The sequence below is a fragment of the Plasmodium malariae genome (assembly GCF_900090045.1).
Source record: "Plasmodium malariae genome assembly, chromosome: 6".
Classification (NCBI taxonomy): Eukaryota; Apicomplexa; class Aconoidasida; order Haemosporida; family Plasmodiidae; genus Plasmodium; species Plasmodium malariae.
In genome coordinates this window covers 384869-529047 of record NC_041780.1, presented here as the reverse complement: position 1 = coordinate 529047, position 144179 = coordinate 384869, and the positions used below count along the sequence as shown (strand labels likewise).

The 144179-nt window shown below is 29.1% G+C and overlaps 31 protein-coding genes and 1 pseudogene across 31 annotated transcripts in view, besides 1 other annotated feature; 13 read left to right on the top strand and 19 right to left on the bottom strand.

Moving 5' to 3' along the window:
* TRS85 (trafficking protein particle complex subunit 8, putative) overlaps positions 1 to 3424 on the top strand; it is a gene marked incomplete at both ends in the record, with an annotated part of 8248 nt that extends 4824 nt beyond the window's left edge. The window contains 2 exons of the mRNA XM_029003768.1: positions 1 to 559; positions 843 to 3424. The exon at positions 1 to 559 is cut by the window's left edge and continues 4824 nt beyond it. Coding sequence (XP_028859854.1) covers positions 1 to 559; positions 843 to 3424 — 3141 coding nt within the window. The remainder of the gene's footprint in view (positions 560 to 842) is intronic.
* Positions 3425 to 5596: 2172 nt separating this feature from the next.
* On the top strand, positions 5597 to 7399 carry ALP2b (actin-like protein, putative; the record flags this gene model as incomplete). Its single annotated transcript, XM_029003767.1, has 1 exon — positions 5597 to 7399. One exon carries the CDS (start codon positions 5597 to 5599, stop codon positions 7397 to 7399), a length of 1803 nt encoding a protein of 600 aa, XP_028859853.1.
* Positions 7400 to 9260: 1861 nt separating this feature from the next.
* PmUG01_06019600 (UDP-N-acetyl glucosamine:UMP antiporter, putative) lies at positions 9261 to 11126 on the top strand (the record flags this gene model as incomplete). Its single annotated transcript, XM_029003765.1, has 1 exon — positions 9261 to 11126. One exon carries the CDS (start codon positions 9261 to 9263, stop codon positions 11124 to 11126), a length of 1866 nt encoding a protein of 621 aa, XP_028859852.1.
* Positions 11127 to 12481: 1355 nt separating this feature from the next.
* Positions 12482 to 15028, bottom strand: PmUG01_06019500 (conserved Plasmodium protein, unknown function; the record flags this gene model as incomplete). Its single annotated transcript, XM_029003764.1, has 1 exon — positions 12482 to 15028. One exon carries the CDS (start codon positions 15026 to 15028, stop codon positions 12482 to 12484), a length of 2547 nt encoding a protein of 848 aa, XP_028859851.1.
* Positions 15029 to 17253: 2225 nt separating this feature from the next.
* MSH6 (DNA mismatch repair protein MSH6, putative) lies at positions 17254 to 21153 on the bottom strand (the record flags this gene model as incomplete). Its single annotated transcript, XM_029003763.1, has 1 exon — positions 17254 to 21153. One exon carries the CDS (start codon positions 21151 to 21153, stop codon positions 17254 to 17256), a length of 3900 nt encoding a protein of 1299 aa, XP_028859850.1.
* A 3111-nt stretch (positions 21154 to 24264) lies between these two features.
* Positions 24265 to 25176, top strand: PmUG01_06019300 (conserved Plasmodium protein, unknown function; the record flags this gene model as incomplete). The annotated part of the gene is made up of 1 exon (XM_029003762.1): positions 24265 to 25176. The coding sequence occupies one exon, from the start codon at positions 24265 to 24267 to the stop codon at positions 25174 to 25176; it is 912 nt and encodes a 303-aa protein (XP_028859849.1).
* Positions 25177 to 27340: 2164 nt separating this feature from the next.
* Positions 27341 to 28903, bottom strand: PmUG01_06019200 (conserved Plasmodium protein, unknown function; the record flags this gene model as incomplete). Its single annotated transcript, XM_029003761.1, has 1 exon — positions 27341 to 28903. One exon carries the CDS (start codon positions 28901 to 28903, stop codon positions 27341 to 27343), a length of 1563 nt encoding a protein of 520 aa, XP_028859848.1.
* A 3999-nt stretch (positions 28904 to 32902) lies between these two features.
* SUMO (small ubiquitin-related modifier, putative) lies at positions 32903 to 33516 on the bottom strand (the record flags this gene model as incomplete). Its single annotated transcript, XM_029003760.1, has 2 exons — positions 32903 to 33018; positions 33330 to 33516. 2 exons carry the CDS (start codon positions 33514 to 33516, stop codon positions 32903 to 32905), a joined length of 303 nt encoding a protein of 100 aa, XP_028859847.1.
* Positions 33517 to 36223: 2707 nt separating this feature from the next.
* Positions 36224 to 37426, bottom strand: PmUG01_06019000 (conserved Plasmodium protein, unknown function; the record flags this gene model as incomplete). Its single annotated transcript, XM_029003759.1, has 6 exons — positions 36224 to 36253; positions 36392 to 36460; positions 36596 to 36671; positions 36894 to 36943; positions 37129 to 37242; positions 37385 to 37426. The coding sequence occupies 6 exons, from the start codon at positions 37424 to 37426 to the stop codon at positions 36224 to 36226; spliced, it is 381 nt and encodes a 126-aa protein (XP_028859846.1).
* A 791-nt stretch (positions 37427 to 38217) lies between these two features.
* On the top strand, positions 38218 to 39473 carry PmUG01_06018900 (conserved Plasmodium protein, unknown function; the record flags this gene model as incomplete). The annotated part of the gene is made up of 3 exons (XM_029003758.1): positions 38218 to 38673; positions 38978 to 39095; positions 39334 to 39473. The coding sequence occupies 3 exons, from the start codon at positions 38218 to 38220 to the stop codon at positions 39471 to 39473; spliced, it is 714 nt and encodes a 237-aa protein (XP_028859845.1).
* Positions 39474 to 39748: 275 nt separating this feature from the next.
* On the bottom strand, positions 39749 to 41018 carry PmUG01_06018800 (60S ribosomal subunit protein L24-2, putative; the record flags this gene model as incomplete). Its single annotated transcript, XM_029003757.1, has 3 exons — positions 39749 to 39802; positions 40100 to 40623; positions 40973 to 41018. 3 exons carry the CDS (start codon positions 41016 to 41018, stop codon positions 39749 to 39751), a joined length of 624 nt encoding a protein of 207 aa, XP_028859844.1.
* Positions 41019 to 42580: 1562 nt separating this feature from the next.
* TBP (TATA-box-binding protein, putative) lies at positions 42581 to 43375 on the top strand (the record flags this gene model as incomplete). Its single annotated transcript, XM_029003756.1, has 1 exon — positions 42581 to 43375. One exon carries the CDS (start codon positions 42581 to 42583, stop codon positions 43373 to 43375), a length of 795 nt encoding a protein of 264 aa, XP_028859843.1.
* Positions 43376 to 44079: 704 nt separating this feature from the next.
* PmUG01_06018600 (conserved Plasmodium protein, unknown function) lies at positions 44080 to 45075 on the bottom strand (the record flags this gene model as incomplete). The annotated part of the gene is made up of 1 exon (XM_029003754.1): positions 44080 to 45075. The coding sequence occupies one exon, from the start codon at positions 45073 to 45075 to the stop codon at positions 44080 to 44082; it is 996 nt and encodes a 331-aa protein (XP_028859842.1).
* A 476-nt stretch (positions 45076 to 45551) lies between these two features.
* PmUG01_06018500 (conserved Plasmodium protein, unknown function) lies at positions 45552 to 47785 on the bottom strand (the record flags this gene model as incomplete). The annotated part of the gene is made up of 5 exons (XM_029003753.1): positions 45552 to 45626; positions 46106 to 46138; positions 46738 to 46757; positions 47159 to 47243; positions 47648 to 47785. 5 exons carry the CDS (start codon positions 47783 to 47785, stop codon positions 45552 to 45554), a joined length of 351 nt encoding a protein of 116 aa, XP_028859841.1.
* Positions 47786 to 50013: 2228 nt separating this feature from the next.
* On the top strand, positions 50014 to 64688 carry PmUG01_06018400 (conserved Plasmodium protein, unknown function; the record flags this gene model as incomplete). Its single annotated transcript, XM_029003752.1, has 2 exons — positions 50014 to 53842; positions 54352 to 64688. 2 exons carry the CDS (start codon positions 50014 to 50016, stop codon positions 64686 to 64688), a joined length of 14166 nt encoding a protein of 4721 aa, XP_028859840.1.
* Positions 64689 to 65267: 579 nt separating this feature from the next.
* Positions 65268 to 66554, bottom strand: PmUG01_06018300 (annotated as a pseudogene).
* Positions 65268 to 66554: a sequence feature (histone deacetylase, putative, pseudogene).
* A 2295-nt stretch (positions 66555 to 68849) lies between these two features.
* PmUG01_06018200 (GTPase-activating protein, putative) lies at positions 68850 to 71138 on the top strand (the record flags this gene model as incomplete). The annotated part of the gene is made up of 1 exon (XM_029003751.1): positions 68850 to 71138. The coding sequence occupies one exon, from the start codon at positions 68850 to 68852 to the stop codon at positions 71136 to 71138; it is 2289 nt and encodes a 762-aa protein (XP_028859839.1).
* A 1910-nt stretch (positions 71139 to 73048) lies between these two features.
* On the top strand, positions 73049 to 76553 carry TCF25 (transcription factor 25, putative; the record flags this gene model as incomplete). The annotated part of the gene is made up of 3 exons (XM_029003750.1): positions 73049 to 75485; positions 75750 to 76007; positions 76471 to 76553. The coding sequence occupies 3 exons, from the start codon at positions 73049 to 73051 to the stop codon at positions 76551 to 76553; spliced, it is 2778 nt and encodes a 925-aa protein (XP_028859838.1).
* Positions 76554 to 77581: 1028 nt separating this feature from the next.
* On the bottom strand, positions 77582 to 79441 carry ROM4 (rhomboid protease ROM4, putative; the record flags this gene model as incomplete). Its single annotated transcript, XM_029003749.1, has 1 exon — positions 77582 to 79441. One exon carries the CDS (start codon positions 79439 to 79441, stop codon positions 77582 to 77584), a length of 1860 nt encoding a protein of 619 aa, XP_028859837.1.
* Positions 79442 to 81647: 2206 nt separating this feature from the next.
* On the bottom strand, positions 81648 to 82514 carry PmUG01_06017900 (conserved Plasmodium protein, unknown function; the record flags this gene model as incomplete). The annotated part of the gene is made up of 3 exons (XM_029003748.1): positions 81648 to 81745; positions 82125 to 82231; positions 82411 to 82514. The coding sequence occupies 3 exons, from the start codon at positions 82512 to 82514 to the stop codon at positions 81648 to 81650; spliced, it is 309 nt and encodes a 102-aa protein (XP_028859836.1).
* A 1107-nt stretch (positions 82515 to 83621) lies between these two features.
* On the bottom strand, positions 83622 to 84857 carry RPL4 (60S ribosomal protein L4, putative; the record flags this gene model as incomplete). Its single annotated transcript, XM_029003747.1, has 1 exon — positions 83622 to 84857. One exon carries the CDS (start codon positions 84855 to 84857, stop codon positions 83622 to 83624), a length of 1236 nt encoding a protein of 411 aa, XP_028859835.1.
* Positions 84858 to 87542: 2685 nt separating this feature from the next.
* SUB3 (subtilisin-like protease 3, putative) lies at positions 87543 to 89381 on the bottom strand (the record flags this gene model as incomplete). Its single annotated transcript, XM_029003746.1, has 1 exon — positions 87543 to 89381. One exon carries the CDS (start codon positions 89379 to 89381, stop codon positions 87543 to 87545), a length of 1839 nt encoding a protein of 612 aa, XP_028859834.1.
* Positions 89382 to 92203: 2822 nt separating this feature from the next.
* Positions 92204 to 95599, bottom strand: PmUG01_06017600 (conserved Plasmodium protein, unknown function; the record flags this gene model as incomplete). The annotated part of the gene is made up of 1 exon (XM_029003745.1): positions 92204 to 95599. One exon carries the CDS (start codon positions 95597 to 95599, stop codon positions 92204 to 92206), a length of 3396 nt encoding a protein of 1131 aa, XP_028859833.1.
* A 1946-nt stretch (positions 95600 to 97545) lies between these two features.
* PmUG01_06017500 (conserved Plasmodium protein, unknown function) lies at positions 97546 to 97956 on the bottom strand (the record flags this gene model as incomplete). Its single annotated transcript, XM_029003743.1, has 1 exon — positions 97546 to 97956. One exon carries the CDS (start codon positions 97954 to 97956, stop codon positions 97546 to 97548), a length of 411 nt encoding a protein of 136 aa, XP_028859832.1.
* Positions 97957 to 99893: 1937 nt separating this feature from the next.
* Positions 99894 to 101780, bottom strand: SUB1 (subtilisin-like protease 1, putative; the record flags this gene model as incomplete). The annotated part of the gene is made up of 1 exon (XM_029003742.1): positions 99894 to 101780. The coding sequence occupies one exon, from the start codon at positions 101778 to 101780 to the stop codon at positions 99894 to 99896; it is 1887 nt and encodes a 628-aa protein (XP_028859831.1).
* Positions 101781 to 107541: 5761 nt separating this feature from the next.
* On the top strand, positions 107542 to 110088 carry CAF40 (cell differentiation protein, putative; the record flags this gene model as incomplete). The annotated part of the gene is made up of 1 exon (XM_029003741.1): positions 107542 to 110088. The coding sequence occupies one exon, from the start codon at positions 107542 to 107544 to the stop codon at positions 110086 to 110088; it is 2547 nt and encodes an 848-aa protein (XP_028859830.1).
* A 1822-nt stretch (positions 110089 to 111910) lies between these two features.
* On the bottom strand, positions 111911 to 113431 carry NPL4 (nuclear protein localization protein 4, putative; the record flags this gene model as incomplete). Its single annotated transcript, XM_029003740.1, has 1 exon — positions 111911 to 113431. One exon carries the CDS (start codon positions 113429 to 113431, stop codon positions 111911 to 111913), a length of 1521 nt encoding a protein of 506 aa, XP_028859829.1.
* Positions 113432 to 119643: 6212 nt separating this feature from the next.
* Positions 119644 to 124047, top strand: PmUG01_06017100 (conserved Plasmodium protein, unknown function; the record flags this gene model as incomplete). Its single annotated transcript, XM_029003739.1, has 1 exon — positions 119644 to 124047. The coding sequence occupies one exon, from the start codon at positions 119644 to 119646 to the stop codon at positions 124045 to 124047; it is 4404 nt and encodes a 1467-aa protein (XP_028859828.1).
* A 1878-nt stretch (positions 124048 to 125925) lies between these two features.
* Positions 125926 to 126902, top strand: PmUG01_06017000 (conserved Plasmodium protein, unknown function; the record flags this gene model as incomplete). Its single annotated transcript, XM_029003738.1, has 3 exons — positions 125926 to 125972; positions 126085 to 126279; positions 126770 to 126902. The coding sequence occupies 3 exons, from the start codon at positions 125926 to 125928 to the stop codon at positions 126900 to 126902; spliced, it is 375 nt and encodes a 124-aa protein (XP_028859827.1).
* Positions 126903 to 127277: 375 nt separating this feature from the next.
* P38 (6-cysteine protein, putative) lies at positions 127278 to 128270 on the bottom strand (the record flags this gene model as incomplete). The annotated part of the gene is made up of 1 exon (XM_029003737.1): positions 127278 to 128270. One exon carries the CDS (start codon positions 128268 to 128270, stop codon positions 127278 to 127280), a length of 993 nt encoding a protein of 330 aa, XP_028859826.1.
* Positions 128271 to 130780: 2510 nt separating this feature from the next.
* Positions 130781 to 136056, top strand: SET9 (SET domain protein, putative; the record flags this gene model as incomplete). The annotated part of the gene is made up of 2 exons (XM_029003736.1): positions 130781 to 135746; positions 135881 to 136056. The coding sequence occupies 2 exons, from the start codon at positions 130781 to 130783 to the stop codon at positions 136054 to 136056; spliced, it is 5142 nt and encodes a 1713-aa protein (XP_028859825.1).
* A 1100-nt stretch (positions 136057 to 137156) lies between these two features.
* Positions 137157 to 139643, bottom strand: PmUG01_06016700 (longevity-assurance (LAG1) protein, putative; the record flags this gene model as incomplete). Its single annotated transcript, XM_029003735.1, has 4 exons — positions 137157 to 137490; positions 137672 to 137909; positions 138683 to 138852; positions 139318 to 139643. The coding sequence occupies 4 exons, from the start codon at positions 139641 to 139643 to the stop codon at positions 137157 to 137159; spliced, it is 1068 nt and encodes a 355-aa protein (XP_028859824.1).
* Between the last annotated feature and the right edge of the window lie 4536 nt (positions 139644 to 144179).

The following is a 144179-nucleotide window of genomic DNA, read 5'->3' as shown; positions in this document are numbered from 1 at the left end:
GATTGTAAAGCGGTTGACCCAATTGGAAGTGGTAAGGTCGGGGAAAGCGGCAATATAACAGAAAGCAGTATTCGAAAGGAAGAAACAATCATAAATTGTAAAACCGATGAAGTGAAAAAATCATCAAGTGACATTTCTGCAAAAGAGTTCATAAAATCAATTAAGGTATCACCATATGTAAGTTTGGAAAATAAAAATGCATTCACTACTTATGTAAGGGAGTTTAAAGAAAAATTGGTAAACAGCTTACAGTTTAATAATAATATACAAATTAAAAATATATATCAAAAAGGTACAGATAAAGAGGAAATTAAAATTAACAATAAGTTCATTCAGTATGTTTCAAAAAATGATTACATATTTGTAACGTTTAAGCTGATCAATCCATTACACACAAAAGTTGAATGTCAGAGTACTCATATCTGCGCATACTATTACAATGAAAATATGAACAAGAACATTTTAGTTGAAAAAAAAATTATTATTTTAGAAGCTAGACAATCAAAAACATTTACATTGTATATTAAACCATTGAAAAGGGGTTTGCTCTTTGTATCAGGTACGCATGAGTTTGTTCGCCCAAGTGTTTGCTGTTAGATCGTGCGTGGGGCATTGGTCGATACGCGCGTCTGTTGTGTGAACATGTGTGCATTTGTAAATATGGGAATTAGTAAGTATGTGTATTCGTAAATATGCGCATTTGTAAATAGGTGTATGTATATATATATATATATATATATATATGTGTACTTGCATATGTGGATACCTCTGTGCATACTTACATGTGCACAGCTGCATGCTTCCCTACACACTTACGATCACTCGCTTCCCACCTTTCTCAGGCGTGATGTGGCACCTGTTCGGCCTAGTCAAAACTTACCAGAGTTTTTACACGCACGGTTTGAAGAAGCTGAGCAAAAAGTTCGATGACCTTCATTTCCTTAAATACGATGGTATAAGTAACTGTGATAATAATGTGGAAAAAAAGGAAAATTTGAAAAAATTAAATAGACAGATGAATACTTTTACATGGTCAAATAATATAGGTATGATAAATAAGAAAAGTTTAAAGAAAATAAAACAATATGACATTGATCATCGATTGGTATTATATGTGTATGATAGAACATATTCTCTATCATTTGAATTTGAAAATATTTACTCGAATGAAAGAAAAGAGATAAGTAGCTACGAAGTAGACATGATTGAATTATTGGAAGGGGAAAAAATGGAGATGACTTTTAAAATTGTTAATCATTCAACTATACCTGTTAATTATATAAGCATATGCATCACTCCATGTAGCCTTTTTAGCTGTTATAAGGTAGTGCACAATGGGGACGAGTATATATTAAATGATGACAATGAAAGGATTGATAGAAATTATGGATGGAGAAGTAAGAAAAATAAGGAGCAATATTCCAACAGTGAGGAACAAATTAGAAAATATTCGCCTGAATATATTAATTACAAATTTGAGGAAGCAAATAATCCAAAAAATAATGATACAAAAAAAGGATATCTCTTTATAGAGAACGACATGTACTATGACAAATTTGTTGATAAGAACACGAGTGTATTTAAACAAAAATTTAAAAATAAAAATATTCAAAATGTTAAAATTAATGGGAACGTTAAAAAGAACGATGTGTTTTATTTACATATTAGTGTTAACTCCGCTCACATAGGATTGCACAGATGTATTATAACAACTTTATGCAAATATAAAAACGATATAATAAAAAAGATTGAGGGAGAAGACACAGATGATGATAATAATGTAACACCATATTCTGGTATGTTAAGGGAAAAGAAAGAAAAATGCTACTTATTCTTAAGACTAATGCATGTCATTCCTTTAATTAAATTAAAAGTATATCATCCATTAAATAGCTGCAAAAGGAATAACACATTTATGTATATTTTCTTTCAAAATTTGTGTAAAAGAGAAATTTATCTATTTGATCTATTTCTTGAGCACAAAAAAGAAAAAAATAGTGGTGATTTGGCAAAATGGGAAACATGTCCTTATAGAACTACACATAACAAATTTAGTAAGATTAAATTATTTAACTGTTATTTGTCAGAATTTTTTTTTTTAAAAAAAAATGAAAATCTGACGTCACTCGTATATACAAAAAATGCATTGCAAGAAGATATTTCTTCTTTTTACGTTCACATTAATTGGTTTTCAAAAGATGTCAAATGGATAAGAAGGGGATCTTTAAAAAAACAAATCCATCTTACCAATGATGTTTTAACCTTCTCAATCGATGAAATTAATAAGGATATATATATGAATAATCAAAAAGAGCATATTGTACAAATTGCAATAAATATACAGAACAATTCAGATATAGACCTTACAAATTGTTATGTACAAGCTAAGGAGTTGGAAGCATTGAATTCATCCCTTCACTTAGGAAATGATAATGATGATGATGATGATGAAACTACAAATGAAATGAGTCAACAACATTTTATAGATTACAAATACGAAAGTGAAGATACATATTTTAATAATGTTGATACAAATAACTTTAGCGGCTTAGCAGAGGTTAATAATCATTCCTTTAATGAACAAAATTTTTTTTCATTAAATGGTGATATCATAAATTCGTTAAATTATGACGATACAGAATTGCACATTAATAGAAAGAGCTCAAATAACAGTAGCAACAAAGAAGTAATAGTTGACCTTAATAATATGTATGATGATAATTATAGTGATACAAAGAAAGAAGAAAAGGAAAAGGAAAAAACAATTGCGTGCTTTTCCTACAAAACAGCTTTTAATGATGAGATAAATATTGCAGAAACGAATTTAAAGAAAAAAATGTATTTGTCGAATTTCACACCCATAACGGCAAGTTATAAGTGCAACGAAAATTTTGAAATTGCCTTTTTCGAAGATCCATCTTTGAGTGAGCACCCAAGTGACAGTGTTATCACTATGGCAGCGTCTATTTCGGCTGCCACTGCTGCTGCTGCTACCACTACAAACGGATTGACTGAAAATAGACAATTTAAGGAAAATTGTGAATCCTTTAATTCTCTTGAAAAGGGGAGCGTACGTATAAGCAAAGAAGCGAAGAGGTTTCAAGAAATTGTCAAGTATAATACATATATCAACTATGGCAATTTTAATTCCTTCGTTCGACTAAAAAATGATACATTAGAAAACGAGAAGCAAAATAAAACAACTGAAAATTTCGTTGCATTAAATGGCTTTTTATTTATAGGAATAGTACAAAAATTTATAAAAAAATTAAAGAAACATCAGAGCAAAAAAATACACTTTAACATTCTTTTTAATAAAGAAGGAATTTATAATATTAATAGATTTCATGTTATTTTTGAATGTCATAATGAAATGTTTATATTCAAACCGTTAAATCAGTTAATTGTACACGTACACAGATGAACCACAAAAAAAAAAAAAAAAAAAAAAAAAAAAAAAAAAATTTAAATATATAAAACCATTTCTCACACACACATAACAGGTTTTACCTGTAGCTTTCTTATGTGTATGCATTCAAAACGAGGAGTACCCATTTTGCTACGCAATTGTGAAAAACGGAGAAATTACGCTGTTGATTTTTTGTGATTATGCACGTATTTCGCCCTAGCATTTTTACTCTAGCATATTCATTCGAGTGCATTCATTTAGTCTTATTCATTCATTTGTTTATTATTATTTTTTTTAAAATTTATTACTTTTTAATTTTATGTCGTTATAAAATCATGAGCCACACTACATGTCCACTAGCATTGTTTATTTTTCTTTTTAATTGCAAAATATGAAACACACGCTCTATGAACTTACAGATGTTTCAGTTGACTTAATTTCGTAAACATAATTTTATTTTACCAGCTACTAAATATGCACATATTAGTTCTTAGCACTGTGCATATTTAATTTTGTGAACATTCAAATTTTTATTGTTTTATCGCTTTAATCTTTTTTTTTTTTTATTTTTATCTTTTTTTTTCTTTTTTTTTCATACATTTAATGCGCCATATTGTTATATTTGACATATCAGCTATATTGAAAATAGATAAACCTGCCAAAAAATGGGCTTACCACCGGACACAAGATATTATATACGTATACGTAAATATACATAGGTACGTACATATATGTATGTATGTATATATATATATATATATATATATATACATATGTGTTTGTGCATGTGTACACCCCTTTTTTGCTCGAAATACATATGTCAGCATGCCTTGACTGCTTTACTCGTAGGAACATTTGATGAGATGGAAGAGAAAAGACCATATGGCTTTATTTTCCCCCCCGCATTAAACAATTTTAAGGCAGACATAAATGCAATAAATGAAAATTTTAAAACATAGTTGTTTTTAAGAGTGCTAAATAAGATTAAATGGTTCAAATTACACATGTTGAGGGGTTTCATATTTTGTGCCTTTTTCTTTTTTGTGATTATTGTATAGAACAATGTGTTGATAAATTTTTTTTCTAAAGTTCGTGCATGGTTAAACAAAAAATTTAAGACAATATACTTTTAATAATATTGCTACTAGTGGCGTAAAATTTTTGATAACATATTTTCAGAGCTTCTTCTCTCTCAAATGTCGTAGAAAATAGTAAAGCCCAAATGATATACATACACACGTACATACACACGTACATACACACGTACATACACACGTACATACACACGTACATACACACGTACATACACACGTACATACATACATACATACATATTTGTATGTGGGCCTATAAAACAAGTTAAACAACCGAACCATTTTGAAACAGCGTGTTATGGCAAAATCATAAATGGCATTAAAATTAACGACCTTGTAGTTTTTATGTAAATGCATGATTATAACAAAAAATGTAGAAAAATCTTTTCCAATATGTTACTTTTGCTTAAGGAAATGGCACTAAAAAGGGTTCAACAGTAATTTGAACAGTAAAGTTTTTTTTTTTTTCTTTTTTATGAACTGTTCATAACTTTTTTTCTTTTTTTTTGTTACTATATTTTTGTGTGTTTTATATTTATTTTTCAACGAACTGTTAATAAATTTTTTCATTTTTCATTCTTCATTTTTCATTCTTCATTTTTCATTTTTCATTTTTCATTCTTCATTTTTCATTCTTCATTTTGCATTTTTCATTCTTCATTTTTCATTTTTCATTCTTCATTTTTCATTTTTCATTCTTCATTTTTTCTTTTTTAATTTTTCTATCTTAATTTTGCTATCTTAATTTTTAATTTTTTTAATTTTTTTTTTTATATTGTGTGTGTATACTTGTTATAGCCATTTAAATGATTTTTTTTTTTTTTTGCCCTTTTTTACAATTATTTATTCTGGCGTGCATAATTTTTTCATGAAATATTTTTGTAACAACTTATCTATTCATCAATTTTGTTTCGGTGTGAGTACATAATTTTTGCTTTCCCCATTTACTTTTTCTTCGTTAGTATATATGGAATATTCACGCGCGAAATTACAGAAAAACATTCATATGTACTCTTAGGTACGCCCACTTAGGCCCATGCTCATGTAAGCATATTCTCATATGTACTGACTACAGACAGGCACATCTAAATAAATGGATTCATACAACGACATTTTAAGCATAGTAGTTGATTTAGGATTTGAAAACACGAAAGTTGGATATGCTGGGGATGAAAATCCTACGAACATCTTTAGCTCGAATGTTGGAATTCCACTAGATTTGGATATAAAAGTAAAAAATGAGATTTATAAAAAATGTTTGTGTACAAAAGGAGAATTTTATCAGTTCAATTTAATATACCCCCTTTTTTATTTGGAAGCATTGGAAAATGCGAAAATCAAACCGTGTTTATATCTTGACAATAAATGCCATTTTAATATGAACGAAGATGTGTTTGAAAGAATTATGTTCATGAATGTGAACGGGGATAGAAGTCTGTATAAGCTCATAGAAAAAAGAGTAAAAGATTTTATAGGAAATAAATTGCAAAAACAAAGTGATATAATAGGAAGCGAATTTGTCGATAATAGTGCAGAAGGGGGTTTAACTAGAGAAATCAATGTAGGTATAAACGAAAACGATCAACTTAATGAACAAATGGGTAAAGAAGCGGCATGTACTGAGAATAGCCAAGTACTATATGAACGAGATGACGCAAAATCATGTAATGCTTTAAACACAATAAAAGAAGTAACAGAAATAGGAGAAAATTGTATCATGGAAAAACAGAGGAACGAAGCTGATAAAAAAGACACACTAAACTCTCTGAAAGAATGGGCTGAAGAGAACGATTATTTTGATATGAACGTAATTGAAAATAAATTAATTGATACTAATAGTATAAAGAATATGATAAATAAATATAATAATGTTGGTTGTGGATTAAATGAAAAGATGGAAATATTTTCTTATTTATTTTCTTTACCTAATAAAAGAAATAAGCAGATTAAAGAAAAAATAACCCAATTATTATTTGAAAAATATAAGGTGCCTGCATTATATTTTAACTCAAAATCTATATTAAGCGGACTTTCATACAATAAAAACATCTGCTCAGTAGTTGATGTTGGGTCATGTTATACGGATTTTTCTCTATGTAATGAAGGAATAATAGACGACAAAAATTATAAGATATATAATATAGGAGGATCTACAGTGGATCTCTTTTTAGAAGAGTTATTAGCAAAATTTAATAAAGAATACTGCACACCATATTTTGAAAATAACCATTATTATAAAAAATATGAACAGTTCAGGTATAATAAAGAAAAAATACATGCAGACTATTATAACATAGCAAAGTATATGCCCTTAAAAGATTTAAAAAGTTATTTATGTGAAGTAGCAGATAGCGAAAATAACATTAATGATGCAAAAAATATGACTCTTAAAGAAAGTATGGATGTATTTATTTTGCCAGATGGACAAAACATAAATATTTCAAAATTTAAAAATATTGCATGTGAAATATTTTTTACCCCATCTTTACTAAATGACACAAAATTAGTTGATCACTTAAATAACGTGTTTGTAAAGGACGATAAAAAGACAGATAATACATTCCAGGGACTTCCAACAACTTTATTTAATATGCTGAAAAATGTCAAGTCGATTAAAAATAAAGATGAATTACTAAGCAATGTTATTTTAACTGGTTCCTCTACGCTTTTTGATCATTTCAACCAAAGATTTATTAAAGAATTCAAACAATTAGATTGTATGAGTAGCTGTAATTTTCAAAATTTTCAAGTGTTAAATCATGGAAAATATGATAAACAATATTCTTCCTGGAAAGGCGGCAGTATTTTGTCGTCCTTTAAAAATTTTAGTTCTTTTTTCGTTACCCGAAAAGAGTATGAGGAATTTGGTTTTGACATCGTCAATCGGAAGTGCTAGAATGCTACAATGACAGCAGGATTTAATGCTAGAACTATATAAAGCTATAGTGCTAGATCGCTTTAATGATATAATACTTTACTCCTAGATATGTGTTCTCCACACATGTGTGTAGGGACCAATTCACGTAATAATTTTGTGTATATACGAATGTTTTCTTAAATCAATTTAACCCCGCCATTCCTGCTTACAGGCACGAAAGGACACATATATATATATATATATATATATATATATATATATATATATATATATATATACACATTTAACGATCTTTTTTTGTTTATTCATGATGGCGCCTCTTTCTTTCAACAGCAGTGAAGATCATGGAGGTGTCATTTTTTTTTTTTTTTTTTTTTTTTTTTAAAAAGAATTATACTCTTTTTTTAGCCTGTTTTTATGTAAATTTTGTTTTACCAACTTGCCATTTAAGTGTACTTCCCATGAGGGTCGTAAAAATTGGAAGTACCTCGAACAAGAAAAATGCGATCAGCAATTGAACATTACGTATGTATATATGTACGTATATATATATATATGCAGTAAGACGAATGCATTAAATGAAAAACATTTTTCCCCTTGAAGGGTTTTGTCCCTTATGCTCTAACTGCATACGTTAGTAATTAAATATTTTTTCAATTCACAATTTTATATTATTTTCTTTTATTTTTACTATTGGGGAACTTTTTTATTTTTATTACCTGTTCATATTTTTTTTTTTTTTTTTAATATGCAATTTTTATGCTAACGGTTTAAAAAGAAAGGGGAAAAAAAATAACGGAAATAAAGTATAGGAAGGAACTTTTGAAAAATGCATATATAAAAAAAAAAAAAAGGAAAGAAATAATAAATTCGCAAAACGTTATTTTGTTTTAAGTGTATTGTTTAATTTAGTTTACTGTATTGTTTAGTTTACTGCATTGTTTAGTTTACTGCATTGTTTAGTTTACTGCATTGTTTAGTTTACTGCATTGTTTAGTTTACTGTATATTTTATTGTATTTCATTTTTTTATTTTTTTTTTTATGTTCCATATTTATACGTATAATTCTTCCTAGAGTACAAATATGCTGTGAAAATGAAAAGCAGAGCATACATAGAAAATTAAATATAAAATAAAAAGGAAGCGCCTATACTTTTGAAGCACCCTTAGCTGCGTATTTTTAACTTTTTAAATGTATTATGAAAAGGTTTATTACCATATTTGTATTTAAAAATAATCTGTACTTCGTGTGTATTTTTGTAATTTTTTGCACTTTGCAAATATAAATAATACAACTGGAGTAAACTACTAAATGTAATCATACTTTATATATATATATATATATTTTTTTTTTAATCATTTTTGTTTGTTTGTTTATATAATGTAAAACGTGCTTCTGTGTGTATTTAATCATTTAACATTTTCGTTTTCAATAAAACGCTTCTCACGAATTCGATTTTAAACTTGAAATGGAAAATATTTGAACATTTTATTGTTTGCACTTCGTAAAACTCGAAAATTAAAGTGTGCAAACATTTTGACTTTGATTTTTTTGTCCATTCTTTCTCTTTTTTCGTTATAGCTCATTCATGCGCAAAGACAGCTGTAGAAATGCACAATTTAAAAAAAGCTAGACAGAATGATGTTACATGAAGGTTAAAACTATGGTAAGAAAACTTTTTTTTTTTTTTTTTTTTATCGTTTTTGAATTTATTAAAAAGAAAAATGAACCTTTAGAAGAAGAGGCTCCTTGCGTATATTGGAAATAAAAAAGTACAAAAATTGATGTCGAGAAAAAAAATTTAGTAAAGCTGGAAAAAAAATAGTCAATACTGCACCACTGTGGAAATATTACCTTGGGTATTAGGAATGCATAGAAATGGAAGAATCATATGCACCTATTACAAGGAATAGGAGTAAATTAAGTAATGATAAGGTAGATAAAAACTACGAACATGATGGAGGGGTAGAGAGTAATCAATGTAATAGCATAGTTGGAATTAGTCAACGTGATAGCGCAGCTGGGAGTAATCAACGCAGTAGCAAATGTAAGAGTCCTCTACGTAGTAGCGACTGTGGTACGTACCACTGCGAAGGCCTTTTCCTAAAAGTAATTCTGTTTGTTGTGGTAACAGTGCATTCTCTTCTCATTTACTCAATGATAAGAATTAAAAAAATTAAAAAAATTAATTACAATATAAGAGATGAAAACATCATTTTCCTAACAGAAATAGTAAAATTCTTTACATCTCTCATTTTTTATATACATGAAAATAAGTTCAATTTAAAATTAATAAGGGAAAATGTAAGTGATATATTTAGTACAAGAAGGTTTTATGTAATTTCTTTGGTAGTACCTAGTATTTTATATTATCTTCAGAATATGTTGTTTTATGTAGCTATGTATAATATTCCTACTCCCCTATTTCAGTTGTTGTATCAATTTAGAATTTTAATAGTAGTTCTTTTTACTTTTTTAATTTTAAATAAGAAAATAAAAAGCACTCAAGTTGTTTCCATAACTTTTTTATTTTTATCCTTGATATGTCTGAAGGATTACAACATGGATTATAACAATCATACTTCACATAAAAATGATAAAATAAATTGGTCAAATGACATTCCACATGACCAATGTTTATTCACAAATTACATTTGGAACAAAAAAGATATATTATTTTACTTCCATCAAGGTAAATCCTTATGCAGTATTGGTACTGGTGGAAATATTAGCAGCAGTAGTAGCAGTCATAAAATGGGATACCCCCTTTTTTTGTATGAAATGAAAATGAAACTTTTGTTTCAACAAAAGCTTAACAAAAAATACGGGAGTTATATTTTTCCTGACCACGCAAGGAATAACTGTGAAATGGAATTATCAAATGGTTGTATCTCAGACAGCTCCGATGCGTTTATTATTAGAATTAGCGCTAGCGGTGCCAATAATAGTGATAGTGTCCGTAGAGGGACTCCTAACAGTGTAGTTAGTATTGGGTCTACTAATGCTTATATTACTTCTTACGCGTCTAACGCTTCTAACACTTGTGATGGTATCGCTAAGCCTATAAATAGAGAGGAGATGTACGATCCCCCCAGTAACAACATCAAGAACGAAGAAAAGCATGGACATAATAATATACTAATTGGAGTGTTAACTACATTCTTAGCAACATTTACGAGCGGATTTTCAAGTGTATTTTTAGAATTCCTGTATGTTAATTATAGGTATTCTTTTTGGTTCCAAAATATTTGTTTAGCTTTCTTCAGCATCATACTCAGCGTATGTATGAATAATATGAACATGTCATCTATTTTTAATAAATTCCTGAATAAAAATTATACACGTAATAATAATTATGACATGATCACGTTGCATAGGAGTTTAAAAAATAGGCATTGCGATGATTTCCATGATAGCGATAATTGCTATAGTTGCTGTAATTGGGATGATTACTTTTTGTTAAGTAATATAAGAAACTATTTTGCTCAGTATTTTAATTCATTCAAAGAGTTTGTATATGTTTTTTCGTTTATTTTCTTAAACAGTTTCGGTGGAATTATGACATCTATTTTTATTAAACATGTAGGCAGCGTTACAAGGTTTTTTGTTACCCCTGTTAGTTTGTTATTTAATATTTATATGTCATCCATATATTTTAAAGATTTTGAATTCACGTTCAATTATTTAATTTCGTTAGTGTTTGTTTCTTTTTCCTTGTACTTTTATTTTAAAGAGATGTACTAACCGGCGCGCAAAAAAGCATGTTTATATATATTTATATTTATATGTATTTATATTTGTATAGAAATTATTTCCACTTGTGTAGCCTTTGTTGCTGTTTTGTGTTTTAATCATCGTTCCACCCCTGCGGTTTTGTTCATATTTTTTTTTCATTCTTTTCATTTTGTTTATCATTTTTCTTATTTTTTTCCTTTTTTTCTTTTTAATTGAATTACTAGTCTAATTCGCTTTAGCTATTCATTGAACATCTTTTTGTTAAGACTCTTATTCGCAAAAGTGCATTTTATTTAATTGGAAAAGTTGAAAATATCTAACATTTCAAAAAATAAAAAAAGTTGGCACGTTAAGCGGTTATGCGGTTATGCGGTTATGCGGTTATGCGGTTATGCGGTTATGCGGTTAAGCGGTTAAATGAGTAGCAATTTATACGGGTGTTTTCCTAATGGGATGCGCCCATAAGGGGGAAAAAATTACAAAAAAAAAAAAAAAAATAAATAAAATGAAGCAAGATAACGAAATGTAACAGCATTTTCATGCAGGGAAGTGTCCTATCCAACCGCTTATTAACCGTGTAGCACAAAAAAAAAAAAATAAAAATAAAAATAAAATGAATAATAAAATAATAAAATAATGAAATAATAAAGCAACAAAATAGCAGAATACCAAAATAGCACAATACCAATATAGCAGAATACCAAAATAGCACAATACCAATATAGCAGAATACCAAAATAGCACAATACCAATATAGCAGAATACCAAAATAGCACAATACCAAAATAGCAGAATACCAAAATAGCAGAATACCAAAATAGCAGAATACCAAAATAGCAGAATACCAAAATAGCAGAATACCAAAATAGCAGAATACCAAAATAGCAGAATACCAAAATAGCAGAATACCAAAATAGCAGAATAACAAAATAGCAGAATAACAAAATAGCAGAATACCAAAATAGCAGAATAACAAAATAGCAGAATAACAAAATAGCAGAATAACAAAATAGCAGAATAACAAAATAACAAAATAATTAAATATGGTAAGGTAAAAAACTGAAAGTTGATAAAAATATAAAAAAGACAGTACCTCACCCAGTTAAGGGGACGTACGAGAGGGTATAATAGACCAAATGTGTTAAATCGAAGAAGTATCGCGTCACCGTACATAAATAATTGCTGGCTTTTTCCCCTTTATACCTTCATATAAACTCTACAAAAAAGGCATAAATAAGTAGTAAAAGGTAGCTGCCGAAAAACCAACATCAAAACATAGAAAGAATGTTTTTCTTATGTATGAGTTATTTCATCCAACACAGAAACGTATATACCGAAAAAGAGAAACATAGATCCAAACATACTCATGCAGTTTCACCACCACCCTCGCTACCGCTTTTGGCATTATCTTCTTTGCCAACCTCACTTCCCCCCTTGCTAACCCCTTTGACTTCACCCTTTCCCGATTTGCCCTTCTTTCGCCTGCTTTTCCCCTTGGTCTTTTTCTTATAATTCAATAGGTTTCTGCTAAATTTTAACTCGTCCTTGATATCAAACAAGTCCTGTTTCTTGTTTATACGAGTATCTGCATTTAGCGTGGAATCCCCCACCTGATTAGCACCTTTTTCTTCTGTTCCAGAGGGAAATAATTTTTTAATAATTTCTTTTTTCCTACTAATATTACTTTTTTCTTTTTCTGTACTTTTCATATTTTTTTCTTTTTCAATTTGTTCAAACATATCTTTGTATATAACTGGGAGCCATTCCATAGAATAGGCTGAGCTAAAATCCCTAATCGCATCCATGTCAATATTTTTCTTTTTCATTCTTTCATCACGTAATTTTTCTCTTTCTTCAAGATAGCGATTTAATTCTTTTTCATAAACTTCTTTATGAGTTACATTTTCACCTTGCTCCCTCATGCCCACTTCACATATTTTTCTCATGACTCTATGTTTCTGTACACTAGAGTAGTAGATCATTCTTAGATGCGCTAGTTCCTTTTCATTATATTTATTACATTTATATATATACTCATGTAATCTTAAAAATTTCTTGATAGTTTGTCGACTCTTTAATTCTTTTGTGTCTATAAGATTTGTATATTTTCTTAAAATAAAAGCAGCTTTTATTAAATCCTTTTCTTCTACATATTTTTCAAATAGCTTATTTATTTCTTCTTTTTTCTTTTTATCATATTTAATAGGTTCATACATATATGGAGTGAGTTTATATGGATCCACTGTCAGTTGGGCGTTACGATAAATTTTTCTTTCTTTATTTTTTTTTACGCTTTCATGTTTTCTAAATCCTTCATATATTTTATTTCCCTTCATGCTTAAAATTTTTGTATATAACAACTGTACTTTTTCTAATTTGATGTTTGCTGGATATTTTTTAAATTTTTCCATTAACTCTTTATATTTTTTTGTTGATTCAATAATCTTGTAATCATAATACATATGTTTATATCTTTTTTCATAATCTGTTTCTTTCCAGTCATCGTAAATATTTCCCTCTGCGCATTTGGACAGTTCCTCATCCTTTTGTTCTACTTTCATATATGTATTCGTTATTGGTAAGTCAGCTGTAGCTAAATTTTCCGATGTTGTTGACGTGTTTAGAGTATTTTCATTCTGATTGGCTTCACTTTTTTGAGAATAGTTGTCATCCTTTTTTTCCCCCCTCTTTTCATCCACATTTTTCCTACCATTCTCATTACACTGGGTCCCATTCAATGACTCGTGCTCCAGCTGCTGACAGTACTCATCCAGCTCGTTATATTTATACTTAAAATTTAAATAGTCTATATTCTTATCATTTGCATATTGAAATATGTACGTCTTTATTAATTTACTTAAAATTTCATCCACATTTTCTTCTGTTGGATATACATATTTTAAATCATTAACAAAAATATAGGGTAAGGAGTTCAACATTTTAAATGATTCCTCTCTTGTGAGCACATTTCTGTTTTCATTTAATACCCGAAAACAGGTATTAATATCATCATGATATAAAAAAAAATAAAATTGCTTTTTCAGAACATCCCTATCATATATCTTACCATACAAATCATCAATTCTTTTTATATCAATTTCTTTCTTACTTCTCAGTCTTGTTTTATAATTTATATATGTAACATTAAACTTCCTTAGCACCTCCTCATAATCTGTACTGTACTCCTTCGGATAAAGTTTTCTATTTACTGTTATGACGGGCATCTTAGCATATAACTTGAAAAAAAAAAATTTGTCTTTCATTTTTAATAGTTTCGACGTTTTCGACGTTTTCGACGTTTTCGACGTTTTCGACATTTTCGACATGTTTGCTATTTTGTTTTCTTTTTTCTTTCCATTTCCGACAGAGTTCACCAAAAAAAATGTATTTTCATTATTTTTAAAAAAAAAAAAAAATTTTACATTTCTCCTATCCGACGTATTATTACCTCTTCTACTGTTTGTACGCTTGTCATTATAATTCAAAAATGTGTTGTCATTATGGGGCAATAACTTACCATTCATAAGGTGTAGTGTTCTCTCTATACTTTTTTTTTTGTTTTTACGGCTTTTCTTTCGCTCATTTAAGAAGGACTTAATGAAACCCTCTTCACCTTTTTTCCATGTAGGGAAAGTACTTTTCCGCTTCACATTAATTACTGCCAAGCATCTCTTCCATATGGTCAAACTGCCTCTTTTCTTAGCCAAACTGCCTCTTTTCTTAGCCAAACTGCCTCTTTTCTTAGCCAAACTGCCTCTTTTCTTAGCCAAACTGCCTCTTTTCTTAGCCAAACTACCGCTTTTCATAGCCAAACTGCTGCTTAGCACTGTGAATAACTCGTTCAAGTTTTTGTAGGCATACTTCGTTACGCAAATACAGTAAAGCACAACAGAAATAGAGAAAATTTTCATGTTAAAACATTGTTTTGCGTTAGATAAGTGGGTGGAAAGGGGCGAGATTAAGGCACACCCACGTGAGGAAGTTGCGCCTGCACGCGAGCAGGTAATGAAAGCATGTACTTGAGGTCTAATATACGTATGTTTGTATGTGTTTTAGTGCTAACCGATACAACAACTGGCAGTAGGTGAAGTCTTTTTTTAGTTCGTCAAGATACTGTGATAGCATATTTTACACAAATTATTCGTTGTACAACTGCTGTGATATGTTTCACACATTTCACAATACAATGCATTTCCTCAAGTACGGATAGACACATACACACACACGCACACAAGTTGGTGCGCACAAACAGAAAAACAACCACACAGTCAAAACACACAAATACATAGATGTTCTCCAAAATGTAGGATATAACGCTTTGTTTGTTCAAGTGCGAGAAATTGCAATGTTTTTCTATTTTATTTTATTTTATTTTATTTTCCCAAATATTTTCCTCTGCTACTCCTTTTTGCTACATCAAACAAGTGAATATATTATCTGAACAATTGACTGTTCATTAAAATTTATTTTATGGTAATAATTACGCAAGTTTTAATATTAAAAAAAAAAAAAAAAAAAAATTCCATTTCAATAAGAGCTTGAATTATACATTCAATTTTTGAAACCTCTTTATTTTATTTTATTTTATTTTTTTCTTCCAAATATATGTTGACATAAAATTGTCGACGCGTAATTTTATGCTTCATGAAGGCTTATACCTCTTGTTCCTAAAATTTAATTCATATTTGTAAGCGTTCTAATTTGACCATTTTGTTTAGTTCTTCATATACTCATTTATACATATATTTATTCATTTATACATATATTTATTCATTTATACATATATTTATTCATTTATACATTTATTTATTCCATTTATACATTTATTTATTCCATTTATACATTTATTTATTCCATTTATACATTTATTTATTCACTTATTCACATATTCATATATTTATTCAATCATTCATTCATTTATTCTTATATTCATTTATTTTATTTTTGTGTTGAATCAATACTCAGGTAAAAGATACAACGCTGCCCATATATTAGCCCTAAACTTGAGCATACAAAATTGAACTCATAAAATAGGCTCATTTTAAAAGGGTAGGGAAATAAATATCACCCAAAAACGTAAAAATAAATTTTTCTCCTAGTTGTTCGTTTATCAATAAGTTCATTTCATGTATCTCCCAGGGTTTACATATGAAATAACAAGCACCATACTTGCGTAATGCGTGCATAAATACATACACGTACATATACATGTTCATTTCTGTACCCAAACCCACATACAGGTATCTCTATACTTAAGGACATCCACCCACGTAATACTTTTGACGCAACAAACGAATTAACAACTAATAGGCGAAAAAGTGGAAGAATTAAAAAATGAATTAATGCTGCGTTATTTCAAAAATTTGACCGAAAAAAAATTCAGTGTAGTTTGAAATTTTCAAAAAAGGGCAAAAATTAATGCATATTAAGAAAAAAAAAATTATTTCAAAAATGTGTTAAAGAGGTATATATATACGCACATGCATACGTACGTCGTCCATTTATATATATATATATATATATATATGCATGCTTTTTTTTTTTTTTTGTTTTTTAAATAGCCTTTTTATTTGGTATCTCAAAAAATAAGCTGCTTCATAATTAGCCACATGTAGATAAATAGGCAGAAAAGCCGAAAAAAGAGGACAGAAGAGAAAAATATCAAATTCCAAATTTTAAGAGGAAAATTATATGTCAACGGGGTTGCACGTACATGTTCACGTTCAGGAGTAAAATGTTTGTATGAGTACATGTACGGGAGCACGCTTTTATTGTGTTCACAGTGGCAAGGAGACGCACACATATAAATATGCACAAATGAAAGTTCATACATATGTGTATACCAATAGACACAGTGCTGCCCCTTCCAAATACTCGTGTGGTGGAGCCACTAATGGGGTGAGAAAAGGAGAACCCTCCCACACACGTCCATATATGTATGCATGTATGTGTATATACATGTATATATATATATATATATATATGTATATACATAACCACGATGCAATGAATTGTCGATGTACACTTTTGTACACATGGAGGGTGGAGGGATATGCTGTTTTGTTCCCTTCATGTGTCAGCAACTCCTTCCCTCTCTCCCTCCTCACAGTCTCCTACCAATTTGTCTGCTACTTAATCACGAAAATTCACATTTATACTTTCGAAACAAAGAAGCCAAGTTTTCATCATCAGGCGCATTTAACAAAGAACGCATTATATTTTTATATTTAATAATTTTGCAAAATTCATCAGTTACATTTTCAAATAGTACCGATTTCTCATGTGCAAGATCAATGATCTCTTTTGGAAGTCCAGCTAACCTTGCAATGTGTATTCCAAATGATTTAGGACATACTCCTTTAATAAATTTGTATAAAAATATAATTTTCTCCTGTTCATCATCAATACTTAAGCTCATATGATAGTTGGAAATATTTGTATTATGTTTGACTTCTTCTACTAGCATATGGTAATGAGTTGAAAAGATGCATCTACATTTTATAACATCAGATATTTGTTCAAGTGTAGACAAAGCAATTGCTGTGCCATCAAAGGATGAGGTTCCTCTACCCAGTTCATCTAAAATGGCTAAACTGTATTTAGTACTCTGTTTTAACAAATTTGATATATCCTCTAACTCAACTAGAAATGTACTTTTTCCTTCAAATAAGTTATCACTTGATCCTAACCTTGTAAATATCTTATCTACTACTGTTAACTCACAATATGTACAAGGAACAAAGGCACCTATTTGTGCTAATATAACAGATATAGCTGCCTGACGCAGTAAGGTACTTTTACCTCCCATATTTGGTCCCGTTAATAATAAAGTTGATTTTTTTTCCTGCTCACATCCCATATAAATATTGTTTGCAATAAAGTTCGGCATGAGGGTTGCAACAACTGGGTGAATATTGTTTTCAAGGATGAGCAAAGGTTCTTTAGTATCACTAACACCTCGATCTGTATCATTTGTTTCATCCGAATATTTTTCCTTCTTGTCTGTTTTTTTATTTTGAACTTCTCCCTTTTCTTCCTCCATTTCGGATGTTCCTTCCTCTTCTTCCTTTACCCCTTTGTCCATCACCCTTGTATGGTTATCACATCGCATGGGATGAAGTATAGGTCTTGTTAAAACGAATGAAGTGTTTAATACTACATATGCAAAGGATTGCAAACAATCTAGTTCTGCAATTAGCCTGCATGCAGCAATATATTTTTCATAATGTGCATAAAATAAGTGGAAAATTTTTTGAAAAAATGGATAAATGGCATCTTTCTTTTCCTGTTCAATGTCATCTAACATTTCAACACAACTTTTTATCTCTTCATTTTGTATCCTAACAAATCCTTTTTTAGCAGATGTTATTTCAACTTCTTTTAAAAAAGATTTTGGAACGTTATCTGGACATTCAATTTCGTATTTATATTTTGCATGCACAAATTTTAATGTTGATATTTTCAAATATTTTTTCATATTTGCTAATATATTATTTAGTTGATTTTCTACATCCTTTTCTTTTCTATTTATCATATCGATTACTTCATCACATCCTTCTGCTGGTTTATATTCTTTTTCCCCATCAAAATCTATTTTTTGTAAAAACTCTTTTGTAATTTCTTCAATATGAGGATATGAACCATTCACATTTTTATTATTCCTCCTGTCAGGTGTATTACTAATTTCGAATAAGCGACTAGGCATTTCATCATCCTTATCAATGCTGTTAATTTCAGTCAACATTATATCTATTTCTTTGAATGCATTTAAGAATGTAACAAATTCTTTCAATTTTGTATTAACAATATTATCAAAGAAGACAGCTCCTCTTTCACTTTGAGATGCTTGAACACATATTTTGTTTAATAACCTTTGTATGTCAGGTAGTTTCTTCATCTTTAACCTTATCAATGATAATATGTGTTCATTTTTTCTCAAAAAATCTACAACATCTAATCGTTCATTAATTTTTTTACAATTCAATAAAGGACTACATACCCATCTCCTCAAATTACGAGCACCAAAATTTGTGCAAGTTTTATTCACATAATCGTATAAGGAATTTTTCGTTTCTCCTGACTGAGTCTCTAATATTTCCAAATGCTTTAAGGCAGTTGCATCCAGAACCATATAATTGTCTTTCTTAAATAAATCGTAATGTTCAATTTTGCAAAACTTAAAGACTTTCTTATCTAAAAGAAGGGATCTAAGATATACTATAAATCCTCCAAAAGCACAAATAACACTATTGTGTTCTTTATATATTTCCAAACTTTTAGGAATATTAACGAAATATTTATTTATTTCATCTAACGATGCGATGATATTAGGAAAACTATTCATACTAGTCAACTCCGGATCTGCTGCAATATTTTTAAATATGGATAACACTTCTTTGTTTATATTTTTCGAACAATATAAAATTTCTGCTGGACATAATTGTGCAAGAATGGTCCTTAATTCTATTCTCGATTCATCATCATTACAATACCCTACAGCAATGTAAGACGTTGCAATATCTGTTACAACAAAACCAAAGTTACACTTTGTTTTTAATCTATCATTAGAATTATCTAAATCTTCTATATCATCAAAATAAAAACAAACTAAATATTTGGTCTCAGCACTTAACATATTATCATGTAGTATTGTGCCTTTAGTATATATTTCATTGACCTCTCTTTTGATAGCTTTATCTTTAGGTCCAGAGCATTCTTTGTTCCTTTGTTCAAGTTCTTTAGGTGTTTCCATCTGCTCAATTACAACTACTTTATGACCACTATTAATTACTTTTTTTGCATAAAAATGTAAAGACTGTTCTGGAAATCCCAAGTGAGGTTTCTGCTCACCACTCATCCAATTAAGTCCACATATAGTATGCATAAAACAAGCATCAATATAAAATATTTCATAAAACCTTCCCATTTTAAAAAAAATTATTTTATCAAAATTTTTAGATTTTATTTTCCAAAATTGCTGCATACCTGGAGTATAATGTGCTTGTTTATACTCCACTGCCCATTGATGATCTGATGGTGGAGTCCATATGGTTGTACAATCATAGTCAGCACTCTCTGGTTTGTTCAAATTATTATCTCTTATATACTGAGGTTGAATCCATTTTGGAAATTCGAATGTATTACAATATAAAAAATACTGTTCTATATATTGTCTAAATTTATCATTTGTTAAACTGATAGGTAAATTTAAATATTTATTTCTTAAGAAATCTAACTCTTGCGATTTTTTACTATCTTCTCCTTTTCTTCTTTGTATTGATTTAATATCCCTACATTTATTATCATCGATTAAAAGAGTTTCTTCAAATTTTTTATTTGGTTCATATAGTAAAAAACTTAACTTCCCATCAACACCATCGCTAATTGACTGTTCCCCATTATTCCTTTTTTCCTTTCCCATTTTAGTCTTTTCATTTGTGTTTGTATTTGTATCACTTGAGCTATCAAGTATTATCTTTCTCTTCTTTTTTATAATAAGATCCTCTTCTGTGCTTAGATCTGCATTTTCTGCACTCTCTTTATCATAGTAACTGCTACTATTCAGCACCATCTTATTTTCGCTCTCGCTTTTTACTGCACTTCCCTCCTGTAAGGAATCTTCAAATAGACTTCCTTGATGCCCCTCGCTCATGCCAAAGCTGTTCCTGTTGCTATGCGCATTGCTTCTCACATTGTCACTTCCGCTGCTCTTTTCATTGCTCATCTTCAGCCCCTTTCCATCGCTTTCCTTCACATTTGACACAAAATTATTCAGCATAGAAAATTTTGCGTTCAGCTGAGCGTTCTCTTTGTCGTCCTTCATCCCATCCTCCTCCAAAGGATTACTTAAAAATAATTTATTCCCTTCAGGTTCTCTGTATTCGTTTTCATTTCCTGTGATATTTTTATTAATATCTGCATCATTTGAACAGTTAGTTTTCTTTATCTTACTCTCATGAGTTTTAAAAAAACTCAGAATTGAAGCTTGTTTTTTATTCGAAGCCGCTGACGAATTCTGCTTATTAAACTCAGACATACTTTAGAAAATGGTAAAAAGGGAAGAAGGTTGGACAAGTCGTCTTTCCGCGTACGAATATGCGCGTTAAGGCACGTGGCTTATTATGTATGTATATGTATATATACGTATGTGTATATATATACTTTCCCGTTATATATATGCTTGTACGTGTTGTGATACTTTTTCACCCACAACTAAACCGCTATGCGTATAATATACATATATATACACACATATATATAAATATGTAACTACTCGTACTTCACTATGGAACGTATTTTCATGTGTACGTTGCACATATGATATTCTGACAAGTGTACATTGCACACATGAACATTTTTTACTATTCATATAAAATAAAAATTATCACTATTTAACAAAAAAAAAATTATATGAAATATTTTCCTGAATATTACAAAACAGGCACACAGCAACATAAACAGCTAAAAAAAAAAAAAAAAAAAAAAAAAAAAAAAAAAAAAAAAAAAAAGAAAATTTTTTTTGCTTATTTTAACCACTTTTGTACATTTGTATTTATATATGTGTCTGTACATATATACGGTAGTTCATCTTCTTTTTTACTTATGTACATGTGCTATGTTCAGAAAAAAGGGGCAGGAATCTTCAAAAAATGCTGCTATAAATTTAAAGTCGTGCTTTTCCCCCCTCTCTCATATGCTATATACGTACATACATATATACACATGCGTACGTATATATGTATGTACGCACAAATTCAGCATACTTCATAACAAACATAATCATTAGTTAATCAAAATTAATTGCAATTTATTCGAGACATACATGAAAACATAGCATGTCCTTCATTTGGTGTCCCTCCTTCATCCTAGCATTACATGTGTAAGCTCTTTTTTATTCGTACTTATTCGTTTTTCTTCACTTAGCTTTTATTTGTTTTTATTTTCTCTTCTTATATTTTCTTTTCTTTCTCCTTTTTTCCCTTATTTTTTCTTGTTTTTCCTTTTTTTTTTTTTTTTTTTTTCCTATAATATTACCGTGTCTACCAATAAAACAGTTGAGAATACACATATACACATTAATGCAAAAAGGAGGATGTTTACATATATGCAAAATGTGTTCTTTCTCTTTTTAAATATTCATATGGCGAAAGCGCATATCTACATTATTCATATGCAGATGCATTATATACGAGTTCGAAAAAAATGAATATATATATATATATATATATGTAATTTAATTTTTATGCAAATAATATATACTCTAAAAATTCGTTTCCACTACCGACATATTTTACATATACACTACCCAGCACAATATTTCCTTATTTTTATTTAAAAATCTAAATCATTCTCTATTTTTTTTTTTTTTTTTTATTTTATCGTATTATGCATAGCTATATATTAAGGTTGAAAATGCTCAAGTCAAAAGGGAAGGAGCACAAATATGTTTTTCCTTCTCTTTAATATTGTGAATGTGCACCTATGTGTATGTTCATACGTATAAGCATACATACATACAAACATACAAACATACATACATACATACATACATACATACATACATACATACAAACATACATACATACATACATACAAACATACATACCTACAAACATACATACATACCTACAAACATACATACATACATACAAACATACATACATATTTGTAAGTATGTGAAAGGTTGCATACGCACAAAAATGAGCCACTTTATAGACGCAAATAAAAAAAAAAAAAAAAATATTATATATGTATATATATTAAAGCACATATATTCATATATACCGTACGCATAAATATATACATATATATGCTTATATATATACGTTCGCGCGAACAAATGAATGAGTCAACAGAACGCCAGAACATTTTTAATAGCTAATTAATGTGGTATTTTAGCTATTCTTCTTTCACTTTATTATTACCACCTTAATTTTTTTCCTCTTTTTCGTACTATATTTACGTAAAAAAAAAATATGTAATGTAATGTTATTGCGTACATTTAATACTAAGTTTGTAATAAATTTTTTGTATATAAACAAAGAGATATAATACAAAAAAAATTTTCGTAAACATAATTCGTTTTGCTTTAGCTTGAAGTTTAAAAAAGGCTGAAAGCGAAAGCTCAAATGAAAATATTGTTCTTCGTCGGCGCACATAAAAATACATGCATACATGCATAAAAGAAATACATAATACGAGAAAATACAAACATACGAACAAACATGTATGTAATTATATACATATATAAATATATATATATATATGTCAATAAAACCATGATAATAAGGAATGCAATAATTGTGCTAAATAGCAATAGAAATAGCAAAATGTATCCCTTCCTTCTGTATTTTAGATCTTTTATGTAGTAGTACGAAAAGTTCAGCAACTTAAAAAAAAAAATAAAGTAAAATAAAAGTATATTGAAGGTAAAATTCGTTTCATTTCAAGAAAAAGAAGAAAAGAGAACTATATTCACGAGCGTTAAATTTATACGTGCATCCATTTTTTTGTTTTTTTGTTCTTTTATTTTTTGTCATTTTGTCATTTTGTCATTTTTTCTTTTTTTTGTTCTTTCGTTCTTCCGTTCTTTCGTTCTCTGCCAACTGATTCGACGAACGGGTGAACATACACTTAGGTACGTGGCAGCTTTATGTAAATGAAAAAATAGGATAATCTTAAAATTGTAAAATTTCATAAATTAATTCAAAGTCACCTAAGCTTACGCAATATGTGTGTATTCCTGTAGTTGACAATAAGTTCGTTATTGTGTGCATATTCGGCTTGTAATGTGTATATGCTTTATTTTTATTTTGTATATATATATATATATATATATATACTATTCCACATGCAGATATGAGTATATATAGTAGTACCTTACTATTAGAACGAGTATTTTTTAACAGATTTAAAAATATACTAACGTGATACAATATTGTTTTGCACATATTTGTATATATATATATGTGCATATTGATATATGTATATATGCAAATGGGTGTATGTATATGTAGGAAGATCTGCATAAATGTACATGTCCATATGAGCTATGTTTACGCACACAAATAGATAAGCAAACCTAAAAAAAAAAAAAAAAAATTTTTGTGTTAATTACAATTTATACATCATGGCAACGATACTTACGATGGAATTCCCGTCATCCGACGAGGAGGATGAAAATTACGATGTCGAGGAAGACTTGAAAAAGGAAATGGAAGAAGAATTAAAAGAGAATAAAAAAAGTAATAAAGTAAACGAAAAGAATGGTAAACAAATTCAAAATGCCATAAAAAATTCAATAATAAAGGAAAAAATTGAAAAAGCATATTACGAAATTAATGAAGAATTTGAAAAATTATATACACACGAAACAAATGTGCACGAAGAAGATTTTTTGCTCCAGTTTCATAAGAAATACCCACAAGTAGAAAAAAATTATAACACAAAAAAAAAATTACTTAATCATATAAATAAGTACTGTTCGCTTGATGAAGACAATTCACCCATAATGAACATCAGGGAGTATAAGCAGAAGTGCCGGAGTGGTGATAACAACAACAATGGTAGCAGTGTGAATGGCAAAAGTAGTAATTACAACAATAATAGCGGCAGTAAAAATAATTGTAATGGTAACAATGACAGTGTCGGAGAGGGAAATCTTTCTGAAGCGGTAAAGAATGCCCTGGATGCATTTCGTGAAAATAATTCTGTTGATGTAGAAAAGAGATACATGTACGCTGGAAAAATTTATACTGTTAAAAAAAAAATTGACAAAACGTCTTCTTCATATAAAAGATATATAAAGACAAAGGACAAGATGACCATAGGTGGTAATTTTACGAACATTGATAAACTTATACAAAACATACAAGAAAATAAAGAAATAAATACTCTTGATAAGTCTACAGAAGATTGGAAGAATTACAAAATAACTCATGCCATAGACGAAGAAAAATTAAAAGCTCATCAGAATTATATAGAAAATAAACTGTTTGTTGAAAATGTGGAAAGGAAATTGTACGAAAATAAAATTAAAAATAAAAGCACCATAAAGTGATGGCGAAGTAAAGAAAAAAAAAAAAAAAAAAAAAAATATATATATATATATATATATATATATAGTAACAGTTTAATACCTACCTATTTAGACCGCCCACTTCTGAACCTGCACATTCGTTTATTGCATTTATGTGTATGTTCCCATCGACTGCTCCTCTCTCTAACATATATATGTGCATACTTCACAAATTATGTTTGCTAACATATTAACGTATAGAATTCACGTGAACTATTTTTATCCACCGCTCTTTTTTATTTACCTGTTTAGCTCTTTACGTTTGTTTATTCATACCATGTGTATATGAGCAGGATTGAATACACCCATGTGTGTGTATATTTCCAATGTGCCAACAATTTTGACACGTAAAAAACGATGAAAAATCACTTTTTAATTTCATTTAAATTATATACTCCTTTACTTTATTTTTTGCTTTTCTCATATTGGGGCATATCTTTTTTTTTTCTGTATTGTCCTTGATCATTTTTAATTAATTCCTATTTTTTTAAATCATAATAAAAATTTTGTTAGCTAGCTAAATTAGCCTTTTTACCTGATTTTTTTTTTTTTTATTTACCCATCATTTGGTGCCAATTTTTCGATGATTTAGTGTCCATTTTGTGACTATTTTTCGACCAGATTTCTAGCATTTTTTTCCTCTGTTTTTTTATGTGGACTTTTTAAATTAACTATGACAATTGTTCGATTTGGTATTTTGAAATTTAAAATATAAAATATAAAATGCAAAATATAACATTTTAAAATTTCAAATTTTTTAAAGAGATCTATGGAGGTCTTAAAAAATGAAAATATTCAGTCACCAAATGTTCATGTAATATTTTACGTTTTAAGATTTTCTTTTTAAAAAATCATTTTTTTATTTTTTTCATTTTTTGTTGGCCTATTTTGAATAATGTCTTTATAAAAAGTTTGAAGCACTTCTTGTTTTTTTATTTTTCAGACAAGAAAAAAAAAGAAAAGAAAAAAAAGGTACACTACAAGTGGTATACGCTGTTGTACTGTTTACGTGTAAATATGTCCATATAAGCCTATATAAAAATAGGCATATATATATCCCAACACATAAATATATTTAGGAATGCACAAGCGTAAATGAAAGAATAACTAATTTAATAAATGAGAAAAGAAACTATGCTTTTTGGGGTGCACAACATTCACAAACATTAATATGCATTTATGAACTTAAATATTTTAAAACATATTTAAACTTCAAAAAAAAAAAAAAAATAAATAAATAAATAAATAAATAAGGACAAACATATGCAAACTAAATGGAAAATAAACATATAAATGAAGATATGCATAAAAATGAGCGCATGATAAGCACATCATGACTACAAGATGGGCATAAAATAATAGTAAAAGGGGGGGGGGTAAAAAAATTAAACTCGAAATAACAATGTAGTGGAGACAATAAAACAACTATAAAAAAAAATATAAGAATAAGATTTTATTTAAAACCATAAGAAAAAAAAAAAAAAAAAAAAGAATAAATGAATGGATGGATGGACGGTTCTTTATGAGTAATGCTTTATTACGATTTCACAACTACTTATGCGATGCTGGATACTGTGAAACCTTTTTTGTAAACAAATATACATTAATGTAAATGTATGGGCAAACAAACGCACACACCTAAGCTCATACGTATACACATATATAAATATATATACGCATGTGTGTATGCGTTTATGTGTGTTCACGTATTTCCATTAACAACACGCACGTAAGGTGCAAAAAAGAGTGCAATGAAAGATTTTTTAATACTAAATCGAAAATTTTTCCTCTTCCTAATTTTATTTTTCTTTTATTGCTTTTTTTTTTTTTTTTTTATGTCTTCTTTCTCTTTCAGCTTCCGTCTCTCCAACTTTTCTGTTTTATCGTGCTACTACCCACCGACAATTTATTCTCTTTTTCAGCAGGAAGAATTTATTTTTCAGAATAGTTTGTGCGAGTCAATCTTGCACACTTTAAATTCGTCAAAAAAAAAAAAAAAAAAGAAAAAGAAAAAGGGTATGAAAAACGTGCACCTGGTATGTAGCTGTTATGTTCCTACTATGTACCTGCTAGTACTTCCTACGTAGCTACTCCATATCGGCTATTTACGACTCCTTCACCTGCCCAAGTCAGGAAAATGGTATCATCAGAATTTTCTCTGGTGAACATTTTGATTTTTGTACATTTTTTTGAATTCCTGCTGCTGGTAGGAGACCCTCTCTGGGTTGCTATACATTTGTTCATCGTGTTTTTTATATGTTTTTCTATTTTTACTATTTTTTCTGGGCATACAAGGTCTAACTGGTAGTGTCATCACAAAGATGGTAAATTCATAAATAATTGAAAAAATAAAACAAATCCATGTAAACAGAAAAACTAGTACTCTTTTAATAAAATTGTATAGTAAAAATAATACATAAAATAATATATATAAATGTATAACATTAACTAAGGTAAAGAATATTAAAAGAATGATTTGGTCTGATAAATCTGTAGGTATGATTCCTTTCAATTCTGGGTTTATGGTATTTAGCTTATTTACCAAAATGTGTGAATTGTTATGCAGTTTCTGAACAAAGACATCTAAATTATTTACAGCATTTTTTTTGAAAGACAACAATTGTGGTATGATATAATTTATATATTTCATACAAAATGTTTTTGTTGATAATGCAAAATAAACAATTTTGTCTTTTACTAAAGTTACATATAGCTCTAGAGGAGAATTCTGATAAAATGTTTTTGATCGATTAGCAAAATTGCTATGTGTTATACCTTTTCCATATAAATATAATTGTGAAATAACTAGAAGACCATATTCTTGCACATTTTTTATGATCACATCTTTCCAATATACCATCTGAAATAATACTTTCTGCATAAATGTTTTTTCTGCTATTATTATATAGAACGTTTTATATATTTTAAATATTTTTAAAAAATAGCTTATCATAATATCGTAAGAAATTAAATAATTATCATCTTTATTATATTTATTTTTATAAAAATTATTAGAATTCTTTGTACAAGTATTCAATTTTGATTCTACATGTACAATTTTATTTTCTAAATTACTAATTTTTTCTTTTAATTCGAATGCATCTTTTTCTTTCTTATTTAAACTTTCATTATATTTATTACTCATATCTTTTACTATTCCATTAATCTTATTTTCATTTTCCTTACATATATTTAATTCATTTTGACTTGCCTTCATTTGTGCTATACATGCATTTAGGTCATTATTACTTTTTGTTGTGTAGTCATCAAAACTTTTTTGAACATTTTTAATTTCCTCAAGAATTGTATTCTTCTCTTCTTCGCATCTTTTTATCTCGTCTCTAACTATATTTACTTCTTCCTTTCTCATTACCTGTTCCTCTTTACCTTTATTTACTTTTTCCTTTTTCTTCTCCTCTTCGTCTATACTTTTATTTACTTCTACATTTTTCTTCGCCTCATCTATACTTCTATTTACTTCTATATTTTTGCTTGCCTTCTCATAATTGTTTTTCGCCTCCTCCAATTTTTTGCCTTTTCCATTTTTTTCCTTCCCCTCACTTTTCCCTGTTTTCTGATTTTTCTGCTCCCCTTTCTTTGTATTTGCCCCATCCTTCTTATTCATATTTTTATTATTAACATTTTCGCACTTTAAAAAATTAATTACGAATATTAAAAGAAAAAAAAAAAAAATTATGCTTAATTTCATTTTATAGTATACTTTAATTCTTACATTTAATATGTTTCTATAATAACAGAGTCAATTGTTCTGCGTAATGCTATTCTCTCTTATTATTTTATTTTTTTTTTTTTTTTAAATGTTAACTATATTTGTTTTATATGTACATGTATACAATTTCTTACATCATATATATGGCTTCTTATTAGTGACGCTTTTTTTTTTTTTTTTTTTTTTTTTTTTTCTTTTAAATTGAAATATTTTATCTTAATTTCTTGTTCTTTCTTCGCATATATACATATTTAAAAAATAGTGTCACATAGTAATGTGCAAAAATATATAGGTTTACAAAGACATCAGGCACATGTAGTACATTTGGCCGTTATAAATATGAACATACATGTACATATATGTGTACATATATGTGTACTTATATGTGTACTTATATGTGTACTTATATGTGTACTTATGTTTGTGCTTATTATGTGTACATATATATGTATACATAAGCATTTATGCATTCACGCATTTATATATTTATACATTTACGTATTTATACATTTACGTATTTATACATTTACGTATTTATACATTTACGTATTTATACATTTACGTATTTATACATTTACGTATTTATACATTTACGTATTTATACATTTACGTATTTATACATTTACGCATTTATACATTTGCGTATTTGTACATTTACGTATTTATACATTTACGTATTTATTCATTTACTTATTTACGAGTTTGTACATTTACATATTTACGTGTTTATACATTTACATTTTACGTGTTTATCCATTTATGCATACTTGTTCTTATGTATAGGTATGCCTATACAAGCAGTGCGTGTGCGGAATGACGTTTAAAAATATGCGCATGTGTTTGTATATTTTTGCTTGTGCTTTAACAAAAGTAGAAGAAAATTTTCCACGAAATAAATCAGCCATTCGTTTTAACAAAAACTAGTATATTTGTGCTAGTACGCATACGCCCGTTTAATTACCAGTCCGTACATGTATATATATATATAAATACTTTACATTTATGTAAATACTTTACCTGAGCGTATATACTCCATAAATGCATAAGTACACCTCATATATGTGAATACTTTCCATATAAATATACTCACATAATATGTGTGTAATGCATATATACATACATGTATATATATATAAATATATACATATATATATAGAAATATGTATGTACATGTATAAGTATACGCACTCCTGTGTTATACTTTTTTATTCGTTTTTAAAAAGCTATATAAAAATTATGCTCACAAATATGTAAGGAAAAATTAAAGCCTTAACTAAAAGCATTTGCAAATTTTTATTTGTTCTTTTTTACATGTTTTTTTTTATTCGTTTTTTTTTTTTTTTGTATGTTTTTTTTTTTTTTTTTGTATATTTTTTTTTATATGTTTTTTTCAAGTTCTCCCATGGTGAATGAAGTAAAAGTATTTCGTCCTTTTCTTCCTTTTTCTTTTTCTTTTGCTTTTGCTTTTGCTTTTCCTTTTTTTCTCCTTATTCCTTTTCCCCTTTTTCTTCATTTCCCTGTTTATTAATTTGTATAATTTTTCCTCTCTCGTTTTTATTGCTCTTCACCATTTTTCTTCCTTCAAATGGATGAAAGAATGAGGATTGCAAAAAAAAAAAAAAGGTCAGCATAATATACAGAAGAATACTATTTAGAGGAAATAATAAACAAATAACGTACAAGCATTACAGATAAAATAATATTTAATAGCCATTTATACATACACATACCAGTCCGTAATTCATTTATTATATGTACTTTTTTTTTTTTTTTTAAGAGTAATCATTTGAACATGTGCTAACATGCATATAATTAAAGCATAACATCAATACATAGTGATGGAGCACATACCTGACGGTTTTACTTTGTATATTTCATACCTTGTACCTTTTAGCATTTAAAAAAAAAAAAAAAAAGAAAAAAAATAACGAGTGTGTAGATTACAATTCATACAAAAACAATAGTATAAAGGTATGCACAAACAGACATATATATTTACCTATACAACTACTACATTTAATGCAAATTAATAAATTATCGGTATATACCAAAGGAAAAAGAAAAATTCGAATTATTTCGTATTCCTTAGTATATATGATAAGAAGTGATACCCCAATGAATATGAAAAAATAGAACTAAAAATACTACAACCTTTCGCTAGTGAAATGAAGATATTATTATGTATATATATATATATATATATATTTGTATATATGTAGGAATATATGTATGTAGGTAGGTATATATGTATGTATGTAGGTACGAACGTATGTATGCCCATTTTTCAAATACGTTTACACCTGTAGGTAAAAATGAGTACCCCTCCAGGAAGTTTTCCTCGTTCAAATTACGCACAGAAAACTAAACATACCAGAGTGTACTCAGCGTATACTCGTAAATACATTATATGCTTGTACGTATATGCGCATATAAATATATATATACGTATATACGCGGGATTTTTTACCTATATGCATTAACACTCTACATTGATGTACATATAAAAAAGAGGGTGCTCCAACGTTGACGTATTTTGTCGTTCGATATTTTCTGTACAAAATATTTCAAATTTTTTTTTTTTTTTTTTTTTATAAGAATTATGTGCAACTATATTAGTGTAAAAAACGTCTTATTTTATAGCACTAAAGGGTATTTTTCTTTACACATATATCTAAGCTCTTATGTTTAAAAAAAATATATATTATGTACATATGTATGTATATGCGTATATATACATTTAAGATGACTATCTTTACCCTTCTTTCTCGCACATAGGTGGACAAGTTAATCGCATTTCATTCGCTAATAAGATATAAGGGGATAAAATAGAGCAAAAAAGTCTTTTCATTTTATTTTTTGATATGTGCTCTTTATGCATTTCTCATATATGCAACGTTCGATACATTAACCGTTGTATGTGTATAAACGCTTATTATTTTCTCCATGTGATATGTTATATTTGTTGTTTCCGCTTTATTTGCACTATTTCTTTTACTCTATGTTACTTCATTTTATATTATTTATTTATTTATTTTTTTTTTTTTTTTTTTGCAAAGATGGGATGGGATTATTCTTAAAATCAAATATACATTTTAAAAAATTTTAATTTAAAAAACATAAAAGTAACTCATAAAAATTTAAATTTGTAATTACTTAAAGGATTATTAAAATTGTAGAATATGTAGCAATATAATAACATTAAATATTTTGAAAAAATGTATTGGTAAAAAAAAAAAAAAATTATAAAAAATGAAAAAAACTACTTTATCTTTTTCGTGCGATAGACTCATATACACCCATGCACATATATATACATATATAAATACATATACATATAAATACATACACATATACATACATATAAAAGCATACATGCCTACATACACACGGTTACGCAAACACATGTGTTACATGCGAGACTTTTTCCAATTTCTTTTTTTAAAATTATGATGATGCATCCTTTTTTTTTTTTTTTTTTAAATTAAAATGTCCAAACTGAACTATGTAGGCATTAAGCCTGTTTTCAGTAATACGTATATATATATATATATATATATATATGCAAATTTATTCATACATAACTACACGTACGCATGGTGTAATCACGTACAAATGCACCCTCCCTATATTTTAAAATATATTCTAACTCATTATTAAACATGCTAAATTATTTTGGTATTATAAATATATGTGTGTATATGTATGTATATGTATGAATATGTATACATATGCCCATATATGTATATATATATATACGCGCGTGTATACATATGCAATTGTCCATAAAACGAGTAAACAGTACAATTTGGAGTAATTCTCTTAAAAATGCATAAAGACAAAATTAGCTAGTTCAATATTTATTCATATAATACATGCCAAAATTTTATTATTATTTTTTTTTTTCTATACTTCTAAATCGTGTAAAATTGTTTTCAATTCATAAATAAATATTATAAAAGGGGAATAAAAAAAAAAAAATTAAAAACTTCCTCCCGTTTGTTGAACCATTGCATCAATAACATCTCCATCTTCTATTCCTAATTGATCAGGTGTGTTATCTCCATGTATCCTATCCCCGTCATATAAAAATCGAACTAAATTAAAGGTGAGAGTGACAAGGGGGGTGAACGGAAAAAAAAACAAAAAAAAAATACATACATATATATACATACACTTTTTAAGATATAAAAAACTAATCAAGCGTGTTAGTAGGTTAAAATATACGTTGTAGATATATTATAAAACAGTAAAATAGGAGCAGTATGAAATGGAAGTGCCGCAGATAAATATATAATGTAGTTTTTGTCCTTTTTTTGTAATGCCATCAAAGCACGGATATGTACATATATATATATGTTAATATATGTGTACTTAAGTTCACTCATTGTGTACATGAGAGCGGTACCTGCTTCCATTGACTGTCCAAGGCGGTTACAGTATACTTCCATTAGCTTCTCAAGTTTCGTCTTTCTTTTTATTTTAAAAAAAACCTCTGCTCCATCAGGTGATCTTACTTTAACCTGAATGTGTTCACCTTGATTGTTACTTGTCGTTGCACCCGCATTATTAGCTGCTGATGAATCGTCAGCCATCTTTTATATTTATTTTTATTTATTTAATTTCTTTTTTTGGACTTAACGGTGTGCCAATATAAATATATAATGTTGTTTCGATAAAGTGAGCTCCTTTCCTACTACACTCCTACTGATCTGTAATTCTTCTTCACTCCAATGTAATAATACCTTTTATCTAGAAATTAAAAAAATAAAATAAAAAAGTGAAAAAATGAGAAAAAAGTATACTATAATATATATACAATATATTATATTATTCTATATTATACTATACAATATTATACTATACAATATTATACTATACAATATTATACCATATTATACTGTACTATATTATGCTGTATTCTACTACACTATATTATACTATATTATATTATTATAATACGTACAATCCTCATTCTGGTATATACACGTATGTATAAATATACATATATATTTATATTTATATACTCGCTTACCTTTATAAAAAATACTTTTATATATTTTTCGTTTTGTACTTCGCGGATAGTATATTTTACTCTTTATATATTTTATCCTGTATGTACTGTACTTTAAATTTTATATATTATAACTTATCTTTTATGTTTTACGTTTTACGTTTTATGCTTTACGTTTTATGCTTCACGTTTTATATGCTTCACGTTTTATATGCTTCACGTTTTATATGCTTCACGTTTTATATGCTTCACGTTTTATATGCTTCACGTTTTATATGCTTCACGTTTAATATGCTTCACGTTTAATATGCTTCACGTTTAATATGCTTCACGTTTTATATGCTTCACGTTTTATGCTTCACGTTTTATATGCTTCACGTTCTTCAATTAAAAATCCTCAAAGTCATCACAAAAAAAAAGGGAAAAATTGCACTACTTCTTAAGCATATGTACATACATATATATATACATTGATATATATACATATAAATATATACCCATACAAATATATATACATGAACGTACAATGTATACCGCTTAGGGATGGCTTACATTAAAAACGTTAGCAAATCAGTAAGCATAGTGTTTTAATTTTATAAAAAAAAAAAAAAAAAAAAGAAAATATTTTAAAAACGTTATAAATGGTAAAAATGGAAGGAACAAGTGAAAGAAAATATGCAAGAATTTAAGAAAAAATTATATACTTTTTATTCCCAAAAAATGGCGTACGATAAAAAAAAAAAAAAAAAAAAAAAAAAAAAATTAATGTGTTAAATAATGTATTAAAAGAATAAATGTATTAAACGTGCATGAGGATAAATTGCGGTAATACAAAATACGTATTTACATTATATATTACTGCCTTTGTTGAAGTTCAATTTTGCTTTATCATAATATTTTCATGTACTTGTATTTATTTGTATTATATATATATATATATATATATATATATATATATATGTGAATATATAACATTATATATGTAATTTGTACGTATAATATGTGTACATGTGTCATATATACATTGAAAAATATTTAACAAGTTCATATACTATATGCTGTTCGTTTGAACGAATAAACGCATTTTTTGTATTTCATTTTTCATTCATGTTTATGCTTTTTTATCCGCGCGAATGTTTCTTCCGCTGTTGTGCTATACTACTATCGTGTTATACTGCTATTGTGCTATTCTACTATTTTGCTAATTTATTTTTTTTTTTCTTTTTACGACAGCTTCGAACACATAAAAATTCTCATGGTGTGTAAAAGTAAACCTTGTAAACATGTACGTATGCAAAACGAAGAAATGAGAAAGCAAGAATATATAAAACATGTGTTTATTTTTTAAAAATGTTGGTACATATTTTCTTGCAAAATGCACTCTCAAACGTGAAATTATATAACTCATAGGAACAAAATAGGGAAAAAAACGTTTTCCCTTTTTCATTTTATTTTACTTAACTGTACGACACTTCAATTTATTTTTCTCCATTTTACAATATTTAATTTAATTTTTTTTTTTTTTTTCAACGTATACATATTTCAACGTATACATATAATTCTTTCCATTTCATATTTATTAAACTTGTTTTGGGCTTATACTAGTTTATTGTACCATGTAGTAGCCTACCGCGCCTATTGTACTATATTGCAGCGTATGGTATCCTACTGTGCCTTACTGCCTTTGACGTAGTTCATTTTTGACACAACTGATAAGAATATACGTTAGGGGAAAATTTATCATCTTCGTAATGTTAATCACAGCAAGAAAAAGAAGCATAGAAAATATGCAAAGGTGAAGAATATACTCCGCAAAATATACATATACGTGTACATACATGACCATGTAAAAACACTTTTTCAAAAAACTGACAAGTTAATAATAAACAAATGGAAAAAAAAAAAAAAATAAAATAAAAAATAGGGAAATATAAAAATTGAGAAATTACAAAAAATATATGTATTTTTTTTATTTTGGTGTAATTAACATATTCCCAATGATAAAAGTATGGTTTAACAGCATACGTTGATGTATTTTTCCATTTTATGTATTGGTTATACGATTTCTTTTTTGTTTTTTCATTTCAGCCTTCACTTCAAAAAATTTACAGATATGCATACAAATATGCATACATACGCGCACACATACATATACACCTATGTATGACTAAACCGATAAAAACTCTGCATTAGGGAAAAACAATTATTCCTTTTTTTTTCATTTTTGATATTTTTATATCTATACATGCAATGGTTCATATGTGTAATCTATTTCTCCACCAGTTTCCTTAAGAAGCACTGTTCGCCTCCCGTTCAATCTGCATGCATAAAATGCAAATGGAAAAAACGTGTATTATGTGCACACTTATATGTTCAGCGGGGATATACATAAATGTTCATATATATGCCCATACGTACGTATGTATGCATATATATATAAACAACAAATTCCTTACATATTCATGCGTTTCTAAGTACTGCTCCTTCAAATTTGACAGCTTATCGATTAGCTTTTTTCGTAAATCCTGGGGGGGTGGGGGTAAAATAAAATAAATGTAAATGTCTATATGTGTACACAAGTATATGCAAGTGTATGAATACAATTCAAAAAGGGTCCGTGGTCGAGAATTTGTCTTAAGTATATTTTATGTATCCCTAACCACTAGATGGGGAGTGTGTTTATCGTAATGGGCTATTTCCTCGTTCAACTCTTTTTTTATCTCATCCCTTGACTTCCTAATAAAGCTACAAATATAAAATATAACAAGGGAATAAACAAATGAATATGCAAAATGGAAAACAAATAAACAAATAAACAAGTGAGCAATTAAACCAGAACCCAAGTAAACACATGAAATGCCCGCAATACAACGAATGATGAATAACTACGCACGAAGCTCATTAACGATGATTCAAACGTTCATAATTTCTTCCCTATTAGTCATTTATTCCACTTACATTTTAGACACTTTTCTAAAACATTCCTGTTTATCTGTGGTGTTTTCAATCTAAAAAGGACGGTATGGAACGCAGAAAGAAAAAAATATATATGAACGTGTAAATGTTAGGGTGTAAAATAATGTGAAAACTGTATATATGCATGTACGCATATATTTATGTGCACACGTGTTTACTTTTGTTTGCATCATCCATATAAGAAGCACTACTATTTTATTTTGTTAATACTCTTTACCGTTTCTATGGAGGCTTCACATTTTTTCCTAAAATACATTTCACTTGCTAATATGCTCTTTAATCTATTATTCTGCTGCAATGTAGATTCAATCGTTTTGGAAATCTCTTTCAGCTGCGGAGTTGAAGTGAAGAGTACGAGAGGGAAGGGTGTAAGTCTCCCGTACACAATGTGTTACGAGGGTGTTATACATGCATTATATACGTACGTGCATTTTTCCATTCGTACATATGTCCATTTTTCCTTTTCATCTTACCCTCTTCAGCGAGTTTATATAATTTTCGTTCATTGTTTCCATCTTTTACAAAACATAATCAGAAAAAAATAAAAAAGCTCTTAGCGCTAATTTGAAATTTATCTATGTTATAAGCAGGGCCTATATATACGGTACTTTACTCTTCTGTTGACTGCTCTTCCGCTTTTGGCTGTTTTGTGTGCTTTGTATTTATCACAAAAATAAAAAAAAAAAAAAAAAAAAATAGAATAAAAAAAATGAAATATGTACTACTGATGCTTCAGAAAAAAGCATAGGAAATGCATTTTAAAAAAATTAAAAAACGTTTTTTTCTTCCTTTTTTTTTTTTTTTTTTTTTTTTTCTAATTTTTTACTATTTTTTGGTAAACTTTCCGGCTTTTTTTTTGTTCTTTTTCCTATCTTTTTTCCTTCTTTGCTTTCTTTTTTTCTTTTCCTTCTTTTTTTCTTTTTTTCTTTTTTACTTTTTTTCTTTTTTACTTTTTTTCTTTTTTACTTTTTTTCTTTTTTACTTTTTTTCTTTTTTACTTTTTTTCTTTTTTTCTTTTTTTCTTTTTTCTCTTTTTCTCTTTTTGTTTTTTCTTTTTTTCTTTTTTTGTATTTTTCTCTTTTTGTTTTTTCTTTTTTTCTTTTTTTGTATTTTTGGCTTTTTCCCCCCCTCCGTCCCTTCAAGGGGCACACTTATAGCCTCATTTTTGCTGCTAGTAAGCAAACTTTTCTTCCGTTCACTTTGTTAGTACAATTTGACTGAAGAATTTTGCTTTTTTCGTGCGTTCTCTTAGTTTTCCCGTTTTACCATACTATAATTTCGCGTTTCCCTTTACTTGCTTGGCATAATGGAAAATATCTCCAATGATGTTAATTACGTTTTTCATAACTCGACCTTATATTTGCTCTTATACGCGTTCGTACAAGTTGCCTGCTACCTAGCACATAGCATTCGTACGAATGAAATTGTTGTATTTTATTTTTTAAAGCTCCACAAAAAAATAAGAAAGACATACTGCTATTATATGAAATCAAACAAATATCAAGAGACTAGCAAGAAAATTGAAACTTTGAAAAAAAAAATAAAAAAGTATAATAAGCTTATAGATGAAAATAAAAATTCAAATAAACATTTAAATGAATATGATTTGATAATATTAAATGGGAAATATACAAGAAAAGTTTTAAAAGAAGAGAACAATTTAAATGATTTAATGAAAATACTGGAGGAGGAAAATAAAAATGATTATCTCATTCATACATGTAACACACTTCTTGCGTTTTTATTCTCAAAGAACACGCTAGTTGGGCTTATACGGAAGCAGATATGTGTAATGTGCAAAATTTGCAAAAACATTACATATGCACAGCATGCGTATATATAACATTGTACATGTATGATTACACGTCTGATGCATTGTTTTTGTATTTGTCGAGTTACATTCTTTTTTGACGAACTCTTCACCTTAAAACATGAACATTATGTTGTAGCACAAAATGAGCTCACATTATATATGTTCCGTTGTATGGATGAAAGTAATTTTCCTTTATCTCTTATCTTTTTCTTCCTTTTTTTTGGATTGTTTCCACCTTTGCACCATTTTTCAGGTTTTATTTTTTTTCATATCATTCAAATACTTTGCCACCGATCACTTGGAAATACCAAGCCTGAACATGCACTCCTGTTTGTGGTTTAAGAGAAACTTCAAAATAATTTACGCAACAGGTGAGCGATACATATATATGTATATTTATTTGTTTGTTTATTAGTTTATTTGTTAGTTTATTTTATTCCATTTTTTCCTATAGGTCTGTACTCGTTGCACATGTGAGAACAAATATGCGTACGTATTTCATAAAGCGGTCTTGTGTGCCCATACGTGTGCAGAAGATTTAAAGTACCATATCATTAAACCTTTTAATTGTTTATACTCTTTTTTCTTTTTTTTTTTTCCCCTTTGTAGAACCTTGCTCAAATAGTTTATTCGATTTTTTATACGGTTACAACACCGCGCAATTATTTTTTTTTACGATAAAGCAAAACCTTGGGAGTTTGTTCGTCATAACAAAACAGAAACAAAAAAAAAAAAAAAAAGCCATGTGATTTTATTTGGAGTTGTATAAAAAGTGTAGAAGCACAAGTTGGTGTAAAAAAAAAGGATTTCTTAAAAATTAATAAGCCACAAATTGGTAATAAAAAGGTATAATTTTTTAATATACATTATATGATGTCTGCTCCATTTTTGCTTCATGTTTTTTTTTTTTTTTTTTTTATGGCTAGCTGTATGCATAATGCAAATATTTTCATTTTGTTCATAGAAAAAAAAAAAAAAAAATGTGTAAAACATGTATATATTTAGCTATATCTCCCTTTTTGGCTTAAATGTAGTGGGTGAATTCAATGTTTTTGTTTTCTCTCTGGTGATCGCTCTTCTGCAAAGAAATGGAACGTTGCACATGAATTATAAATACACAAATGTGCATGTGATGTATGTATATAATATATATATACATGTATGACGCACGAATATGCGCACACTGGAAATGGCGTCCACAAAAAACAGCGCATTGGAAATGTAATGTAAACTCTAGCATATAGGAGATGCGAACATGCCACCCCTGCTTTACCATATTTTCGAATACTTAAAAAAAAAAAAAAAAAAAAAAAGTACAGGCAATTTATTTACCACTTCCACATATCAATACTTTTTTCTTATTATTTCTTGTTACCTGTTCCTCCGTGATGGCCCGCACATCCGTCGTAAACTTGATTGCATTTTCCATATCCTTACGAATAATACTTTCATCTTCAAATGTATTTTTGATTAAAGTGATATCCACATGCTGTTTATTCTCCTCAGTTAGCTCCTCCAAAACGTTTTCATATTCCGTATTTTGTAAAAGTTTTGGATTATTTTTTATATAATTTAAGGAAAGGTTAATTTTCTTTTCAGCTATTTCTTTAATTCTGTTTTTATAAAATCTCATTTTTCTCTTTTCTTTAATTTCATCAATTTTTTTTATTGCATTAATTGTTTTAATATATAAATTTCTATCATACTTAATGGGCTCATTGCGGATCTTTTCATATTCAAAAGTCTTATCATAATTTAATTCTTTGTTTCTTTCTTTTCGATACACCTTCGTCCATTTAACTTTGCGCGGGTTGTGTTTCGCCTTAAAATGTTTGTGGCACTTACTTCGGCAAAAGCGAAAAATGTTCGCATCGTTTCGGATGAAGAATATTCCATGCCCTGCATACAAATGTACAAATTTTAAATGTAAAAATTAAACATAAAAAAAAAAGAAATATATGAAATAGTAAAAATTGTAAATTATAAATAATAAATTATGAATTAAAAATAATAAACAATACATAACCAGTTAGATAATATAAATTACAAATTAAATTTCGCGCGTGGAAATGTCATCTTCAACTCGCACATTTTTGCAAGGGTTCTTTTGGTACCGCATTCCCCATATATATATATGGTCGTACGTACATACATACATATTCGTACATACTGATGCACATGATCCACGAATATACTTAATATCCATTTTGGCACTTGAAAAAAAGCGCCTTCGTACGTTTTAAATTACCTGGGTATATATTCCCTGAGCAATACCAGCACTTCTCTATCCTCATCGTAAGCGAGAAAAATTCTAAAGCATACAAAGCATACAATACAATCGGCTGTTCATGAAATGCTTTTCAAAAAAAAAAAAAAAGGGAAAGGAGAAAAAGGAAAGAAAAATGAAAATAATAATAAAAAATTAAAACGGAAGTGGGAAATAAAAATAAAAAATTAAAAGGAAGTGGGAAATAAAAATAAAAAATTAAAAGGAAGTGGGAAATAAAAATAAAAAATTAAAAGGAAGTGGGAAATAAAAATAAAAAATTAAAAGGAAGTGGGAAATAAAAATAAAAAATTAAAAGGAAGTGGGAAATAAAAATAAAAAATTAAAAGGAAGTGGGAAATAAAAATAAAAAATTAAAAGGAAGTGGGAAATAAAAATAAATAATTAAAACACAAATAGGGAAAGAAAAATATAAATAAAAGTAAAAAATGAAATACAAATGGAATAACGAACTCAATTCACCATACATTTATGCTCTATATTGCTTTCTTATTTTATGCTGAAAATTTAATTAAAACTAGCCGATGTCACTCACGTTGTAATTTCTTGTTTTGCAGTTTTGTTAGAATATAAGTCTCTGCTTTATTTAAATGTTCATTATTCGTCGTAGTAATACCTTTTTTTATTTTTTATTTTTTTATATTGTGCACATGATTTCCGACAATTTTTTCTCCACTTCGGGAAAAGCACTTATGTATATGTATATGCATTATGTGTCAATGTGCTTTTTCCTTTTTTCAAAAGAAAGAAAAAAAATAAATGGTATAGTGTTAATACATTAATGCAATTTTTTAATTGACCGGTCGAGAAGAATACATGAACAAGTCAGCACGAATTAAAATTTTTTGTATTTTTATGTATGTAAATATACTTGAAATTCTTTGTTATATATGCTGAGCAGATTTTGCAATAAAGAGTCCGTATGTATTTGTATATATATAAAAATAAATCAATATAAAAATGTTTAAGTAGTTTAATATATATATATATATATATATACGTAAGTACGTACGCTCATACATGCTTACGTACTAGGTACATGCTGCACGAAAAAAAAATTAAAGCTGCTTCGCTTTTGAAGAGCGAACAACATATATAGTGATGTTACATTTACCTGTGTTGTATTAATATTTTTTCCATAAAAGGCATGGTCTTTAAGCTTAAAACGTTGAAATTAGTTGTTTATCTTTCGTATTTTTAATTTTTTGGAGAAATTAAGAATTAATGGCGACGATTTTCCAAATTTTTGTTTACTCCAGCTTCGCTTATGTATATACATATATATATATGTATATTTATGTATATATGTGAAAATTAGTTTACAAAATTTTGCTCTTCTAGGACCAAACCTCAGTTTGTACGCACAAATTTATAACATATACCCGTAATCCAAGTTTTCACCGTTTTACGCAGTTTTACGAAGTTACATTTGGGCTTATTACAAATAGCGTAAATGTGAAAACGTAAATCAAAGGGGTAAAATAAAGGTAAAACTAAGTCCAAAATTAAGGTCAAAATAAAGACCAAAAATTAGGTCGAAATAAAGTTTTACAGGGTTCTTATAACAAAATGAACGAGGAGGACTACGAAATCAGCAGCGCGCATTTCTTGCTTCGGGATGATGAAGCTAATGGAAAGGGCATGAGCATCAACCGTAGTGGTAACGATAACAACGGTGAGGACTACTACAACGGTAATGAACATGGTCATATCAGCTTGGGCGAAAAGTATGAGAAGGAGAATGGAACAAACTTCAATTCAGATAATGAAGTGGACATGAATTCAGAAGGAGTTAAAAGTAAACTGGATCATAGAAATGTCGTTCTTAATATACACAATATAATAGCATCGGCAAATTTATGTGTCGATATTGATTTGCGTCTAATAGCTGTGTCAATACGAAATGCTGAGTACAACCCTAGCAAAATAAATACCCTTATTATTAGATTAAATAAACCGAAGTGTACAGCATTAATTTTTAAGAATGGAAGGATAATGTTAACAGGTACAAAAACAAAAAAGGATTCAATATATGGATGTAAAAAGATTGGGAAAATAATTAAAATGGTAACAAATGATTGTGTTAAATTTAAAAATTTCAAAATAGAAAATATTATTGCTAGCGCTAATTGTAATATTCCTATCCGATTAGAAATGCTTGCACATGATCATAAAGAATATTGTAATTATGAACCCGAGTTATTTGCCGGATTAGTTTATAGGTATAAACCAACATCTAAATTGAAGTCGGTTATTTTAATTTTCGTTTCAGGGAAAATTATCATTACAGGATGCAAGTCCGTTCAAAAATTGAACATAGTTTTTCAAGATATATATAACGTTCTCGTTCAGTACAAAAGTTGAGGAAGGGGTGGAAGCCGCGCGCGAGGCGCTGTATCGATCAACACGTATATATATATATATATATATACACCCACGTTTAACGCGTATGTGCTTGTATTTTCATCTGTTTATGTACCCACTTTCGGGAGATCGAAGGGACAACCTTCCATTTCATTACACCGCTTCACCATTTTGACTTTTTTTTTTTTATGATAATAGTGATACATACGACTTGTCTATTTGTTCATATTTTTTAGTTTTTTTGTACGAGCATATTTTTTATATACCTCCTCCATCCATCCTTTTTTTTTTTTTTTTTTTTTTTTTTCCATAAATAACACCATTTTTCAATTCATAATATAACCAAAATGTGTTAATAAAAGAGAATTAAAATAAATCCTAATATATGGGAAAAAAAAAAAAAAAAAAAAAAAACACAAACACAAATACAAATACAAACACAAATACATATACAAATACATATACAAATACAAACACAAATACATATACAAATACATATACAAATACAAACACAAATACATATACAAATACAAACACAAATACATATACAAATACACACATATGTGCAATGCGCATTGAGGTTTTTCCCTTTGCACATGTAGGAACACTTCACCAACATTTATTTTGCAGTTCATTTGTCTCTTTACTTTTCATTTCTCTTCTTCTGTTCAATTTGTTTGTTCCCCCTCCCCCCTCTTTTTAACCTACCTGTTTGTAGGAACCGACATGTCCCCTTTTCCTTCCCCAATTAGGGGGTCCCTATTTTCTGCATAAAGCATTTCCAAATTATGAATGTTAAAGGTGTTCTTAAACTTACTTAACGCAACTGAATTGTCGTCTTTAATATTTTTTACTTTGCGTAAAATAAATCTCTGCCTCCTTGCTTTAATTAGAGCAGAAGTAAACCAGACTGTCCTTAAAACTTTTAACCATTGCTTTTTATTCGGTTTTGCATTTAATTTTGTTAGTTCGTAATAACTGTGTAGTAGTCTTTCATTAAACCGAATTAAAGAGCAATGTACTTTTTTTTCTTTCATTTCATTTAATACTTTAAAACTATTTTGTATATTATTCCCATCTGATATTATTAAATTTCCATGTAATAATATACTATAAGAAACTTCATCTTTTAATGGATAATTAACTAACATATTATAACAGTTTTCAAACTCCTTTTCATTATTCCTCTTCAAACACATCCATATTCTTTTATGTATTTTATTTTTGTATTTTTGAATATTATACTCCTCCTTCGAAATTTCTTGTATGTCCTTTCTTTTCTCATCCTCTTTACAAATATGTTCACCTTCCCATTTGACGATATCATTACTATTATTTCCTCTTTGAACTCCATTATTTTCTCTTTCATTTGTTTCATCCGTATTTTTCTCTTCATCGTTGTACTCTTCCCCCTCTTGTGACCTCGCCCCCATTTCATAACCTGTCGGCAAAAACTTAACTTGTCTTTCTACCTTCGCAGACAGATAAAACTTTTCATCAATCCTGTAACTTTTACATGGTTCCTTATTTTTCCTTTTTAGAACTCTATTTGGAAAGTATTTATTAATAATATCGTTAAAATTTTTTTTAACACTCTTTACTCTTAATGAGGAGGGTTTTAATCCCTTTTCCCCATCCCTTGAAAAATTTCTCCTTACTATTTTTAAGAAATTACCTTCAAAGTATTTTACAAACTGCATTTTTTTTTTTTTTTTTTTTTTTTTTTTAACCAGAATTTCATGATATGTGGGTTTTTTGCTAACGTTTTTGTATGTCAAATGGGTGCCTATACCCTCACACACATCTACGACTACATAAGTAAAATTACACAGTGTAATGTTACACAGGTATGATCAGTCATATATAAAATAGCACTCGCACTACTCACCGGGGAAGTTTCAATTATTTATTTTTTACAAATGGGATAAAACAATACAACAGAGAAATAGGAAGTACGCGCGTGAACAAATTTGACTTGGAAAAAAAAAAAAAAAAAAAAAAAAGGAAAAACAGAAAAAGAGAAAAACAGAAAAACAGAAAAACAGAAAAACAGAAAAAAACATCCACAGAATGATTTATTTCACGGAATCTCCTCAGAATTGTATCGTGATTTGCCGCACTCTTTACACCTTCTTTTTTTTTATTTTTCTCTTTCTTTGTAGCATTTTTAACTCTTCTAATGTTCAAAGAACTGCACAGAACTCTTCAAAATCTTTTCTAAAATTTCAGCGACTCTCTCCTTCTTTTCATGCTGAAAAAAAATGGAGCAAAAATTAAGCAGAAATGGCACAAAAACGAAAAATAACAAAAAATAACAAAAAATAACAAAAAAAAAAATAATAAAAAGTAATAATAAATAACGAAAAAATAATAAAAAATAACGAAAAACTGCAAAAAAATGAAATGGAAGCAAACATGCCCCCAACGTATAATTTATCTGCGTGGAAAGTAAAAAAGCCGACGCGGATTTTAGGGAGCTTAACACTAAATGCAGAAAAGCAAGCGACGGAAGTAGAAGATACAAAAAAAAAGAGATAGCCGTTGCCATGAAAAGGTTATAAATAGCTATTCTTCCATGCTCACTAAAATTTTTTTTTTTTTTCTTTTTTAATTTTTAAGTTAATTTTAATAATATTTTCTTTTCTGTTTTTTCGTTTTTAATTTATAAATTAATTTAAAAAATGTTTTCTTTTTTTTTTCCTTTTTGTTTTCCTTTTTTTTTTTTAATACTAAATCGTGCTTAAATCTCCTCATAGCTTTTTTCTGCCGCGGAAATGTAAAAAAAAGGGAGGAATGTGTATATTTGAGGTCACATGAACAAATATACACGTAAACAAGATATGCTTTTGTAATGACCTATTTCCTCTTAATCTACATCTGTTTTTACGTTATATAGTTATATACTTAATTATTTAATTATTTATTTTAGTTATTATTATTATAATTATTATTATAATAATAATAATAATTATTATTATTATTACTGCATGATCACTTTTTCCTTTTTATTTGTTTTATTTATTTTTCGTTTTGCTTCATCTATGCCATTTATTATGATCAGCTTTTTCCCCTCTCGTCATCGGGCCTGGATTTACATCCAGGCGTTTCCACATGTGCACGGTATCGCATACTCATACGTATATGCAAACATAAGCACGTATATAAGTAGGCCCATATTCATATAGGCGCACGTACATATATAGGCTCAAACTTATGTAGGCCTGTACTTCTGTAGGTGCATACATACATAGTCACATAGAAACGTAGTCCCTTATACGCATGTATAATTTTCGAAATGTATCTCTCCTTTTCAGTTATATTCGTGCATATTTAATTTTTTTTTTTTTTTTTTTTTCCTATACTTCTTTCCTTTTAAGTTCATCTGTGAATATGGAGAAAAGAAAAAAAAAAAAAAAATTAAATAAAAAAAAGTGAATAAATAATACCAATAAATAAAAAATAATATCATTATAGTATAATGTGGTTGCAACATTTTTATATGTAGTCTTCAAGAAGCGATAAGAGGTAAATTGGCATATATTTACATTGTCTGTGATATGTGCTTATATATATTTTTTTTTTTTTTTTTTTTGTAGCTACGTCGTTATTTTACTATTATATTGCAATTGGTATGGTCATTTTGTCATTTTGTCATTTGACCATTTGACCATTTGGCCATTTGGCCATTTGGCCATTTAACTATTTGCCATTTTGACCATTTCATAATTTTATTATTTTTATTTTGTTATATTACTATTATTTTTTTTTTGTCGTTGTGCTAACCTTCTATAATATCGTTCGTATTTGCAGCTTCAGTAGCGAAGTTAAAAACAGTATATGGGGGATCGGTAATCTTCAGTTCACTTATCTAAAAAGAAATATTGAATGAGGCAAACAAAAAAAAAAAAAAAAAAAAAAAAAAAACAAATACATGCATTGCTTTTTACATGCAATAAATGCCAAATTGGTATAGAAACATTAAAAAAGTTATGATGACATTTAAAGGTTGAAGTGGGATGCTACTATAGAACAGCTACGAAAGGTATATCCATTTATTTTTTTCATATTTTCACTTTTTTACTTATTTTCGTTATTTTTCAATAATTTTGTTATTTTTCATTATTTGCGCTATTTTTCATTATTTGCGCTATTTTTCATTATTTGCGCTATTTTTCATTATTTGCGCTCTTTTTCATTATATGCGCTATTTTTCATTATTTGCGTTGTTTTTCATTTTGTTCGCTTTTTTTCATTTTTCTTGACTTAATTCACCTTTGTCTGAACAAACGCAAATGCATTTTCTTGAGGACGGGGGTTATTATACTCATTAGATGCATGTGCCATTGTTAGTAGAAGAGCGAATAAATGAGTAAAAAAAAAAAAAAAAAAAAAATATTTTAACCTGCACATTTTGGAAAAACGTTCTTCTATCACAACAAAAAGGGAAGAAGCAGATCGGAAGAGGAAAAACAAAAACGAAAAAGGCAAAAATGAAAAAGTATGCTCAATTAACAAAAAAACAAATCAGACGCAAATAAAAAGTAGCAATTTTTTAAAACAATTATTTCTTCATATGTGTGTATGAGAATTCACAAATTTTGTTTTCGAGAAGATAAGTTACTTTATAGAGGCATTTTTTTTTTTTATGTTCATGCGTATATAAATGCGTATAATATACTTATACATACATATATATGTATGTATATATATGTATCTTCAGTGTATGTATTTACGGGCACATTTTTGCGCTTATGCTTATGTGTATGCACATATTTATTTATATGTTTATTATGTTCACACAAAACGACGGTGCCAAAAAAAAAAAAAAAAATTGAAATTGCGTGAGGAATAAAAAAATACAAGTGGAGGAATGCAAGTGGAAGAAGAGGCAAAACAACATTCGTAATAAGGGGGGAGTAAGCTGAACAAATGTTTTGATAAAAAAAAAAAAAAAAAAAGTGTAAATATTCATATATATATATATATGTATATGCAAAAATAAGCGTTTTCATATGTATTTACACTGAGGTGTTGGGGGTATATTTGTGCAGCTTGGCAGTTATATGATATTGAACCGTTTATGCAAAATTTCATGTGTATCCAGTGAAGGACATTTAAATTTTTACATATTTAAATGGTTAAACCTTTAAATGATTTATCTAAGAAAAATAAAAAATAAAAAAATAAAATAAAAAAATCAATGCTTTTTTTATGAGAAACCAAACATATGTTCATATTACACGCGGAACATACTTATTGCTCCAACATAACAAGAAACGAACTTTTATTCTGCCTCATTGTTCTTTGATTTGTGGGATTTCGTATCACGTCGTATCATTTTGTTTCATTTCGTATCATTTTGTTTCATTTCGTATCATTTTGTATCATTTTGTTTCATTTCGTATCATTTTGTATCATTTCGTATCATTTTGTATTATTTTGTATCATTTTGTATCATTTCGCGTCATTTCGATTTATTTTATTTACTTTATTTGATTTTTTTTGTTTCACTTTTTTTTGCCATATTATTTTTTTTTTTTTCTCATAAATTAAGTCCTTCGACAAAACAACACTAAATGAGCATTTCTACAATGCAAAAAAAAAAAAAAAAAAAAATTAAATTAAAACAAAACAAAAAGTGTAATATAACATAAAACAAAATAACATGATAAAACAATTCAAAATAAAACGATACAAAATAAAATGAAAAAAAGTAAAAAAATCAAATAATGTGCACATATTTCCTTGAAATGGCATAAAAAAAAAAAAAAAAAAAAAAAAAAAACTACCAATAAACATTTTCCTTTTTACAAAAACAAACCCTAAATTTTTATTAAATCTTTTACATGTATGCTTATACGAGTGCATGTACATGTGTATATATAAGTGTATTTATGTATGTATGTTTATGTATTTACGTTTATATATGTATGCTTATGTATATACTTATATGTGTACATACAAATGTGTATTTTTTCCCCCCTTCTATATGGCAATAACATAACGAAAATTTTAACGTCATTTTTATTTCTTGTTCAAGTACTTTGTGGAAACTGAAATGATAAATGGTATAAGTTTATCTCTGTCTACTTACATTTATTTCTTTCATTTTTGAATTACAGTTACTTGAAATTACTCAAACGATCTCACCTTTCTCAATAATTAAATGTACCAAAAAAAAAAAAAAAAAAAAAAAAAAGTTTAAAATATGTGCAGTGGTACCTATATATACTGAAAGACTAGGAGTATACTTATAAATATACATGTGTATGCTTACACATATACGTACGCACGTATATAAACGCATATACATATGCACGTATGAAGTCCACGTATGTGTGCATGTACTGATCACGCGCGAGGCATCTTAATACCGAACATTTAGGAAAACAAAAACAAACACACAGATGAACTCATAAACCAGTAGACTAACAATCAATAAATACGCACATCCGTGAGCGAACAAGTTAACAAGTCTAGACACGAAAAATATACATTGAGTATATACAATATATTGATCCAGGAGCTCAGTGTTCAACTACCAGACGACTATACGTATAATCGTGAAAAAAAAAAAAAAAAACAGGTAAGAAAAAACAAGCTAGAGGAGAGGAAAAGATGCTTTAAAAGAAGATAACATGAATAGCCGAATAAATAAGTCATCAACTAGTAAAAAGGGAGCATATAATTTTCGAAATGTTGACTTAAAAAGTAAGAAGTTAATTTCCAAAAATAGTTCGAAGGAATATTCAGTACTAACGCAAAAGAATAATGAAAGGAATAAGAGTAATAGAATATTATTTCCTGAAAATAAAAATACAACAAATAAGGTTTTGCAAAAACAGTACAATGCACATATGGACAGTAATTTAATGACCAATGAGGATGATAATGATGATAATAATGATAATAAATATGATGATAATAATGATAATAAATATGATGATAATAAATATGATGATAATAATGATGATGATAATAATGATGATGATAATAATGATGATGATAATAAATATGATGATAATAATGATGATGATAATAAATACGATGATAATAAATACGATGATAATAAATACGATGATAATAAATACGATGATGAAAAGAAAATAAATGGAAAAGATTCTTTCAATAAACAAGTAAAAAATGATTCTAAAAAGATGAATATACTATTTAACACAAATGTAAAGAAAGATGGAGCTCTCCTTACTCCTTCATGTATAAGCACAAAAAGAGGAGTAGAATTTAAAAAAGATAAAGTGCAACTATTTGCAAGTAAAAGTGGAAAAAACATACATAAACGTTTTAAAAATAGATATATTTCACATAATGAAAGACAATCTAATGCAAACGATCTTGTTAGAAATGTTAGGGGTGTACTCCATTTATGTCAAAGAGAAGAAAGGAATGACCATCCAGAGAAAAAAATTAAAAGCGATATACCTATTACCTGCAACATAGAAGGGAAACGAAGATCGGTCCAATTTAATGGAACAATAAACAATGCAACCCCTCTTTATGATGATTATTACCGCTCCGATACTTCCCAATGTGATGATGAAGATAGTGAAGATCGAAGAGAAGATAGAATATGTTTTCTTTCGAACAATACATATAGCAACAGGTTCAATGCAGAACGACATACCTTTGAAAGGAGCTCCGATTTAGTAAAGGAAAAGAGTCTAAATGTGAAGGAAAAAAACAATCATCTATGTGCTAAGGGGAATATCAATTCGGACATCAATTCGGGTGTAAATTTCGAAAAAATCTGTGTAAATTCCATGGTACCAAATTACAAACACAAAATAGTCCCAGGCAGTAATGCTACTAGAACATCTTCTAGTAAATGTGAAGGAACCAGTAATAGGAATAGATATCAGAATGAAAAAAATATGAATTTTAAAAACTTGAAGAGGAACAACCCATACAATTTAAGAGAAAAAAATAAAAATGACTGTGCATCATATCAAGGGGGATCTAAACATCAGAACGCTAAAAATATACAGTGTAACAAGGGGAATAAAACAAAAAGTAGTGTTCCTAGCCATGCACCGTACACCTCTACAGCTAATGCTGCAAAAAAGGATGGTCAGTACACAAATGATAACAATAGCATCAGCGGTAATGCCAGCGGTAGTGGTGGCTACAGCGATAACAACAGCGGTAGTAATTTCACAAGCGGTAGCGGTAATAGTTTCAATAGAGGTTGTGGTAATAATGGTCTAACGATGCAAGAATTTACACGAAAGAGCCATAACGATCAGAATAAGAGTTTGAACAATTATAATAGAGAATCTAATAGTATAATGAGGATTCCTCTCTACCCTAACAACATGGAGGCTTTATTAAATAAAAAAAAGAATGAAAACATGAACAGTTCATACATGTCAAACGTACACAATTTTCAAACTATTTCATCGAAAAATATAAGGAATAAAACAGAAATTCCTATAAAAAATTGTATCATGGGAAAACAAAATAATTTGTTAAATCCACAAAGAAGTAGTAATATATGTCAACAAGCAGACACTTCACTTTTAAAGAAATATAATATTCTAAAGGTAACGAGTACAAAAAGTTATATATCTATAAATAATATTAATAGTAAAAGTTTTCGTAGTTCTATTATTAATTTGAATAATTCGAAAAAGATCTTTCCATCCATTAACTGTGATACATCTATTATTAGTGAAAAACCTTTCACACACATATCTAATATAGCGGGTAGAGGAAGCCAACCCAATTTTATCAATTCTAATATACCAATTAGACATAATAATATACCTCATAGAAGGGATGAACATAAGGATCTTTCACATGATGATCATATTGTTCATGCTTCTAACAAATGTAACACCTATAATAAAAATGAAATGTCTAATGATTATTCTCATCAATTCTCCTTGCTTGGTTCAAAAAAAAGCAAGACTCATGCAGTTAGAACTAACATTAACATGCATGCAGAGCGTAGAAGTAGTACTCAAACAACACCACCTAGTCGCATAAACACACATAAACATTTAATTAATGGCGATGTGAATCATTATTCCAAAAACAAAAATTATACCAGAGAAGGAATGTCCATTACTATTAATAATGAAGGTGCTAATTTTAATAATGAAAATAAACAATTAATAAGTGGACCAAACGATATGAACAGTTCATGTAAAAAAAGAGGAGATTCTTCCTTGAACAATTTTAACAATAAAAACATGCTATACCTGAAACATGAAAATGTAAAAAAGGGTTTAACTTTTGAAGAAATGAGAAGAAAGAGTTTTGAAGCCATTCATATTGTAGATCTACCTACAAATAATAATAATTTTAAAGAAAAAAATAGAGAATTGCAACACAAAAATTTTCATCTTTCTATGGAAGAAAAAAAAGATGATGATAGAAATAGAAAAAATTCAAGATTTATTGTTAACCAAACGAAAGAATTATTAGAAGCAAACTACATATTGAAAAAGAGAAAATTAAATGAGAATGATAAAAAAGGTAAGCATCTTATTACTCCTTCGTCGATTACCATATCGACTCAAAAAAGGAAAACAACGAATACCAGTATACTTCTGAACGATGAAAAAGGTATCCGTAATAGTGATAACGCTACTAATACTGGTAAGGTTAACCTCCTACGTAATGATAAAATGCTCATGTCTAATTTTATTCACGTAAAAAATAAAAAGATAAACAAATATAATAATTATGATAGATTAAAACATATAAAAATAGATACTTCTGCCGTACATGATGATACGAATGAATACTCACTTAGCAATTCTTCTAATGAAAAAATTTGCATTGACAAAAGTGACTTTAAGAACAACACAGAAGGAAATAGAAAAGATGAAATTATTTTTAACAAAAACATAACAGGTAATGTTCAAGAAATGGGAAGTCTTCACAAAATATTAGGAAACGAAACTGTGCATTATGAAAAGCACAATAAGAGTAATAGTGATCACCTATGCTTACACAATAATGCATTACTTAGTCGGGATAGCAAGTCTACTAGCAGTAATAGGAGTAATATATTGAGCGCTGCAAAATGGGGAGTTAACGATAATTCTGACCAGGAATATGGCACAGATAAAACACAGCCAGACGATTCAAACGACGTACAAGGCAGCAACAGGCGCAGTCGACATATTAATGATAAACAAAACGTGCATGATAGCAGAATTTTTAACAAAAACGAAAAAGAGATGCCCCAAGCGAAAACAAGGTTCTCTAAAAAGAAAGAATTAATTATTAGTAATGCTACTCCTGTTAATACACTTACTGGGAGTAATGGTACATTGAACAAGAGAGTACAACCAGCGAACATCACAACAGAGAATGAGAAGATGAGAGAGGGTGATAAAACGAAGAACAATTCAAACTTTTCGGAATTATGTGAATGTTCAAATGGAGCAACAAACGAGTACAAAAGTGAAGGCATGCCAACTGAAGATGATGCTAGAGGCGGTAAATATGCATGCATACATATACATATACACGTGTACATGTACATGTATCCATATGCACGTACCTCTATACCCATATATATATATATATATATATATATATATATATATGCATGCTTGTTCAGGCACTCTGCTGCCCTCTTTGCCGCTATTTTCGTGTTCGAGTATTGTTCTTTCATTCTATTTTTGGCTTTCCTCCCTTTTATGCATTTATTTTGTCGTTTCTTTTGGACATACATGAAGTTTCCTTGTATATATGTAAGTCTATTTGTACGAAAAATCGTGCAAATGGACGCTTTTTGCGATGCATTTTTCTGTGTAGTCTAATTAAAATTAGAGTTTTTTCCTCCTTTTATTTTGTTGTATTTTTTCCATATATTCCATTATTTTCTGTTAATTTATTTCTCATTATTTTTCTTATCTATTCCATTATTTTTTTGCCATTTATATAACTATTTTTTTCTTTCTCAATTTTATTATTATTTTTTTTTTCCTTTTCTTCAAACACAGTTGCACGCCCCGAAATCCCATGCAGGGGTATCCAGTCGGTAGCTACAAGAAGCCTAAAGAACACTGCGAATGACCAAAATAATATGGTTATTCAAAAAAAGAAAGACATAATCCAAATAGGAGATGATAAGGAAAAGGGCATTACAAAAATGACTGCAGAACCATTTCTTACACAGAAAGAGAAGTTAACAAATCAGAAGAAAGATAGACATGGTACCCTATGCATGCAAAAAAATAGCGACAGTGAAAAGGAGAAAAAGCTAGGTTATCATAAATATTTTTATGAACAAAAAGAGGTATCAAATAATATGAATAATTCTGGGGAACGTTTTATTTCCTTTAAGGATGGGAAATATTCCAACGAACGTAATAGAAGGAAAGGACTGGAAAAAGTGAATACATATAAAGACATAAATGAAAAACTCAAAATTACAAACAGCAAGGACGATATAACACATTTTCATGCGAGCAAAAATAAAGAAGTAGGTATGAAGTTTTTCCAAGGAGAAGAAAAACAAAAAATTGCAAATATTACAAATGCCATAAGAAAAGACGAAAAATATCATTTAGTTATTGCTAGCAAAAGCAGGAATAACTCCGATGTGCCTGCAGCACAAATGAGAAGAGTGAACGAAGGTGTAAAGGAAGGTGGTACGGAAAGTACTAAAAATTTCCTAGGTTCCAATGGAATTGTAGTTCATCTAGGATCAGAGGAAGTAATGATCACTCAACGTAAAATGAACATCCAAATGACAAGCAGTCCTCTTACGACACAAGAACGGGAGGGCGATATAACAAGTGGAGATGATTACACTGATGAAGGTAAAATACCCACGAAAAAAGAAAAAGAAATAAAAGATATGAAAGAGATGAAAGAGATAAAAGAAGAAAAAAAAGATATTAATAAAAAAGAAAATAGCGAAAAACAAATTATTGAAAAAGGAAATAATAAAAATGAAATTAGTGAAAAAGAAATTAATGAAAAAGAAATTAATAAAAATGAAATTAGTGAAAAAGAAATTAATGAAAAAGAAATTAATGATAAACAAACTTGTGAAAAACAAATTTGCCAAAAACAAATTTGCCAAAAACAAATATGCGAAAAACAAATATGCGAAAAACAAATATGCGAAAAACAAATGGGTGATAAAGAAATTTTCGAAAAGGAAAAAATTCATTGCAATATTTACCCCAGTGATAATAATAAGGACCGCACTGATGAGTTAAAAAATTATTCCAATTTTTCAAAAAAAAAAAATTCAAAGGAAAAAATAATGCACGTGTCTGAGGAAGCAATTAATGCAAAAAAAAATATATTAGATTGTGGCAATTCTTATGATTGTTCTGAATATGATCATGCAAAAAAAAAGATGAAACAACCACTGGTGCGCAACTGCCATATTGATTGTGAGAAGCTTGGCGAAAAAATATTGGGCGACAAATTATTGGGTGAAAAAATATTGGGCGAAAAAATATTGGGCGAAAAAATATTGGGCGATAAATTATTGGGCGATAAATTATTGGGCGATAAATTATTGGGCGATAAATTATTGGGCGATAAATTATTGGGAAACAAATTATTGGGCGACAAAATGGATGGCAAAATAATTGGCAATAAAATAATTGATGATAAAATAAATAGCGATAAAATAAATAGCGACAAAATAAATAGCGACAAAATAAAAAGCAACAAAATAAATAGCGACAAAATAAATAGGGACAAAATAAATAGCGACAAAATAAATAGCGACAAAACAATTAACGACAAAACAAAAAAAAAATACAATTTGAGAAATACGAAAGAATGTTATGATGACCTAAATAACAAATTTAAACAAAAATATTCTGGTAATTTGCAGAGTGATAATTTTGTCATTTTGCTAAATAACAATACAAAAAAAAAAAATTTATTCGAAAAAAAAAAAAAAAAAAAACAGGGACAGCAAGGACATCAAGAGGGCGAGAAGGAAGAAGACGAAAAAGAAGACAAGAAAGAGGACAAAAAGGAGGGCGGAAAACTGGACAACAAGGAAGACAAAGAAGACGAAAAACAGGATAGCGAAGAAGGCGAAAAACAGGATAGCGAAGAAGGCGAAAAACAGGATAGCGAGGAATGCAAAAAACAGGATAGCGACGAATGCGAAAAACAGGATAGCGAGGAATGCAAAAAACAGGATAGCGAGGAGGGCGAAAAACAGGATAGCGAGGAATGCAAAAAACAGGATAGCGAGGAGGGCGAAAAACAGGATAGCGAGGAATGCAAAAAACAGGATAGCGAGGAGGGCGAAAAACAGGATAGCAAGTCAGACGAAAAAGAAAAGCATACCATGAATAACGCAGTTCAGCCGAATAACAAAAAAAAAATTCTTAATGTAGAGAAGAATAAATACACAACTGCGCCAAATAGAACAACAATGAATAAGCGAAATATTCCCCCAAGACAGATGATCACTAATGTAACGGAGTTATCCTCCATTAACATTAAAAAAAGGAAAACAGTTGGAACAAATATCTTGAAGGGATCTGCTCCTCATCCATCAAGTAATTGTGTATCCGATACGTTGAATAATAATCCATGTAATGATATAAATGGCAGAAGAGGCCATCTCCATGAGGGTGCTCACTGGAATCAGAACACCTATAGCTACTGCAGCAGTTCTTGCAGTAGTAGTAAGTATAGAAACAATAGTTATACCCTCAGCAATTACGGAGAAAGTGAAATGGAAAAAGACAGGATGACCATTTTAAAAAGTAATTTGATTTATAATGGTGTTAACAGGTCTTGTATAAATGAGAAGGAGAATTATAGTAGTACAACCAACTCTTTATATGAAGGAGTAAATATAAAAGAAAATAGCTCAACGAATATATCAGACTTAAATGAAAGTAGTATAACAAACAGCAACTCAAGACGAGTCTTACCCAATAAAAAACAGATAGAAAATTTCATTTTGACTATTGATAAATCGCATAGTGAAAAAAAGAGCACAACAAAAAATGACAGCTGGAATATAATCAAAAAGGACGGTGTTAATAGGTATTCCCTATCAAGTGATATGCCATCATCCCATATTAATGATTTACAGAATGGAAGAAAAGAAAATAATAGAACAACCTATTTTAAGGATATATTATTTTGTGAAACAGATAATATACACAATAGTGAATGTGGTAGTAATTATGAGGATAGAATACGGAGTGGTAGTAGCAGCAGTAGTAGGTATTCTTTTAACTCATTCAATGGCTTGACTTTATCTTTAAATAACGAGCATATCCAAGGTAGGAAGTGCGACATCAGTGAAGACAACCTAAGCATTTTTCTAAACTCGCTTATATCAAGCATGAGTGAAGGAAAGGAAGGAAATAACATAAAAATGGAGGACTCGAGGGGGGAAGACGTACATAGCGGCCCCTTGCATAATAGTCCATTGCATAGCAGCCCATTACATAGCAACCCATTACATAGCAACCCATTACATAGCAACCCATTACATAGTAGCCCCCTACACAGTAACCCATTACATAGTAGCCCCCTACACAGTAACCCACTACACAGTAACCCACTACATAGTAGCCCCCTACACAGTAACCCACTACACAGTAACCCACTACACAGTAACCCACTACACAGTAACCCACTACACAGTAACCCACTACACAGTAACCCACTACAACGTAACGACGTCTTTTCGAGCAAGCGAGGGAGCTCATTGTTCCCGTGGAACTCCCACAACGAATTAAATAAAAGTAACATGCATGGCAATTTTTCAAACCACGCGGATGAGGAAGGAAAAGACGAGAAAATGATAACACGTAGAGTATCAAAAGAGCGCATTATAAAACTTATCGGCTCGAATAATGTAGAGAACCGCGAAAGAGAGCAAGCGCATGTTCAGTATAACCAGTTAAGTTTCCTAAAAGAGGTGTCAGAAAAGATTTATAATAATAGTGAATACAAAAATATCATCAATAAGATTATGTGCAATGAAAATAAAAATTATGATAAGGACTGTTTATCTTATTACACAGATTTACACAATGATGGTAACAACAAGGAAGGCAGTACAAGTCTTAGCTGTTGTAGTAAAAGAAACAATTGCATTTACGATAATAGCCTCCTCTTTTTAGAGAGTAAACTAAAGAATATGATGGTACAGTATGCTCTATGCAACCAGTTGAATGTTAGTATTAATGCATCATCATATGATGAAGTTGAGAATGAACTAATCAAAAACTGTTGTTCTTCAAAAATAAGAGAATTAATACATAATGAAAAGGATTATGAAGATTTAACAAAAGGTAATAATAGTACGAAAGATGAGTATATCAATGATATTAACAAAAGAGCACAAATTAATGATAATATTTTTGATATTGACAAAATACACCCATGTAATTGTATGCTTTGTTTAAAGAACGATGTTATCGGTGCAAATGTATCGCATAACAATCCTTTAAGCGAGTTTTATCATAACAAGGAAAAAGACTGCTTAAGGGAAGCACTCGCGGAGTATAATAACGACACACCCGTGGATGAAAAAAGAAGAAAAAAAATCATCTCCGGCAATGGTAATAACCACGACAACAACAATAATGGTAACAACAATAGAAGTGATAGTTGGGGCAGTAGGGACAACCAAGATAGTACCGATAGGTGTGATAACCGAGTGCGTAACATGAGTCACATTAAGACGTTCATTCAAAATATATGCAACTTGAATAACCAAGAAAATAAAAAATTTTATGATATCTACATTAGCAAAATGAAAAACAAAGAGTACCAACTTGGCAAGTTTGCAATGTCCAAAAATTACACCCATTCTAGTAGCTGCGAATGTATAAATAGCTACAAACCTAGTGATTCCCCAGATAGCCCTAAGAAATTTCGAACCACGAGAACTGAATCACTTAGGGCAGGTAGTAACGTAGTAAATTTCCCCAGTACAGATGATCAAATAGTAAGTAGTATCCTTCACTCGAATGGATTAAGTGGGTTAAGCGGGTTGACTGGCTTAAACCGAATAACCGGAATTACCGGATTACCTGCAGAATCTTCCAATAAGTTGGATGCATGCAATGTAAGCGGGACAGCTAGACCTAAGATTAGTTGCATTGACAGTAATGAAAAAGAATACAGAGAGAGAAGTATTATGGAGACAGCAAGAATGATCGGATTGTCAACTGGGAATAATGATACTGAAGGAGAATATCCAGAATATTTAGATAGTTTCCAAAATTTTCCAAGTAAAAATATCTTAAAATATATGAACATGACAGATATAATAAAAGATCAGAAGGGATATGAGGAAGAAGAGGAAAAAAACAAAAATTATTTGTCATCAAGTAATTATGCACATATGGATCCAGCAAGAGTAGAAGGTAAGGAAATGTACCAAACCATCTTTTCAGATATAAACAAGGAGTGTAATCATATTTTAAATTTTGCGAACAATGAAAAGAGTTTACAAAATGCACATCCAAGTGGTCATCTAAATGAGGGGATGTGCATAAACAGAGAGAACAGTGCACAAGAAAATTACAGCTATTCTCATATCAACAGTAGTAACAACATTCAAACAAAAGACAATAATTTGTTATTTCAGAATGTTAAAAATTTGATTACAAGTAGTAGTAGCAGTAATAGTAGTAGTACTTATAGTAGTATAAATATCGGTGCAAAGCCACAATCCCTGACAAGTTATCACGTATCTAATTTGCATAATAACTATTTTAGATTAGGCAACGTTAACTACTGTTACGATATTATGAAAAATTATTACTCCGCTTTGTTTTTAGACGCACACATGGGTAGAAGCAGAGCAAGAGGGGAAGCAGGAGAGGAAGCAGTAGCAGCGGCAGTAACAATGGAAGCGGCAGCGACAACAGCAACTGTGGAAACCCCATCTTGGAGTAATACCAGTGCCAATACTACTATTATGTCAAACCATGAGTGCCGTCATTGCAAAAACATGATCAACGAAACGGAAAAGGAATTTTCGAATGAACAAACTGCGCAAGATATGCACAAGGAGAAGAGTGTAGTGAGTTTTATCAACATGAATATATTAAACGAAAATGCTCTGAATGTAAAACAGAATAAGAAACCGTATGAGTCGTACGTACCACTTAAACCTTCTTTTGTTCCCCATAAGAAATATCGTTACTTCAGTAAGAATAACATACACACTGAACAAGCAGCACTAAATCAGAACTTCCATACATTTCAAGGAGTAAAGGGAGATGAAAAAAAAATGCAGATTAGCAAAGTACCTATCGTTGAGGAAGTAACAAAAGATCAAAAGAACAATACATTGAAGAAAAAAAGATACTCACCTAAATATAAATCAAGTGAAAAGGAAAAAGGCTCAGTTAATTATTCATTAAATGCTCATGATGATAATTATAAAAAGGTTTATATAAAAGAGCGTAAGTACATAAAGGGAGATGGAAATGATAAAAGAGTGTGTGCAAAAAATGAGGAAAGCTATCTACTCAAAAATGGATACATGAATCTAAGGAGAAAACAAGATACGACTAAAATTTTAGGGAGTGGTGATCATACAAAAAGGGACCCTCCTGATAAGGTCAAGCGAGATATGTCAAGCCCCCCCTTTGTGTGTAAACAGATTCATAATGTTGCAACTGCAGCTATAGAAGGTACGAGTAGCAGTAATAGTAATATCAACAATAATAGTATCAGCAGTAGTAATCTTATCAATAACAATAGCAGTAGTAATACACCGCTACTTCATAAGCAGACGTCGTTAAACGAACCAATGAACATACATAAAGAGAAATGTAAACGTGCAGGCCTCACGAATGAAGCATTGCCATTGGATAAGCCTAAGGACTACGAACATATTGTATGCATAATAGATAGTGCTACAGATGATGAAACTCTTTCAAAGATACATGGTAAAGGAGTTAGAGGAAGAAAAATAGAAAATGCAAATTTGGATGAACATAGACTATCGCAAAAGGGTGTGGATGGAAACACAGGAGGGGACAAGGAAAGCGTTGGAAGTCCTTTACATGTAGACAAGTTGGACAACGCAGAACTTGTATGTAAAGAAGTGGCGAGTGAGTTAGGGAGCAGGTTAGGAAGCAAGTTAACAAGCGAGTTAGATAGTCAGTTAGGTATACAGTTAGATAATCAGTTAGACAGACAGTTAGATACGCAGTTAGATAATCATTTAGATAATCATTTAGATACCCAGTTAGATACCCAGTTAGATAATCAATTAAATATCCATTTAGATACCCAATTAGATACCCAGTTAGATAATCAATTAAATAGCCATTTAATTATTGGGAAGGACAACCAGGAAGAAGGCCAAAATTGTGGTAACCATCAGTACAGTGCAGATGTGTTCATGTTAATAACAAATAGAAGTAATAACGCTCGCAGCAACATCAGCAGTAACGGTAGTATTAGCAATGGAGGAAGTAGTAACATAGAAAGCACGGACACTCGGGAGAAGACCACTTGCCGCACGGATGATATTAATGTTGAGGGAAATTTTAAAAATCATCTTTCGGAAGCGGAAAAATTGAATAGAGATATACCCTATATAACTAATATATATAAAGAAATGCACAGGTCCCCTGTGATGCCTTTACGAATAGAAGCCTTTCATTCGTTGGAGGATCAAAGATTGATATATGGAAAACCCGACTGGCAAAAATATTTATGTCCTTTATGTGATAAAAAATATTATCCGCCTAATAGCTACGTTAAGAATTATACTCACTACTTAAACGAGCATTGGAAGGGTAGGAAAACGCTCGGTGGTTACATAATATTCCCCTGTAAACTTATACACAATAGTGTCAAGAGGGAAGCACATACAGAAGTGGGTGTAGAAGTGGGTGCAGAAGTGGGTGCAGAAGTGGGTGCAGAAGTGAGTGTAGAAACAAATGGAGACGTAGAAGGAGATGGAAGAAAAAGCAGGTCATACGTAAAAATAAACAAAAAAATGAAAAGAAAAAAAAAATTTTTCACCGACCCACATTACCATTGTCCACTGTGTTTAAATATATACTTTTATGATTATGATTTGTTAACGAATCACTGTATGGAATTACACAAATCCTCGGGAGCCGACCCTACGAGGACATTACCCTCTAACCTTGTACACACACCTTTTACTAATAGTAACGATTACTACTGCACTATAAAAAATGCAGATTCAGAGGCAAGCAATAATAATAATAGTGACAATAGCAGTGATAATAGCAATGGTATTAGCGGAAATAATAGCGGCGGTAATAGTGGTCATAATAATACTGATAATTCATCTTTGAATGAGTTCCAAATGGGTGAAGGCTCTTTCTCTTCTAGTCATACGGGCAATGACCCTGCACACGTTGATCCTTCATCTTCATCTGGAAAATTCAAGTACTCGAATGACAACAAAAGAAAGTCAAAACATAGACGAACGAGCAAAGTCATTTTTTGTGATGCAATCCAAGTTAGGGAGTATGATATTGAGCTATCGAAGATTGAGAAATTCGGAGCGAGTATTGGACCTGTGTTTACAGAAGAGAAAGAGACGAGTGGAAGTGACAAAGGGGAGGGAAGTGGTGAAGGTAAAGAAGCGGAAGTTCAGAAAGAAGTGGAAGTTCAGAAAGAAGTGGAAGTTCAGAAAGAAGTGGAAGTTCAAAAGGAAGTGGAAGTTCAGAAAGAAGTGGAAGTTCAGAAAGAAGTGGAAATTCAGAAAGAAGTGGAAGTTCAAAAGGAAGTGGAAGTTCAGAAAGAAGTGGAAGTTCAAAAGGAAGTGGAAGTTCAGAAAGAAGTGGAAGTTCAGAAAGAAGTGGAAGTTCAGAAAGAAGTGGAAGTTCAGAAAGAAGTGGAAGTTCAGAAAGAAGTGGAAGTTCAGAAAGAAGTGGAAGTTCAAAAGGAAGTGGAAGTTCAGAAAGAAGTGGAAGGGTCGAAAGAAGCGGAAAATAATCCAAATGACAAACATATGGCGGAAGAAGGGGCAGAAATTACTGCAGTGGTCAAAGTGGCGAAGGGGGAAAACAACACGAATGATGGACAAAATCATCAAGGAAATAAAGAAACTACGAAGGATAAAGATAGTAAAATGAACCCAAGTGATAGTATTATCATTACAAGAGGCTCCAAAAATGAAAGCAATATTACAATTATGGAAAAAATAAAAAAAAAAAATGAAAAGGAAGATCTTAATGTACTCCACAAGGAAGTAGAAACGAACAATAGCTCTTCCAAGGAAACAATACAAGGAAGCAATATAAAAATAAATGATAATGAACGTAAATATGGCAAAAAGAAAATTATCGAAAGGAAAAGGAATAATAAACATCAGTCTAATTTGAAAAATTTGAATGGTAATTATAAAAAATGGGGAAGTAAAACCTTCATCGATAACACATATTTAAGTGAACACAATGCAGACTACATAGAGGGTAATAAAAATAGTGAGGGGAAAATTATTGAGGTCAAAGTTGGTAAGACCCCTAGTAATGACGCAAATAGTAACCATAATAATACCCCCAGCAGTAGTAACGATGGTACATATCATAAAGCCAAGGAAAACGAATTTGACCGCGGTGATAAAGATATGCTAATAATGCATGATAAAACTGGTGAAAAGTTTTACGGTACGTTCTTAGATGAACAGGTGGAAGGTAGTAATGAAGCAGGGGGAATAACAGAGGGGGGAGCTAATCATATGAAGGTAGCGTATCAGGATGATCAGACGAGTGAAATGCATAAGATTGATAAGATTGATGAAAACTCAAGTGGCGATAATACGGATAATTCTCGTAAATTTTTCCTGAGCAAGCAAAGCGGAGAAGACACACAAACTGAGAACAAAAGCGAGTTACTCACAACCCTTTTCAGCATCGACAGTATTTCCAGCAGCGGTAACAAGACCATCCCTTTCTCGTGCCTATTATATGAAGGATCTCTTCAAATTAAAGAACAACCACTAAACGAAATATTACTTGAAAACAGAATTGAAAATAGTAAAGAGCATACATTTACACCGATTAAAAAACGAATAGGTGGTAAACGTATAAAGAACAGTGTTGGTGAAATTCATAAGAATATTATGTCTAAATATAAAAGGAAAATTAAAATATGTACAATGAATGAAAAGAAAAATGAACCCGCATCCATTTTTGATTTCAAAAATTATGATAATATTTATATGCCACCAAAAAATATGAGGCTAAATTTGAAAAATGAAAAAGAAAATCGTATTTTGAAAAAGGTTATAAGACAGAAAAAAAAGGAAAAAATTGTACCCCTCAAGTTAAATTGCAGGCAAAGCGCTAGACTCAAAAATAAAAATAAAATATCGACTTAATGGGGGGGGTGGGAGAGACCTGCTCTCGCTATAGTGTACCCCTATCTTTCATTAACTTATAAGTGGAATACATACTCCTCACCATCCGTTGTTTACTCATTTCGGATCATTCATCCCCCAAATATAAATACTTCTCCTAATTAATCTTGTACATTTTTGCATTTGCTTCTTCGTCCATATCATATTTGATAAAATATTATGTCATAAAAAATGCGAACATTATGAACTGTTCATAATTTTTTTTTTTTTTTTTTTGTCCCATATTTTGTTTATTTTTTTATCGTGAATCAGATATTTTATATACTACATCGTGTATCCCATATCGCATATTGCGTAATGTATATCGTTTAGTATTTTTTTTTTTTTCTTATACCTTTTTGCGCAAAAATTGAAACAAAAAGTTATGTAAAATGTGAAATGGCATTTATTGCAACTTCAAAAGTGTAACAACGGTAAAAAAGAAAAAAATTAAATAAGTACACAAGGGTGCGTAAAAACAAGTACATAGGTAGTTTACATACGACTGTGCAAGTATATACGCAATAGTGATTGTACAAAGAATGCGGCTGTTCCGGTTGTTCATTTGTTGAGGGAATTCCATACAACTGTTGATGTCCTATAAAAAACGTTCGCGGAGTGATGAAAAGTTCGTAAGCCTTAACAGATATGTGCTGCGAAGGGGCATGCATGTATATATGTGTACACATATATGTTTATATGTATATATTTATATATTTTTATACGATGGACTAAACGCTCAGCGAATTTGGAATCTTTTTCTTGTGGAAACCCACTCACCTAAACGTCAAGATATGCTTTTGAGCCAAGGTTTTATCACACTCATTATAGCCCCCCGAGAAAACAGTAACTATGGGAAGCTTCTTTTTAATTGCCATCTGATAAGTGAAGTAGTCTCTATTATAAATTCCTTCATCTGATATGTTAAGCAAACCAAGGTCATCATCGACGCTTATATCTACTCCAGATAGATAAAAAAGGATGGTACGTTGCTGCTCTCGTTGTTCACCTTCTTGCAGTTCTCCTTTTTTCCGTTCCTTTTTTTTTTCCATTTTCTGATCCATTTTCTGATCCGTTTTCTGTTCTCCATTTACCTCTCCCTTTTCTATATCTTTTAACACATTTTTATATATACTTATGTATTCATCGTCTCCCATGTAGGGACTCAGTTCAATGTCAATAATTGATTTCTTCTTTATGCGAGGATAATTATCTTTACATTAGTCCAATTTTCAAATATTTCAGCAGTGCCGTCCCCTTGATAAACATCCACATCTAAAATAATAACTTTATCAATAATTTTTTCTGACAAGAGAAATTCAATTCCTACAGCTATATCATTAAAAAGACAAAAGCCATCTCCACCATTTTTCTTTGAATGATGATTCCCACCACAAATATGCATGCACATACAATATTTAAGAGCTAATAATGCACTTAAAATTGTGCCATTGAATTCAACTAAATAGCGGCATATTAGATCGGACTATAAATCTAACTAGAACATTTCTATCTGTTCTTTTTTTTTTATTATATCTAACATTCTATTTACAAAATTTCTATCGTGTACAGAAAATAAAGAATTACTTATTTGATATATGTTACTTGAAGGAATAATATAGTTCCTGTCATAAATACATAGTCCGCTTAATTGTGTAAATACAGGTTCATATTTCTTTATCTTAAATCGATGATTTTGTTTTAATTCAACATCAGAATATATGGGATGAAAAACGTAAGGGGGATTTTTCGAACAAGCTGAAAACTTTTTTTGATTACAAAATATATTTTCATATTTTTTTTCTTTAAAACATTTTTCAATCTTTTCATTGATTTCACCTTGTACATCCAACAAACGGCTATCAAATTTGAAATTTTTTTTTTTTTTTTGAAGGTGTACTTTTTTTCCTGATCAAGTCATAATTATTTACATTACAATTTTTGCCAGCTCGATGTACATACATTTCAAGGTAAGACTCAATTGATGATATGTATATCTTTCTTTCCCTTTTCTTTTTGTACAACGCAAGGTTGTAAATAGTGTTTGCCCTTTGGAACAAGATTAATCTAGAAAAACTATTATTCTTTCGCTCGGAATACGCTATGCAATCAAACATATACACAATACTGCATAAAAGTGAATAACCAATAGGACTGAGAACCATGGAGGGGGTTGGGAGGAGCAGTAAAATATTTTAGTAAAGTGAAACTGCTACAAGGGTTGGGAAAAAAAAGTCTTTATTCCACAGCTTTTTTATATTGCAGAGGGGTACAAATATAAAACAAAATGAAACGCAGCGAAGTGAAAGTGAAACAAAACAAAGCTTAAATACAACAAAACAAAATAAAACTGCGGCAGCGCATTTTTTTTGAACTTTTTAATTAAATTTATTTTTTTATTTTAAACAAAATATAAATTGAACGCGAGAGAGCCTATCACAACGACTGGTTAATGAATAAACGTTTTATTTAGTGTACTTTCTAAATGTAGAAAACTTTCTGCCCATAAACCCAGCACATGAAGTACGCACACACATGTACATATATATATATATATATATATATATGTATACGTACGCGAATACGTATGTGTATATGTCTATACGTGTTATGTAAGGGCGCCTTCCCCCCTTCCGTAGCGTCAGCATATTAACAAATTTTCCTCACCGCAAGGACCCCTTAAACAATATAAAAAACGATAGACTTACATATTAAAATAGAGGAAGCAAACATTAAATAAAATAAGCATGAATAATACCCACCTATTCATTGAAATGTTAATCTGCATATTTTATTTTATTAAAAGATCAATGAAAGCGTTAATTTTTTGCTAATTTTATGACATTCTTCCTACACAAGTGACGATGTAAGAACGTTCCGCCTTTTTTTTTTTTTTTTTTGTTTTTCCAAAGTTCAACTTTGAAAATAATTTTAGCTTGTAATTTGAGATCATTAATATATGGAGAAGTGCCTTACCGTAGGTAATTCATAATGAGTATTTTATGTTCAACATTTTACAATTTGAGCTTATAATTTGAAGCTTATAATTTGCAGCTTATAATTTGCAGCTTACAATTTGCAGCTTATAATTTGCAGCTTATAATTTGCAGCTTATAATTTGCAGCTTATAATTTGCAGCTTATAATTTGCAGCTTATAATTTGCAGCTTATAATTTGCAGCTTATAATTTGCAGCTTATAATTTGCAGCTTATAATTTGCAGCTTATAATTTGCGGCTTATATTTTGCAGTTTGTAACTTGTAATTTTTTTTTTTTTTTTCCAGCTAACTCAACTTCTCTTGAAAGTTATATACATAACAGACGATTTTCCACTTGATTCATGATCACAAAACTATTCCCCTTGTTAATGTTTTTATCAAAATGTTATTGGCTGTTCATTATACATACAATAAAACCTATATGTCAGTGGAATCCACCAAAAGGAGGGCATTGCAAATATAAAGTTAAGGCGTAAACACCGAGAACAATATTTGCATATGCATACATTACACGTACTTACAAATATTCATATATAATATTAGTTAGTATGATAAAAAAAGAAGTTTTAATTCTTAAGTCAAAAGTTTAGTTTCCCTTATTTTTATGTTCCCCCCTTTAGGATTTACATTTTTTTTACAATATAATAAAAAATTATCCAATTTAGTTTCTTCCATTTCGCATTTTCTCGCTCGCTCGTTCCCTTTTTTTTTTTTTTTTTTTTTTTTTAATTTTACCATCCCAGTTATACATGAACTGCTGTTACATTTTTTTTTTTTTATTAATGTGTATATACCAAAGGGGGGTGTCTTCGAAAATAACTCTTTATATTTATTTAGTAAAAATTTTCTGAAATTCTTCCTTTTCAGTAAATGAGTGCTATATATATGGGTAAGTATATACATACATAGATATGTGTAGTATATATATGTACATGTGCTTGTATATGTGTATGCATATGTGTACAAATATATGCGTATATATGGACATATATACGTATACACATGGTTCCACCTAAAATGAGATCGCTTAACAGAATCTTTGAGTGCTTATTAACACGGTAGAAAGGAAACTACACTTACCGATACCCTCTCCCCATCCTGCAGTTTTCTCGTTAGTTCTGTAGCTTTGAAATTTAAAAAAGAAATGAATAATTATGAAATAATAAAAAACTTTATAATATATAATAAAAGAAAAAGCTCAGGTACAACGGTAGAAACGAAAAAGATAAAGGAATACAGCAGAGATAGGCCCCAAATTCTCGATCTTGTTGATCATGTTGAGGGATTAAACCCGAGTGTTGGTGGAAATGACTCCATGAATGGCACAAACCATAACACGAACAATAACACTAGTCGTGGATGCGGTTACTTGAGGAGAAGGGAAGAGCTAAGTGAGCTGAAACAAATCGTAGAAAAAAGGAATAAGGGAAATGCCGGACATAACAAAGGAACATATAGATTGGAAGGGAGAGAACATGGTGAAGATATTATGGAGGAAAAGAGAGGAGAGTTTCAGAAAAACCAAATGGACAGAATAAAGGAGGATGGTGCGCATAGTTACAGATATGAAGAAGAAAATATTTCTGATGAGGAAGAAGAAAAACAATATTTAACATACTGCGATGATGGATATCTCAGGAGTGTACTAAAGAATGCTGTGATAAGCTCAAGCTTGCGTGTTTTCCTAGGAACAAAGGTAATATCGTTTTTGAATGAAGAGGAAAGATGTATTTGCTCCTTAACATGTAAGCTACTATTTTTCGAAGTATACTCTTTGAGTAATTTAAAAAATTTATACAAAAATAGATTTATTAGCAATGAAAAAAGAAGCTTTGTATGGAAAGCGATCCTACTAGCGGATAATACCTATATGAGTGAGGAAGCATATACGAAATTAAATAATATAAATAGTAGTTATGAAAAAATAATTGAAAAAGATATTGATAGGACATTTCCTAGAAATCCTTCTTTTTTAAATAAAGAAGAAAACATGCAAAATAAATTATTGGACATATTAAAAATATGTTCTTTATATTTTAAACGTATAGGTTACTGCCAAGGTATGAATTACGTTGCTGCTATATTTTTATTAGTTTTTCAAAATAAATTAGACACAGTAAGATGTTTTATTGCTTTATTAAAAAATTTTAATTTAAAAGGAATGTTCATATATAATTTTCCACAATTAAAAAAAATTATGTACCAATTAAATATTTTGATAAAAGCTTATATACCAAAATTATTTTCTTATTTTAAGAGAAAAAAAATTAAAATAGATTTCTTTTGTACAAATTGGTTTATGACGTTATTTTCTCAAGACTTAAGCTTTGAAAATACTCTTAAATTATGGGATATATTTTTTTTATTTGGCCTCAAAATTTTAATAAAATTAAGTCTAGCGATTTTGCATCATCATCAAAAACAAATCCTTACCTTGTCATATGATGAAGCGTTAACTTTTTTAAAATCAATTACAAAATTGCCTTTTACCAATTATTTATTTGATGAAAAGAATTTTTTTATCTACATAAAGAAGTTTAAAGTGACTAACAGAATTTTAAGACAAATAATTCTTCTTAAAAAAAATCATGAAAAAGTTGAAATACAAGTTAAAAAGAGTTATGACAAGGTCAGGTGTTCTCTTTTGTTAAGAACGAGTTCAAAAGAGCGACAAAATACAGATAAGCTAAAGGATGCACCTTCGGATAATTTTATGGACAAATTTATGGACAAGTTTATGGATAAATTTATGGATAAATTTATGGACATGTTTAAAGGGAGTAACTACAACGCATTTAACTCGAATAGCAGACGAAATAATTGTGTTAACATTGCTGCTTATAATGGTGGTATCCCCAAAGAGAGAAGTTGTAAGAACGTATCATGTACTAGTTATTACAACAGTTATAACATGCACCCACTGAATTGTGCCAACTTTTTTCACGACTCGACATACTTGAACGATTTCATGATCGACAGTCAGTGCCTTAGTCTCAATTTTAATAACAATATTTTATGCGGTAATAGTGAAAAAATAAAATACAGAAAAAAATATACCTTCCAGGGGGATAAGCATAATTATAGTGGCAAACATAATAGTAATGATAGCAGTAGACATAATAGTAATCGTAGCGATAGAAATAATAGTAATCGTAGCGATAGACATAATAGTAATCGTAGCGGTAGACATAATAGTAATTGTAGTAGTAGACATAATAGTAATGATAGCTGTGGTCATAATAGTAATGATAGCGGTGGTCATAATAGTAATGATAGCGGTGGTCATAATAGTAATGATAGCAGTGGTCATAATTGTAATCGTAGTAATCATAGTAGCAATAGTAATATGGAGGAACAGATTGCAGCTAAAAGAGAGGATGACAATGCCTTTATGGAAACAAACACGTACTACGATTTTAATTTAACGAAATAGTTTGACCGAAAGTTATAACAGAAGCAAATCTTCCAAATTTGAAACGCGCTAGAACTGAAAACTGTGTTAATGTATTTTCCACATTTGTATATTTAAAAAAAGAGGTATCAAAAAAAAAAAAAAAAATATAATAAAATATAATATAATAAAATAGAGTAAAATAAAATATAATAAAATACAGTAAAATAAAATATAATAAAATACAGTAAAATAAAATATAATAAAATATAATAAAATACAGTAAAATAAAATATAATAAAAAATGGTAAAAATATAGTAAAATAAAATAAAAATAAGCAGCTTACGGAAGAACTGCCTACATTCCAGTGAATTGTCTTTCCGTTTACATGAAGCACCTTGGCAAATAACGAACATGTTAATATAAAGACAAAAAAACATCGTTATACGCGCGCATAGCACGTATATATTAAATGCTACTTATTATATGCTTTATATTATATGTCATATATTATATATTAAAAAAAAAAAAGATAACTCCACTGCTTTATATCAATTAAAAATTCTAATTTTTATTTTTTTTTTTAGTATTCATTTTTCATTTTTCTTTATCTTGTTTCAGTTTCTTGCATCATATTTTGTATGTAGATTTATCCTTCAAAAAAAAGGAACTGCTATTATTCTGATACACTATTTTATTTTAAGCGTACTTCATACGATATGCTCCTTTGCTAATGCATATGGGTACATACATTCGTATATGCGCATACGTACGTATGTATATATATGTTCATGTGTGTTCATGTACGTTCATGGGTGTTCATATACGTTAATTTGTGTTCATGTATGTTCATGTATGTTCACGTATGTGCATGTATGTTCAAGTATGTACATGTATGTTCAAGTATGGGCATGTATGTTCAAGTATGGGCATGTATGTTCAAGTATGGGCATGTATGTTCAAGTATGGGCATGTATGTTCAAGTATGGGCATGTATGCTTTATTTTTTTGAAGTTATCCTATTTTGCATTCACGCGTTCGTTGTTACCTTTGTTTTAATTTTTCTTTTTTTTTTGTAATCCTATTACTGCGTTTTAAGATTAACAAATTCGTTATTTCATGGTCCATTTCGGAGATATACATACATATGCATACGTGTACATATATTTGTATCTTTACGTATCATACCTTTTTTTTTATTTTGATTTTGTTAATACTTTACACCTTTATTACTGAATTTGCATGAAAACCCCTATTTTACTCCTTTTGTTCGTGCACTTCATTTAATTTTATATTTTCATTTTTTCCACATATATATAAATATATGCATATATATATATATATATATATATATATATATATATATATACATATATTATATGTGGGATGCATTATGTATGTATGTATGTATAAATGTTTTTGTGTATACATATACACGTACAAGTAATGTCAATGAATGTCAAACGTTTCTTTTTCTTAAAAACATAAATAAAAATCTTATTTGAACATACTTCCATATATAAAAAAAAAAAAAAAAAAAAAAAAAAAAAAATAAGAGGGAAAAGAAATACGAATTAAAATCTCACCTTTCAAACATTCCCCAATAGTGACCCTCTCAAAAAAAAGGAAAAATCGATCCATAAATGTACATGCTTGTGCATATGTATAAGTATATACATATATATGTATATACCTATGAACGATAAAACTAAATTGGAACATTTCTTGTTACTTGCGACCCCATCCCCCTTCTTAATAGCGGCATAAAAACATTTCATTTGTGTCGCTGTGATTTGTTATGACCAAAATATTCATCAGTTAGCTTTTTTTTTTGTTTTTTATTATTTTACCTCTTCTTTTTTATTGTTTTACCTCTTCTTTTTTATTATTTTACCTCTTCTTTTTTATTATTTTACCTCTTCTTTTTTTCAGTGTATAAAAAAAAAAAAAAATGTCTAGCAGGTTATTAAAAAAAATTTTAAAAGAGAAAAATCGAGATGAAATAAACAAAATAAAAGAAATTGTTGAAGCAGAAGCATTATCTTTTAAACCAAAAAAGAAAAAACACTCCTTTAAGTTCTTGGAAGATTCACAAGATGATGATGGGGATGATGATACGTCGGAAAGCACAAATGGGGAGGAGGGCGATGGTAGAAAAGAAAAGAAAACAAAGGATGATATTGACGGAAAAAAGAGATCAAAGGATGAAGATGCCAATTTGAGCGATGAGGAAAAATGCTACTCCTGTGTGAACAGTAGCAATAAACATGGAAAGGTAAAGAATGGCAATAACAAAGCAGCTGGTAAGGAAGTTATAAAAAAGGTAGAAGAAAAAAAGGTACCTCTATTAGCAGAAGAGGATATATCAAAAAGAGGTAAAAAATGCAAGAAAAAGAAAAAAAAGAAAAACATGGATGAAGAAATTTCAAGCATATTAAACAAAATAAATGAAGAAGATGGGGAAGAAGAAAAAAAGGAAAAAGAACAAGGGGATATGGAACATTCTTTGGATCCATCTGAGTATAATAATAATAAACCAAGCTACTTATACCTTTTTGCTTGTACACATGAAAAGTATGAGTATTGCTTAAAATTAGAAAAAAACAATTTCAATGTGAATGTAGAACTAAAAAGAATATTTGGAAAAGATTTTATTAAAGATAAAAAGTTTATAAAAAAGAGTAAAATAAAATATTTGAAAAATTGGCTAGTTCAAGATTATACAACGAAAACAATTCAACCTCCATTAATTATGAAATTTGATGAAAATCAATTTAAATTAGAAAAATTAAAATTATATTTGGAAGCAGAAAATTTATTTTATGTATTACTAGACAGTCATGATATACAAGCAATGAATGATCTGTTAAAAAAATACCCATTTCATATTGATACATTATTAATATTATCAGAATATTACAATGAAACGAGTAATTTCGAAATAGCTAATAAATTTATAAAAATGTCTTTATTATTATTACAAAATATATTTCACATTAATTTTAATCCTAATTTTTTAAATAAATATAATCATGTGTTTGTAAATCCATTTCATTATGATAATAAAGCTTTATTTAAATCTTTATATATGCATATGCTTTATCTTGAAAATGAAGCATGTACAATTACTTCGTTAGAGGTAGCCAAGTTATTATGCAAGATTGACTTACGTTATGATTTGTGTAGTACTCTACTACGAATGGACAACTTAATTTTAAAGTGCAATTTATTCGATTTTTTAATTTATTTTTCATTTAATTTTGTTTTGCAAAATGTTGAATGTGTTATACCACCAAACAGATTTAATGAAATTATAGATCCATTCTTAGCTCAACAGCATTCTTCTCTCACTATGAGTATACACAAAAACGGAAAAATTAATGATCATCGACAGGATGATATTTGCAATTCATATGATAAGGTTGATTACACATATGGAAGTAGCAACATGGCAGGCATTATTGATGAGAAGGACAACCCAAACATGGAGGGAAGGTTCACACAGGTTGAGTTGGAAAAGAGACTTCATTGCGAAGCTCCAGAAGCGGAAGCGATTCTACGAAATGAAAAATTAGAACAAAATATGGAAAATAAAAATTATACTACCAAAGCAGGGTCAAAGGAAGGAAGCACTTTCGCTGATATAAGCACTCAAAAGGGGGACATAAACACGGCATCATGTAGTGCGAATGTAGAAAATGAAGTGAATAAAGTGTCTAACGGGGAAAATAAGGTCGACAGCACTTACACCTCTAATACTGTTAACATCGCTAACAAGGACAACTGTTTCTCCAACAAAACGAATGGCGCGCTAGGGAGCAGCCCATTTGATAACTTCGAAATTAGGCTGCACTTAATTTTGCCAAACTTTGCATTTTCCGTAGCCCTATGTTTGTACTTGAAAAATAATTCTTATGTTGATTATAATCAGATAAAACTAATTAGTAAAAATGATATAATAAATTCCTTTTCATATAAGGAATGTAAATATATGAAGTTCCATTTTAATATTAATTTTAATTGTTATAATTCTGTAGGGTCTAGTTGCAATGAGGGGGATTTATTTTCCATTTCTTTTTGTGCTCACTTGTTTTTAATAAGAGCTTTATTATGTTACCCCACATTTTTACACCTTTTTTTAAATTTTAATAATTTTAAATCAAAAGTAGTGAAACAAACCATTTATGATAATTTAACGTTTAATGACATACTAGCTAATCCCCCTTTTTCAAATAGCACCCTATTTAGTGCAGAAGAATATGAGAGTGTACAGAAAATTATTTCGTGCTATCTAGAAAAGAACAATATATATTATAAGTCAGAAAGGATCATCACCTGGTTTCACGTATGCTGCAGTTTCATACATGAGCTCTACAAGGACACAGAAGGTAATCCTTTTCGAAAAGTGGAGCAGCGAATTGAAGCGAAGCGGAGTCCACTCCGTTCAGGCAGTTTGCGACAATTTTCTGGCTCAACTTCGACAATTTATTGACCATTTCATGTCCATTTTATTGCATTTTATAGATAGTGATCGGACTGTTTTATCATTAATTACATTATTTGTGCTTTCCTTTTACGCATGATCGTTTCACGCATTATCGGAATACACGTTCTTATTTAACATTCTCTTGCTTGTTGCTTGCCCCCTTCAGCGTCCCAGGAAGTGGAAGCAGCACGCAAGGATTGGCGGAAAAAGATCCCACTGTTGGACATAAAGAAGTACAAAGACGTGAGGGTAGGAGAATTCAAGTCAAGAAATTATTTATTACCTGATTTTATGATGGAAAAGAACAGAGCTTATTCAACGAATATCCCTAGTGTTACTTCCAATTATTATGTTTCGTTAAATAGTAATTTGTTGATAGCCTTTTTTCAGAGTTTGCTCCCCTGGTATCAAGTAGACTACTATGGTTATCAAAACGAATAAAAATACAAGCATGATATAAAAAGAAAAAAAAAAAAAGAAAGAGGAAGAAAGAGAGAAAGAGAGAAAGAGAAAAAGAGAAAAAGAGAGAGAATGCGAAAGAGAAAGCAAATTAGAAAAAGAACATGAGAATTAGAATTATAATTTGAAAGAGAATGAGGGCGAGAAAAGTGAGGACACATTTTTTTATGACCATGATAAGATCAGTATATCGGAGTGGTGTGCTTTTTTACGTAGCCTGTGTCGTAGCAGTGATGAGAAACCATTTCCTCGTACGAAGCTGGCATGTGCATGCGTGACTGTGCGGTCATACATTTGTACGTATGTGTATATATATACACATATTATACATACGTATGCCCGTTTATGCGAGCATTTTGAACTTTCTAATAACAAAGTTTTTTTTTTTTTCGTGTGCACTCATTTACCCTCCATTTTCCCTAACGCAGGCACGCATTCGAGGCCTGTGTACTTATCAACATTTTTAAGAACAATCATAAATGAAACGAAGAGACTTTTTAACTTTTCATGACTCGTTAACAGTCTTCCTACATTCTCGCCTCTTCTCGAATTTTGGCATTTTACTCGGGTATGTTATTTCGTTAAGTATGCATGTGTGAAAGTTTATGCATTATTGTTTACAAATGTATATATTATTCTATATACATTTACATCTATATCTATATCTATATATATATATATTTGACGATTAACCAAAAATAAGGGATATCACTTTATGCGTAACCGTGATTGATGACACGGAGTCATGACGCCCTTTATATGAGGCATAGGGAAATTTAAAACAGTTTAAGGTAACAAAAGGGAAAAAAAGAAAAAAAAGAAAAAAAAAGAAAAAAAAAGAAAAAAAAAAGAAAAAAAAAGAAAAAAAAAGAAAAAAAGGTAAAAAAAGTAAAATGGAAAATATGAAAGAAAAACAATTATAATTTTAACTGTAATAGTAGTTATGAAGAGGAAAACGTAATAGTAAATCATGAAATGTAAAATAAATGGGTAAAATTGCAAAATGTCGAGCGGATGGATCGCAGGACAAATGGCAAAAAAAAAAAAATAATAATAAAATAAAGTAAAACAAAACAAATAAAGCAAAACAAAACAAATAAAGCAAAACAAGTAAAATATATGAAATAAAAAAGATAAGACGATAAATGTCTATACAAGAGGGAAAGTAAAAAAGTATACGACGCAGCCATTTTACCCATTTGCGTATGTGGGAAAAAACGTTCGTCAAATATTGAATGTTATTTTAGCTACCTAGTTAGCTAGCAATTTTTTTTTTTTTTTTTTTATTACATTTGTATATATTTCAACCTGCACAAACGGCACAAATCAGTGCGATGAAGTCACACCTCGTTCTGTTCAACTTAAAATGGAATATAATAAATTAAGAAGAAATTCGGCGTAACGTAAAGGTGTCCCACTTTTTTTTCTTGCTCCGCATCTCCTTTCTATACAGTTTCCTTTTCTGCACGCACGGGGATAAGACAAATCCCTATTAACCCCCCATGTTCAACACACCTTTTCACAGCGCGCATCCCCCCTCTAACTGCAGTAATACTTTGTGGCTTCCTCGTTATTGAAACACCAGAAAAAATTTTTGACATTAATGTAAGGAAATTTTTGAGGTGCTATCTCACAACAGTAGCATGAGTGGACGCCTGAGAATTTTATTTGACCCATGGGTTTATAGGATTTGTAGGCATTTTCATTTAATAAATAAATAAACAAAATGATCCACATAATAATTAAGGACGATGCAGCAGTAATTCGTACAATCCATTCTCTTAATTTCATTTTACATGGTGGTCTTCCTTCATCATTAATCCTATTTTTCATAATAGACATAACAACATGAAGAGCATCATCTTTGTGTACTTTATTAGCAATTTGTTTTTTTCGATAATTTTCTCCTTTAATTTTTTTTTCTTTTGCTTTAGCATTAATTAACTGTTTCGTTTCTTCTGAAAAGAACCAAGAAAAAGGGGGGGAGGTCAACATTCGTTCTCCTAATGTACACTTATCAGCAGCTGACACAGTTGTTATGGTAGCAAATCCGTAGAGGATACCTCCTAGACAACCACCCATATGTGCATAATTATCAGTATACCCAAACATACCAATAAATATTCCAAATATAATAACAAGAATCATAAAAATTAATACACAACAAGGTCTAGGAATAGTTTTCCAATATTCTATATAGTATGTAAATAAAGCTCCTATTAAACCATATAAAGACCCTGAAGAACCAATCGTTACACCACAAGGATCACAAACAGCTGATAATAAATTACCAGTAATACCAGAAATAAAAAATAGTAACATTGTCCTAATAAAACCCCAATCTGGTTCAATCATCCATAATATTTGTATTTGACATATGACATTAAATATTATATGCATGTATCCTCCATGTAAATATACTGACCAAAATAACCTATATATTTCTCCATAATTCCTTATATAATTAGTATTTAACCCTCCTAACAAATTATATACACGACTGTTTACTGAATCCCAGCTAGATGTTCCTGAACCATCTGAATTTTCTTCTACTTTATTTGTTGGCCATCCTTTGTCAGCTGTATTTACACCAACAAAATGTCTATCCGATGCAGATTCATCTAAATTATATTCACATGCACCATATCCTAAAAATACAAAAAATGGTTCTCTCTTATCAGCTACTGGTTCAGTATATATAGGATATAACACCTTTGATATACACCTACCATTAAAAGTATTATAATTAAATATCAATTCAGAAAAAAATACCCAAAATAAAATTGCTGTTGTAGATATACACACAATTAATCTACCTACAAGTGGATTATTATTTAACCGTGGGTCTTTTACTTTCACTTTGCCATTTTTATTTTTCCTTCTGTATTTTCCAAGCATAGGTGATGAAAAAGGGTTCAAAGGGGCTCGTCTTCCAACGGCACCTGCCGGTAGTGTATGTAAAGTATCATCGCTCGTTACTATAATTTTTATGTCTTCTTTTTCGTCTCTATTTATTTTTCCATCCTTAGGGGTTATTCCTTCTTTTGTATTTTGTCGCATTATGTCGTTTGACCCGCTTATCCTCTTTGACCCTCCTATCGAGTTTTTACCCCCTTTCCAATTTTTTTTATTCCTGTTCATAATATCACTAATATCACTCCCCCTATCAGATGAATTAGCACTATCCTCCACTGCCGCTTTGCCAAATGGTCCTGTTCCTTTATTCATTTTATACTCATCGAGAATATTAATTTTCGACCCATCTATTTTTTTTTTTTCATATGTGGTAGTGATATTACCACGATTTCGTCTTTGTGGATCTACCACTTTACCAAATATGCTTTTTTTATTCTTGTTCTTTTCTTCCTCTTTGAGATTAGCTACTTTGTTTATTTCCATGTGTCGATAATACAGATCTTACGCATATTTTTACAAATTTCACGATGATGTTTCACCCAGCATATATATATATATATATATACATACGTATGTGTACGCACTAATTTTCGTATATTGCATGTATGTCTTTTTATATATACGTTATGCACAGGTACATGAAGACAAATGAAAATAATCTGTACACGTCATCACGTAAAATTACTAAACAGATATATTCATTAACACTTTGAAAAGGCCAGCAAAATATACACTATTGCAGAATTAGAAGAGGACAAATCTGAAGATCAAAATGATGATCAATTTGTAACAATCGTGTTCATAATTACGCTTACAAGAACAATCCGCAAAAAGGTCCATAAAGACGGGGAAGCATGCGAGGGTAAATAAAAAAAATAAAGAAGACAAATTAACAGGAAAATAAAGTGGGCAAATTAACAGGAAAGTAAAGTGGGCAAATTAACAGGAAAATAAAGAAGACAAATTAACAGGAAAATAAAGAAGACAAATTAACAGGAAAATAAAGAAGACAAATTAACAGGAAAATAAAGTGGGCAAATTAAAAGGAAAATAAAGAAGACAAATTAACATGAAAATAATAGGAAAATAAAGTGGGAAAATAATAGGAAAATAAAGTGGGCAAATAAAAAGGAAAATAAAGAAGACAAATTAAAAGGAAAATAAAGAAGAAAAATTAAAAGGAAAACAAAACGATAAAACAAAACGATAAAACAAAACGATAAAACAAAATGAAAGACAAAACGATAAAACAAAATGAAAGACAAAAGGATGGAACAACTTGAAAAAAAAGTTTGTTTACGTTTCAGTTTTAATTTCAGCTTTAGTCAATGACAGACACCTTTCTGCATTCTTAACGTGCAAATAATAATCTGCTATTTCTTAATAAGAGGGACTTAAGTTTACACTATATGTGTGAGACAACATTGGCGTTATCTTTTGTTTTTTTTACACAAAGGAACTGGTACAGAGGTTAAATATAAAAACATAAAAAAAAAAAAAATTAATAAAATAAAACAACTAGGAAATAACAAATACCAAGTAACAAATATTATATAACATTTATGCACGCGCTCATGTATACATACGCACAAACCATAACTTATTGTACGGACAGGTATACTTTTCGAACGGAAATTTATGCATACGTTAATTAGTAAAAATAAGGTATACGACAAAATATGTACACATGTGGGTTAAACGTAAAAAAACGAAAAACAAATTAAATAACGTTTTGTTAATCATAAAAAAAATATACCAAAAAAAAATATAAATTAAAAAACAAATTTTACATAAAATAAAAAAAATATAATAAAAAGCATATAAAAATAAAATACAGTAAAAAATTAAACTTTTCGTCTTGTTAGACAGTACATTTTATCTTGTGATCAGTCTTTCGTTTTTTTACTAAAAATAGAGCTGCTGTGGAACTGTACTATATATTTTTGTGCATACGAATATAAGTGTACACATATATATAGATATATGTACCCTAACAAAGTTTACTTTTCACATAATTAAAAAAATAAAATGTTGTTTCCCCTCTCGTGAATAATACTCTTTGAATGAGTCATTATTTCAGCCAAATAAAGTACAAACCGATTAATTTCTAACTGAGCGAACTAAAAAAAAAAAAATAATAAATAAACAAATAATACAAGAAAAACAATACATAAGAAATAATAAACAAAAAATAATACATAAAAAAACAATACATAAGAAATAATAAACAAAAAATAATACATAAAAAAACAATACATAAGAAATAATAAACAAAAAATAATACATAAAAAAACAATACATAAGAAATAAAAAATAAAAAATAAAACATAAGAAATAATATATTTAAAATATTGCATAAGAAATATTGCATACAAAATATATGTAACTGACCGTACTAAACAATGCACATTCTCACATTTTTTATGTTTGCGTATGAACAAATATATATATTAAACATGTGAAAATATTACTTAAAACAAATTTTAGCATTCAGAGAATATTACATATACTTTTATTTTTTCAAAAAAAAAAAAAAATTAATTGTATACTCGGCATTACAAACAATTCGCTTACGTGTTTATATTTAAATATATATATATGTAAATACGTATAAATATATGTATACATACATATATAAATTCATATACATATATAAATACATATATATGCGCATACATTTTTATGGATGTTACTTGGAAAATTTTTTGTCTAAAAATATTATTCTGTCATATATTTGTTGACTGTATTTGTACAAGCTCAAATTAATGATATGTTTATCTTTATTCTCTGCAATAGAAAAAAAAAAAAATCATCAGAGAGTATAAACCACTTTTTAATGTAACTTTACCAATAACATAAAATGTGTACATAATGGAGAAAACATATCATACACTAGAAAAAAACAAAATAATAAATTAAGGCCGTAAGAAAATAGCTATTACTATATATGTATAAGTGTATATCGAGGATATGCGTGTATGTATGTGTGTAAGTATGCATGTATCTGTGAAGGTATGCATGTATGTATGTATGCGTGTATGGATGTGTGTATGGGTGTTTATATGAGTGTTTATATGAGTGTTTGTATGGGTGTATGCTTATGCCTTATGTATGTGTATATACATGTAAGTATATATAAACAACATATATGCAAATCTTTGTTTACTTGGGAACAGCACGATTTTCTCGTCATCGTCAGTCGTGTGATGAAAGGTATATGGAATGTGGAAATTGTTGTATTTTAAAATAGGGAAAAAGAAGGCGCAAAAATCTCTAAGGGAAAGAGACATACACAAATAAATATATATGTTTATATATATATATATACATACACATACACATACACATATATACCCACCTACTCACGCTAATGTATATTATGCCACAAGGCAGAAAGGCATATTTTTGCGCATGCCACATTTGCCATTTTGTTTGTATAGATGATGTATTACTTTACTACACTGTTTGTCGCGCCAGAGTAAAAGTCGATTTTTTCTATGGACTTTAGTTCCACTTTAGAACAAAGAATAATTTTATTTATTCTGTTAATATTCATTTTTCAATAGAAAGAAACTAAAAAAGTTTTAACTCCCCCACAGTTCAGTCATTTATTTTATTATATTTTATGTTATCTTGTGTTATTTTATTCTATATATTTTTTTTTTTTTTCAAGCTTCTTTTATACTAAAAGTAAAATTCATTTTGTCCCGCTTTCACAGATTAATGTTTTTTTTTGTTAAATTTTCAATTCCTTATGCAAATTAATGCATATTCATGTCATTTCTTTTTTCAAAAATATGAGTAATGTGTGTTTTCTTATTCATACTTTGCTTTAACATGGATCATGCTTTTCGATGGACACTTACTTAGAGAAGTTAACGTTAAAGAAATATTTCCCCATGAAGTTATACGAGCAAGGGGGCTTCTTCATCAACTTATGTTCATATTCGAATATATGCATGCGTATATATATATATATATATATACATACGTGCATAAATTTATATACATACGTACATAAATTTATATACATACGTACATAAATTTATATACATACGCACATACATACAATGCACTTCAAAGTAATGCCAATATATGAAATAAGGTAAAAAAAAAACACCCCTAATATTTTTTTTGCTAACTCAAATTGACGAGTTTCATCAGAACATCATAATAATACGTGCTTCCTCAAAGGAGCTCATATATTTATTTTTCGTCATATGCACATTTCAACAAGTATTTTCATTTTATTTGTTATATACATATACATATGCTTATTTTCTGTTAAGATTTTTAATATTGTACAGCGTGCGGCAAAAAAGTATGCACAGAATGCATAAAAAAAAAAAAAAAAGAAATGATGAAAAGATGAAATGATGAAATGATGAAATGATGAAATGATGACACAATGAAATTAAGAAAAAATGAAAAAATGAAAAAATAACTATGGTAGTAATAAAAATGGAATGCAATTACTAACACTAGTAAAAAGGAAACAATTCTGTTTTCAAAAGGGAATATGCCATTACATATGTACATGCATATATATATATATATATATATATATATATGTGAAAGCGAAATAGTACGAAAGTGCGAGACATGTAATCAATATGCACAGCGGCATAATTATTTTCCTTTTTTCTTTTTCTTTTTTCCCCTATTATTCATCCGCTGCAGTGGTTATAACAGCTTTGTTTTCATTCTTCCTTGACTTTGCCTTTTTCTCTTCCTTCTTTTTCTTTCTCTTAACCGATTTTGCTATTCCGTTATAGTAAGCATGATTAATTTTTTGGAGTTCTTTCTTCTCTATCTTATTTTTAACTCTCTTTTCTTTTTTGTTCTTCAACTTCTCTGCAATACTCTTTTTCATTCTCTTAATGGCCAATGATCGTAGTAATTTATAAGCAGGGTTAAGTCTACATCTTACAGCAAAGTTTGTCAAGGAGTTTTTATTTTGTAATCTCTTTTTGCATGGTCTCTTCTTAGCTAACAAACTTGCTTGTACTAACTCACTATTAATAATTCTATATATGTCAGGATTATGTACAATAGACTTAGGTAACACATAATTTTTCTTCGTAATTCTTTTAGCATATTTCTTTCCATATATAACATCTAATTTCTTAAATGCGTTTTCACTCCATATACATAACCTACCTATGGATCCTCCTGGAGCTAATTTCAATAAATTTAGTTTGGTTACTCGACATAAGTCTACCCCTGGGATATTTCTAAAAGCTTTCTTAACACCTGCATCCCTATCAAAAATAATAAGTGGACCATTTCTAATTTTATATTTTCTATTTCTCATTTTTCCTTTTCCTGCTCTTATTTTTTTAGACTTAATTAATCTATTAATTTCATCCTTTAATCCAAGACTAACTAAAAATTTCACAGCTTCTTTTGTCTTACTGATGGATTCAATATCATTGCTAACTACTAGTGGAACTTCTTTAATATTCGATATACGATGACCTCTAGCAAAAACTAAAGACGTCACACCACTAGCTGCAATAGAGGAACACACAGCATACCTTTTTTCCTTTAAATTAACTTTCCTACCCCATCTTCTCCATATCTTCGTTGGGTTAAACATACCACCACCTCTACACATGTTTCCAAAAGCACCTTGCCCTGCTCTATGTGTGCCTCCTCCTGGAACTCTTGGTATTCTTGCTACTGCTCTACCTGTTCCCCACGACTCAGCTGATGTTTCATAGCCTGCATCCAATTTTACAGCATATGGGTGCCTTCTATTTTTTGATACGTTTTTAAACACCTCCTGTATCAAATCATTTCTTATTGGCGTTTGAAAAACTACTGGTATTTCTACCTCTCCAACAACTTTATTTCCACTCGTACCATACACATTCGCGACAGGTCTCACAGTTGCCATTTATAGCTCTCTTTTTGTTAATTATGTAAAAAAAGTGGGAGGGAAAAAAAAAAAGTCAAGAGAAACTGCAAAAAAAAAAAAAAAAAAAAAAAAATATTAACACGTATGTTAAACTACTATCATATGTTACATACATATATATATATATGTATATATATACACATATACACATATGTGCATACATGTTCTCTCGCATATCATGCCCTTGTATAATATCATTATTTACATTAACGTACATAGATTATTTTTAAAGAGAAAAATGTAATTAATACCGCTTATTTTTCAAATGTAATACAATGCATAACAATTAACAGAATGGACAACGTTTCGGCTGGTAAATAATCAATCAATCAAACAAACAAACAAAAAAAAAAAAAAAAAATTGTCCCTTTTTACTTTTTTCTCTCTTATTACAATTAGTTGTATAATTCATCAACTGCAAAATATGTATAAACAAGGTGAAATTTTTTAAGCCTTAGCTTACATTTAACAGATGTAATATAAAATCTGCAAAATAAAACACGTATATTTAAATAAGTATCTACATACTTATGCATAATACGCAAATATATACACATACATAAACATGTACATATACGTATAAGTATACATGTACGAACTTTTTAAGCTTTTAAGCTCTACTTTTGTGTTCGGAAAAATAATTTAATATATAGCGTTACCTTGATATCTTTCGCCGGGCTTAAACTTTATTATTATATATTTATATAAGTTTCACAAATATTAAATAAGAATTACTTATTCCTTTTTTTCCATAAATTTTGCAAAAAAAAAAAAAAAAAAAAAAAATTCCTACCCAAGCCAATTTTTTCTTATTTTAAAAAAATTGGTATATATATGGATTATCTCATGAATTTTAAAACAAAATCTTTTTTTTTTTTCTTCTCTACTTTTATGTTATTTTTATTCTACGTATATATATATATATATATATATCCCTTAGCATTTCGCTATCCTGATTCAAAAAATGTATATATAAATTTAAATATAAATTGAAATATAAATATATATGTATAAATATATATGTATAAATATATATATATAAATATAGCTTGCATACACAAATTGCATATTTTTTTTTCTTTTTCGAATAAATATTAATACGCTAAAATTGGTGCTATAAATTTTTTGATTTTATTTTTTTTTTGTACATATTATTATATTTTTTTTTTCTTTAGCTGCTTAAGGGGATTAAAAGGCATTTTTTCTTCTACACGTAAAAATTTTGTTTTTCCTATTTCACTGTAAGGGAAGAAGTTCTATGTTATATCGATGCATTTGCTCACTGAGTGTTATTGGATAAAAATATATAAATGTATATTGCATACATATGTATAAAAATAATTATAAAGGTATATATATACCATATATTTGTATAATAGCACATTTTGGCTTTAATTATTTTTCTTCTGTATATCGATTTTGGTCAATGGTAATAAGGCAGTAGGTGAAGTAAACCCTAAATACGCAACTTATGTGTACATATATATAAATGTATTTATTTGTATATGCATATGTTTGCATGTACGTATGTATGTACGAATGTATGTATGTACATATGCATGTTTATGTGTGCTTACGTTTACGCATTAGCATATTGTGAAAGAAGATATTTTTTTAAACAGTTCATGTAAATATAAATAAAATTTTTTTTTCCTTGACTGCTCGTCGCACATGTGATAACGTGAACATGTTAATACAATGGTGTACCACATTAAGGGTTTTTTATTGTAAATAAAACAGTAAATAAACGAAGAATACTATGTTAATATAGAGGGCATGATTTGATCATACTTTCCAAGTATATCCTTGTGAGTGTTTGAGTATATATGTAAATACAAATGTACATACATACGTACATGAATACATGAATAAATACGTAAATGCGTAAATACGAAAGTACATATGTATACGCAGCGAGCGCTGCCAACTGAACGCATACGTTTGCTTTATTTTGTAAAAAAGGTTGTCATACATTATTGTATGCTTACCGCTCCTTTCCAGTGTGCAGAGCATGTAAACGTTGTTCTCCTTCTTTTTCCTTTTACAATAAAGTGCATCACACGGTATATTTCTACGTTTTTAATTAAACAAATAAAATTATTCCAAAAAAGTTAAGAAAGGTGAGAAAGATGGGAAAGATAAAAAAAGATATAAAAAAGATAAGTTTTTTTTAAAAGCATGAAATATGTAAACACGAACACGTAAACAATAGGCAAACGACTCCCCAACAAATACATCGCTAACAGATACGCGGATAACAAATGAGAGGCTAACAAATGAGAGACTAACAAATGATGGGCTAACAATTAGTTGTCAAACAAATCAAAAACAAAATAAATTAAAAAGATTATGGACAGGTTAGCATCGCCATACTACATCGTTTGTGCGTGTGTAAGTGTGAATGTATATATGTATGTACTATGACGGACCAGGTCCTTAGACTATCACAGCTATGCAAAGTGTTCATTAAGGGCAATTCACGAAAGAACAAAAAAAAATACCAATAATATTCTTCAAAAGAATATTATTATACTTACATAAATATAAAGAACAGTTGCTCGTCTGACTCGGGTACATATACATATATACATAAATACGTATATGTACTTATTTATATGCATGTGTGTAATGCGTAAGGCCATCCAACGTGTCTGCATGTGCGGCTTAACTATGCGTGGAGTGCTCTATGGCATATTTGACAAGGTTATAGACATTTAGATAACCACCCCACTTGACTTTATCCTGAAGCGATTTTGCTTGGACAATCGAACTTCTAAATATTTGTATGACTTGTTCATTCGTTAATTTTGAGTTAATTGAAAATATTATGGACGCTAAACCTGTAATAACAGCAGCAGAAAAAGATGATCCACTACTTATTGCATATTTATTAGAAGGAAAAGTTGAAATAATGTTATTTCCTGGGGCAGCTAAATGTACATAATTATTACTATAACAAGAATCAGGAGATAAATAAATATGACTGTCTTTTTCTTGAATCATATTTGATACAACTATAAGATTATGTAACTGTACAGAATAAGCTGGTGGATATAATTTTTTTACATTAAGATTACATTCTGTAAATGTGTTTTTGGAATCATCTTGAGAATTACAATTACCTGAGGAAGATATAACTAAAACATTTTTTTCCTGTAACTCTTTTAATGCTTTATATAAAGATGGATAATTATTTGTACTTGCAAAACTAGCATTAATAATTTTTGCTCTTTTTTTTGCACAAAAATTGAAACATTCTAATATATCACTTATGTTTCCAGCATTATTATTATTTAATGCCTTACATATTATTAGCTTCGCTCTTTTGCTTATCCCCCTTATGCCATTATTATTTTTTGGACTATTCCCTGCGATGATACCAGCAATGAACGTTCCATGCCCGTGACCATCTATCGAATTGTCCAACTCACTAGATGGATGTTTCTCACTATAATTGTAACTATCTTTTTCCGCGTCCTCATTTCTGTCCGTATACCTATCCTTATTTTTATCTTCATTGTTACCTTTACTTTTCTCGTAATTTTTATTATTTTTCCGTTCGAACTGCTTTACTACTATGATATTATTCTTTAAATCTACGTGGTTGTAATCAATACCCGTGTCGACAATACACACATGCACATCATGCTTTTCGTACGGAATGGATAATTCTATTCCTTCTTTTATTTTTGTTTCATCATATCCCTCAAAAATATTCGTACTCTTATATCCTCTACGTAGCCTATTCATGTGCTTCTTAAACCCTAATTTGTTACTTAACGTGAAAAATCTATGCATAGGATCGCAATGTACACACAGTGAGGAATCTGTTGACATATTGCTCACATTGTGCTGCCCCGATGCGTTCATGGTAAAATTTTTCTCTTCAGTAAGGCGTATTTTATAGTCAAATTCTACTTGTATTCTTTGACTACTTAACAAGAGTAAACATATGTTTAACAATCTTTCATTTACGTTAGCAAAAAAATTATATAAATAAAAATTTATGTAGTCTAACTTTTTTACCTTTCCACAATATGAAAGTAAGTTTATAAATCGGTTTTTAAAATTCCTGCTATTTAAAATATTATCATATTTTTTAAAATTTATAATTAATCTTTTTTTTTTTAATTTATCAAATAACTCTTTGTTCATATGTTTATAACCCTTATTATGGTTTCTCATATTAATATGTCGTACACTCATATTTTCTCCTATATATTCTCCCATATTTTCTCCCGCATATCCTCCTATATTTCCTTCTTCTTTGGAATACGCCTCTATATATAATGCACCTCTTTTATTCTCTTCTTGTAAAAACCGGTGCTTATAACAATAGCATTCCTTTTTTAAAAAATTACATGAATAATTTTCACCCCCCTTTTTCCTACTTAATACGTTACCATACTTCCTTACATATCTTATATGCTTAAAACATATATTATTTACAATACTATGAGTAAGAAAATAAAAAAATGTGTAGTAGTACGTTCTAAATAACATTGTTTTAAGGGCGAAGGGGGAGAAGAACAAAATGGGGTGATAACATCATACGTATGCACGCAAATACCAGTGTGCACTCAAACAAGCAAAAGAAGAAGAAGTGATACAAAAACTGATGCAATTCAAAACAATACGCGTGTCTTTATATGGCTAAACGCAATCATACGTGAATGCTTACACCCACGCACAAATATATACATATATATATATATATAAATATATGTGTTTATGTATTTATGTATACAAATAAATATGCACACGCGCAAACACGTACAAACATGTACATATACTTACAAACACATTTACACACATGTATGCTTATATGCCCACAAGGTGTTTATATTTACAAAGCTTACATTTTGTATGCACATAAAAAAACAAACAAACAAACAAACAAACAAACAAACAAAACAAAAAAATAAAATAAAATAAAATTAAATTATTTCGTAAAAACAAAATAGAAGACAAAAAGAAGTCAACCAAATCTTAACAGTTGCATAATGCACAACAAAATGAACGCATTAAAAAAAAAAAAAATAAACAAACTACAGTGAAAGAAATCAAAATTAAGCAAATTACGGCATAATATGAAAGAATAAATCAAAACAAAGCAATATTCAGAAAATTATGGCAAAATAAAACAAAACAATGAAAAAACAATTTGTCATACTTCAAATTTCGAGAACAAAACATAAAATGGAGCTCGTTTAGATTTTTACGAAAACCATGTTATTAAGTACACCAAAAAAAAAAAATACATACATATATATATCACACATTATAATAAAAAATAATAATAATAATAAAATACATCTTTAAAACTACGTGCAAACTGTTAAAATAAAATAAAAACATTTACCAACTCTCTTTATAACAGTTGTATATTCATATTAATTAAAAAAAATAAAATAAAATAAAATAAAATAAAGTCTTGATATGAGCAAAAAAATATACCTTGTTACACTCCATTTTTACGACCATTTTAAGTATTATTTCTTTGCAATAAAGAAGAAAAAAAAAGAAAAAACTTACAACTGCATAAACACTGCCATGGATAATATAAAACAAAGGTGTAAGAGACATTTATTAAATATAATAAAAGAATGAGTAGCACCAGTTTTAAACAGTGGATCGCCTTAAAAAGGAAAAGAGAAAAAAAAGAAGGTGCATTGCAGCCTTTTTTTTAAAAGTGCTACAGCTTAATCCATGCGTATTGCTTATGTCCCTCAATCGCCATTAAAAAGAATAAAAAAATTATAAAGAATAAATTAAAACAAATAAATAAAATAAAGAAATAAAGAGATAAAGAGATAAAGAAATGAAGAAATAAGGAAATAAAGAGATAAAGAAATGAAGAAATGAAGAAATAAAGAAATAAGGAAATAAAGAAATAAGGAAATAAAGAAATAAGGAAATAAAGAAATAAGGAAATAAAGAGATAAAGAAATGAAGAAATAAAGAAATAGAGAAAACAAATAAATAAAATAAAGAAATAAAGAAATAAAGAAGACATATAAATAAAATAAAGAAATAAAGAAAACAAATAAGTAAAACAAATAAGTAAAACAATTAAGTAAAACAATTAAGTAAAACAATTAAGTAAAACAAATATATAAAATAAATAAATAAAATAAAGTAATTAAAAAAAATAAAGAAAATATTTTTCTTATTTCTCTTTTTTGAAGCAGGCAGGGGATGCGATTGCATTTCCCTTAGGCTACTGTTACAGTAACGAGGAATTATAAAAATACGAATTAAAATGGTTTATTCCTGCATATTAAAGAAATAAAGCAAAATAGAACAAAATAAAACAAAATATAATAGAATAAAGTAGAATAAACAAACCAGTGGTGAGAATTACCTCTTCTTAAAAGGGTACAGTTACGTTTTTGATCTCATTTTACCATTTTCCTCATATCATTATCAATAGAGCTCGTTTACCCATTTTTTAACGCAATCTTATAAACTGTATGCCGTTCGATTTGTGCAAAGATATATATGCATAACGGTCATGAACGAGTCTGTTCCTATATATATATATACGTATATGTGTGCACGCACACACCCCTATAACCTGTTTTGCACCTAAATCAACTCTCATTTTTACAGTGTCATTTAAACACTTAGAAATTGGATGCTACTGTGTAGGCGAACTTTCTTTTCATTTACGCCATACTATATATATATATATATATATATATATATATATATATATATATATATATGTACGTATATGTATACTAATTAGTTATTACACAACGGAGTCAAAACAAAGGAAACGGAAAAAAAAAAAAAAAATTAACAACCTTTGCATTAACATGTCACGTAAACGACACTTCATATATAGTTTACCTTTGTAATTTACTCACCCATATTTTAAAACATAATTATTATATCGATTAATTAGAAATGCGTAAAATCCTTTTGGAGACTTTCCCGTGCCCCAAGTGTAATTGTTACGACGTGTAGTTCAATTATAGTAAAATAGAGTAAAGTCTGTATCGTCAGAGTTCCAAACATTCAAAAAAAAAAAAAAAAAATTACGTATTTACTCTTAAATTTAGAAAAAATAAAATGAGTTTTAAATGAGTATACTTCGATGATTTAATGAACCGTAAATTTGGAGGAATTAAAAGGGGTCTACCTATCAATCAGTATATATATATATATATATATATATATATATGTTTATTTTTTTTTTTTTTTTGCAAATTGCCGAGGAGTGAAAAATTCTCGTAGTTCTTCGGGCAACTTTGCCCCTTTTTCCTTTATTTTAGCCCATAATATATATATATATATGCATACATTTATATGCCCCTGTGCTACCGCCTCCTTGGTGTCATTGTTTGTTTGGGCTTTGGAAAATACCTCTCTGATGACTTCTCTCTTTTATATATATTCTCGTTCACTGTGTTATATCTTATTTTAATATTGTCATCTGGGATATACTTACTTTCCTTCCTTATCCTTCTACCTAACCTACTATTAACTATTGTACGGTTAGAAGGCCTTCTCCAACGTTTTGATCTTTGACTTAGTTCCTGTTCTCCTCTTCCTCGTCTATCTCTTATTCCGCTTTTGCCTCTTTCTCTATATCTACTGATTTTACTCCTTCTTGCGCTTTTACCTTTTCCCTTTTGTAAATTTCCTTCCATACGTTTCATCTTGCCGTTTTTCCTATTTCCCATCTTCTGCAAATTATTTTTCTGTACTTTACTTCTGTGTCGCTTGTCCATCCGCCTCTTTTTACCTTCTCTTTTTTTACCCTCCCCATTTGGGGGAAACCCATAGAGGTCTCTGGAGGTGTTATCTATTCCTTCACCAATCAGTAAGCTCCTCCGTCTGCGCCTGATCTTATCCAGCTGCTCCCCTATATGCATGTCATATGGCGCAGTTGACGTATATACATCATCTACATCGTCATGATATAATAATGAGTTATCTGTACTTTGTTCAAATCTATTTGTATGATATATTTTACTATTAGGTTTATCATACTCTTTTACCTTTATAAGATCTTTTTCTAAAAAGTTTTTGCTAATTTGTTTAGATGGCAAAGAAAAATGGGTAAAATTTTTCCCCCCTCTACTTTTATAATTCTTTTCCCAATCATTACTAACATCATAATCAGTTGTATCTTCATCCATTTCATTCTTATAGAATGAATTCCCCTTTTCCTTATTTTCATAATAGTCAAGGTTGTGTACAGGTGAAATAGTCGACGGAGGGGAAAACAAACTGTCGTCCTGTTGCAGTTGTAGTAGTGGTTGTTGTAGTTGTTGTTGTTGTTGTTGTTGTTGTTGTTGTAGTTGTTGTTGTAGTTGTAATTCTTGCTGTTGCTGTTCTTCTTCTTCCGCTGTATTATATATATGTTTCTTTTGTTTAAACCTCTTTACACTGTTACCAGTGGGCATTCGTCTCTGAGTGGGGTGATTAGACCCCTGTAAATGATCGTTATATCTTGGTAGTTCATCCTCATTATATGATGGCAACTGCATAAAAGAAACATTAAAATGGTTGGAATGTGTTTCACTAGACATGTTTTCTCCTCTCTCGGCATTGTCCAACGGGTAACTTACATTGGTGGAATTGCTAATATCCTCATTCATGTTACATGCTGCATCGCCTTTGCATTTTCTGCCTCTCATGTCGCTTATGATTCTACTACTACTACTAGGAACATTCGTCAGCTCAACTTGTTCGTCCCTAAATTTGTGCTTCATTTTGTTCAAATATGGAATATAGTACTGATTTTGTATGTCGCCTCTCACTTGGTACCCCTTATTTACACTACTTTCACCTGAATGTTCAGAATAATTTCGAACTATGCTATTTTTATCATTTCTTATCAACAACTCATTGTCGCTATAGTACTCACCTTTTAGTTGATCTTTTTGCTCTTCTTCATGTGTTGTGGGATCTTCTTTTTTTGCATAATCAACAAAGATTATACCCTTATTATCAATGGTAGGGCTGTCATAAATAACATCATTATTGTAAGTGGAGGGGTTCTCATAATCATCATCTTTGTCATAATCCCTCTTAAGGTGGTAATGCTCATCGTTATTGCGTTTCTCTCCAGAGGAGATCCTGTTTTGTGGAAAATTCTCCTGATCATTGTGAGCTGTTTTCTTTTCATCTTTCTTATTATCTAATTCTTGGTAAAATAATTTATAAATTTTTTTTCTCTCCTTTAAAGAATAGCTAAACACTTTCACTAGATTAAGAACCCCTCCCCACTTGCATAACCCCTTTAGTTTTTTTTTTTTAAGAATAGAATTTTTTAAAATATTTTTTATCCTTTTCATTGTCAATCGAGGGTTGATATTTAGCATAGTTACCAATGTATTTACAAAAGATGATGATGCATAGTTGTATTCATCTGACATATTTCGACTGCCTTTTCCCATAATACTCTCCTTTTTATAGAAAAAATTAAATAGAGTCGTATTTTTTTCTGTGTAATACGACTCTCTTTCATTACCTCTATTCAATAATTTCATCATTCCTAACAGATTACTACTTACACTGCTGCTTCTCCCTTCCCAGTAGTGCAGTAATGATCCAATGGAAAAAACATTTTCAAATTTATCGGAGAGTGAAGAAGGGAATAAATATCCCATAGTATGCTCATCTGGATGATTTTCCCCCTCTCTTTGCTTTTTACTCTTACTATAGACCTGTTGTGACGGAACCACTACTATAATTTGTAATTCTTTTAACTCTTCCATAATTTCCATTAATTTATCATTTACATCATATATATTGTAACTGATGTGAATAATTTTAACTCTTCTCATTTTACAATATTCTAAGCACTTAATAAGTGGTACTAAAGGAGAATTATTTTTTCCCTTCTCACCAAACGCTTTACATATCACAATGTCGACATTCTTTTTAAATACTCCTTTTTTTTTTAGTAAATCTGCTTGTATTATTGTATTTGCAATATATGATCCATGATTATTTATATCCTCTAAGTCTGTCGACTCACAATTCGAATAATTTTTTGTATTGCACTTTTCAGTGTTAATACCATAGTAGGGTGTGTCTTCCTTCTCTGCACTGTTGAACTTGGCATAAGAAAATTCATAGCCATTATTGTCGCTATAACGGTTGATCGAATTACCATCATTCTTACTAATGCCACTGCTGCTACGTTTTTTCAAAAAGTGCTTTATTAAGCTGTCGTTGATATCAATTCCTGTGCCAACTAAGCAGACAGACGTGCTTTCAATTGATACATGATTTTCCATCATATAGGAAATATTTTCGTTGAAATGTTTCAAATATTCATAATGCATGCATCGTTTTTTACTGGATGACGTAATTCCAAAAAAGCTTTTTATAGATCTGTAAAATTTGCTAAAAATATTTTCATCTCCTTGTTTGCTACCGTTCTCGTATTCGCATCTTTCAATAGGGTAGTCCTCACTTAGATACTCTTCATTTTTCTTTTCCTTATCTTTTCTATCCTCATTATTTTTGAATTTTATTTGAACAAAACGTGGGATAGAAAGACTTCTACCACTGTAATTGTATAGCTTATTGGAAAGGGTATCACCCAAGTATTCATTTCGAACACTTTGATTCACATGTTGTTGCGCATATATTTTGTATGTAAAATGAAATGCCTCATTAAGAAGTAGAAATGCAACGAGATTATAAAAAAGTATTACAACCACTGCATACACCAGTTTTTGATTTAGTAGGGGCATTCTTAAGAACAAAAGAAAAAATTGTATGTACCGCGTTTTTAAAAATTGAAGTATATTAGCTTAACAAGAAAATAGCATGTTAACAGGTTATACTCCTATTATATTAATATATATGATACTTTAAATAATAAAAAAAAATTCAATATAAACCTAGCAGAAAAGGTGGAAAAAAAAAAAAAAATTATGAACAGTCATATTTTTCCTGTCCTACTTTAATGATACATACACGGGAAGATCAAAAATGAAACGATATACCAAAGTACATTTAAATCAAAAATAACCTCAACTTGTAAGTTATTAATTGATATTGTCCAAATTTTACGTCATTTTGAAAACAGAAGTGTTCTCCTCAATGGAGACGTTTTTTCTAAGAAATGTTGTCTAGCCAGCTATTTTTTTTTTTTTTTCTTTTTTGTACATATTTTCTGAACAGAAATTTGCAAAAAAAAAAAAAAAAAAAAAAAATAGCCAAGAAGATAAGAGGATAAGATGATAAGACGATAAGAAGCTAACAAGACACGAAGCTAAAAAGATAAGCAAAGAAACTAAGTAGCCAAGAAAGTAAGAAGTTATAAATATCCCAAAACGTTTTTCATTTAAACGTTATGCAAAAAATTCATTCTTCTTGACGAAAATACAGTTCCACTTTTTTTACGCTAATTTACTTAGGTCCATAAAAATTACTATTTGACGATTTAATTTTTGAGACCATTAATGTTAAAGAATGATAATTTTACGAAAGAAGGAAAAGTAGACATCAAAAAAATATGCAGCCGCTTTCAACAATATTCGGGTAACTTTATCATACGTTTGAAGAAATTTAAATTGAATTTTTCATAAGACACCATATACATTTGGAAAAACAGCTAATGTTTCTTTTTATCATATCATATCATATCATATCATATATATATATATATATATATATATATATATATATATATATATATATATATATGCGTATATGTTCACTGGCATATAGGCAGCCCGTTGAAGCAGTTAAAGGCGCATGGACAAATATTGCAATTTGTCCATCCCCCATTTTGTAGTTCCAATTCCAAAATTTCTTATTTTCCATTTGTACCATATTTAGTCATAAAAAAAAAAAAAATAAAAAATAAGAATAACTTTTCAATTTATCATTTAATTTAAGAAATAAATATAACCACCGAATGAGAAATAAATTATAGCGTTTACTAATACAACGACTTTACGCATTATACAGCAGTGAATGTTTGCCATATAAAAACTTATTTGACGAAAATGCATTGTATCTACTGGAAAAGGAATGTTTCGTTTTAAAATAAAATCTGGGCAAAATTAACAGTTGCAGTAGTAGCAGTAGTTTTTTATTTTATATTATTTTTTTTTTTTTTTGCCTAAAAAATAGAAGAAAAAAATGGCTTTATTCTTAACATATTTAAAAAGGCACACATACATGTGTATATATATATACATGAAGAGTTACTATAACAGCTTATAATTTGTTCAAAACGCGATGAACCACGAAGGGCATGCAACATACATTTTGCACAAGTGAATGTATGTATATATATACATATATATGTATGTATATGCGCGTATATCTAATGATATGTTCCCACAACATAAGGCGTTATAAGGAAAATATTCTCCCACTCTAAATGACTGGGTTAATCTATTATCGGCCCCATATGCCTTATTGATGAGTGCATGACTACCACAGAATAATAACCTGAAATTCTTTAAACGACTTTTTTTATTTTATTATTTTAATAAAATGTTATTCAGCAAAAGCTTCTCTTTCCCTTCTTAATTATTCACTTGTATGGTCCGCTATTTATAATAAAAATCGTGCGAACGTAATTTTCTCTTATCTTCAATTTACGGTATATAATTAATATTTACCTCGTAGTTGTATTTGTCTTATTTTTTTTTCTTTTTTTCCTTCTCTTTGTACTTCCTTGTTATTCACCTACAGCTTCCACACTCTGATCGAACTCTATGCACACATCATTGTTTATAAGGAGTTGTAAAAAGCTCGGCATGTATGTTTCGTCCGCATTTTCATGAATTGTAAATATGACCGTATTCAGATTTTTCAAATATGTGTAACTTCCACATTCCTGAAGAATTTTTGAAATTTTTTTATCCTTCGAAAATTCATCAAAGAGATTTTTTATATTATAAATCTTAGAAGTCATCAATAAAATTTTCGAAGGTAACTGTTTATAACTCATTTCGTTTTTAATTACTTTTAACAGAAGCTCATTGTTACAATCTTTATTGTTTCTTTCATTTTGCCACCTTCGATGTTCAGTGGAAAATATACTATTGGGTGGTTCAATAGGTGTTAAATCTCCCCCAGAAAAATTCATATAAAAAACAAAACTCAAAAAAAATAAAACTAAATTATATACAAAGGAATTCATGCTAAGAAGTAATACTTTCTAGGCTATTATAACTACGCTCTTTTGTTATAGAAAATAAATAAATGTGTGCGTGAAATTTTTTCTTACAAGTTAATGTTATATTTTTAATGTTTCAAATTGCATCAAAGTTTTCATTTTAAATTTCGAAGTATAACACTGGGAGGAGTTACCCACATGGAATTCCATTTTTTTTTTTTTTTTAATAAAGCTAAAATCCGCGGTTTTTCAAAATGCACAATTTTATAGAAAAAAATAAATAAAAAAATAAATAAAAAAAAAAAAATAAATAATAAAAATAACAATAACAGTAATAATGAGGATAAAAGATGTAAGAGATAAATTTAAGGAGGAAAATTTGTGCAGTTAAAAATTTACGAAGTTAAAAATTTGGGAATTAAAAAATTATGGCGTAAATGGTACAATAAGTCAAACGAAATAACAAGGAAAGCTATCAAAAGGGACTAATACAACGTTCTCACGTCCCTCTTTTTACACACATGTGTTGAAAATTTTCCAAAAATAAGCAGGAAAATTGACGTTCTGTTGTGAGCACCAGTACACAATTTGAGTAAATATTTCTTTGCCACGATTTTTTTTATTGAATTTTTTTTTTTTTCCCTTTTCATTATATATTTTTAGCAAAAACATACTTATTTTTTTGTTTATTTGGGAGAAATGAAATTGAGGAAAATTACTTCTACAGTTTACCCAAATTAAATGTTACTCGAGCATGAGTCATGAAGGACTCAAGTAATTATAAGGTTTATTGGAGGGAAAAGATAAAGCATTGTTTGTACATTTTAAAAAAAATGCAAAACTGTTTTGCAAGACTTTCTGATTCGTGCACACGTACACAAATACTTACAAACATTCATACATACATGCATACGTACATATATATATATATATATATATATATATATGTACACATATTCTCATACCTATGCTAGTACAATGGAACGAGTGCGATTATTTTTACGAACGCAAATCTGTGTGCATAAATGTGCCTTATTAACTAGTTCCTTTATTGCACTGCTTAGTGTTCATCTATTTATGATCCCCTTTCTATTTATTCCGATTTAGTAAGGATAACGAAATAAATGAGTCTCATTTTGATTAATAAAAGTGCGAGTTACACAAATGGAGCGAAAAGTAGAAGCAGTTGTACCTCCACAAAAGGAGGATTGGTTGTTCATATAATTTCCGAATTTCAATTTATATGTAGGACTAATATATATATATATATCTTTAAAAAGAAAAAAAAAATTAAGGGGGGTATTATTTAAAAAAAAATGAAAAAGAATTATTTTCCTTCTCTTGTTTATCGGAAATAGTAGATGATGTTATATACAAGTTATTTTAAAATGGTTAAATTAGTATAATGTATATAAGTATTTATGCAGATGTACAGGTGCATATGTACATGTACAAAATGTAAAAAAAAATTTTAAGCGACGAATATTGAACATGGCAGCAAATGAGTAAACCTCAAAAGAGAGGAAGAAACTTTACTACATCAAACAACATTGTGTAATGTGTATTATAAAAAAAAATTATGTGCATAAGTTGGGGTATTCAAAATGGGGAAGAGGTACGTATGCATGCATGTATTGCGCATGTATGTACGCCCTTAGCAAATCATTCTCGCATTGTGTAGCACATAGAATGTTAGCACCAAATCGCCGCAAGCCAAACCACCGCAAACCAAGCCGCCGCAAACCAAGCCGCCGCAAACCAAGCCGCCGCAAACCAAACCGCCGCAAACCAAACAACTGTTAGCTCTTTAGTTCCATGCAGCACACTAAGTCGATGAATGCATAACCATTGTGCAAGAATTGAAGCTTTTTGCACCTTTGTCCATTATGCTTATCTGCACATGTTGACTAGCCCCTTTTGTTCTTCTTCCAGCTAAACCAGGACTGCGATTTGATATAGTGGGTTTTAGAATTGATAGCAGCTACGACCGCCTCATAGATATCAATGTAACCACCCCATGCAACTTTTGACTTAACAGAAGGAAGTTTCTTAACAGAACTTTTCAATATATCTACAATTTGTCTATAAGATAAGTTAGGATTAATTGAATAAATGAGTGAAGCAATGGCAGCAACATGAGGAGAAGCCATAGATGTACCGTTTAATTTTCTATAAGTATTAGATGGAGCAGTAGAATAAATATTAGTTCCAGGTGCTGCAACTTGACAGTAAATATTACTATAAAAAGAGTTTTCAGATAAAGAATAATTATCATTTAAATCTCTTTTTAAGTTAGCTACAGCAATAACATTATCATACATTGTTGATAGTACAGGGGGGTATCTATTATTAACAGATAAATCACATTTGGCTATATCAGGTTTGGATGATTTTTCATGTGTACAATTACTAGCAGAAACAAAAAATAATATACCTAAAGATCTAAGGTATTCAACGGAAGAATTAAAAATACCACTATATTCATCAAATGAAAAACTACCATTAATCATATCAGCTTTTCTACTAATACAGTAGTCAATACATTTAAACATATCTGCTAACCTACCTAATTTATGATGATCTAAAGCTTTACATACTATTATTTTAGAATTATCATCTACACCTACTATACCTATTCCATTATTTCCTACAGCTGATATAATACCTGTAACATGTGTACCATGATAATTATCATCCATAGGATCTCCAGTTTTATTTACAAAATTAGCTCCAAAAATATCATCAACAATTCCATTGTTATCATCATCTACACCTGCTTTACCATATAATTCAGTTAAATTTATGTCAATATTTTTTTTCAAATCTGGATGATTATAATCTATACCACTATCTATTACACATATTTTAGTTTCTCTTGTTCTATTCTTATTAATTAATTCTTGTGTTTCATCTAATCGAGCTAAATCTAAACCCCATTGAAGATTTCTAAATTCATCATTGAATTTATAGGACGATGATGAGGATGATGTGGATGATGCGAATGAAGGTGATTCACCTACTTTTAGCACATTTCCTTTTTGAGCATCCGAATAACTATTAATGATTTCAGGCATATCATCATAGTAATTCTCTATTTTATTTTCTACTTCTAACATATTATTATTGTTGTGCTTTTTAAAATTAATGAACTTTTTTCCTTTTCTTACTGCATCTTTAATATATTTTAAATCGATATCATCTGCTCCTACTAATTTATCTGATTCTACATGAGCCCCCTTCTCTTCCAACTTTTTTATATACTTTTCTAATTCCTCATCAGATGTGTCATTATTTAAGTCTATAATTAAAGATTTTATATTTTTTAAATTTGATAATTTCCCTTTACTCTGTAGGAAAGATACTACTTCTTCTTCTAAAAGTGATTCTTCAAAAAAGGAAGGACTAGTTGAATGATTTTCACTAACTATTAGACGTAAATTTTTCTTTTTCTTAATTAACTCTTTTTCCGGTATTTTACTCTTTCGTAAATTATTGCTTCCATCAACTTCAGTCTCTTTCAATATTAATTTTTCCATTTCTTCCTTTGGAGCATCTTTATCTGGATTATAGGCATTTTCATCTGCCTCAATATCAGATACACCCATGTTACTATGTTCTAAAATCGTTTCTACTTTTTCTAAAAAACGCAATTCGCTTATAATCTTATGCACATCATCTTGTTCCTTCTTTTCTACATTTGAAGAAGCGTCACATTTCGATATCGCAAATATTATCAACAAGGTTACGGTGGAAAGGTAAGTGGATAGTTTCCTTCCTTTTCTTAAGAACAGCATTTTGATTTACTATTTTTTCCTTTTTTCTGACTGAGTTAGGCGGGCCTGTCACCGTTTTGCAAAATTTCTGATCTCGTCAGGCTAATTCTCACTATTCTAGGAAAATATACCTTCTAAGGGCAGTAATCTTTTCAGTATAGCCGCAAATTGGGTACTTCCGCTGAAAGTATATTAATATGGCTTAAATCCGGGGAATGTGGATGAAATATACCGATGGAGTTGAGATATTGTGTTGGTATGTAGAAGAAAATATTTCACTAAAGTTGAAACTTTTCATATATATATGTACCCACGTTTGGTAGTATTATATAGTTAAATTTTTATGAACTGTTCAGAGTAAAATTTGTCTATGATGGCTATTTCTTTTAAAAAAAGACAAAACATATTAGGGAAGTAGGTAAAATGTAGGCGAAATATATGCTAAATTATGGCAAAAAAATGAAGAAAAAATGGGAAAAAAAAAAATATATGTTTATGTCTAAAGTGTAAAAATTTTAAGGGTAGCGATTTTCTCAATACATCATATCTATGCAAGGCAGTTATGAGAAACAGCTTAAAAGCATTCTACTAAAAAATGAAACGTGCAAGTCTATTAAATATTAATATCATTACTATGAAAGATAAATATTAAAAAAGATGTTATTCTATTAAATAATAACTACAAAAAAAATTACGAAGAAGAAAAAGTAACGTGTAAAATAATGTTTAATTAAATCATGTTATAAATACATGATTAAAATGTTCTGAGCATGTATACTTTTTTTTTTTTTTTTGCAAAATATGTCCTTATGTTAAAAAAAAAAAATACATATATATATATATGTTCTATACACATACGTATAAAATTTAAGATGCTCAAACTCACAAAAAATTGTAAAATCATAAAATTGCTTTCATAAATAGTTATATATAGACAATACGAATATTAATTAGTGTGCCTAATTACCGATATAACATGTATACATATAAATTAAAGAAAACTCTGAAAAAAATGGACGAAAAATATCTAACGGAAATCTATAGTAGACAAACACAATATTCCATGAATTAAGGAAAATTAGAAAATGTATAAAAAAAGGAATTAGCAAATTATAAATTTTTTTTTTATATAATTATTACTGTGTGTGTATATATATAATATAATATATATATGTATATGTACAAATATGAATTCTATTAAAAAAAAAATTGTCCTATTAAATATTAAGTTTGAAGTAGAAAAGAAATAAAACATGGTTAACAATAAGTTATATAAGATATTAAGTTTTACCTCATTTTTCTACAGTATAAAAAAGAATACGAAAAATAAAGCGTCCATTTTTTTATTTATACTTAAAAAATATTTTTTCTTTTTTTTCTTTTTTTTTTTGTTTATTTGGAAATGAATCATTTGTGAATTTACAATATAAGTTGTTCATTGCATATCTAAAATGTTCTTTAAAAATTAAAAAAAAAAAAAAAAAAATTTCCATGTCCTATTAATACATATCACATGTTGTTGTTAATGTTAACATTGTTCTTCTTCATCTTTTTTTTTTTTTTTTACTTTTTCTAAAAAAAAATCTCATATGCTGTTTCATTTAAACTTAGCGTGCTTTATGTTTTTTTTTTTTTTCTTTTTTTTTACAAATACATAGGTAACGTAATATTATATCATAAAATTAAAAAAAAGAAAAAAGAACAAATAAAAAGGAACGAATGAAAAAGTACGAATAAAAAGGAACAAATAAAAAAGAACGAATGAAAAAGTACGAATAAAAAGGAACAAATAAAAAAGAACGAATGAACAAGTACGAATAAAAAGGAACGAATGAAAAAGAACGAATGAAACGGAACGAACACGAAAGAAAAACGTAATTGCTGCTGCTTAAGGCATTCACCTGAGCGTCTATTATCAGACAATGACGTCCTCGTACATAATTTCAATATTCTACTAATAATTTTTTTATTTTTTTACTTAAAAAAAAAATAATAAATTAAAGTACTCAGTTTTTCTTCCTTTTAAAAAATTTTCCATAATCTCCATAATTTCCATAATTCCCAATTTCCCAATTTCCCAATTTCCCAATTTTACGTATATTATTATTTTTTTTTTTTCTTGTTATTGAATTTGTTTTACACACTACAGTATATATTGTGAGTGTAATTTTTCAGTTAAAAAATAAAAAAAAATTAACTGCCAAATTGATTTATGTACTTTTTATTTTACAACTTGAAAGTAAAAATAATTTTTCCTAAAATTTGCAATTTGTTAATCGCATTTTTTTTATATCTACATAATTTTTGAAAAAATTTTATCCTGTCAAATATGTATAACCTTGTACGTGTACGCAGAAGTTCTCAACAGTGTATGTATATATATATGTATACATATATATACGCGTGAGATGCAAAAATTTACATCAAATAGTTCAATTTCTCAAAGGAAAAACATAATTGTGTAAGGGTATGTGTACTTGTTTTTGTGTGTGTATAAGTATTTGTTTTTGTGTGTATATAAGTATTTGTTTTTGTGTGTGTATAAGTATTTGTTATTGTGTGTGTATATATATATGTATTTGTGTATGTATAAGTATTTGTTTTTGTGTGTGTATATATATATGTATTTGTGTATGTATAAGTATCTGTTTTTGTGTGTGTATAAGTATTTGTTTTTGTGTGTGTATATGTATTTGTATTTGTGTGTGTATATGTATTTGTATTTGTGTGTGTATATGCATATATATTTTTTTTTTTTTTTTTTCTTCTCCACCTGAAAACGACTCATTCACTATTACTCGTCGTTATGGGTGTTTACGCGTGAATAAACAAAAGTATGGACATATGTATGTATGTGCAAACACGCACATACGTAAAAGTCTGCCCTTTACTCGTTCAGATTATTTCTTTTTGTTTTTTTTTTGTTTTTTTTTCGTTTTTTTTGCAAGACGGTATAGTTGTTATATGCATATGCTCCATTCTAAAAAATTTGCTCCGTCGAACTATGATATACAAAATTTTAATCATCTAAATGTTTTCTAACACATGTGGCATTTTTTACAGCTCATTTTACTTAAAAAATAAAATTTAAATTGTTTATTAATTATATGAAATACATCGTAAATTTTATTTTTGCACGTCAATGTGTTCATCCTCTAAATCCATTTTTCAATGTTGCATTATAATATATTAACATAAAAGAAAAAAAAAAAAAAAAAGAATTACAACTGACTTTGACATTTTTACCATGTTTAAATATGGTTAATTCAAAAAGCAATAAATGAAAAATGAGAAAACCCTTTTACCCTTCCCACATGTTAATTAACAACACATGTATAAACACATAAACATACAAATGTAAAAACTTATAGAGATATAAACAAGTAGACAAATAAACATTAGGACTCTGTCACTACTCCTTTAAGCAAACATTTCCGTGGTATATCATATAATTGAAGTAACGATTATATAAAAAAAAAAAGTTACACACGGGTCCACATATGCGTATGGAACATACATATATATATGTATGTATGGATATATATATATGCTAATATGGATGGGTGCGCATGAACACCCGATTCACGAAGGAGTTGAAGCGTAAACATTAATCCATTAAAACTGAGGGAAGAAGAATAAAGTTTTACAAGTTTACGTGAAATAAACTTAATAAACACGTGAACCCTTCTAAATAATATAAAGGAAAAACAAAAATACACAGTAAAAACCAAAACGATAAAAATATGCCTGCATTCAATTATATATAATATAATTTTCTGCATAATAAAATATAACAAATATATACAGTTATGCAAAAATGACGTCATCATCAATCTGTAAATTTTTTATGTAGAATTAAAAAAATAAATAAATAAATATAAATATAAAAAGGGTTTTCACATAAAATGTATGTTCTTTTATTTTCTTTTTTTTTGAAAATAAAAAAAAAAAGATAGAAATGCTCATCCTTTTAAGTTCCTTTTCATCATTTTCATGAAATACTCTATTCTTCCCCCAGAAAAAAAAAAAAAAAAAATTGAAAATTCAAATTTCAAATAACGATGAGCTTGCATTATAAGAAGTAAATACATGCCTCTACATATAAATATATGTATACATTCACAAATACATGCATACATGTATACTTACATATATGTATACACTTTTTAAAAAATATTAAACCAATAATTACTCAGCTGTGGGCACGTTAATTCACGCATTTTTGTAATAAAAAAAAAAAAAAAAATTACAATATAACGAATGTCCAAATAAATAATTTGTAAATTTTGATATCTTTTCCCATTCCCATAACTGTCGATTCTGCATAAAAATACATATAGTCTTACGAATTTCTATTATTCCCCTAATCTAAAACATCATTCAATGAAAAATTTGTAAAGCAACTGATGTAGTTAAAGAGGGTATTTTAAAAAAAAAATAAAAAGAACTTAAAAATGACCACTACTTCTCTATATATATATGTATGTATATATATTTAGGACAATGGGAATATAAACGAAAAATTTGGAAAGGCATTATATTCAAAGGAAAAGAAGGGGGAGAATTATAACAAAAAAAAAAAAAAAAATAAACTTTCCGTATAAGAAAAATGAATTTTTTTTTTGTTTCTTTTATAGAATTTCTTTCTTTTTTTTTTTTTCCATTTTTTCATTTTTCCTTTTTATTTTTACCGTTTTTCTTCCTTTTTACCGTTTTTCTTCCTTTTTACCGTTTTTCTTCCTTTTTGCCGTTTTTCCTTCCTTTTTGCAGTTTTTCCTTTCTTTTTTCTATTTTTCTAATTTCATTTTTCCTTATCTATTTTTCTCTTAAAGAATTACTTTACAAAACCGAATGGAAAAAGAAAACAAAATTTCAAAAATTAATTTGTAAAAGCGCATTTTTGAAGAGTAAAACGTAGGAAGAGAAAAAAACTAAGCACAATTTTTTCCCATATTATGAACTTCATTGTACACTGTATTACGTACCATATAGTATGCGTAGTTCGCACTTATATATCCATAAAATTACACATGCACATTAGCATATATGTGAATATTTATACATGTATGTACATATTAAGAACAAAATGTATATGTATATATGTATATTGCACGTATGTATATTATATGTATGTATATTATATGTATGCATATTATATACGCCTTGCATACACTTTTACACTACATACCTATATTATCTTTTGCTAACATACTTTCGAGTTTAGAAAGCATAAATAAAATCGCTGTGTATAACCCTTTATATGCATAGTAAATGAAAAGAAAAAAAAAAAAAAAAAAGATGCAAAACCGGGAAAAACGGATAGGAAAGGAAAAAATAGTATATATAGCATAAAGATATATATTAAAAAAAAAGAAACATCAAAAAGGAAAAATACGAAAAGAAGGAAAAAGGAAAAAAAAAAAAAAAAAAAAATTTATATCATGAAAAGTAATAGCATGCAAAAGGAAAAGATAATAGCACAATAATCGAAATATAAATGTATATTTCTTGAAAAGATAGAATAAACATTTTTTTTTTTTTTTTTGATGAAAAGTGTATCATATAAACATATATATACATGTACATATAATATAGTTCATAACGTGTAACGTATAAAAAGTAAAATTCCTGAATAAATCTTTTCTTTTTTTTTTTTTTTTTTTTTTTAAGTAAAATATACTAAAAGACTGTGAAACATAGTCCGGCTAGTTTGTAGTTAGATGATATATCATTTTCCCTCTCTTTTACTTTCCCTTTTACAAAAGTTGAATTATTTTGAAATATGATGAACAACGATGGTTTAATAAATGCACATAAAATGAATAACTCGAGCAGTATGAGTAATATGAACAGCATGAACAGTGTTAACAAAGGAAATAGCCTGAACAGTAGAAATAGCATGTATCACCACCATAACGCAAATACAAGTAGTCTTAACCATAGCAACTTTGCTCATAACAACTCGTCAGTGGTACCGGGAAATAATATGAATCATGGAAATATGCAAAATATTATAAATAACAATATAAACACTCATGGTATGGGCGTACACAATATGAATAGCCATGGCATGGGTGTACACAATATGAACAGCCATGGTATGGGTGCTCATAGTATGAACGGCCATAGTATGAGTGGTCACAGTATGAACATTCACAGCATGAACAATATTGCTGGCGGTGTTAATGGCGTAAATACCATGGGAAACATGGGCGGTGTTAGCAGTGTGCACAGCATGAACAATATAAGCAGTGTTGGCGGTGTTGGCAATGTTGGAGGTGTTGGCAATGTTGGAGGTGTTGGCAATGTTGGAGGTGTTAGCAGTGTTGGCGGTGTTAGCAGTGTTGGCGGTGTTAGCAGTGTTGGTAATGTTGGAGGTGTTAGCAATGTTGGAGGTGTTAGCAATGTTGGAGGTGTTAGCAATGTTGGCGGTGTTGGAGGCGTACACAGTATGAACAGCAAAAGCTACAGTGATATACCCTCGAACGATCAAAGTAACAACAACCTGACAGGTAACACTCATTTGAATAATATGGCACATATTCGTGGTGGTACAAATGAAGATGAGGAAAAGAAAAAGGTATATCAGTTAGTGTTTGATTTATGTTTCTCTGAAAAACGAGAAAATGCATTACTTGAGTTATCAAGGAAAAGAGAAACATATCATGATATCGCACCAGTATTATGGAATTCTTTTGGTACTATAACAACATTATTACAAGAGATAGTGTCAATATATCCACAGTTATCACCGCCATTATTAACTACATCATCATCTAATAGAGTATGTAATTCATTAGCATTGCTACAGTGTGTCGCATCCCATCCAGAAACAAAACAACATTTTTTGAATGCACATATACCCTTATTTCTTTATCCATTTCTAAACGCTGAGTCAAAAAATAGACCATTTGAATATTTGCGTTTAACATCATTAGGTGTAATAGGTGCATTAGTTAAAGTAGATAACCCAGATGTTATTAATTTTTTATTACAAACAGAAATTATCCCTTTATGTTTGCGAATAATGGAGACAGGAAATGAGTTGTCAAAAACAGTAGCTACATTTATTGTTCAAAAAATTCTTATAGATGAAGTTGGTTTAAATTATATTTGTGCTACTCCTGAAAGATTTTATGCTGTATCTACTGTTCTATCAAATATGGTTAATTCTTTAGTTGATAATCCGTCATCAAGATTACTGAAACACATTGTGCGTTGTTATTTAAGACTGTCTGAAAACCCTAGAGCGTTAGAAGCTTTAAAATATTGTTTACCTGAATCACTTAGACATATTAATAAAGCTTTTATTCCTTGCTTAAAAGAAGATCCATATACCAAAAAATGGCTACTACAGCTGCTTTACAATATAAATAGCCATGAGGAGGGTACCACTAACGCCAGTGCTAATAATTTGAGCACACAAAGTGGTGGAAGTCAGACTGGGGGTAACCATAATGTTAGCAGTAACCAGGTTGGTAGTTACATTGTTGGAAACCATAATGTAAATGTTAACATTGTTAACAGCTGCTTGTCGAAAAACAGTTACAACAATTTGAACGTTGTTGCTTCTAATATGAATGAAGGTAATGCTGCACACAACAACGTTAGTAATGTTGGTATTAGCAGCGGTGCTAGTGGAGGTACTAACAGTAGTAGTAACAACACGTTTAAGGACAAATTAAATAGCAAAAGCGTAATAAACTCAAACAGCAATAATGCTATTAGTAATGAAAACAAAGTTAGTAACAATGTGTTATCGAGTAGTACCACAAATGACTCCTCAAAGGGCTCTCCAAATGATCTACCGAACAATGTACTCAGTACTGCTCCATGCAACATTCCAAATAATGCTTCCGACAACAATCCCAAGGCAAATGCACCGAACACACATGATAATAATATCAGTAATAATAGCATCGCCAGCAGCACGAATAGCAGCAATAATAGTAATAATGGTAATAAGAAGAATAATAGCAATAGTAACAACAGTAGCAATAATAGCAGTATTAGCAGTAATAACAGCAATATCAATGATAACAGCAATAGCAATGATAACAGCAATAGCATTGATAACAGTAATAGCAATGATAACAATGGCAGTCATAACAATGGCAGTCATAACAATGGAAGTAATAACAGTAGCAGTAATAACAATGGCAGTAATAACAATAGCAGTAATAACAATGGCAGTAATAACAATAGCAGTAATAACAATAGCAGTAATAACAATAGCAGTAATAACAATAGCAGTAATAACAATAGCAGTAATAACAATAGCAGTCATAGCAGTAATAGCAATAATAACATTAATAAAAGTAAGCAGTAGATTTTTTTTAAATGTACGCTTGTAAGAACACCTGTGCACATTATCACAAAGGCGGACGCTTTAAATTTCATTTATCGTAAATCCTTTACAAGGAAGAATTAATCTTTTTGCTTCCTTGTTATTTCCACATTACTAGTAAAAGGTGCCTGCGGGTGCATATATGTACGTGCATGTGTATAGAGGCGTATATATATATATAACTATATATATACATATAAATATATTCATATCTTTGTATCTATGTATCTTTGTATATTTGTATCTTTGTATCTTTGTATATTTGTATCTTTGTATCTTTGTATATTTGTATCTTTGTATCTTTGTATTTTTTTTTTTTTTTTAATTTTTTTGTTTAATATTGTTGTTTAGAGTTTTTTCGCTTCCTTTTTTTCAAACTCCTTGCTACCCTTTTTTTTGCAATTTTTTTAGAATATTTAAAGAGAACCATCGAATGTAATTTTGATGAACTTTTTTTTTTTTTTCTTTTTTTGTGCTTATCTGTGTGCTTATATGCGTACGTGACTTCATGTTTATATTATATATGTAGTTTTATTTTTTCATTTTTTTACGTTTTCATTTTTTTTTGCTCTTTCATTTCATCACTCTTTGACATATTTACCAAATGTAGAAAAGACAAAAATTATCATTTGAATGATTTATTTTAAAATATATTGTTTAATTATCATTTATGAGTGAATGCTTCTTTTTTTTTTTTCTTATTTTTCTGTAATTAATTTTTCACAGCAGTGTATAATTTTATTATCTTTTTTTTTTTTTTAAGTAAAAATGCTCAACTTTAGCACCCCCGTATATGTATATATATACATATATATAAATAAACGCGCATGTCAAATTCGTTCTATTTTAAAAAATTGTCTTGTCCATCATTGTCAACCGTTGCATATCGTTGTCCATCGTTGTATATCGTGGTTTATCGTGGTCTATCGTGGTCTATCGTTGAATATCGTTGAATATCGTGGTCTATCGTTGTCCATCATTGTCTATTGTTATCTATTGTTATCTTTTGTTGTCTGTTGTTATCTACTGTTGTTCGTTGTAATCTATTATCGTCTATATGTGCAACTTAACACTAACTGATTCACGTAATGGAGCTACAACATTTATCTTATTTTCAACTGGGGGGATGAGAAGCTTCTCAATGAAAATTTTAAGTGGCCATATTATATGTACACACGTATAAGTGTATGCATATTAGTACATATTCATCTTTTTACTTTTTTTTTTTTTTTTTTTTTTCCTCTTTAATTACCTGACATGATCAGGCGATAAGAAGTAAAATGACGGTGTAGCGAATAAACTACCTTTTTTTTCTTTTTTCTTTTTTCTTTTTTCCTTTTTCTATTTTTTTTTTTTTCCCTTTTTATATATATCAACTGCGGCAACTCAAATTTGCATAACCGCGCTTCTGTTTTGGAAGGATAGTAATACAACATGATGACCAGTTGAGTAGAGATATATTTACTTTTTTTTGATATATTTTTTTTTTTTTTATTTTTATTATTTGTTAAAAATAATTCCTGTTAAAAGGAGAAAGGGAACAGGGAAATGTGTCGAAGTAGTAAGTCTTATTTTTTGACACAATTTGCAACTTTTAAAATAAAAATTTACATCAAATAAATTATGTACACACACGTACGGAAGTCCGTCTCCCACACGCCGCATGTGCGCATGCACTAATTTGTATATACATATAAATATACATATAACTATACATATAAATATACAAATATGAATATATATAAATATACAAATATATATATATATATATATATGTCCATGCGCATGCTCGTGCCCATTTGCGTTAGACTTTCACGGAGGTAAGAATCTCCTCCATTATTGGATCAATTTCCTTTTTGTTTAATGCAGCATCACATAAAGCAAGTGCTGTTTCAATATCTAGAACTTTAGATACAAATAAAATAAGATGAAAATCTGAACATCTAAAATTTCCGTTGGTACCTCTTTCCAGTTTAGTACTTGCAAAATACTCTTTGACATCAAAAACAGTTTGTGCATTAACTCTATTTTCTCTAGGGAAATGAAAATTTTTAAAAATAGATCGAATATTTTTGGGTGCGGATTCATTAACACGTACAATAAACCAGTCAGTATCAAACTTATTGGTTTCTTTTCCGCCTTCTAAAATTTGTGGTAGTAATTCATTTTTATTTGGATTTCTTAACTGTACATGTGAAGGGTCTGTTTGATTTTCTTCAATTAAATTGTCTCTAATTAATGCCATTCCTAAATCCGACACCATAAAAGCATTAGTTACAGGTTCATTACTTAACATTGGATCTGGTGATATAGTACATGTAATAAAGTTTGATACACTATAATTTGTATAATGCATATTTTTTTTTATATTAGCTAGCTGTAATTTAGCTATATGTACTACCTCATCTGATGTTAAATATTCTTTTCTTGGTAAATGTGTAAAGATCCAACCAATTCTTTCTAAACCTAATCTTTCCGCAATTAAATCAACAGAATCGATAAAATCGTCTGAGAGAAGTTTTATTTTATTATTTTCATTAATTTGTGGAGGTTCATATATGCACTCACATACTGCTCTTATTCCTAAATTGTAGTGTGTATCTTCTTTATAATAACCATACATCCATCCAGCTCTTTGTTCAAACATATTATTGGTAAAACACCAATAGTTGACAAAATTTTTTATCTCTTCTACATTCATTAGTTCTAAATGATCTACATGTCTATATTCCTGGTGTTTTAATGTTATACTTAATGGAATTTTATTAAATTGCCCTTTTATTAAATATACCGACTTGTAAGCTAGATTTAGAGGAAGATCTGTCGTATTATACCCCCTCAATTTTAAAAAATAATCAAACGATTTAAAATTTGGTTCATTTTCGCTTTTCTTATTTGATTTATTATCTATCTCTTTTTTTCCATTAAAATCTGTTCCCCCTTTATCATCATTCACCATTTTTTTTTGGCTTTTCTCTTCAAAATATGAATTTTTACTAACTGGTTCATTCTGTAAAGACGTTTTACTAGGGTTGCTACCTTTCATTCCTTCATTTCGTTCTTCCCTTTTTTTATTAGCTATCGGTTTTACTTTACTTCTTAGCTGAACAATACTCCCATTTTGTATTTTATATGTGCTCAATGTACATGCATCATCTGATAAAGCTTCGTTTGGATTTTCAAGTAGGAACAATTCTTGCTTTTCCGTAGGCACATTTAACAGCTCTTCTATTTTCTTCTTCAAATCGATTAGTTTTTTGTTTTTATCCACCTCGATGCGATACAGCCCGATTTCGCATCTGAGTCTTACAATTATTCCACTCATCTTGCGTCCGCTTTTACGTCCGTTTTTACCTTTTTTTTTCCTCCTTTTTATTTCTTTTTTTTTACCTCCCTTTTTGCTCCCCTTCTGCTTCTCTTTTTTGATCCTCTTTTTTTTTTTTTTTTTGCCAATTATTGTACAGGAACAAGGTTCTTCTAATATGCCCGTGCAGCCTCTACGCTGTTCTACTACTCGGGCACTTGCTCACATCAAAGAAGCTAAAGGAAAACAATAGTGGGAAGGGGCCGACATGTGGGTTAGTAGACAATTATCTACATGTAACTATTACGTACGTGCGTGTACGTGTTTCTTACGTAAGTATGTTTCGTATGTAAGTATGTTTTGTATGTATGTTTCGTATGTAAGTATGTTTTGTATGTATGTTTCGTATGTATGTTTTGTATGTATGTTTCGTATGTATGTTTCGTATGTATGTTTCGTATGTATGTTTCGTATGTATGTGTGTTGCGTATGGTCAAGAGAAGCCTTTCGCTTCTGCCATTACTTCTTATCTTTTTTAGATTAATAAATGCTATTAAAAAAAAAAAAAAAAAAATATCTATGCAATCGTCCGCAATTTCCTGTACACGTAAATGTGCGTATATTTGTATGTCCTGGTTGTGTTTCGAAAAAAAAAGTTCAAAAAAGCTATTTAAAATTTTTATTTCTTTAAATCTCTTCTTTGCTTACTGCAGCATACTAGTATTCGCTTAGAACGTGGTAAAATCAAACAAAAAGAGTAAAATACAGTAAAACAAAATTAAGTAAAATTGAGAAAAATATAGAAATATTAAGCGAAATAGAGCAATATTAAGCAAAACAGAGCAATATTAAGCAAAACAGAGCAATATTAAGCAAAACAGAGCAATATTAAGCAAAACAGAGCAATATTAAGCAAAACAGAGCAATATTAAGCAAAACAGAGCAATATTAAGCAAAACAGAGCAATATTAAGCAAAATAGAGCAATATTAAGCAAAATATATCAAATTGAAACAAAATGAAGGCATGAAGAAGCCCACCAAACGTCGCTTATATTGTACGTATTGACATATACTTTCCCAATATATAAAATTATGAATGTTTTTTTAATTTTATTTATTTTTTTTTTTTTTTTTGCTGTTCTCTATCCTTTATCATATTGTCATTTTTTTCGTTTTTTTTGTTTTTTTTGTTTTTTTTTAATTCATATCACGCATTCTTGTTTTAGTAGAAGTAGATAAAAAAAAAAAAAAAAAAAGCAGCATTTTAAGAAAATTTTCCTCTTTCCCTTTTTTGTTAACCCATTTTGGAATTTTTCATATTATACTCAAGTTATCATATGAGAGATAGAAAAATTAGCTGATTTATTTATTTTATTTTTTTTATTGAAAATGATAAAAATTTCACGAAAAATTTGCCCATTTTATAAAAAATTTTAATTTTCCAACATACTTCAACTTAGTTATACACTTCTTATTTTGTTTTACTTTTTTCAATAACGAACAAGTTCAACGGTAATAATACAAAGAATATGATTACGTGAATACTTGAGTATGTATGCATAAACACATGCGGCTAAATGCGTATATTCTTACCCGGCTCCGTGCTGCCCGATTCTATTATATGCTAATTCGTATGAAATTCAAGTTGACATGAACAATAACACGATGGGGAAGAGAAGGGGAAAGATTACATAAATAGATGATGTTAAACTAATTTGTAGTTCTTACCATCCTTTAAAAATAGACGAACATATTTACGGAGGAAAACGTTCAAAGCAAATGAATGCTTTTAAGAGAAAGTGTTTAAACGGTTTAATTGAGTGAACAGAATTGCCAATGTCTGGGGAGTGTTAAAACCTTTGCAGAATTTGAAAGCGACCTTTGTTTCGATTATCCGTTTCACATATCTGTTTCACGTATCCGTTTCGTCTATTTGTTTTATTTATTTATTTTTTTTATTAGCTCACTTAGGTATATGTAATTTCATTAACACCAAAAAAATTGTAACAGAAGAATATGGTTACCCCTTTTTTTAAAAGGGAAACAGGGAATACATTCACCACATAATGCTCACACAGTCGCAGTTGCAGTCAACCTCGTACCGATGCTCTCGCTTGCACTCATTTTGAAAGTTACCTAAATTTGGTGAACATATATGCAGTATGAAAATAGACTTTATTAACGTGTACACATATATATATATGTATATATATTTTCGTTTAACCCGTATAATTTCATTATTTCCTTTTTAAATTGTACGAAATAAACTTTTATATATATAATTATATCTGCATATATAAAAAAAAAAAAAAAATACCGAATTTTATGTTATTAAAACCGTACAAAGGTAATTCTTAACCATATTTTTGGAACGTACATACATATACATACACATACATACATAAACATACATACATACATAAACACACATACATACATAAACATACATATATACATACATAAACACACATACATACATAAACACACATACATACATACACACATACATACATACACACATACATACACACACATACATACACACACATACATACACACACATACATATACACACATACATACACACACATACATAATACAAGTACATACACACACATACATAATACAAGTACATACGTTTTATTGCCATAAATTTCGTTCCACAATTTGTTCATTCTTTTCGTCCTTTTTACACAAATTTTCCTTGCTCGTTTTTTTCCCTTTGAAATTAATGTTGATATATTTTTTTTATTTACAACTTAAAACCAGATTTCACAAAAGCCTTTCATTAAAAGGACGAAAAAAAAATTTATGTGCGCGTTTTCATTTTTCGTAATTACAAAGGATTTCGCTAAAACGCTAAAAGGAATTAATTTTTTTCACATTATAATTATACGTATAACTGCTGGGATTACGCAATTTCCATTTTACTTCATTTCTTTTTTCCTTTTTCTTTTTTTTTTCTTCTTTTTTGCATTTCGTACGAGTCTGTTCGCTTTTTTTGTTAAGTTGTAAAACGAAACAGTAATCACAGGAAAACAATTACTCTCACGTAAAAATATAATAGATATTAAAATATATATATGTATATATATATGTGTATATAAATATATACGTGCATATATTTACGCGCATATATACGCATTTACTTTTGTACAATGAGAGGAAACAATTTGCATTAGTACATTTTAATGACTTTTTTTTTTTTTTTTTTTTTTCTTCTACTTATTCTTGTAACATTACAAGTATATTCTTTTGTTGTAAAAATAGTAAACCGTATTCTGCTTTCACATATATATTACTGTTTTTTAGTAATGCAAAAAAGAGTACACAACTTTCATTTTTAATTGTTCATTTGTTTATTTGATTACTTGTTTGTCGTTCACTCGTTTGTTCTTTTAAATAATTTTCATTCTCTTAACGGGTATAAAATTAAAAAAACTTAAAATTTTGTTTCTCGTGAATTACAACCAATATAAATATAAAAAACATCTTTCATGTTTAAGCTTTACTAGTGATATATTTCAAACGTAAGGGGCGTACCATTAATGTACCTGTTCATATGCATACATATGTACACATAAACGTGTACTCGTACGCACGTACGCGTAAACACAAATCACGTAAACACAAATCACGTAAACACAAATCACGTAAACACAAAACACAAAACACGTAAACACAAACGTGTACACTTCAACATATACTTCCATCCCAATAAATTCAGTTATACTATCACGTACTAACGATTTTCAACAAACTCTCTATATGCATCTTTTTACTATATCATATATATGAATAGCACAAAAACACAGCTGAAATATCATGTATAAAAGTTTGTACTAAAGCTAAAGTACGGTTTTAGTATATTTTTAAAGTTTTTCATAGTTTATACGTGCACATATATATATGTACACATGTATATATATACTTATATACACATTTATACATGTACGTAATTATATATACACTCACATATGCACGATATTGTATGTGTTTTTCCCCTTAATCACGACAAAAGAACAAAAATTATTCCAATTAACAGAAGTAAAAATTTGTTGGTTAAAACTGTTTACATTTTTATTACGTGCAATTTGTCAGAGTTACGAAATTTATGAACAGTATGGAAAAAAAAAAAAAAAAAAAAAAAAAAGAATTTAAAAAAAAAATTAAAAAAAGGAAAAAAAAAAAAAAAAAAAAAATTGTGCTAAAATGAAGTAATTTACATGTTTTAATATTTCATTAATGTATATATATATATATATAATATATACATATATATGCATGTAACTTCTATATATAACATGTAAATATATATATACATATAAAAGCGTACATGATTTATGTTTCCACGTGTATATACGTACATGTACATATATATATTTAAATTTACAAAGGTAGGTATATACCTACGTGTATAGAACTTTTAAGTGCATACTTATATATATATATATATATATATATATAAGTATATAAATAATTTTATCTATGTATTAAAATTTATTTATGCATTGATTTACTTATAATATGGTAAAAAGAAATGTTTAATGTATATAGGAACGTGTTACTATTTTTTATTTATTAGCCTCTTATCATTAATGAAGTTAAAATATTACACGCCATCGAAGAAGGAAGAAGGGTAGACATAACAATTTGTTTTTTTATTTTAACCTAACCGTACGCCCATTTATTGTACATACATACGTACGTACATATACTTATGCATATATACGTATGCGTAAAATTATGAAAAACAATCAAATAGCAGCTTATAAGGAACAGAAAAACAAAAAAAAAAAAAAAAAAAGTTTAAGAAGAGAGGGAAGAAAAAAAATAGTATAGGAATGAGGAAGAGTAAGATAAATAAAGAAGAAAAAAAAAAGAAGGAAATGAAACAAAAACGTTAAAAAGGAATTTTTTTTTTTTTTTATAAAAGAAACATTTTATCCTTCTTATTAAAAGTAATTAATCTTATTGTAGTTATATTTGTAGTTATATTTGTAGTTATATTTGTAGTTATATTTGTAGATATATTTGTAGTTAGTTATATTTGTAGTTATATTTGTAGATATATTTGTAGTTATATTATTTTTAAAAAAAGCAGAGCCGCAGAACATTTTGTTTTTTCAAAATTTTAAAACACAATGACACCAGCTTAGGTGGCACGTATTCGGTTTACTTGTACGAAGCGGCGAAAGAAGTGCGCTAAAGTAGGTACACGTGCATTCGTACATGCATACGTAAGCACCTACATACGCAAACGCGTACATACGTACGTACATACATACATATATACATACTTATGTACTTACATACATATATACATACATAAAATACCTAAATACATTTGTACACACAAAAATACGTACATACATGCGTACATGCATAAATACTTACATACATGCGTACATACATAAATACCTACATACATGCGTACATACATAAATATCAACACTAATATACGTAAACAAGTAGTAAGCCGCGATAATTTTGTTAATGTTATTCTGTTTTGAAATATCGTTCATGTTACTTTTATTTTGAATTGTTTTTTATTCTCTCATGATCTATATAAGGTACTGCACACTATTTCCGTAAGATTATACATGTTACACATATATATATATATATGCAAGTATATATACATATTTTCGATACATACGCAAACATGTATATATGTGCGTACATGTTGATGTAGTACCCTCTTTAAGCTATTTTGCCATTTTGCTGTTTCACCTTTTTTATGTTAATGCAAAATTACCTTTTATCAAGCTTATTTCGAATTTAAAAAATAAATAAATAAATAAATAAATAAATACATATATATATATATATATATATATATATATATATATATATATATAAAGAGCTTAGAAATTCAGAAGCAGGGAAAGGAAGTGGTAATTCTACAGGAGTAAATAAGTTTACCACTGTAAGAAATTTTCGTTTGTTGAAATATTTATAATTTACACATATTGATGTGAATACAGTTTGTACGTACATACATACTGTACGTATGTACATATGCATGTGTAGTATATATGGGCAAAACATAATGACGTGAAAGCTCATGCTATCAAGTGTAGTGCATATATATATGTATATGTGTGTGTATAGGAATAGGTATATGTATACGTATATATATATATATATATGTACATATGTACATGCATATGTACATGTATACGTTTATGTTTATGTATATATTTCTTTATTTCTCACTTTTGAACCTCAAATGATAAAAAAGGAGAAGGAGAAAAATGGGTTTGAATGTATTGAAATGGATGAAATAAAAAATGTAAATGAAAAAGTGGTTGATGTAAATTCAGATGAGGAGAACGTTAGTTTAAACGACCTAAGTGAGTACTCGCCTGGTCAGATAAGTAAACATTCATTAATAGATGAAGATAATATAATTGTTAGAAAACTATATGAAAGTATGAATAATGTAAATGATAATTTAAAAAATAATGAAATCAACTGGTTTGATGATAACGATATAGATGATGAAAAATGTAACTCATTAAATGTAGAAGAGAAATTTTCCAACTTATTAATAGGGAATAACTCCTCACCCCCTTGGCCTAATCCAAATATCAACGTAGTGAGTGAAAATAATGCAAAGCATAATAATGCAATGACTAGTAATCAAATGTTAATCAGTGACAAAAGCATTTGCAACAGTGATGGTAACAGCGATTGTAATGATGGATATAGCAGGGAAAAAATTTATGAGGAGGGAATCCACAACAGCTGTCATAGCTTTTGTCTTGATGAAAGTAATAACCATGATGCATTGAATGGAAAAATGAAGCATCTGTATAAAAGCCAGAACACGTCAGGTAAAAATAATAAACACCTTAAAAAAGGATGTAGCGAAAAATCGAGCAATAGTGATGAGATGGAGGAAGAGAAAAGAAAAGCCTACAATTCAATAGCATATTCGGGTAGCTATTCGGGAGGAAATTCTGGAGGGAATTCGGGTAGTTATAGAGGAATTTATTCGGACGATAATAACATTGATGCTGATAGGAGATCAATGAATAAATCTAAGTTATTCAGAAGTAAAAAAAAAATTTCGTATAATCGGAAAAAGGGAAATCGTGTAGACAAAAGAAGTGCATTGGTAAAGGAACATTTGAACGATAGGAATTGCAAAAATGATAAACGGAAGTTGTCATATAATTGTATAGATCATGAGGAAGAAAAGAAACATTCTTCATCTTTTGAAAAAAGAGAAATATTATTATCATCATCATCAAAAAAATTTTTTGAAAAGAATAAATGTACGAGTATCAACAGTTTGGAGCAAACAGATGGTAATAAAACAATGGATAATTTGGAACCATTAAATAGTAATTATAATTACAATATTGAGGGGGTGAGTGTCCGTGCATTATGGACTCCTAATGAAGTTAATATAAACAGTAACAGTGAAATAGTTAGTAGTAATGATGAAAAAAGAAAAAATGACTTGCTCATATTTTCGCCGAATTGTATTAATTTGAAGAATTATTCCATTTTGTCTGATACGAAAGAACATAATCATTATGGTTATCCAAAGGACAGCGTAAATAATATGAACAAAATTATTAACAATATAGAAAAATCGGTTGAAAAAAAAAGGAAAAATAAAAAAAAGATAAAAAAAAAAGAGCAGCAGATGGTTAGTGCTATGGATAGTAGTAGTAGTAGTAGTAACAGTAACAGTAACAGTAACAGTAATAGTAATAGTAATAGTAATAGTAATAGTAATAGTAATAGTAATAGTAATAGTAATAGTAATAGTAATATTAATATTAATATTAATAGTAAGAGTAACAGTAATAGGGATAGTAACAGTGATAGTGATAGTAACAGTAATAGTAGTAGTAATAATAATAGTAGTAATGATGATGGTGGTGGCTACAACTGTGACAGTAACAGAGGTATATATGACCAAAAAAAAAAAAAAAAAAATGAACATAATTGGGGAAGTGAATGTGCTCAGCAGAGTGAATATGGACAACAAGATGAATATAGTCAACAAAATGTTTGTAGTGAAGAGGAAAATAGACGTGCGTATCCAGTGCATAATAATCGTGCTATCTCATCCTCTAGAATGCAACTAATAGATAAACACAAAATAAGAAGAGCTATACTTAAGCATTCCCTTAAAAATTACCACTCTTATAATTATGCTTACAAAAATGTGTCTTCAATAAGTAACAATTATAGTAACAGTTATAATAATGATAATGATAATGATAATATTGATAATTATTATAATAATAATCATTTAAATTTTTCCTTGAAAAAAAAAGCTTATAGCACTAGTAATATTTATGATGTTAATGCACCCATAAGGAAATGCCTTAAAACTTTCAAAGGGTTGAGTCCAATGAGCAGTAAGAACAGTAGCGATAAGCAGGGAGCTCATGACCATGGTAAACGGTGTAGAATGGATGAACCAGATAGAGTGAGTGAGCAGGATGGAGTAGACGAACCGGATAGAGTAGACAAACCAAATGAGGTGAGTATACCGGGTGACGATGATGACAGCAGTGATGATGATCCTTCCAGTAGTCGAAGTAAAAATGAAAAGTGTATTGACGTGAGCAGAAAGAGAAGTAAAAACAATGATGATTATGTAGAGGAAAAACATACAGAGGAGGAAAAACGAAATGCTCAGCAAATTAGTCGTAAAATTTTTGGTAATAAAAAAAATTATAAAAATGAATTAAACGAAAATAGTAAAAAAGGGCTGAAAGAAGAGAAATTTAACCACTTGACACATGAGGAATATTTTCAAGTGAGCCCTACTAATATCAGTGATGTCAATTTGAAAAAATGCTATTACGCCATTTCTGATTTGTGCAAAATGGACGAAATGAAGAAAGAACTGAGTGACAGTAACATGTTGACGCCTGTGCATGCATCTGATGCGTGCGCAAATGAGGGAAACTATGTGGGTAGAGACGGAATACCAAGTGAAGTAACAACTGGAGGAGTAACAACTGGAGGAGCAACAACTGGAGGAGCAACAACTGGAGGAGCAACAACTGGTGGAGTAACAACTGGAGGAGCAACAACTGGAGGAGCAACAACTGGAGGGATAGGTGACGATGAGAAGAATGACAACGATCTGAATAGCGGAGGGCATGACAGGAACAAAAAAAAATACATATTGCAGGATATAATAGAGGGGAACATACATAAAAAAAGTGTAATCAATTTATATGAAGATAATTTTAAAGGTGTACCTACAAAACCTTTAGAGGACAAGACGAAAAATGTTTATAGGTTTTTAAGCAAAGAGGAGCAATTATGGGAAACCAAAAGATTGAGAAGTGAAAATTCGTACAGCGATATGATGATAAGTAATGATGTTAACAAGTTGAAGAAGGGTGTCAAAGAAGTTTTATTGAAAAATTCTGAAAGTGAAAATAAAGACAGTAGAGAAGATGGTATTAAGAGCAGCAACGAAGGTGGTATTAAGAGCAGCAACGAAGGTGGTATTAAGAACAGCAACAATGACGTTTATAAGAGCAGTACTCGTAATGCTAGCACCTATGGAAGTAGTGTACGTACTGATGATGGAAAGAAGCAAAAGAAGGTAGGGCAAGAAAAGCAGGATGATAAGACAGAACAACGTGAAGAGAGAGAGAAACATTTACTTCAGAAGGAGCAAGAGCAGGGAAATGACAACCCTAATGCAACGGTCAACCCAGTGGGTAATAAAATAAAGAGAAGAATAATAGACTGTAAAAACGAGAAACTAAAATGGGGAACAACTCAAGTAATTATTGATATTGATGACACTATAAGGTCAAGTGGTGGTTATAAATTTTTTAATTATGCATTAGGTGGAGTAGATGCACAGTACCATAGAGGAGAAACGTATCCAGGTTCTTTCCAATTCATTTTTGAGTTAGCTATGAATAAACTTTCAGCTGAATCGAAACCATTACTATTGTCTGTATTAACAGCCAGAATTCCTCAAGTACCTATAACAGAAGATTCTTTTTTAAATAAAAAATTTAACGAAGTAGCAGAAAGGAGGGGAATAAAACATTGGGGTATAGATTGTGATAACAAAATTTTATATTCAACTTTAAAAGAATGGGTTTGGAATGAAACAAGAGGAGAAAGGAAATTTTTTAATTTTAAGCAATTGCATAAGTATGTAATACAACAGAATTCTGTTGTCAGATATATATGGATAGGTGATACAGGTGATATGGACAAGCAGGCAGGGGAAATGATGATAAAAACATATCCACAAAGAATTAAAGCTGTTTTTTTGCATCATGTAAAAGGAAAAGATGATAATACATTATTACCAAGTGATTATTTTATTAAATCGGTTCCTATATTTTTCTTTAGGACTTATATTGGTGCTGCTACAAAAGCACATGCATATAATTTAATTGATAAAAAAGGATTAACCAGAGTCTTAGTTCAGGCAGTTTTAGATTTAGAAAAGAGTAAAGCACCTGCAAATTCGTCCAAATGGGAAGATTTAATTAAAGACATTATATTAAGTGATGCCATTGATGAATTAGATAAATATAATGCCGAAACTGTAAATAGAACCAAAAAAATTATAGCACAAAAAATGAAGGAAATTTCAGACAGAAAACTGCACTTTATTAATTAACCATGGCGGAATTATCTTTATATATATATATTTATATATATATATATATATATTTTTTCCCGGGATCATCTACTACACGGGAGGATGGTACAGTGTAGTTGTATGCTTAAGTAGACTGTCTCGTTATTTTAGGGCTCTACTGAGACTTATTCCTGTAAGAGTGTGTGCATATCGTACGGTAGCATATAAAACAGAGGCGTATCATACAATATCATATCGTATAGTAGTGCATTATATCACAGTATTATTTTATTTTATTTTTTTTTTTCACCCCCTTTTTAATAAAAACCATATAAATTTCTGCTATATATATAAAGAGATTCCTTTTTAAGTAGAGCTCAATAATTTATCATACTTTTTTGTACATTATTTTATTTTTATTTTTTTTTTTGACCATCACCCAGTTGGGTAAGGTCATATATGCTATTTGAACAGAACAGTGTGTATTTGTGCTGTATCCCCCAATATATAGCTGCATATTAAAAAGCGCTGAGATGAGTTATAAATAATAAAAAAAAAATTATCCTATTTGTTCATTTGTACATCTATGTAACTACTTATTGTGCATATTATTGACTGCTCCGACGTCTCCATTTGTGAACGTATATGTATATCATGTTTCTATCTTTCCTTTGACATAACTCTGCATTTTTTTTTTTCTTTTTCCCGTTCATTATTTTTTCTTTTCTCTTTTTTGCGTTACCATTTTTGCACTTTTCATTTTTTTTAAATAAATCATACAAATTGTGTTTTTGTTAAACTTTACACTGTGCAAGACGTCCATGTCCATGTTTTATATTTTTTATTTATTTTTATTTATTTTTATTTATTTTTAATTTTTTTATTTTTTTTATTTTTTTTTTTTTTTTTTTTTTTTTTTTTTTATTTTTTTTTTTTATTTTCCTATATTTTTTTTATTTTCCTGTATTTTTTTTTATTTTCCTGTATTTTTTTTAATTTTCCTGTATTTTTTTAATTTTCCTGTATTTTTTTTAATTTTCCTGTATTTTTTTTTATTTTTTTTATTTTATTTTAATTTTTTTTTTTTCCTTCACGGACCGTCAACCTGCGCTTTATCACATTTTGAATGAACAACGTTAATAGTCATTGGTACGAAACGTATAAAGGGGAAAATGGCAAAACATACATGCATTTATTTACATATGTTGCCTACCTACCTATCTATATATATATATCCATATATATACTTATATACGTGCAATATTTAAGTTTAACAGATGTTTACGACGTCTGAGGACCCTCATTTGTTAGTATATTTTTTTTTGTACGTCCATTTTAAATGTAAAAAAAATTACCTTTAGAAATTAAATGAAACGTTACCGTGCATCTCCTTACCTATTTATTTATATATATATTTTTTTTTTTCTTTTTTATCTTTTAATTCAATTAAATGCGTTGAGACTAGCAAAACATAGAGTTCACTTTGTGCCCCCGCAAAAGAGAGAAAACATTTAAGCTAAACGACATTTTTCCGTGCCCTTAAACTTTTGAAAGCGAAACGAAAACATTTGCATGCTATTTTTATTTCTTTGTTTTATTGTATTTTTTTTTTTTATTTTTTCTTTTTTTTTTTTTTTTTTTTTGTACTCTTTTACACGTATTTAATAACATATAAAGAAAATTTTCCATCGCATGTAATATTTATTGAGAATCATATTAAAAAAAGTTCATCACAGCACAAATGCTACATCAAACGTTGTAACCATTTTTAACAAGTTACAGTATAAGCAAAACAATTAAGCATATTTCACAAATCTTATAATTTATATATATTTCTTTAACATATCATAAAAGAATGTAGTATTTCAGTTTTCTGCCCTTCACAATTAATATACTATATGCATATATAACCTGACGATGGAGCTTGTTGTAAAAGCGAATGATGTATACATGTTAATTAAAATGTAAACACATATTTATACGAAAAGAAAAGAAAATTTATGTACAGATGATGTATTTTTAGGCCATCATTTTTCATATTCTATTATACTTTATCTCCCTTTTTCCTTTTTGTAGAGGTAATTTACTAGACATAAATGCCATTAGTCATGTAAAGCTGGCTATTAAAAGTATTATACTAGAACTATTTGGTTTGGTCATGTTACTGAAGGTGCACTATAAGATATTGAAGGTCATCCATAATACGCAGTTATTCATTTTGAAAACGGATATAAGGTGGGAAGAATACACTGAGAATATTTTCGCGTTCAGGTTTAAAGACGTGGCATTTCATTGAGACAAAAAAAGGAAAAAAAAAAAGAAAACAGAAAAAACTAAAATAACAAAACATAAATAATAAAACAAAAATAACAAAACAGAAATAATAAAACAAAAATAACAAAACAGAAATAATAAAACAAAAATAGCAAAACAGAAATAATAAAACAAAAATAGCAAAACAGAAATAATAAAACAAAAATAGCAAAACTAAAATAACAAAACTAAAATAACAAAACTAAAATAACAAAACTAAAATAACAAAACTAAAATAACAAAACTAAAATAACAAAACTAAAATAACAAAACAAAAATAACAAAACAAAAATAACGAAAAAAAAAAGATAACAAAATGAGAGAATAGAAAATTGCTTGCATAGCAAACCATGTCTCCTTTTTTACAGTTAAATGTGCTTGTATGTACATATTACTTAGGTATATACACATGTGCCCGCTTTTCGCATTTCATATTTCCCCTTGGCAGATTTTTGAACTTGCTCCTTTACGTCATGCAGCCAAGCCAAACGAAGAAATATGAGTTTTCCCTTAAAGTTTTGAAAATTTCCAATTTTTTGGCAAATTTAACTTATTCATCGAATAGTAGCTTACAATTTTGAAGATCAGAAAACTTTGCTTAGTAGTTTCCTTTTTATCCCAATACCAATGACTTCTAACATGTGTGTGTGTGTGCCCCCCGTAGAAGCAACAAGCGTGTGCGAATGAAAAACCGAGGCAAAAAAAAAAAAAAAAGTTAATAATTTTGTGTATTTAAAAAAATAAAAGTTCCTTTTTTTGTTCACGTTATTACTGTTATTTTTTTCTATATTTTAACTGCTAATTTTGTGTATATTTTTACGGTTGTTTTCGTTTTTGTTTTCGTTTTTGTTTTCGTTTTTATTTTCGTTTTTTTTCACCCTTTTTCTGTCTTTTTTTTTTTTTTTTTTTTCGAGCTATTTCTCCGTTAGACGAAAATGGTTAGCTATAACAACTGCTCATAAAGTGACAGTAAAAAACAAAAGAAGGAATAAAAACAAAACATCAGTATAAAAATAAAATGAACCATTTCCATATTTGATCTCTTCGGAAACAGTATTGTAGGATGATGATATTTTTTTCTTATTATATTCCACGTTATCATTACTACTGTGTTTTACAAACTTGTCATAATTTTCATTTATATAAACATTCATCATTAAATTATCTGATAAATCATTTGCCTGACATGTGCAGGTAAAAGCGATTTCATCATTTGTTTCTGGAATTTTTGTAAATTTATAATGTTCATCTCCATATGTTACAAGTTTTTCACGAAATAACGTTTCAACACCAACAATTTTGTATTTGTCTTCTTCAAATTTACGACTAACATTAAAACGCTCCTCTAATTTATTCTTATCATTTTCAATATTATCTTTTTTTACATATACTTTTGAAAAACAGCCATCAGGTTTAACTGTGTAATTTATAGGGCATAATAACGCAATTGTATCACCACCTTTTGGATAGCTATCACATGCTTTAACTACTTTACGATTCATATTACTAAAAGTGGTAATAGCAGTGGACTCCCTATATTCATCATTAAAATCACATCCTGGTATTTTTCGAACGACACCTTTAGAAATATGTATTTTTAATGTTTTCTTAACTATTGCATTTTGTTCCTCCATATAACAATAACACTCAAAATGTCTATTCATCAAAACAACAGGAGGGACAGTGAACTCGGAAGTATATACATTGTTAACATAACCACTATTAATGTTGTATGCTCCTCGAATATAATCCCTTAAGCTAAATATATTTCTGTTTATTACTATATTTTCAAAACAAAATTGTCTTTTTTCAAAAAACTGTTTTTCCTTTGCATACATATCTTGCATTTCTTTGTTAAAACTGTATGGACATGTATAAACAACAGTGTCACCTGCCTGTACGTTTAAAAGGAATATACTCTTGCGAGGGTCCGACAAGTCTATATGCATTTTTGCCAAATAGTATTTCAAGCAAACAGCCCAAATTGTGAGGACACCTACTACAATATTTTTCATGTTAAACATCCTTCACACAGTAAAAAAAAAAAAAGCCTTAAAAAATAATTCTATCAAAAATGAGTCTTGCTGCTAAGGAATGGACCACCTGTCACGCTAGTCGCGCTTGCCGCACTTGTTAAATTTGTCCGATTTTCCGGAGCACTGTAAAGCTGTCAACGAAACAGTGATTACGCTCCTTGCGGAGGATGAATAGACATAAACGAAAAAAATTAAAAAAAAAAAAAAATAGCCAAAAAATATAAATAGCCAAAAAATATAAATAGCCAAAAAATATAAATAGCCAAAAAATATAAATAGCCAAAAAATATAAGTAGCCAAAAAATATAAATAGCAAAATATATAAATAATGAAAAATAAAATTAACAAAAAAAAAATTACAAAAAAAATCACTAAAAAATATAAATGACAATGGCAAGCATAAATGTCCGCAAAAAGTTTAAGTGCAGACAGTAATTAAAAGAAGACAATGAAAATTATAGATAGAACAAAAAAAATATGAATCAAAATTAAAGCAAATTTGAAGCGATGTCAAAACGAATAAGCATACTTCAGATATCAACGTGCATGCTACAACCATGTACAAAGGTATGTATATTTTTTTTCCTTTTTGCCTTTTACAAACTCTTAAATTAGTATTTTTTATTTCTTTCTCAGCTTTATATATATATATGTATATATGTATGTATATTACGTATGTATAGTATAAAAAAAAACAAAAATCAGTGTTTTTTGAACTTTTCGTATGTGAGAAGTTAAGGAACAATTCACAACAAAATAAATTAGTCTTTTAACATTTATTCCTTGTAATTTTTTCATTAAAAATTAAATTTAATATATCATCCAGAGATGTACAGAATGGTCGCATGTGTGTTAATGCCATATATGTACACATATGCGTATATATATATATATATATATATATCCATACACACATATGTAAATGTACACGTACACATACACATACACGTACAACTATTTGTATTTACGCCAGAGTAAAACTTTCAAACAAAGCAAGGATGTCCAATACATACGAAAATTCTTATGAAACTTTATTCTTCGCCCATTTCATGTGAGTTTGAGTTCATCCTTTAATAAATAATTCAAAAAAATATTGCCATACAATTTTTTTTTTTTTTTTTCTTAAAGCATGCATGTAAAATGCTTTTAAATAATTTTTTTTTTTTTTCCAAAAGGTTGAATTAAGGTAATTTCGCGTCTTCATTGAAATACACATGTTAAAGGTTACACTGCCGTAAAAGGGGGAAAAAAATGTGCATGCATGTAATGGTATATGTACATGTATGCATATATATAAATATGTACACGTACAAATACAAATACACATACCCATATACATACACATATACATAGCCATACACATACACATACACATACACATACACGTATACATACACATACACAAACATGTACACATCACCTAATCATACGCATACTCATATTCTTACACTAAAATAAACATAAACATGTGCTCATAAATGTGTCAACACATATGTACAAACGTGTATACAGCAGCATGCATACACTTTTTTAAAACCTGTTCAGTTATTCTTTCTCTCCTGGCACAGTTAAGACTTCTTTACAAAAATAAAACTGATACCATTTGACAGAACATATGTTTTACGCACGATCAAATACGCACTCACTTTGCCTCACCTTTTCAAAAATAAGTCCTCATAAAATTCGAATTGTCTAAATATATACAAAGTGGAAAATTTGAAAAAATAGAACAAATGAACAAATCAGCAGAATGAGCAGTACGAACAATTAAAAAAAAAAAAAAAAGGAAAAAATATATCTTCTCAGGCATTTTTTTTTTTTTTTTTGCTGAATAGTTGTAAAGATTTTTTCTAAATTGTGGTAAAATAAAAAATAATAATCATACTCCAATGAACTAGGAAAAAATAAGCATCCTGCAAACGTAATTTTGCATTACAGATACACAAAAATAAGGTATTTGGTAAAAAAAAAAAAAAAAAAAAATAGTACAAAAAGGATAAATTAGAATAAAAAGAGAAAAAAAAGTATAAAAAGGACAAAAAAAGACAAAAAAGGAAAAAAGGAAGAAGGTAAAAAATGATAAAGGGAAAAGAGAACAAATCCGATTATCGCTAATTTGTAAAAAAAAATTTAATTACTCGCGTACATAATCCAAACATAAACCAGATCGTAAAACCCATTATAAGCATAAATACGGGTATACACGCCTAGACAAACGGGGAGCACGCGCTTGAGCATATGCACTGCGCCGACTTTTCCTTCCTCTATTCCATGCAACCATACATGCGCACATATACTAACGCGTATACGAACATACAGCCTAACGATCATACTAACGCATATCTCAACATGCGTATAAACGCGTACATACACGCGCGTTCTTCGGCGTGTCCATGCATTTTCCCCATTATGTGTAAAGAAAGATGTTCGATGTGGCACTGCTGAAGGATATTGAACATAGAGGACTGCGTGATTGTCGGCTGGAGCGCATAAAACAGAACAATGAGCGCATGAATGAAAAGGAAAAAGAAGAGTTAATAGAGCTAGCTAAAGAACTACCAAAATTGTATGAAAGAAATGAAAAGGAAGTAATACCAACATTAATAGCTAGCTTCATTGAAAGATATCCCAAATCAATAGAGGGATACACATATTTCATTAAATTTCATTTAAATATAGAGGATTACAAATCAACATTAAATTTTTTATATGCAGCTATATATATAGACAAAGAAAATAAGTCGTTAATGTATTTATTAAAAGAATGTGAGGAACGTTTAGTATCACAGATAAGTAGAATACCTATGAAATATAAAAACTTTATATGTTACTCAGAGAGTAGAACAGATAATGATGAAAAGTATACAAATAGGAGTAGCGATTATTACAATGCGGATTATACGTATGATGACTTAATATATGAAGAGAAGTACAGAAACAAAATGCACATTGTTAAACAGGGACAATATTATATGGTATTAGCTAAGAAAGATTTAGTTCCTGGTGAAATTATAATTCGCACAAAACCGTTTGTATTAACTCAGTATATATTTTCTAATCATTACACTTATTCTACTTGTTATCATTGTTTAAGAGAAAGAAATATATCACAAAAGAGCTATGCGTGTCCTATCAATCCACATACTTGTTCATACATTTTTTGTAATTACAAATGCTTAATAGATAATATAAAAGTCCATAAAATTGAGTGTACCAACCTAGGAACAATTTTAGCTGCTTCTAAAGAGTGTAAGTTAAGCTACTATACTGTTCTTCATATATTTCGTGTATTAATAAAAACAAGAATAGATAAAGAGTATAAAGATAAAGAACATACTATATTAAGTGAAATTTTTAGTCATCATTCTTATTATGATGCAGTAAAAGAAAATCAAAAAGAATTATTTGAATCATTTAATACTTTAGCTAATAGAATTATTTTAGAATTCCCTTCTTCATTTTATTTATATTTAAAACAGAAGGAATTAGTTCAATTTATGTTAATAATCTGGCAATACTCACCTTTTATTAAGTATTATTCTCCTTCTTCCATTCTTCAACAAGCTAACCCTGAAACCACATTCGGCTTAGTGTACTCAACCATACTTGCAAAAATACATCATAGTTGTGTACCCACATGCACTTTTTATTATGATGAAGATGGATATTTAACTATTAGATCTCTATGTAATATACCTCAAGGTGGCAAACTATGTATTAGTTTATTAGCAGATCAGTACCTACCCCTTAAAATTAGAAAAAGCTTCAAAAGTATGCCTCGAATATTTAGTTGTGGTTGTATCAGATGTTCTGACCCGACTGAGAATAACCTACATCTAAGAAGCATGAAATGCCCTAAGTGCGTTATAGGGTATATATACCCATTAAAGACCCGTTCGTTAGTTGAAGCACTTAAATTACACTGGTTTGGTCAAATTAAAAAGGAAACTATACATGATAGGGAAGAACCTTCCAGGAGAGGAACTCCCTCGGGGAAGTCCACAAAAAATAGAGCTAATCGAGATAGCCAAGTGGATAAAGCGAATCGATTGGAAGGAATGAGCACATCGAATGAAGCGAACATTTCGAACGAAGAGAGCATATCGAATGAAGCGAGCGTATCTAACAGTAACAGTCGAGCTGCTCGCAGGGGGCGCTCTCCAAAGAGCGGCCAAATTTTGGTAGAGGAAAAAAAAAAAAAAAAAATTCTGAACAGACTAGAAAAAGAAATGGAAAGGTGGGTATGCGGAAATTGCGGTAAAATTTCTTTCAAAGGGAATAAGAAGTGCATAAAATTGGAGAATAAAATATACTTACAATATAATGAGGCAGAACATAACTACATGAATGGTAATACAATAAATGCTAGGAATCAGCTGTTGCACTTGTATAAAGAATTTTTTTACATATTACATCCAAATCATTATATATTATTTAATACTTGTGTGTTATTAGCTGGTTTGTTAAGGAATGAACCAAATAAACAACTATTTGAGTCTCTAAGATATTTGAGAAAGGCAGTAATAGCAGCAGAGAATGTGTTTCCTATCTGTTCATTAGAAAAGGTGCATTTGTACACACATCTAGCCCATTATACTTTTAGTTGTTCTAATTTATACAAGCTGTACAATAAAGGTATGGGAGTTTTACCTAACCATGTGATAGAACCCATGTACAAAGCTATATGGAATTCTTGTGTAATCTCAGGATACAACTCAACATTATCAATAGTACTAACTCAGCAGTTAAGAACATATGCCATCTCGTTTAATTTGTTTACTCCATGTAAAGATATAAAATTTGATATAAACAGAAAAGAGGAATTTTGTAGTTTTTACTCTAAGGTGACGCAAAAAAAAAATGCTCCTTTTAAAGAAATAAAAAAAGTAGTTGAAGAGGATTATTTTTTCCCAATCTACATGGCTTGTCAGTGTTTCGATATAAATTTTGAAAAAAATAAATTTTTTAAAAGTATATTTATAAGTTTACGTACTATTCAATATTTTGGTAATGGATTAAATGCACTATGTTTAGCTGCCTCCTTTGGAAATGTTAATCTGGTAAAACTTTTATTAAAATTGAAATATTCTTTATTTTTAAAAAACGAACTACATATGAATGCTCTTCTGTATATGGCTAGCTCCTTCTTACCAGATGAACAAACTAGCTATCATTCGAACTATTACTACACTTTGTTAAAAGAAATAGAGCTTCAGAGTGTTCAACTGGACGAATTTGAAAGAAATTACTCAAATTGGATTAATGCTCCTCCAAATAATGCAAATAAAACTAAAACGGAATTATTAATAAGTAGTAATAATAATAATTACTTAAATTATTGTCATCTAAAGAATGATATTGAACAGCCCTTCCCATTTGATGTGGTAGTGGATGAAGATTTAATATATGGTGAAAGAAGCAAAGAGATGGACACTAATCAAAAAATTATCCTTACACTGTTTTTAAAATATTTAGACAAGAAACATATTAAAAAAAAGAAAAAATTCAAAAATAGGTTGACACTAAATGAGCGGATCAAGTTTGGCGAGGAAAAGCGCTCTCTCAGGAAACACAAGTTCCGGAGAGAGCGTCGGGGGATGCTTCTGCAAGGGAAAGGGAAAATCCATCGTGATAGTTTCTCTGAGGAAAATTTATCATCACCACCTTCTATTATAACACGACACAAGAAAAGCAAGCCAACCGAGTGGCAAGAATATTTTGGCAAAAACAGGCTTCACTACGGCAAATTGAGTGGTAATAATATGAGCAGTGATAATATGAGCAGTGATAATATGAGCAGTGATAACACGAGCAGTGATAAGAAGAACAGAGGTAACATGAACAGAGGTAACATGAACATTGGTAACATGCACAGTGGTAACATGCACAGTGGTAACATGCACAGTGGTAACATGCACAGTGGTAACATGCACAGTGGTAACATGAACAGTAGCAACAAGAACAGTGATAACACGAATAATTATGATAACGAAGATGATAGTAATAAAAAATATGATAATCATAATATTTTCGGGAGTGACCCCAGCTACTCTGAACTACCGGACAGTGCAAGGCCAAAGGGTGAACACTGCAAAGACGATAAGATGTTAAGGGTAAGAGGCACCTCGAGTAACTACTCTGATGATGAACTCTACACAGAGGTACTCAGTTCTTCAAACTTGAGCATTCTTCGGAATGGGTGTTCCTCCTCTGGTGGAGGTGCTTCCAGCGGAGGGGCTTTTAACGGAGATGCTTTCAGCAGCGGTACATCCAACAATAACACCTCTAACAGTGATACTTCTAGCAGTAGCGGCGATTCGGTAAACTCCGACGACGTCCTGAACAGCAAGGTGAAGAATTACTACTCGAAAAAATTTCTAACTCAGTCTATTTCGCACAGATTGCTCGGATTAAACAACGCTCTGCACTATGCATGCGCAAGAGGAAAAAGAGAGCTAGCGAAGCAACTGATAATTAGTGGAATGCCAGTTATGCTATTAAATGATGAAGGAAGTACTCCTTTACATATGGCTGCTCTAAAGGGACACACGCATATAGTTAAAACGTTAATAAATTATAAGAGTGATGTGAATGCCTTAAGCTCCCATGGGGAAACACCATTAATGCTTGCTACGTACGGCTTACACTTTGAAGTAGTAAAAATTTTAATTGAGCATGATGCTAAAACGATTATAAATAATAAACAAAATACTACAGTATTACATTGCTTAGTACTAGGTTTATTACGAACACATACGATTTATTATAAAAGTAAAACGTGTAGAGATGATATTGCAACGTTAACTATACAAGGATTTAGTGAATTAGGTTCTTCAACATATTATACACAAGCACCCAGTTATTTAAGTACCAATTATATCACTGCGAACATACCAATAATAGAACAACTGCCCCATGATTTTTTTCTTTTTCCTTTTAAATTATTACATAGAGTAAAAAAAGCAGTTATCATTATGAAATATTTAATGATGCTGTGTCCTATTTATCTATATGAAATAAAAAACTCAAATGGGTATAATCCATTCGAATTGTTAAAAGCTACTTGGAAAAAATTATGTGAGAAGAGAATACAAGTCATGGCTATTTCCGATATAAGAATTTCATCATTTAGTGAAAAACAAAAAAATATTGTACAACAAGCATGGACTCTTATAACGTCTTTAGTTAATGTTCTTATTTCTGTTCTTATACCTGACAGATCAGTTATAACCTCAATTTATAAAAATCTGGCCATTTGCAACGGCCCAATGGGCGGGGTGTCCACATCAAATGAGGCTAAGTCAAGTGAGTCTACATCAAATGAGGCTAAGTCAAATGGGTCTACATTAAATGGGGCCAAGTCAAATGGGTCTACATTAAATGGGCCAAGTCAAATGGGTCTACATTAAATGGGGCCAAGTCAAATGGGTCTACATTAAATGGGGCCAAGTCAAATGGGTCTACATTAAATGGGGCCAAGTCAATTGGAACCACGCCAAATGAGATCTCCCTGGGTGGTGTAGAGAGCCAAAATGTGGTAGGCGCATCTAAGGGAAGTGCTAAAGAGTCTAGTGAAAAGGAAGTATCGGAAGCACCGCTTACTACTACAAAAGCTGCACTAACAATAAAGGAAAAGACGAGTACTTTAAAAAAGGTATTATTTAAAAAAATGAAGCCACCTGGGCCTAAGGAAAAATAAAAGTTATTGACTAATTAACCTTTTAGTATCTTTTCATAGGTTAGTATATTTGCCATCTGTTAGGCCTGTTAATTTTTTGACACCTTCTCACTACTCAGCATTACAAGAGCGGTAAGAAAGACCTTCACGTTTGTTCCCCTTCCGCGATTAAATGTACACGCAAGTATATATACACTTATATGCATATATATAAATATATATATACAGTATGTTCAAGTGTGTGTTTGTACAAAAAAATGTGTGTAGATATGTGTCAACACATGCATGATATATTCTGCTCCAAAACAGCCAAAAGGATGCTCATGTGTTTTGAGTACTTTTTTTTTTGTATGTATATTACTTTGCTCAGACATGTTTTGCTCCTTTTTTGATTACCTTGTTTTATATTCTCACAAATTTTCAATTAAAAAAAATTGCGATTACTTGTAAAAAGAAAAAAAAAAAATGAAATGGATGTTGAAATCGAAGTTAACGTAAACGTTGAGGTCGACACCAAAAAATGAATTGCCTTTTTATTGTTGAACAAATGGGATAAGCACAAGGGAAAAAAAGGTAAAGAAGGGGTAAAAAGCTTAGGAGAAAACTGTACGTTGATAACTAAAAAAATGATAATGAAAATGAAGAAAACTGCAAAAAAAAAAAAAAAATGGAAGAAAAAGGAGATCAAATAAACTAAATGTACAAATGTACTAAATATACCAAATATACTAAATATACCAAATATGCTAAACATACCAAATATACTAAATATACCAAATGTACTAAATATACCAAATATACTAAATATACCAAATGTACTAAATATACCAAATATACTAAATATACCAAATATGCTAAACATACCAAATATGCTAAACATACCAAATATACTAAATATACCAAATGTACTAAATATACCAAATATACTAAATATACTAAATATACTAAATATACCAAATATGCTAAACATACTAAATATACCAAATATACTAAATATACTAAATATACCAAATATGCTAAACATACCAAATATGCTAAACATACCAAATATAATAAATATATCAAATATACTAAATATACTAAATATACAAAAAAAGCGCTGTCATATGCCCTCTTATTTTCTACGTAATTTTCTTCCTTCTCTCGTTCTGTTCAATCTCCGTGGCTCTGGTCAATATATCTTCGGTCTTTCCACTTGTAACAAAATGCACAAACATCTTTGCCATCAAAACAAGCCAATAAGTGTTCATTAATAAAATAACTAACATTAAAAAAATAAGCCATATCAAAGTTTCTGCTGGTAACATTGATCTGAACATAGTAAAATTTCTGTGAACTGGTAAAATACATCGTTTTGCAAATATGTACAATCTTAAAAAACCCCAACTTGAAAATAATATGCAGAACGAACTCACAGTAACTAGTTTGTATCTCGTGTCAACGAAAACGCGGCAACTGTAAAGGTGGGGAAATGGGAAAAAAAAAAAAAAAAAAAAAAAAAAAAAAGTGAGTGTAGTGAAGTAAGTGCACGAGGTATAAAAATAAAGCAGAGAAGTACACGTGCGAACACTATTCTATGGGTACTGCTATGAAACCTATTTTTTTTTTTTTTTTTTTTCGCTTCTTCTTTCCCTACGCTGACGAGAAAACCTCGCATATGTCGTGACACAACATGATGACCGATCCAACCCTTATAAAGTTTTGGCTGTACGAAAAATAAACAAGTATTATTGCACACAGGTGCTGCAGGAAATTTTCATAAAAATCTGGCAGCTTCTCCGACATCAGTAGAGAATAAACGGATGTCAACAGGTAACCTCCATTTAAAAAATAATACATGTGCACTAAATTAGACGTCTTCTGATTGGGATATCCTACAAGAAAGAAGAAAAAAAGGGATGTGAAAAAATGGAAAAAACAAGGACATGAAAAAAAGGAGAAACATGAATGTGTGTAAACCTCTACAAGTACAACCACAGCAAAATAGCACTCCCCGCAAACATTTGCATTTATTTTGTATTATTTTGTATTATTTTGTATTATTTTGTTTTATTTTGTTTTATTTTGTTTTATTTTGTTTATTTTGTTTTATTTTGTTTATTTTGTATTATTTTGTATTATTTTGTATTATTTGTATTATTTTGTATTATTTTGTATTATTTTGTATTATTTTGTATTATTTTGTATTATTTTGTATTATTTTGTATTATTTTGTTTTATTTTGTATTATTTTGTATTATTTTGTATTATTTTGTATTATTTTGTATTATTTTGTTTATTTTGTATTTTGTATTATTTTGTATTATTTTGTTTTATTTTGTTTTATTTTGTATTATTTTGTATTATTTTGTATTATTTTGTATTATTTTGTATTATTTTGTTTATTTTGTTTTATTTTGTATTATTTTGTATTATTTTGTTTTATTTTGTTATTTTGTATTATTTTGTATTATTTTGTATTATTTTGTATTATTTTGTATTATTTTGTATTATTTTGTTTTATTTTGTTTTATTTTGTATTATTTTGTATTATTTTGTTTTATTTTGTATTATTTTGTTTTATTTTTTATTTTTTTTTTTCTATTAGGTATTGTTTTATTTTAGTCTATTAAGTATTTTTAATTTTTTTTTTTTTTTCGAGCCAAACCCACAAAATAGTCGTTCAAATTTCCTTCGCCCCCCATCTCCACGGGGAAGTACGTTTGATACCTCAGTGCAACAAAACCAAAAGTGCTGATTAGCGAAAAGTAAAACAAGTTAAAAAACATTAAGTTGAATCTTTCTACTTTTATTTTTCGTATCCGCTGACTCCACTTGCTGCGCAAAAAAAAAAAAAAATAAATAAAAAATAAAACAATGTTACATCGCGCAATGTTACATTATATCACTTTACATACATCATATTAAATACAATATCGTACAATTAAACTTCGTGCAAAAATTACAAAATGACGTTCCGACGAACAGAAAAGAAGATGATAAATGAAAACGGAGAGGAAAAAACATACTGAGATGCGGAAGTAGAACATACTATAATGTAATATAAGATTGTCTGTTTGCTCGAGCCCTTTGTCATTTGAGCTTAATTAAAAATGTGTTACAGTTGAACGGTACTTGAAACATGTAAATGTAAATATGCATATGTTCGTATACTCATACGTATGTATGTCTTTATGCGTGTATATGTACATGTGTACTACACCAATGCACCTACATGATGGGATGCACATGGAAAAACAGAAACATAACGAGCGAAACATATATCCTGTTCTCACTACTTACTTTTTCGGTATCATCCTCTCTCCTATGGGATTAGACAACTTGTTTAAAATATATTTGCCGATAAAAGTGAAACATCCACATATAACGAAAAAGATAAAATAACTGGGTTTCGGGACTATGTACTCATCATCATAAAAACTTGTCAATTCTTTCTGGATTAAATGAATACTAAAATTTGATTGTACTTTAGTGAATGCATTTTTAATATGCAACAACAGTCTTCCATTTTGTAATGTACTCCTTATTTCATGTAATGGCCATATTTGTTGTATTGTGAAAAGAATGACTACGCATAATAAAAGTTTAAATATTGTATCCAATTTCATTCTAAGAAGGAACGGACGGGAGATATGGGTATATATATAAAAGATACACCAACTACAAATGGAATATAGAAACAACTAGGAAGTTAGTACACAAAAGGAATGGTCGAACAGTAGGAGCTATTACACTAAAGGAATGGATATATAACCCAAATGATAACACAAATGAACAGGAATTACAAGCACAATGAGGAAGTAAAAAAAAAATGAAGGGGAAAAATATGCCAAACAGGTGTTATCACTTAATCGTTTCCTTAATTTCATTCCCTTAATTATATTTCCTTATATTTTAAAAAAAAAAAAAAAAAAAAAAAGCTCAAAAAAATAGTCTAAAAAATGGAGGGAGTTGTTGAAGTAGGGGTACTTAACTCCTACAATATACACAAAAAAAGGATTAAACAAATATACATACAGGTACCCACACACATATACAAATATATGTACGTGCGCACTTATGGAAGTTGCTTTCCCTCCTTTTTTTTTAATAATATCACTCCCCCAAATGGAACAATAACCTCTCTACTCTTGCGCAACTGCTAAAAAGTTTTAACATTAACCTACAAAGGTTAATAACACTAAATTATTTTTAAAAAAAAAAGAGAAAAAAATAAAAAAATATATGGTTATACATAGTAACAAAAATGAAAATACTTAATACTCATGTGATATTTTCCAAAAAATCGTTTCCCCCCCGGTTTTACACAAGCCCTCAATAAAAAAAATAAAATAAAATATAAGTTGAACAAAACATGAACATAAAGAGATAAGAAAATAAGAAGTAAATAAAAAGTAAACAGGAAGTAAACAGGAAGTAAACAAAAAGTAAATAGGAAGTAAATAAGAATTAATTACAGAGTAAACGAGAAGTATGCAAAGAGAAATAAAAAGTAAAGAAAGGGCAAAGAAAGGGCAAAGAATGGGCAAAGAAAGGGCAAAGAATGGGCAAAGAATGGGCAAGGAAAGGGCAAAGAAAGGGCAAGGAAAAAATAAAAAAAGCGTTAACACAAAGGAAACACAGAGCAATCAAAGTGTTAACATGAACAAGAAATACACACAATGGAAATATGAAGTAAAAAAAAATTGAACATAAAGCTAATATGAAGCTAACATGAAGCTAACATGGAGTGATGAAAAATTGAATGCAAGGAAAACATAAACGCGAAATACACAAAAAGTTAACAAAGGAAGAGACATTTCACTAAAAAATAATGTTCAGTAAAATTTACAAATGTACATGCCCACTGTACTGCAACGCGCAAAGTATGCAATTTGAATGATAGGAAATAAACAAAAAAGTAAGGATACTAATAAAATAAAATGAAAAGAAAAGAAAAGATAAGAAAAGATAAGAAAAGATAAGAAGTAAAACAGAATAAAACAGAATAAAACAAAATAAAATAAAAAGAAGAGATAAGAAGAAAAACAAAATAAAAAAAAATGAAACAAAATTACTTAAAGTAAAAAGAAATAGAACTGAGTGTAATAAAATAAAATTAAGATGAACTGAGGGAAATTAAAGGAATATTTAAAAAAGAAAAAAAAAAGAAAAAAAAAGAAAAAAAGAAAAAAAGAAAAAATGATGAATAGGATAAGGAGGACGAAATCCGATTTTAATTACTCACGCTAATTCATTAAAAAAAGGAAGCTTTATTAATTTTCTTAGTTCTTGTTTATTAATGCTGCTTTCCCCTTTATACTACTTTTTTATTTTTACTTTTATTTTTACTTTTATTTTTATTTTATTTTCCCTTCAACGTAGTGAAATGTAATAGTTAACTTCTCTAGCTTAAGCACTGTCAAGTTAGGGGAAAAAAAAAAAAAAAAAATATAAAAAAAGAGGGAACAAAACGAGTTAACAATTGTATAAATTAAGTAAAATGTGTAAGTAGTGTAAATTGAGTAGGACGTGTAAGTAGCGTAAAAAGAGTAAAATCTGTAAATCAGTTAAATATACGCAAGTTAACACTGAACAGTGTTCAATGAAATAAGAAAACTTGAGCAGACATGTCTTTTTTTTTTTTTTGTATTCTTTTTTAAGTGTTACAATAAACAGACTAAGCCATTTGAAACAGTTCGTATGTTTTAAAAAAAAAAAAAAAAAATAAACAAATGAACAAATAAACAAATGAACAAATAAACAAATGAACAAATAAACAAATAAACAAATAAACAAATAACAAATAAACAAACAAATAAACAAATGAACAAATAAACAAATGAACAAATAAACAAATGAACAAATAAACAAATAAACAAATGAACAAATAAACAAATGAACAAATAAACAAATAAACAAATGAACAAATAAACAAATGAATAAATAAATAAACGAATAAATAGTAAAGGTAGTATATACCTCTTTCTGCCTATTTCCCAGCGCAAACCACCTATTCAAAATATGTTCTTTTAAATGGTTCATATTTTTTATTAATAATAAAAGGGAAAAGCAAGCAGTAATAGTTCAACCATGTTTTGTCCATTTTTTCAGGGCTACACTTGTTACAATTCAAAAAAGAACTTTATATTAATTATATCTTAATAATTTTCCTTTTTACAATATGCTTAATTTAAATTTAAAAAAAAATAAAATAATAATAATAAGCCTAAACATTTATATTTAGTACAAAAGTTAAGGCAACATAAGCAAAAACACAAAATGACACAAGTGGGCACGAATATTACTCATCCAAGAAATAATAATTTTATAAATCGTTATTTACTCTACTCACTCCATATGTTTAACAGAAGTAGAAAAAGAAGAAGGAAAAAAAAAAAAAAAAAAGGCTGCTTCAAGCAGAGCGTCTTATTTGGGTAGTATTCTGTTTGTATACGAATCATTCACACAAGTGCCTTTTTTTTTTTTTTTTTTTTTTTCCTACTGCTTAATTGCATACTATTATATGTACATAATTATACTACATATAAAAATAGTCCGTAACAACGGTACATATAGATAATTTTTCCCTTCTTCATTTACATAATAATAAATGGCAATGTATTTATACTAATAAAAAAAGCACAAAGGAAGAAATAATGGAGGGAGCAATTATAAGGAATAAAAAAAAAAAAATATATAGCTAATTTTATTTTCCCTTCAAATTATAATTAGGATTATAGAATTATATCTTATGTGCTTTTCCTTTTTACTTAATGAGAGGAAATAAAAATTCGAATCCTTACCGTTACGGTTTGTGAAAAAAGGTAAAACTAGATTTAATCTCAACTAAGTAGATTTAAAAAATAAAATAAAAAAGATATTCATAGGGATCAAAACATTCAATGTGTTATTATCAAATTACAGCTTTTTATTTTTCTAATTAAAAAAAAATAAAAATCCTCCTTTAATGAAATGTTTTGTTCTCCTGCTTTTTAGATTTTTAGCTTTTTTGCCTTTTTGTTTTTTCGATTTTTTTTTTTTTTTTTTTTTTTTTAACCCCCATGCAATTGCTAAAAATAAATCCAATAAGTGCTATACAGAGTTCATCACGTTTTACATATAAAAGGAATAGAACAGAAGAAAATAATATCGACCATGTTATTAGTTGACTTGCTTTTACAAGAATAAACGTAAAACAGAACGATATAAAGCAAATAATCAAGAGAGGAAGGGGGGCGGAATATAAAATAAAATAGTAACACTATTATAAGAGAGTAATGGGATGAAAGTGTTCTTATGCCAATTTACCAAAATAGCTGTATTATTTCTCTCCCCCCCCCATGTACACTCGAGTAACTATAAGCACCCTATTTTGTCTGTTAAGGAAAAATGTGTATACATAAATGCAAGTACCACGGATAAGTCTATATTTACATACCCTAAAATAGCACTACATGTGCATTAAAAAAAAAAAAAGAAAAAAAAGAGCCAATTTTTATAAGAGAACAAAAAAATTTGTAAAAAATAAACTGTAACTGCGAACGGGTTACAAATAGAACTCATGTGATATAACACAGACTGCCACTTTTACTCCTTTCACAAAATGGTCAGAAAATGGACTACTATAAATACAATTATACATACATATACGTACCTATATATATATATATACAAGTACATATATTAACTAAGAGTATACACATCTTTGCACGCTATAAAACCTCCGACCTATCCACGAAACTTACTTTTAGTTTTTTGTAACACACAGTGATATAGAATAACAACGAAATGAATAGATCTCATATGCACCCACGTAGTTGCGCATGTTTGTATGTTTGTACGTACGTATGTACAACTTTTATGTTAATTCCTTTTTCAACCGTACCATATATATCAACCGCTTAAGTTATACTGTTGTCCTTTTTTAACTCATTTGAATATTTTGTGAGTTCCATTATTCGTACAGCTATTCTATGTTATTATGACAATATGTCGCTTAGCTATTTTGCTCTTTTATAATTTTTTTTTTTTATTTTTTTTTTTTATTTCTGCATTTTTCTACTTTAAATGCAATATTCATCAATTACAAATTTGTCAAATTTATAAAAGGGAAAAAAACTTCAAAACGATGAAGTAAAAAAAAAAAAAAAAAAAAAAAATTT